The sequence below is a fragment of the Phasianus colchicus genome, chromosome Z (genome assembly GCF_987193195.1).
Source record: "Phasianus colchicus chromosome Z, bPhaCol1.hap1.1, whole genome shotgun sequence".
Taxonomy (NCBI): Eukaryota; Metazoa; Chordata; class Aves; order Galliformes; family Phasianidae; genus Phasianus; species Phasianus colchicus.
Genome location: NC_143476.1, coordinates 69,688,155 through 69,810,050, shown reverse-complemented (window position 1 = coordinate 69,810,050; position 121,896 = coordinate 69,688,155). Strand labels below are relative to the sequence as shown.

Genomic DNA, 121,896 nt, shown 5'->3' with positions numbered 1-121,896 from the left:
TGGGCATGGGCACCCTGCTCTGGGTATCCCTGCCTGAGCAGGAGTTGGACCGGATGGACTTAGATGTCCCTGCCAACCTCAAACATTCTGAGATTCAGTGACTCAGGTGAAGGACATTTAGACTTACAGACTTGGGACTGAAGAGGAAATGGCACTGCTTTCTGCTGCAGACATGTAGAATGAAAGACCCATCTCATTTCCCTTAAGTTATTGAGTTACACAGAATTGTGCAGCTCATAAAATTTACCCCGCCTTCTACTCTGTCCTGGGAAGCTCCACATAAACCAACTCTCTGAAAACGCTCTTCCTCTCCCCTTGGTATCAGTTATAAAAACTGTTATGTTGGCATAAAACTTCTGAAGCTCCTGTTGGGGGCAGCAGGGTCATTCCTGGAGTGAAATCAGAGAAAAGTGCTTTAAAAATTTGTCAGTCCTTCTTGCGGAGCAGTACTTGCATGATGTACTCCCACACATGCACACTTTGTAGACTGAAGTAGGAGAAAGTGAGAGAGCATTTCACACTGCTGCAATCATTGGATTAGACACTTGCAAAAGCAGAGAGCAGTGCTGTCACTACAGGCTGCAGGAGAAATGAGAGAAAATGTGCTACTTGCTGTAGCTGCTAGTTTTCTTACTCATAAATGCTGTTGTAGTTGCAGCAAGAACATTGCATGCAGGATATATGCAGTTTAAAAGTATAGAGCAATCTTGTTGGTTAACACACAAAAGGTATTTATCTAACAAGCTGTTAGATAAAAAGGTATTTATCTAACAAGCTGTTAGATAAATGATAGTGAGCTGATCACCCTAATGAGCCAACAAGATAGTCTTTGCCAGTGTGATGATGTGCTGCCCCCTCCCCTTCCTTTTACAGTCTCACCATTCCACTAACAGCCTCATTGTGATCACAATACTGGTTACTTTCTGGTCCTGGTTAGCTGGTAGAGAAGCTGGCACCTTGCTCTTCAGCTGAGGACTAGCCAACCAACCACCCAGAGTGCTGTATGCAGCCTGGTTTAAACTAGCCTTTCGGGGAAATAACATTTAGCTCAAAACCACAATCTATATCCAGTATGTCTACAGGTCAATCATTTTACCCTGAAAATAGTGAACAGCCCCAAATCCCTCTGAGCTCTCCTATATGACAGCAGAATCTCTGCTTGCGTAGGGACTCCTCATGAAGTTTTATGTCTGCTGCAGAGATTCCTAACTTCAAGAGACACCTTGCTATACAGCTCCTTGGTAAGTGACTGATAGCTTGTTAAACTCTGAGAGCTTCTCTAAGACTGTATCTTAGACTGACTGTGCACATACAACATAAACCATTAGACGTAAGCCATTGTCCATGTCTGCGCCTTGACTGGCTCTTTACCTCTGTGGTTCAAGGAGTTTAGAAAGCTAGGGGATTCATTCTGAGCCTTATGACTCAATGAGAGGATCCTTGGTTGTGTGCTTAATCCTATCCTCTGTGTGGTGAATCATCAAGGATACCTTGCCACCTCAAATCTTAAGTCATTTATTCATCGTTAAACTTTGTTAAATCACTAGTAGTACTAATAAATAAATTGCTGCTTCCCTCTTACAAGTGTATAGTTTCTATCTACAACATCTAGGCAAGCAGACATCAGCCAGGAGAGCTGATATCCCTTAGCAGAACTGGCTTGGGTTCCTAGTACAAGTGCCTTTCTTCCATCAGAGTGAATGAGAAAGGTCAGTCAGAAGGGACAAAAGAGTGCTAGTTACAAACAGCAAGTCAAGAACTTCTCTATGATACAGTTTTGCATTTAAAAAATGCCTAACTTGTCAGAAAAGAGCTGTGCAAATTTCTGAGACTTGCAGAATAATAATCCCACTCTTCCAGAATTATAGTGAGACACACAGCTGTGAATTTCTGCAAGGCAAGGGCACATCATACTTAACTCCAGTTGCTGATAACAATATTCAATATTTGCCATTTCATACCAGAGGTGAAGAGTTTCCCAGACATTAGCAATGGAGTGGCTTCTGGACACAGCTGGCTGGAGGAGCACAGGCTCAGGAAGCTGCTCACTGATGTTCTGCAACGCAGAGATCAGGCCTCCAGGAAACAGACACGTGTCCTTATTTCAGAGGCACTATCACGGAGTGGGTTTTAGATCATGGGGAATGCAAAGTAAGGAACTGAATGTATCTGCAGCCTAATGGGTGGGGACTGATAGAAAACAAGATTCTCTATTTTCTATGCAGAAAAAGAAGGGAAAAAAAGAGAAAAATTAAGCCTTACCTTTAGCAAAAGCACTTGTGGAGTGCTTCCGAGGCTCTTTGTTGGCTGGAAGATGCAGTTGCTGAAGGAAATAGAAGCAAAGCGATCAACTTGGGCAATGGCTGAGAGCAGCAGAAGGAATCCATGGCATGAAAACTGGTGCTAACAACATCTAGACAACACAAAATGGCATCAGCCACCCCATGCCATCCACCCTGGAGGATCAAGGGAGACCAGACCATAAGGGAAGGCGGCTGAGGAGGCTGTGGGTCCCCTCATGGCTCGTTGTCCCCAACCAAAAAGTTGTCTCCATTCTGGCGTGGATCACTCCTGACTGTAGTGGGCTTTCCAGGAATGATTTTTCACTTTACCTGGAGCATACCTGCACCACACTCTGGTTCATGTCTTTCTCGGACACTGCTCAAAAAAAATCCCAGCCCAGGCCTTACAGGGGTCTGTGCTCAGCAGAGATGGGTCAGTGAGGTCTACTACCAGCTCTACATGTGGCCACCTGACTCTTCTCTGTATCTGGTGAGCTGATAGTAACTTGGAGCAGCGTGCTAGTCATTTTGCAAACCTCTTAGCCCATCCTCTCCACAGCTGCCAAGGTTGGTGCCAGAAAGATGGTCCAGAGCAGACCCCTGAAGTAGGGCTGTCTCTTCTGTGTGCCCAGGACTCCAAAACAGGAAGAGGAGGAGGAGGCCTGGGGAAGACAGCTGCTGCTTCCCCAATTTCTGGCCTCCCCAGGCCTGGAGGGGTGTGGATGCAGATGGGTTGGGAATGTGGAGGGCCACAGCCACAGTACCTTTTCCCTTATCCCATTACTTTGCTGCACAGCCACTCTAGTGCAGATTAGACAGTAGCCACGCAGTTTCAAGAGGGCATAGGAGTAAACCAACTGCACCAAGCCAAATACAGATACCCATCTGGAGAAGACAGATATTTTACCCTTGAGAAGTTAAAGCCAGTGTGTTTAACTCAATGCTATGTTAGCTAAAGGAAGAATTTCACTAATGTGAATGTCTTAAATTAATTCTACTCTTACTTGAAAAACAGCACTGTAAAAGTGATGGAAAAGCCTGAGGTTGGAAAATGCTTGGGCTTTCCACATAGCCCCACAGAATTCAGTGTGGTATCAGGAGATGGGAACTTTATCTGCCTCTGCTGAATTAACTGTGACCTTCAAGAAGCAAAATTCTCAGGCAGTAACTTAAAAACAAAAACAGTGACGTGCAACACTGCCTGCTTTTGTCCTGTTAGCTCAGGTAGAAGAGGTTCTTTGGGGTGATTGAATCCTGAAGCTTCTCTTCCCACATGAATATTTAATGCAGCAGAAGTATAGCTCAAATGGAATCTACCTGTTGTGCTTCTTCCACAAGGATGTCCAGGGTTCAGGAGCCTTGGAAGGGTGGATGGGAGAAAAGCTGATGCCATTTTCCCAGCAGATATGCAGATGTCCTGTGAATCCCACACTTGGAGGAAGTGCCTGTTGTATTGATCTTTAATTGCTCAGATAAGCCACATGTTAGCCAGCAAGCTCAAATTATTCCAGTTTCTCTGAACTGACTGAACTTGTGCAAATATAACTGCAGAGCCACACAGCAAAGCTGAGTCTTGCTGCATTGCCATCATAGAACAGAGTACCAATTTCTGCTGGAGAAGCATACAGTAGGAGTATATGGCCCTGTGTTAAAAAAGAAAGTCTAAAGTTGGGCTTAGTGACACAGGGGGCTTTTTCCCCTCCCAGCCTTCTGTTTGAACTCCCCAGAATGCCATAACTTGATTTCCAGTTTCTGCTTTTATACTTCAGAGAGTAATGCCTTTTAGCACCAAGATAGAATATTTATTGTTTTTCAGTAGTTTTCATATTTTGGAGAAGCTATCAGACATAGATATAGAATTCAATTGCAGAATTATGTAGAAAAATCTCTGTTAATTTTCCTTCAAAATGCTGTTCTATTCTTTGCGGTGAACATGAAAATGAGAGCTGTGGGGCTACATATATGCCATGCCGTCTCATGACATGGTGTAAGACAGATTTTATAGTCTCACAAGGCTGGTCTATACAGAATAATGCTCAGCTAAAGGTCTCCTTTTGGCAGCCTCAGCATTAAAGTCACACTGGTTTCTTGCTCTCTCAGCAGAAGCCAGTTCCCTCCTGTGCCTTCTGTAGCTGGGGTCGAGCTAGCTCTGCATCCCTCACTTCTTGGTGGCATGGTAACATTCTGGCAGGTTGAAATTCAGCTGGCCACTGCATTAATAAAGTATGATAAGCCATGGGCTACTTCCCTATCTGCTTGCAACAGTGCTGCAGGGTTGACAAAAGCATTAGAAATGCAGCGCCTCTCTGATACAGAGACAGACATTTTCCACGTAAACATTTTCCAGAGTGGAGCTGTACTCAAAATTGTACATATCTTAACTGCTGACAAAATCATGGCAGGGTCTGAGGAGCAGATCCACTCCACCTCCTTCCAGGTTGTGCTCATGTAGGAGCTGCCCTTCAGCATGGTCCCTGATCAGCAAGTGATGCTTTCTGGTATGACAGAAGATTGCCAAACTCTACATGAAAGATGAAGATACGCTTCAAGTCCAATCTCCCTTCCACAATATGTGGCCAGATGTGGCAGATACTCTCACTTCCTTGCTGGCTGTGCAATTATCTGTGCATATTATCTTCTTGAGAGCTGGCAAATCCTGCAGCAAAATGTCAGTAGTGTAATAGTGATTCCACCATGAAATGTAGTTTTTCCAAATCCTCCATACAGAAGAGGTCCTATTTATTATTCTGAAGTGAGAACAGCTCAAAAAGATCATAACGTTATACTTTTCTTAAACCTATTGCAATGCACCTATTCAAGCCAATGCTGACAGAAACTGTAACTTATGTGTATATCATAGACAATGTCACAGTACCGTGGATTTAGCAGCAATTTCTTGGTACTGAGCCTTGTGGGTATGTGTCTCACAACAGCCTTCATGATAAAACATAACCAATCTCCACAACAGTAGCATTGGGAATGGAGGGAATTTTTTAATGTCTGAAATAAGGCATCACTAGACCATTTTCAGCACAAACACATATAAATTTTAGTGATATACCCTGTTCTAAAAAGGCCTAGCATTAGAGGGAGCTGTCCCTGCATGCCCATGCACTGCATGCTTAGTGATTTACAGATATTGCTGAGCTTGTCTACGTGGTGTTGCGGGGAAGCATAAAAGTCTTTCTGGAGAGGAAGGACCTTAGCAAGATTTGTGGATCAATATTACTGATACTAGCAATATTCCAGTTCAGCACTGTTTTGACAGTAGAAACCAGTGTCTACAATCAATCTGTACTCTTGTTTCAATGCACAAAGTTTATGAGCCTAATCTAAACGCCACTGAAGTATCTCCTTTTTATGCATTGTGTTTCAGATCAATCCAAATATTTATTAATAGTACTTAGTGTTAGACATTTGCTTTTGTACTTTCAGAATGAAAATGACCTCTAAAAAACAGGAATTCTTCAGTGGTTTTTGTCTGACCCTTAGAATGTATTTCTTTGTAGCTCTAAGCATAGAATGATGATTAGTGTACACACACTACATAACCAGCAACTGCATGAAGTCTTACTACTAGCCCAACTAACATCCTTTGCTGAAACATATGTAACACTGTTTTCAATGTTCTTTTTAGCGTATTTCTAAATGCTAGATTCATTAAGCACTAGAAAAATGCTGTGACAAGGAGTTTTTGCCCTTTCTTTTCTACTATATGGTTTTGAAGTACAATGTGCAGGAAAAATGGATGCAACAAATCTCAGAATCTCAGCTATTCTGAACATAAAATCAGATGGACTGCACTGTTTATTCAAATGTTCGTGGATAGTTACCATCTGGAATGTGAATTCATGAACAAGTTCATGCCCATCAGTCAAATAAAGGATCACAGCCTATCTACATCCAGGTTTTCTAAGGGTAGGAGATTTTGCACCATAAAACCCAGCAACTTAATTTTGGCTTTCAGGATCTGCTTTCCCTTCTAGTGTGAATGTTTTGCCCACTTCAAATCTTAAGCCTCGTATATTGATTTTTGGTTTGGTTGTTTATTGTACACTTTGTTCAATCTCTCCAAACCAGGAATGTGTCTCTAGGCATTTCTTCTTCTGACACAGATTAATGTAGACCAGATTTAGAAAGTCAATCTGGCATTGTAAGGGTGCAAGGACTCAAGTTACATTTTTAACTCCAAATTGTTTATCCAGCTTCTGCAAAAAAAATTAACTACATTTTTTGATACTGCTTAATCCAAAGCTGAACCATAAACAAAATTATCAGAAAACAGTCAGATATTTTTCAGAATGAAATAAATAAATCTGAGAAAGAGGTACTTTTAAAGAAATATCTCCAAGCTGAAATGTTCGAGTAGTTCCTGAGTAATAAAGTATGGCAGCAGACCAGAACTTAGCTTTTCATATTAAAACCAATATTTACTAAAACGCAGTTGCCTTTGAGAAGACAATTTGTTCTTGCCTTATTTTAAAATTTACCCAAATAATTTGATGTCATTTTGTTCTCTGAAGCAGTTTCACAGGGGATAGCAGGCACAGGGGAACACAGGGGAACACAGGCAAAATCATCCCAATGCCAAGATTTTTCAGGTTTAATTCAAAGCTCCACATTAATCTCTTGAGATGGCCAAACCTCTGTTGAGCTCAGTTGCTGTGGGAGCCCAAGGAATACACACTACTCACACTGCTGACCTGCCTTTTAGGTTGTCACCATCTGCTCTGTGTGAATTTCCAGCCTGCCTTCTGCATCCTCCTCCTCCTCCTCAGCCTGCACAATAAAATTACCTCCAACACCTTGCTGTCTTTCCTTTCCAATTAATCCTGGACCTTTTTCTCACCATCCTCCACACCACTGCAAAACACCCTTTTTAACCAATACGGCACTACCCTGCTTTTTCATTCTCTTGTCTCCCCAGCAGGGACTCAAAAATGGCACTCTTTAATTGAAATGCCAAAAAGAGCTCCAGCTTAAGATGAATGGTCACAGGACCCTGTTTATCTTGCCTCAAACACCCTGCCCTAGCCTGCTGTGACAGCTAAAGAGTCTGGCTCCTCTGGAACATCAAGCATGCCTTATTAAGTGGGTTAAAACACATGTCTAGGTGGTGTTAAATCATAAATGAAACAGCAGCAGCGGGAACCTTCTGTGAGCATAAAATGCAGAAGCCTCACTGTTACCCACTGAAGTTCTCTCTTCAGAAGAAAACTCTATTAGACTTCTGAAATCTGCCTTACTACAGGGAGCACAGCTCTTCAGCTGAGCACAGAAGTGAGTATGGCAAAGTAGTCCCCAATGGCAGAAACTGCCAGAGCACATATAGCATGAAAAACATCTCCTGCTTTCCTTAGAATTAATTTCTGCCCACCATTCACTGGAGTTTAGCACCACTGGCAGTTGTCTGTTCCACCCTTGGGACAGGCAGCAAGGAAGCAGTGACACTGACTTGTGCAGTTCTTTGAAAAATGATGTCAGCAAACCAGGGGGTGAAATCAGCATTCTGTCCTTTGTTGGCATCAACCAGGCTTAACCTGCTTAGTTCATCAGCCCTGAAACATTGCATCATCCTGATGTGGTTCTGGTGCTAGCCTAGATAACTTGGCAGAGCAAAGAGACTCATAAAAATATCTACAAACCTGAAATTCGGATCATCAAATCTGTGAGTGCAAGGGTAAAAAGAAAAGAGGTGGTCCACAAGAAGGTCACTTTCATTTTGACTTTTCTCTAAGGTGAAGGATGAAAACCGCAAGAAAAGGATTTGGGCACTGCTATCAAGTTTCCTCATACACTTGATGAACAAATATGTTTCTCATGAGTACATATTTACAGGTTCAGACACTTGCTGATGCACAGTCAGGCAATTGTGTCTGTTAGACTGGTATCAGCAAGGTGGGAAGGTGTTACATACTCAAACTTCACATGGCTGATATGAAGTCTAATCTGCGACTCACTCATTTTGCGCAGACAGATTTCTTAGTTTCCAAGTTTTCTTGCATATTTAAAGAAAGGATATAGCAAACAATAGCTTGATATATTAACTTGCAAAATATTGCACTAGTTGAAATTTTTGCATATAACTACATCTTGGATTTGGGCTTTGACTGTCCTGTCAAATGATGAAATGACATATTTTTCTGACAAAAGAAGTCATGCATTGCAGTGAGAGATGCATTTATTTCATACACAGGCTCATCATCAAATTTAAAAAGACAGAAAACACTGTCATTGTTTTCAAAGGGAAAGTACATTTCCTCCCCTCCCCTTAATGTTCATGTCTAACAAACCTTTTTATTTCCCTCAAAAATCCTGCTGTGTATATCACTAGGTGCACATTCCAGCTGAAGGTGCTGTTTTCTATGCAGGCTCAGGGTGATTATTTGGCTGAGCACTACCTGCAATTATGGAAGATGTGGGGGACAGCTGTGTGCATAATATTCATCAGTGAAAATTGACATCTCTCTCTGACATCCCTCTCTGCCCCTAACACTGGAACTGTTAGTTTTTCTAAGAGTGCGAAGCAGGGGATTAACTGTGCTTCACAAACTCTGGCAGATCCATTCCTGTGTGCAGGGTAAGCATTCCAGCCTTCTCCAGGGCAAAGGCTGGATAAACAATATCAGTAAATTTGTGCCTCATGGTGAACAACACCAATCCTCTCTCTGCATTGAAGAACAGCAGTCTGCCATTGCTGTAATCCAACAAGATGCCGATCCTGGCCAGTTGTTCTGTCACATGTACATCGCTCATCACATCCATGTGAAAAAATCTGTAAAGAAAGCTGCAGGAAAATGAAAATCAGAATACAATGAGCCTCCTCATTGTGATTTACCAGAAATAACTTACTGCTTAATTCCCACCTATTAACAATTTGCCATATACAGCAGTACATCATCTGGCAGCAGAATTTTGCTTAGTACATAGGCCACCTACCTAAGTAAAAGTGGCATTTCTTCAAAGCCCTGCTCAGCACACCAAGGAGTCCTTTTGTTCAGCATCTTTGAATTCTCATGATAAAAGCAGACTTTGCCAAAATTGTAATCATCTATATTTTTCATATTACACATCTTTGTGAGGATTTAAGCATGAGCAGCCCTTTAGCAAAACCCTTTTCTTCTCAGATGTTTTGTTTAGCTGGTCATGTTCATGTATCTGCATAATTTTACTAAAAAAAAAACACCCACATTTGTTTACATCAAGAACACCTTTACATCATGAGGAAGGTTATGATTTACAGAATTCCAAGTAACCTGATGCAGGCCCAGTGAAGACTAGCTGGCAATCCTGCTACAGTAGCATGTGTAAAGGGCAAGGCAGGTAAAGGCATTCTCTATTGACACTTAAATTCTCTGGTGGCAGAAACTTACTTATTCAATAAAGATTACATTTGTGAACACTGGTGGGATTTTGTGAAAGAGTTCAGGATATGAACTGTCTGTGCCTGGGAAGATCATGGAACAGATCCTCCTGGAAGCTACGATAAGGCACATGCAAGACAAGGAGGTGATTCAAGACAGCCTGCATTGCTTTACCAAGGGCAGACCATGCCCAACCAGTCTGATGGCCTTCTGTGATGAAGTACTGGTGGTCAAAGAAAGGGCAATTGATGTGATCTACATGGACTTGTACAAGACCTTTGACATAGTCTCACACCACATCCTTATCTCTAAATTGAAGAGATATGGGTCTGAAGGGTAGACTATTGGGTGGATAGAAATTGGTTGGATGGTTGAAGCCAGACGGTTGTGGTCAACAGCTTGATGTCCAAATGGAGACCGGTCACATGTGGTGTTTTCCAGGGCTCTATCTGGGGACTATGGCTCTTCAACATCTTTATCAATAACATAGACAGCAAGATTGAATACACCCTCAGCAAATTTGCTGCTGACACCAAGCTGCATGGTTGAGTTGACACAACAGAAAGGATGCCATCCAGAGGGATCTCAACAGGTTTGAAAAATAGGCCTTTGTGAACCGAATGAGGGAAGTAGGTTGGTGGGAGATTTTTTTTAATTAAGATGAGGAAGCTTAAAGCTCTTTTTCAGTTTTCCTTTGCTTGCAGAAAGGAAACAGAGAGGTCCTTTCTGCTCTTGAGAGTCTTAAAGCTGTCCAGCTTTACTTATATGACACACAAGTAACTTCTCAATTAGCTAGACTCAGCTTTACCTGGTTTGTGTAGGACAGCAGTGCATGCACCAGGAAGTGTCACTCAGTCCCACAGCACTGCTCTGTGGTATTGTTTCATAGCAAATCCCAATCCTGTAACTTCTGCAGGCAGTGACAACAGTTTCCCAGTAATGACATCCTCGAGCAGGCAATGGTTCACCCAAGACTGATGGAAACCTATTTGTGGAAGAGGTGAAGAATAAAGTGATTGTGATTTGTTGTAGTTACATCATGCAACATCATCAAAAATTACTAATGGATGATACTCTTTTCTTCTGTTTGTGGTGTTCTGTCAAAGATTTGAATGTTGTCACTGTGAGTCACTCTATTTTTGCACTAAGATGGACCCATCTTGAGTACAGAAAACTCATAAGCTAGCAAAAGGTGGAAAAGGTGACTTTGGAGGCAGAAAAAAAGATCTCAAATTTAGTAGGCTTGCTCATGCCAGAAAGCATGGCTATTTTAAGTAGACACAGTGACAAACACCATGTGTGCAAGTTGTAACAGTTTAAAAAAAGTGCTTAAATTTGTAATGCTCCATTACCTTATAGGAAGCCATATGAGTATGGCACAACATACAAGTGGCTCTGTGCTTGTGGTGAAACTAATATCAGAAAGTAAAAAAAAAAAACATCAACAAAACAATAAAAAAAGAAGTCATGTTTGCAATAGATGGAACAAGCCTGGAAGCCTGAGTACAATCATTTTAATATATGCCAGGGGAACTTCCTAATTATCCAAAGCCAAGGATGCTTTGACAAACATTACTAGTAATGCCCTCAGCAGAAGAACAAAGTGAAAGGACAGATTACTTCTAGCCACAGTATATTTAAAGACAAACTCACACATTTGGTCTTCTCAGTGCAGCAACAAATTTAGACTACAGAGCTCTGAAACATTAAGCAGTAACCATAGACTGAGGTGAATTCGACTGTCCTAGCAAGCAATTCCTCTGCCTTTGACTTTCTATGGAAATTCCTCAACATCAAACACTGCCTGGCACCTACATCAGTGCTGCAATCATTGCAGTGTTGCAAGTCTGTCACACAATGTCCAGGGCTGTCTGACTGAAACAATTCAATTCTACAAAATTAGTTAGTGGTGTGAAAGCTGCCTACAGAGGAAAGCAAGAGTGAGGCCCACCCTGAATGCCCCAGCATGTGCTCACATGCTGCTACTCACCCAGTGAATGTAGCTTTCTCTGGAAGGCAGATCACGGTTTCATCAGGGGAGATTTGCAAAGCGGGATGAGCTGTGTCACTCAGTATGTGAAATCGAGTTCCTGATACAATTCAAAACAAAGAAACACCAGTTCAGGGAGGCTATCTACACTAACACAAGATGAATCATAATATATTAAATTACTGTTATCTTAGCTGGACAGAATTGTGTCTGCTGGAAGGAAGGGGTAGCAGAAAACTGGACAACAATGCAAAAACTCTTCTGACCTGTTCTGTTCTGAGTCTTTTCACTACAGCAGTCTTCTGGAAACCAGGCCCAGGGATCAGGCTATGCTATTCTAAATTAGCTAGGTATAAAATAGTCTTATATTGACAGTTGAATCATTTTCAATTATTTGCTTTTTCAAAATAGCAAATTTGAATTCTGAAGCTGGTTTGAAAGAATCACATGTGATTTAATTATGTCATATCTCTGACAGAATTTAACAGTTTTGCTTTTGATGTCACACCAGTTTTACGCTGACATAAATCTAACAACTTCAAAAAAATTTGTCTCAGATTATTTTAGTTTTAAGCAGATAAAATATGGTCCCTTTTATCTCAATAGCTTTTTTTTTTTTCCTATTAGTGGAAGTTCAGCTACAACTTCTGGAGAAAGATGATAAGGATATTACTGCTTTGCATACCTATCCCTTTTTTTTCCCCTGACATCAGAAAATGGTGATCTACCTTTTGTTGAGATGAGAGCAGCTTCACTCTGTTCACTTGTCCCAAATGTATTGACAGCCCTCAGGTAGAAGAAGTAGTTCACATTGGGCTCCAGGAATACCTTCAGTTCATGTCTCTTTATACCAGCAAAAGATCTGCAAATTTTGAAGATTTACATAAATGAAAATATACGCAGATATGCAAACCAGGAAAGACTAATTTATGCAAACAGCTAACCCACCAAATCATACTGCTGACTACTGCAACAACAGGCACCGCAGAGAAACTGCAAAACAAAGAGGTGATCACTATTTTCACAAACAGCCAGGTTTTGTAGGAGCGTTACTGTTTCACTCAGTATGTCCTCTCTGAGCTGTCTGACAAATTTTCAGGCCTTTGTTCCTTACACCTTCTCAGTCAGTACAGTCATTCGGTGTAACACACCTATGGTTCATTTTGCACCATAATTAATCACATAAAATGCAAGCAGAAGAGCATAAAATTCTCATCTGCCTCCTGTAAAAAGTCTGCATTACAAAATGAACAAGCTAATGAAGAAGAATGTTTGTGATTAATTCATCTGCTTGATAGTGAATGTGCTTGTTGTGTTTGTACTGTTTGGATACAGGCTCCAGATACAAAAGAATGGATACCCTTTCCTAAGAACACGCATAAACCAGGAATTTCTTATTATTAACTCCTCACTCACAAATTGTTCATCAATAAAGTCTTGGCTCTGTCTCCTTCACTGTGCCATGTGCTCTAACAGGCTGGTTTTGCAAGAGGCAGCAGCAGGAGAACTGTCTTTGCACAGTGCCCTGATTTGACTTAGTCTCCTGTTTGACTTGTCCAGAAAAACTCAAGCACTAACATTCTCAGTCACTGATGTATTGCTACACTGCAGGCAAGAGAGAGTCAGCATCCAGTCAATCTGCTTCACAGGCACTTTGAAACACCTGTGAAAGCACCTGGGATAGCTAGAAAGACATCAATTTTATTTTATATATAGTTGGGAATTTGAAGGATCAACTCAACAAATTCTTACACAGTGGTTCCTGTGGATTTTTGGCTCATACAATAATGACAAAGAAACATGGTGTATACCCACTGCACTTTATGTCTGTTGGTGAAGATGGGTTTTTTTATAGAATAGGCTATTCCCTTCAACTAATTTAAGTCCAAGAATCTTCAAGACAAGTATTCAGTTTTCAAGTGTAATGAAGGTCTCCCTGACCTCTAGGCTGAAAGATGGTAACTTCAGTGGTAAGAAGATGAGATGAATGCAAAAGACTCAATCTGCCCTTCAGTAAATTCACAAACAGCAGATTTGTTTCTAGTGAGCATGCAAGACATCTTCCTTTCCAAGCAGGGATAGAGATGGAGCTCAGGATGGTAGGTACCCTCCTGCAAGTAATGTCACTGTGGGGAGCTAGATTCAACAAATCTCCTTTTCCATCACTAATTACTGTGAATCCAGAGGCATGCAAACCAGCTGTCACGTAACATCTTTGCTATTCACTTGTAGTGAATGTTTTTCCCCAGATGTCCCAGCAGAGAGCAGTACAATCTGTAGAATAATCAGTGCTCATGCTCATCCATTAGGATTTTCCACATGCCTCTGCTGCATTTATCAGAGTAAGGTAAAATCCCACAGCTCTACCTATAGCATATTTTTGTTAAAACCACACAGAGCTCTATGTCCAGGAGGATAATGCCTTGGGAAAGGCTGGTACATCATATTCATTATTCTGTAACAGTATTTTGTACTGGTGACATTAGAAATGATTAAAAACACAGAAAAAGCACTGGGTGTTCCTTTTCAGTTTTTTAAGCCATAATTGTATAATTGGGTGATCTTTTCAGTTTGAAAGCATTTCAAACTGTTCAAAGCTCTTGCATGGTCAGCACTGGGTCTTGCTGTCTTTGCAGAATGTACTACATTAATGCTAGAACTAACGCAATGTAAACAGAAGTAGGTTGCCCAAAGCAATTGCACTTTTGCATCAGTAACCAAAGCCCTGACCATAAGAGCACTTCATCAAAGTGTTGGGAGATAGGCAGGCTGAAGTTCTTGGAAACTTCTTTGGAAATTTCAGGGAAGAGATGCAAGATGATGAGTGACCTATAGACATCAAGCAAGAAAAAAGCTTTGTCTGAGGGCAAGAGAAAAAGATGAGTTGAACAAAAGTGCAAGATGGGAACTGAGTAAGAAGGCAAATAGAAAAGAAGCAATAGAAATTAAAATGGGGCTGGAAGCAGAGGAATGAGAAAATCAGTGGGAAAGCAAGCTTTGCAAATAAATGTTCATACTTCCTCTACAAGTCTAGACCAATCCACCCTTTAAGATTACCATCCTGACATCATGGCTGTGAGTCTGAAGCACAAGCCACCAAGAAACTTAAGGAGAAGCTACCAGGTGAGATGAAATAAGGATACACTAAGCTATTCCTCAAAAGCTTTTTGTGGCAACATGTTGATCAATTAGTCTGAATTGTAGCCATATTCTTAGCCTAGTGCCTTCTTCTGTCTTTTGGAAATTAGAAGATATTTTCTTTCTATACTATTAAGTTCTTTTTAACTTACAACTAGTTAATAAAACACAAAAATTCTTCTACTTCTAAGTGGGCAAGTAAATTTTAATGCAACAAGTAAACTTGGGTTATTCACACTCTTAAGTCTAGATCCCAGAGCCTGGGTACTCAGAGAAGCTTTTGGATCCAGTTGATTGCAGAATAGAGTCAACTATCAAATTTTAGTCTACCGTCCCTTTCAAACTTGATATTCTTCAAAGAAGAATTTGCTTGCATTTTTAAATCTGAGAGCAATAGCATATTTCTTCAAGCTGTAAGAGTAGTGAGAAAGAAGTACCTTGTTCTTATCTTTATGACCACATCTTTATGTATATCTGGTTAGTAAAACCACGATCAGATTTTTGAATAACATTCTCTACTTAATAATCTTTTTTAGCCAGCCTTAATCTGCGTAGGAATAAGAACCCATTGATGTTAGCTACAATTATGGCTTAAGAAACAGTCCTGCTGCTGCCAGCTATGAAATAAAATGTGCAAGAAAGAAAGATTTTCATCTTCAACACTTAGCCAGCTCCAAGATCATGAGAGACTGAGGGCAAAGAAGAAATAAGTGTTGCTCTACTCTCTCTGACTAGAGGGTAGGGTGAGGGGGGAGAAGAGTGAATACTGAGGTCTTCCCAGGTTCTGAGCAATCGTTGTTTGTCATGTTTCAGAACCACGCAATCAGTTATAAAAAAAAGATGAAGAGAAAGTATGATTGCTGTCCAGCTTATAGCAATAGAAAACAGACGTGGGAAAAGGGAAGGGAAGATGCATTTCTAATATCCTGACTATACTGGGGAAAAGCCTGTTTCATTTCAGAGCTCTTGTAAGAAGCAACACAGCTAGATCTTCCTTGAGACTGCCAACAATATTGAAGCATGTAGTTTTGATCGTGAAAGAGAAATGTAAAGGCAACTTTTTCTTTTGTCCTATGTATTTCCCACATATGTACAACTGCCTACTTTAAGGGTGATTGGATATGTAACAGAAATGTTTTAACATTTCTTACTGTCCTCACAATCTCCTGGCATCGTGATACAAACTTAAAAATTTAGAAATTCAATAAATATTTTAGGTTAAAAATTTTATGTATCTCTTCTTAATCTCTCTCTTTATAAGAATTTATAAGTCTCAAAATCCAGGCTCCACATTTTTGGTATGTGCTATTCAACACAGTGCAGAAAGAACTTACATGTCTCTTTACCTTTAAATTGCCAAGCAATATTATAGCAGCAACTGTCTGCTAAATTTGTGATTTCCCTGTTTTTAGTGAAATCTGATGCTGTGTTTTGATGCATGTTTCTCTGATCAACATCCTCATTTATTTCAAGAACACAGTGTCTAGAGAATATTTTTTAATATTGCATGAACCCAGCAAATGATACGCCTGGTAGTGATTCAGAACGCCCTCTGTTGCAATTGTCATTCCCACCCCCAACATCCCACGGAAACAGCACCTCCAGACCTGTGCTGGTACCTCTGATGGCAAGCTAGAGCTGAAAGCACGTAGGCTTCTGACAAAAAGTGCAGAAGCACACAGAAGGGGCACACCAGGAATGGGAAAAAAAAAAAAAAAGAAGCCCTTGAGGCTAAATATAAAGAGTAAATTGGTCTGAATTCCATCCAGCTGTGCTGCATTCTTCATTTCCTCTCCTCCATTCCTGCTCTAGCTATCACAGGGTTAGATCATCCAAGCACCACCTGCAATGGTCTTCATTGCTACCTTAGATGGCAAAGTCAGTATAGGCACAGAGGAGGAAGATTCCCTATTCTCTACACAAATTTCTTCCCTAGCTGGCTGGACAACTATTAGCAAAGCTATCAGAGGGAGATATGCTATCCTGTTTCCAGTGTTAGACCTGTTCTTTCAGCAGGCAGAAAATTTCAGTCGCTAGTGGTATCAGTATCACATTAATGGAGAGGATGACACTTATTCACTTCCACTTTTATGAACTCACTGCATGCCATAACAATTTCTTCCTCCCCAAGTCTTGCAGATTTCTCCTAATATGATACATGGCTTCCCTTTGAACAACCCACACTAATCCTTGGACTACACACTTCACAGTTTTCCATCTTCCACCCACAGCTCCATTGACTTCTCAACACAAAGAATCTGAATGGCAAGAAAAAAGCAGAACTATGGAAACTGAAAGAAACATTTCAAAGCCAGACAAGAATTCTGGAAAAAAGAATCAAATAGCTGAGGAGCTATAGAACCCCAGAAGTAGGCCAGAGATTCATGGTTATAGAAGATTTAAAAGCATTGTATATAACATCATATTCCTCACATGGCAAGTTGGAAAAGAAAGCACCCAGAGGGGAAAATCTAGATTTTCTGATGTTATTTAGAAGAAAATATTTTATGAGGATTTCTAGAGGTTCCTGAAGTTCTCTCTCTGAGGGACTGGAACTGCTCAAGAACATGCTGAATGCCACAGAGGACTTGCTCAGTCCAGGCTCATGTTGCACTAAGAGTATACTTTTGACTTGCCAGAGCCCTCCTCCATGGGTTTTCATTAAACAGGTCCATGAATGCCTGTCTGCTAGGACTTTCAGTGAACAGTTTCACAAATGTTAGAAAATAGATGACTTATTGAAATGACAGATACAAAAGATTCAAGATTGATCCTAATAAATGCACTAACCACAATAGTGTTAATATATGTAACTTGCTCCAAAAGTAATGCCTCCTATTTATTTCTGTAGAAATTCCAACAAAAAGCACAATAACACTATTCGATAGAGCAAACTCTCAGCTTCAAAACACTGTGTTCTCGTATAGTCACAACAATTAACTATGCATTTTTGACAGTGATGAACAAGAGCCTGCAAGCCATGCTCATAAAAATCTGCACCAGCAGAAGTGACCTACTGCTTCACAGCTGCTATGACAGTGTTGTTGCTAAAAGAGTGCTGCCTACGGAGTCCATCTTTCATTGAACACATAGAAGTCAGAAGGTTCCAAATCCAGACTATATGGTAGGTGTTGCAGGAGAATCCGGACAAGACTGGCAATGTCTTCCATCATCTTCAATCTGGTATGGAGCCTGGTGTTATAGTGCTGGAAGAGAAAGACTGTCTTCTTCTCTGGCCTGACTCTGGAAGTTTCAGCCTTCAACCTTCAGGTCAGTCATCATCATGAGGTAGAGGTCAGCGCTAATGCTTTGTCCATGTTTCACAAAATCCAAATGGATCACCCTTTCCTATCCCAGAAGACACTGCACATCACTTCATCCCAAAGACACTTATCACTTTCAGGGCTTCATCTTCAGCTTTCTCTTCAATGAGGAATTCACATATTGCCACATGGACTGCCACTTTGACTTTGGCTTGTAGTGTTGATATCACATATCATCAGTGATAATAATGCAATGCAGTAAATTGTCACCTTTGTACTGATTCAACAGGTCCTGAAAAACTTGCATATGGTGTTTTCTCTATTTCTGTGTGATCATTTGTGAGAACCACTCGGCATAAACAAATTCCAGAGTTGCTACCATCATTCCAATGCGTTTAAGCCAATATTCAGCTGTCAACTGTATGTCAGTTCCCTGGTCATAATTTATTGATTTGTGCAGATGAGCTGATTGAGATACTCTTCATTTTGTAATATGACAGCTGTGCGTAGCCATCTGAAATGTGGTTTGTCTTTCACGTCACTGCCACCACTGCTGAAATGCACCACTCACTGACTCACTGTTCTCACATCCACTGTTTGGTCTCCATAAACATTCAGCAAACATCAGTGGAAAAAAGGAAAGCAGGCAAGAATGCCATCCTATCTATCATATTTGAAAGGTCATGGCTGTCTGGTGAAGATCTCACTGATTGGAAAGGGGGAAACATAACCCCCATTTTCAAGAAGGGAAAAAAAGAAGATCGAAGGAACTACTGCCCAGTCAGTATCACCTCTGTGCCTGGCAAGATCAGATCCTCCTGAAGGCTCTGCTAAGGTGCATGGAAAATAACAGTGAGGTGACTGGTGGTAATCAACATGACTTGACCATGGGAAAATCATGCCTGACAGAATTGGTGGCCTTTTATGATAGAGTTACAGCATTAGAGAGTAAAGGAAGAGCAACTGATGTCATCTACCTGGACGTGTGCAAAGTGTTTGACACTGTCCCCCATGACATCCTGCTTGGCAAATTGGAGAAAAATGGATGGACCACTTGCTGGGTAAGGAATTGGCTGGATGGTCACACTCAGAGAGTTGCAGTGAATAGCTCAATGTCCAACTGGTGATAAGTGGTATTTCTCAGGGATTGGTACTGGGATCAGTGTTATTTAACATTTCTGTAGTTAAGATGGACAGTGGGATCAAGAGCATCCTCAGCAAATTTGCAGACAACACCAAGCTGACTGGTGCACTTGACATGCTAGATGGAATGGGTGCTACCCAGAGGGACCTGGACAGGCTTAAGAGATGGACCCATGCCAACATCAGGAAGTTCAACAAGGCCAAGTGCAAGGTCCTGCACCCGGGTCAGGGCAATCCCAAGCACAGACACAGGTTGGGTGGAGAATGGCTTGACAGCAACCCTGAGGAGAAGGATTTGGGAGTGTCGGTTGATAAAGGACTCATCATGATCTGGCAATGTGTGCTTATAGCCCAAAAGGTCAACCCTATCCTGTGCATCAAGAGACGTGTGACTAGCAGGTCAAGGGAGGTGATTCTGCCCCTCTGCTAAGCTCTCATGAGACCCCACCTGGAGTACTGCATCCAGTTCTGGGGACCCCCACATAAGAAGGACGTGGATTTGTTGGAGCGGGTCAAGAGGAAAGCCATGAAGATGATCAGAGGGCTGGAGCACTCCCCTGTGTGAGCAGGCTGAGAGAATTGGGGCTCTTCAGCCTGGAGAAGAGAAGGCTTCGAGGAGACCTTATAGCAGCCTTCCAGTACTTGAAGGGGACCTACAGGAAAGCTGGGGAGGGAATTTTATAACGGCAAGTAGTGACAGGAAAAGGGAGGTGGCTTTAAAATGGAAGAGGGTATATTTAGACTAGATATTACAAAGAAATTATTTATTGTGAAAGTCGTGAAACACTGGAACAGGTTGCCCAGTGAAGTTGTGGATGCCCTCTCCCTGGAATCATTCAAGGCCAGGCTGGATGAGCAACCTGGTCTAGAGGGAGATGTCCCTGCCTATAGTCCCTGCCTATAGCAGGGGGTTTGAACAAGGTGATCTTAAAGGTCTCTTCCAACCCAAACCATTCTATGATTCTATGATCCGCGAATACCAATGGGTGCCATTTTTTCAGTGTGGAGGAATTCAATGACACACTTTTGCTTCATACACATTTCTATGCACGTCAGATGCCATCGTGTCAGACTGCCCCTCTGCTGCCATCTGGAACACGGCAACAAAATGTAATGAAATACTGGAGGGAAAGTTTCACCTCTACTGCTATACCACGAATACACACCTCTGATATTGTAGGCCAACATAATAAAATAGGAGGCAGTACTTTCAGAGCAGTCCTCATACGATGATAGTGCCAGCAAGATGATGCCAGCCTGGCTATTTTCTTCACTCAAAGATGAGGCACACTGTTCACCAAAGTTCTCTCCTGGTGAAAGAAGAGTAAGGCAGATTCCCATCCCTTTCCCATACTCATCTCTATTCCCATCCCATCTCTCTTCATCAGTCTCTCTTCCTTTCTCTTCCTCCCTATCCTCCCTCACATTCTAAACACTATTTCTGTTTCCCTCCCTAGGGTGATGTTTTAACATGCTTTGGGTGGAGAGTCAAATGCTACATATATGTTTAACAAGTTCTTCTTAGAGATCATTATCATACCGATAGATATGAACTTTAATATTAATTTCAAGGTTAGTGAATTAAAAGGTCTCACTCTGAGCACTGAGGCCTTTGAGATTCAGTGCTGAATTGTTGTCTACTTATTCCTACAAACTTTAGCCCAAATAGGACTCTACTGCAGCAAAACACTCACTCCTTTGGCTGCTTTCTGGGCCTACCTTGCAGATCTTCATCCCCCAGGTTTACACCGGAGATAAGCAGCCACCAGCACTTTTAATACCTTATATGCAAATTTCACAGGGACTCACACACAGCTCCAGCTTTTTGTGGGGGCATTTCACCCTACCTGCTCCTCTCTTGGTAGTGTCCCTTGCTTTGCATAAGTTTCCAGAATGACATGAAAGCAGCCACTCAAGCTGGGACTGCAGACAGTGAATTTTGTGAGATGGCTGATTATTACAGCCCACACCTTCCCTAGGTGCCCTTCTCTGACCTCTGCTTTCCTACTGTGCCATTGAGAGGAGCTGTATGAATTTGCAAGGGCTGCTGGGAAGTCTGTTTGAACTCCCACATGGGCACTAGGGAATTGCACAGCTAAGGGACTGATAAGAGGCACAGGTCTGTCAAAGGCTTTGTGTTCGGCTGGTCCACAAGATGATTGCTGCTCAGGAAACCTGTGAGCTTTCAAGGAAGATAGTAAAAAGAAACTACAGTGTTTTCAGGGCCACATGCTTCTATGTGGGCATTAAAGACACAATTTTGTTCCACCTAATACAGGTACGTGGCAAAATAACACAATACCCTTACATGTACTTCCAGAAGGCAACTTAGTCAATTTAAGATCTGACTCACCACCTGGAGCTATTTTTCCCATCAGATACATAAGGAATTAATTTCTAGTCCTATCTTGCACCTCCGGGACATTAAATTGGGAGCAGTACAGACAATATGCTCCATCTATCAGTTGGCTCCTTTCCCTCTGGCTTGACCCCCACACACAAAAAGTAGGAATTTTTAAAAAGAAAGGAATTCTCCATCCTTGAAACATCCTGAGCTATTATAGAAGTTTCCTAGGTTAATCTCGGAGGAGTTGTTTTTGGAAAAATAAAGAGAGGTACTGCTTTGAGGGAAAATAAGTGGTTAAAAGGTGGTCTTTGGCACTGTAAAAAGAAGGTCAAAGCCCTTCTACAAATACAGATATCTCAACTGCAGCAATTCAGAGAAAAGTCTTGATTTTATCTTCTGTGAATTTTTCATGTGTCACAGTAAAAGGACAGCTTCTGCCCACATAAAGGCCAAAAAGTAAAATGTGACTCAGTATAGTTATAAACATCTTTGATTTTGCATAGTTTATTTGAAAAAGGGAATGGGTCAGTTCTGGCAGCTTGTTGCCAAATTAACTCCACACTAACAAAATGCTTGGTGCTAACAACACCTCACTCACATATTGCAAAAATGAGCACACATGGTAGTTCTTTTTTGAAGAAAAGAAGCAATTCCAGTTAACAACAATGAAACATAAGGGCAAACATATCTCTCAGATTTTGGGAGCAACTACATTATTCCTGACCAACGGAGACTTTGTCAGTTTAACAGTGTCCTGATGGCCTCGTGAAATATGTATAAACCAGAACAGGTCGTGGCTGGTCTCCTGAAGAGGAGGAAAGCTGGGTGAGTTGCTCCTCCTCTTATTTGCATTAACAGCATGCTGATGCTGGGTAAAACAGGGTCTCTCAACCTTGCAGAAGTTTTTAGCCTACTTTTGTAAGCAACAAAGCACACACAATTCCTCTGTCTTACCTGTCTACTAGAAACCTGTGAACTCTTTAGTCCACTTGACTAATACTGACTGCAAGGAGCAGATTTCTTCCCTACCTGTCACACATCCATGTAAGCTAGCCCAAATGTAAAAATTCCAATCAGGTCTTGAGAGCTTGAAGTTCTTTCACAGAGTCCCACTCTCTACCTCAGCAACTGTAGTTTGTTGGAATGTTGTTGCCATTTTTTTTTAAATAAAAATCCAAAGACATACAGACTACCACATGATTTTCTGTGCATTTCAACAACTCCATGGTTTCACTTTTTCATATTGTCTTTGTCTCTTCTCACCCTTTACATAGCTCAGATGTAGTATAAGAGAAAACAGAGAAGGTCTGAAATAAGCACATACCACCCCCAACTTCCAAGCTGTTCTTTGGGTTGCTGCAGATTCCTTTGGCATTCTTGCACAGTGGATTGCAGGCACACACATGTAAGTCAGGACAGTATTGGGTTCAGCCGTACTTTAAGAGATATCTGCATGTGCGCAGATGGGTCATCAACTTTACTGGGGCACCACTACTACCCTTTCTGTGTCCCCAGCTGGCTCCCATTTTGTTCCACGCACAGCACAGAGCAAACTGAGCTGAACCCCTTCATCCCACTCTCTCCTGCAGGGCTCAGCTGCTCTCTCCTGCCCTGCCTGGGGCCATCACAGCTGAGTGGGAGTGATTGTTTCCCCAGCCAGCACAGTCCTGCAACTTCTGGTTGATTGCAGGCAGTACAATGTCTCCAGGGTTTTGGCCCCAAATGAGAGGGAGTGCTCGGTTAAGCAGAATGAGAAGGAAGTATTTTTATATCTTTCAGCCTAATCTCACAGATTTGTATCCAGCCTCTAAGATCCTCAGCATGCAAAAGCTTATTTTTTTCTTGCACAGCTGAAGAGAGAATAATCTCTTGTGTAAAACCTGTAGTCTGGGGAGTGTTCATTAATGTCTGCCTACTCCGATCGATCAACATTTTGCAACTGTGGCACTGACCTGAGACCCTCTCCTTCTGGTGAGTGCTGTCTGCAGTATTCCAGGGTGAAGGACTCTGCTGCTGGTGAGGCAACCTGCCAGCGGATGGTGGCTGTGTCCCAACACACTGTGCAGTCTTCAGCCTTGATGGTGGGGGTGGCAGGTGCTGGGGACACAGGAACACATTAGCTGTACTAAGAGGGCACCAGCAGCTGGTAGGGGATACTTGCAAAGGAAGGGAAGAATCATCTCCCCTCAAAAAACACAGAATAGATGGCTTAATCTGTCCAGCAATGAAATGCAGTTTATTCGAGTTTAAACAGCAAAGTTACCTTGTAACAGGATGGGAACATGCTGGCAAAGTCACTGTGAATATTAGTGCATTTCTGCACATCCTTAAAATGTCCAAGTAGATTTCTATGCCTTTTCTCCAACACACATTCCTCATTTCCACCCTTCTTTATAGAACAGAGCACCAAGAGAGTACTGTGTATAGCTCTGCTCAGGCTATCTCAGTCCTGTTCTCAGCAGTTCCTGCATGAGCTGCATCAGTAAAAAATACGCTGCTGTAGAACCGAGGGGGAAATTATGAGTTTCTGCTTAATTATGTAGTATTATTTTTGCAATATGGATACTAAAATTTGGTCCTGTCATTTCTCTTTTTTAGAGCCTCAGTTTAAGATCTGCAGGCCCAATTGCAAAATAGAAAACTGAATGTAAAGCAGTGCACTGAATGCAAGTAATCAAAAGCTATTCTGTGAAATAGCACATCCAACATCACAGGCTTAAAATGGTTTCGCTGCATTCATCTACTCTTTCTCTTTCCAGGGAAGAGCAACATAAATGAACATTGTGATCTGGTGTTCACTCTCATAAACAGCCTTAACACCAATCATTAAAATAAAATTTATTTTTAAACATGTCATAGAAAGTTGTTATGCTTTTAAAGAAATCAAGCCTCAAATAGAATATTTAGGTAAAGAATAGGAAAAGGACAAGATAATCTTATAGATCTTCAACCAAGATGCAAGATGCATTCTGTTTTGTAACAAAAATAATTTGCTATTATTAAAAAAGGAAAGAAGAAAAAAAGGAAAGAAGAAAGCACATACTGATTTCTTTGTTTAGTGAAAATCAGGTTTCAGGTTAAGATGTACTTGATGTTTTATTACAGGAACAGCTAATCTAGGTATTCACCATAGCAAAGAATATGTGGAATAGATTTTTATCTGGTAATACATCTGTGCAGTTCCCTTGGCAATAGTCCTTTAAATTCTCTTCTAATATACTTGATTATTAAAGGTATCTGTCGCTAGAGAATGATAATAGCTGAATCCACAAATGTATGCATTAAGAAATGGAAACACGTATCCACATTAATGGATGTGCAAACAATACATAACAAGACTTAACTGTTTTTTTGTTGTTGTTGTTTTGTTTTGTTTGTTTGAAATTATCTATCTAAAGAGCAGTTGTAGTCAGAAGGACAGAAAGAGCTGTTACTGTGCTTCTAAAGATTTTTTCACAAATTACCTGTAGTTACTGTACTAATTAGAACATATAGCTGACTTCCTGGTAATATTCTCATACTTTCTTGAGAAATCTTCAAGAGACAAAGAGAAATGGTAAATGCTTATTCTGCCTCTCAGATACAGGATAAATAGTGGATAGGTTTGGAATGACAAAAGTGTATTTACTCTTTTTTCTACAGGATTGCAGAAGATTCATCTGGATGTCTCTTGGGGATAGACAGGTAGAAGGCAGATATTTACTGCCCTCTACATCATTCTGTCAAAGGAAATTTGGCTATGAAACTGTGTGTTCCTCAGGAGACAGGAATTTAGTTTGGGAGGTAGAGAAGCAGGAGTCTGGAGGTGCTGAGGGGATGATGCAGCAGCACCCACAGGCCTTCCCCACAGCTCCACAAGGGCAATCCTGATAGGAAAGCCCTGGAGAGGCATAGCTTTGATCCACCATTAATGTGTATGTTCCTGTAACTGTATATACCAGCACACATCTTTCTTTCTGTGCCAACATTTAAACTGAATTCCTGAAAATAAACTTTCTAAATTCTTGTTTCAGTTCATGTTGATGTTAATGGAACCTAGCATCAGTTAGTGCTCAGTGGTATCTCCATAAGCCTTGTTGAGGCTCGTTGCACACTGGAGGGTTATCACCTCAGCTTGGGGGAAGGTGTTTAATGAGCCCTTATTTGACCTAGTTTATTTGTTTCCCTAGAAAAACAGGACAAAGTAAATCATCAATGACTTGAAGATATGAAGTTGTTCAGAAGGTTTGAATTTGGGAGAAAAGTAGGAGGAGCTTGATGCCTAAAGGGAAATACAGTTCTTAATAAAAATTGACTTATTAGCTAGCAATCATTCATTATTATTTGATCATTTCGTAGGAATTTTGCACAATGATCACAGTTACAGTGTTGATGCCATTTGATTTGATTTTCTACTTTAATTCTTTGGAAAATCTAAAGCTAAAAATATGAAAGGCAAATTGAGTATCAAGGAGAACTGTCAACAAATTTGATGTCTAATGGATTAAGCAGAAGGCTTGAAGTTATGCTTGCTGTCAAGTGAAGTCAACAGTACACTCAGTGTTGTACAGCTGCATTATTAAATTGTTAAGTACCCTCATCTATATTTTTACCCAGTAACACAAGAAAAATCATCTGGCATGAGCTTCTCAGATAAGGTCTAGAACACAAGATGCTATGTTTTATTTGTAATTCAAGAAGCAATTGTTTTGTCAATACAAAATTATTTTGGAAATTAAAACTCAGGAAATTTAATCAGTCAAATGAAGCTCACAAACAATACTCATCTAATTACTAATCCTAATTTATACCACTCAAACCACAGCCACACCTGAGATTTGTGTTCCACTGAGCTAGATGTGGGATATAAGATCTGTAAAGCATGCCTCCCTCTGAAAAGTTAATCATTTAATCAATGCAACATAGATCTATTTGGGAGGATGGTGGAGAGGTAAAAAAAACCTCAGCTATTACCTCAATTTTCCACAGGAGAAGCAGTGGCAGAGCAGCAGGGTGGCTTCCCTAGAGCTGCCCTGGAGCACTGCAGTGCACTCAGAAGAGAAATTTATAATGTATTGCTCCAATGCCCCAGTCACAGGGCCTGCGATTAGAAACACTTTCAGATCTCAATACTTTCAAATTTCTTCTGAGGAGCAATTGCTGTCATCTTTTAGCAAAAAGGGAAATGCTTGCGAGTTGCCTGCTATCTGACAGATGGACTGAATGTAACAGCTTTCTCTGCTTTGGTAACAATATGGACTAAAATTTCTTTAAGAACCTGAAGCTTACAGTAACCAGATACAAAACTATGTACATACCTGTTTTAAAAATGGCTTTTTCACTAGGTAAGCTACACCCTGTACAGTTCACAGCCATGACCCATACACTATAACAGCGATCTGGCTCCAGGTCTTCCAAAATGCAGTGGCTCTCCTTCACTGTCACTCTGTATTCTTCCACCAAAGCTAGGAGAAACATACACAGGCTGTTACACCTACATACATCTCTTGTAGGGCCTGTAATAGTTCTTCTTATCTAACATGTAAGAAACAGTATGTTAAAATGTTGCTACTAGCCAAAAAGTCAGTATTTTACTCTGACTCAGTTCTGACAGAAAGTTTTTTACATGCTCTTGGGTGCACTTTAAAATCACCAGTAGTAAGGGGAGCTTACCACTCCTTCAGTCTTACTGTGGAGTAAGCTGCAGTTTGGGACACACATTTAATAGTTATCAACTCTGGTTTAATTTCTCTAGAGGATAGCTATTTCTCATAATGAATTTATATCCCATGCATCCATTTGTGTGCACAAATGCACAAACACATGCATGTTCTGAGCTTTTTGACAAATGAGCATTTGTATCCTTTTTTCTCAGTTTTCCATACTTAACATATAAAATTGTTAATGTCATTTTGAAAAAAAACCCTGGAATATATGGAAAAACTGTGGAAATTCTAATGAACTTTTCATGCTGTTTTTTAAATTAGGATACATTTTGAGGCTCTACAAACCTAACTGGGCATATCCTTTTGCAAGCTCTATCTGTTCTCTCTGTTTGTATCAAAGGAATAGCAGGGACACATCCTCTCTGAAAGTTGGGCTGCTTTATAAAAGCATCTAAATAAGGATGTTGCTGCTTCTCTACAAGCAACTATCCTGCATTTTGCAGACCATGGTATTTATACTGTATTTTGAAGTGTGAATGAGAAGATAAGGAATGTCATCTACTTCCTGCCCCCCTCTACTGTTACCTGTCCAATGGAGGATTTCACCACTGTGTCCTGCACCCTCCCTGTAGCTCAGCCTCCCCTGTGCTGACTGGAAAAAGGGCTGCTGTTGTCATGAAGGCAAGACCTTACGCACCTCCCTCATCTTTGCTGGCTTGAAGCTCCTCCATACAATACACCTGGAAGCAGTCAATAGTGTCCCCTTCATTCACAGTCCAGTAGACAGCAATGGAAGTGCTGGTAGCTGAATTTGGCTCCTGAGGTATTAAGGTTGGTGTCTGTGGGACTGAATGGAGAATCCTCAGTTATTATTCACAGTCCTGTATTTTCAGGTCAATTAATTACAGGTTCATGAGCAATCACGTTTCTTATTTTCAATCAGGTGCTTATTTCCACAGAAAAATGCAGCAAGTGTTGGAAAAAGGGTGCAGTTTTAGAGCAGTAGGTTCATCTGAACTAGAGACAGTAAAAATTAATTGCTCAGAATAAGAATCTGGTTGCGCATTTCTTTCACAGACCCAAAAATTAAGATTCAGTACTGGGACCAGCTAAACCCAGCCCAAAGCATGTGCCAATGTCCTGCACAGCTCTCAGAGTTCCTGCCTACAGGGCCATTGTACAGATGGACAACTGTGTGGCTGCTCAATTCTAGTTTCCACAGGCTGAGAGGAGCAGCATGCTCCTTCCCAGGCCTGGACAAGTAGAACTGTCACAAAACCCCAGTGATAGCAAGAATGCCTCTTCCTTTTCCAGGAGACCTGCTCCCTCCAGTCACAGTCCCTCCAGCTGCAGTCCAGCTCTGCACTCCTCTTCAAGGCACAGAAATCCAAGGGACACCCAATAATTTGAGGTCATCTCCTCAGATGGGGCAGAATGGGCCTGGAATTCAGTGCAGGCTCCTTTGGCAAATGCCTTTTCCACTACATTTTATCATCTGAGGAACAAAAACCTTACAGAAAGAATGCCTGTGAAATTGGAGACTGAAAGCACTTTGAAGCAAACAGTGCAGGATAGCTTGTTGATGGGGAGAGGGAGCTTGCAGAAGAAAGCCTCCAGAGAGTAATGTAACTGATCCCAGAAAAGTGTGCAGGTGAAAGGAGCTTGTACTTCATGGAGGGATGCACACAGAGTCTAAATACATTGTCAGACTGGCAACAATGGGTATGTGCTTTTAGGAAAAAGAAGATTCAGACATCGTGCACTTAAAGCCTGAGAAACAGGAAGCTCCCTGAAACTAATCTGCCCAGAGGTGGACTCAGACTGCAGGTAGACAGTTGGGTGATCCTGCCTGGTATGGTCATTTCCCCTTAGTCCCAGATCCTTGGTGAGCCCGTGAGCCTGAGTTCTGCCTTAGCCAAGTTTTCCAAACCTCATAAGACAGACTGGATTGCTGAGAGGATCTTGACAGCCCTTGTAAATATCTAAAGGATGAATGTCAAGTGGATGAGGCTGGGCTTGTTTTGGTGGTACCCAGCAAAAGAACAAGGAGCACTGGCAAGAACCATGGCATGTTCCATATGAGCATGAGGAAAAACTTGTTTACTTCAAGGGAGACAGAACACTGGAACAAGTCACCCAGAGTGATTGTGGAATTTAAGTCTCTGGAGCTATTCAGAACCCACCGGGACATGTCCCTGTGTGATCTACCAACTAGATGATTTCCAGAGGTCCTTTCCAAGTGTTACAATTCCACGATTCTACGGTCTATCACAGGCGGTGCCTCAAAAACTTCCAAAGTTCTCCAAATTTCATACAAACTCTGCTGCTGATCTGCACAGATCCATCTCTGTTGAGATATTATTACTCTCTAAGATTGTGGTTTAACAGGGAGGGAGGGGAAAGAAAGAAACAAAATCCCTCCAAAGATGTTCATTGTTAAAGTAATTGCAGGGAATAAAAATACATTGGTCTCTTTCTTCACCCAGTAAATTTCCATATTGCATGAATTCTGTTAGAATCTCAGCAAAAAAGCTTTTGCTTTTCCTCAGTCATCTTCACAGTAATGATGATGATCCCCTGTGGCATGAACAAGGCAAATGCAGATGCTGTTTGTTTCCTTATGATTTATGCAGAGAGCTAACAGTACAGTAGGATTACATCTGCTTCTCACTGAAAAAAATAACCTTTTCATTGCTAAAACCATCTCCATTTTGTCTTTTGACTGCATCTGGTTGGTCAGTTTAAAAATTGATCACCTTTAGGAAAGGACTACCTTTCAGGTGACGCAGTGGGAAAACCAGCTTCTTTATCTGTGAAGTTGCCTAGAAACTATTATGATCACAGAAATCCCACAACGGCAAAATTTGTTATTATGCCAAATCCAAAGCGAAGCTAGTATAGTGAATGAAGCTGCTGGGAAAAAAAAAAAAAAAAAAAAAGTTATATATCAAAATTCAGTTCATTCAGTTGCATTGAAAAACATTTGATTTCTAATTTACTTCTGCATAATAAGAGATAAACTTTTGAAAGGAAGTAATTTCAAAGCAAAAAGTTGAACTATTTTCTGTGGAAATAGAATATTTATGCATTATCAAAATGCTGGTTCTTTTTAAAATGAATTTTGATCAAACAAAAGAGTTACATGCACCACAAGTTATACTAAGTTATATTTTTCAAAAGAAAAGTAGGACATTTCCTGATCTTTTTAATTTCTGCTTAAGTACTATACTGTAAGGAAGCTTCTTTATGCCACTTGGTCTCCATGGATCACAACACAGAAAATAATAATCCAAAATGCTTAATAGATATTTACACATTTCCCGTGCAATGAGAAATAATTTTTCCTTTGCTTTGTGATCTTGAAGATGGAGAGCAATTACATTACTATGTGATTTTAACAGATGATTGTTACCATCATCAAAGGTCCTCATCTTTTGGTATAAACGGGCAGGACCTAGGCTTTTGAACGAATATTTTTTTTATTTTGAAATTATTTCAGCTCCTCTTATGACTGAACTTGTGCTTTAGTGTGCACAAGGGCATGCTGTTAGGTCTTTATGATTACACGTTTGTTAATGGGTGACTTCCATGAAAGGAGGAATAATCTGAGGGAAAAGGACTTTTCATTAGTGAATGTAGAATATTTGAAAATGGATGGTATTTTGCAGGAAAGATTTTTCTATAGTTATGAAAATAAATTTCTATGTATTTGCTCAGTAAAAGACTATTATTTCTGTAGGAAAAAAATATGTGGATTGAAGAAACATGACAAATTCACATCAAAACAAATTCGGAATGTCTGACATTTGCCTCTGCTATTTGATAAATGATGTACTCAGAGTTTTCAATTCAAAATTTAGTTTCACGCAGGCACTTACTTCCATTTTCCTTCAGGAAGGGCATAATTGTGAAAAAAATATGTATTTACTCTGCTGCTCACCAAAGTAAAAATCACAGTAGGAACAGAGATATTTGGTAGTTGAAGTGAAGGATGAAAAACAGAAATTTTAGGAAAAAGAAAAGAGTATGAAGCATGTAAGATGGAGAGCTTTTAAAGTCATTTGCTGGTTGACAGTCATTCATTTCCAGTCTGTAAAAGCGGACGAGGTCTGGAGCCATTTGGTGTTCAGTAAGCACAGTAGTAAATGAAGATAAAACTACACAGCAGATCTCAGCAATCTGGGAAAAACACATTGGGGGTGACTTGTGGGAAAAGGAAGTACAGCATGAAAAAATGAGTCAGTTCTTCCATATGACCTTGACAGTAGGTAACAACCGAGGAGGAAAGTATGGTTGTATGTAGGGAATTGTGAGAGGGAGTTTAGGAACTAAATGGTGGTATATTGCACATTTACACTACTAAGTCAACACTGGCTAAGAGTAGATTAAAAAAACATGTATTTTAATCTGATTTTTAAGTAAATGAGGCTGAGATAATAATGCATGAAGAAATGCCAGCCTAATCTCACCTGAGAAGTTTTGAATCCCTTAGACAAATTCATAAGTGTGACAAGGAAGTTAAGGTCTGAGAGATATTCAGTTTCTCTACTAAATAAAAATAAGTGACTATGTGCAGAAGAAGACAATCTAGCCACAGTGGCATTGCTGAGTGCAATCAATCAGCTCCTACTAGATACAGGAGAATCTGAACAAGAGCACACTTCTGCAACATCCCACCTGATAATCCATCAAGGAAACAAAGCACCAAATGGACACTGATGGTTGCACTATTCAGAGACCAAACATGAGAAAAAGTCATCATCTATGCCATAGAGTGACTGTGAAAGCGGTGGTGTATGTGACAGTGAGAAGGATTTTATAAAGCAGAACAGTCAGATGTGATCTCTCAGAAGAACCCTTTTCTTTAGAAATTCACTATGGACTCAGACTTCATTAAGAGAGAAACGGATTGTCATTAGTAGCTCCCTAGATCTGGATAATGTCTATAAATGTATGTACAGGCAAAGCAGCAAGCCCACTTGGGCAGGCTTTTTACAAAATATGAAATAGAGATAAATAAATTTATTTATCATGTGCAATTTTAACCACTGTCCTCAGAAGTAGAGGCTTATTCCAGCTAAGCTTATAACTCCCCTTTCATATCCCCATAGGGAGGAGTTCCATGGAATCAAAGAATCATAGAATGGCCTGGGTTGAAAAGGACCACAATGATCATCTGGTTTCAACCCCCCTGCTATGTGCAGGGTCGCCAACCACCAGACCAGGCTGCCCAGAGCCACATCCAGCCTGGCCTTGAATGCCTCCAGGGATGGAGCATCCACAACCTCCTTGGGCAACCTGTTCCAGTGTGTCACCACCCTCTGAGTGAAAATCTTCCTCCTAATATCTAACCTAAATCTCCTCTATCTTAGTTTAAAACCATTCCTCCTTGTCCTATCACTATCAACCCATGTAAACAGTCATCTCCCCTCCTGTTTATATGTTCCCTTGAAGTACTGGAAGGCCACAATGAGGTCTCCCCACAGCTTTCTCTTCTCCAAGTTAAACAAGCCCAGTTACCTCAACCTTTCTTCATAGGAGAGGTGCTCCAGTGTGCTTTTAATGTGTCTTCATTCACATGGCATAAACTCAGGGATCTTGGCCATCAGTTGTCCCCTGGCTTTCCTCCCCACTGGGAGCTGCATCATTTTTGGGGATGCATGCTCAGGAGATCATTTGATTGTCTTCCATCTCTACCCACAAGGGAACAGCAACTTCTTTAGCCTCATGAGATTTACAGAGATATGCTGATAGTCTGAGGTACTGATCTTTTAAAAAGGACAAGAATCCTCCATGATAGCTCTCCTCCCTCAGCTCATCTTAATGTCCTAATATAAGCCAAACACTTGTGCACAATTAGACTTCATTTTACATTCAACTCTGATTGCTAATAACATGGTTTGCAAATTTATACTTCTAAAATTGATCCTGTTTTTAGATTCCTAAAATTTCCAAAGTATTGCCAAAACATTAACTTTTGTAAAGATGATATTCAGAGATTCTTACCAGCCACATGTTTTAAAGAGTTCTGGTTGCTCTTTCCAGGACTGTCCTCATAGTGCTCAAACAGTGAAAATGTACTGGGCACCTTTTCTAAAGAACGAGTAGCATCCATTGCAGAACATAACCTATTCAGAATAAAACATAGCTATGTAAATCTCTTGTGGTATCATGTAGCTTCCAAGGGCCAGAAGCAACTTCCATGCAACATACCTTTTTCTAAGTTTCCCATTAAGCTGAGGACTGCATGCAAGGAGGAGCTGTTCTGAATTTGAACATTTTGAGCATACTGATGATTCACATGAGAAACACCCTGACAACAAACACTATCTGTATATATTGTATACCTGTATATAATCTCTGAGAATGAGAGGATTTGAATTTCACAGTAAGACTTCCAAGAACATCAGATTTTGGGCACAGCAGCACAAGGTTACAGTCAGCACCGAACTACAGCAGCTGATCAGTAGATGTAAGGTAAAACAGTTGCTTGTGGAAAACAAACAAACAAACAAAACAAAAACAAACTAGAAGGAAGGTGGATTTCACCTGATTAGCCTACATTTGCTGAGTTCATTAGAAGAAAAAAAAAATCAAACATATTTTTAACTTTGAGACACAACTGAAGGAGATGAAAGATTATTTTTTCAAAGCAATTGAAATTTACCTTTTTCCTCTTTGTTTTTCACTGAAGAAGTGAAAAATCATTGTAGCACTTAATTATGTATAATTTTCACAGAGCAAAACAAGTATTAAATATATTTTCTTTAGAAAAGCATGCATTGTTATATAGGTTTTCCAGAATATTTTATTAAATAAAATAATAACCAAATTCAAGCACAAAACAGAATTAATATTAAGGTTAGTGTGTAAGTTAACAAATAAACTCGAAACATGCAGCAAGTCTATGAAAAAAGCTAAATGCAGATATGAAACCAAAATAACATGTTTTGTCATAAAACAGAAGAGTCCAAATTTATAGTCCTAATCCTGCAAATATATGGGAACTATGAAGGGATGTTTGGCACGTTCTCATCACTCAATTTTCCTGGGTTAGTAATTTGACAATAACCTGGAACCCTTGTGTCATTTTTACATCCTAGTCCATCAACCCAGATCAGCATTTGCATCACTGTGACAACTGAGGCAGCACTGACAAATGTATGTTTGCACCATGCAAAGTCACAGCCTCATGGCAAAATCAGTGTTTGTTGTCTCTGTAAATGAAGCAGGCAAAGTGAAATTTCCTTTAGTTTGGAGGCTTGTATGGGAGAATCCTGGAGACTGTCTAAATAGTTATAGTTCATTTTGGAAAATGTATTGGGGGAATATGAACTAAATTGAACGTTTATCTGATGAAGGATGGAGGTCACCAAAATGAGTCCCCCAAGGAATATGTCATATTACACAAATCTGCTGAAGCACAGTAGTAAAATATCACATACTAGTGATATTAATAAATATAAACATGTTCAAAATGGTTTCTAGTATATGTATATATAGCAGTAACCACAAGGAACATGTGCTTAATGCCTGAGATTTAAAATTGAGTCAAGAATTTTAAATGGCACTTATTTAATTGATGTGTTATAGAACACATACAAAACACGTCAGAACTAGTTAGTTATAGCAACAAGTATAAAGCACCTTCTCTTAATTTCATTATTTACAAAGTTCATAAAAGTAACTACCAACATTAGCAATACAGTTAGTAAATTAAGCATCCAGCAGGCTAAGCCTAGTATTCACTACCGCACACTTAACCCATACTTCAGATACCTTTTGTTCAATTCTTTAGATGACTAAGGAAAAAAAAAAAAGAAATGTATTAACAGTTTCAAAACCCTGAAAATATTGAAGAGTTCCCCATCCACCCCACAGTTCTGCTACTCTCCACAGAGATAAAAACACAGGATTTTATTGACTTGATGTTGGTTGGGATTCTGCTCATTCACATCCACTGAGAATTTGGTTCCTCAAGAATGTTTCTCCTTCAAAGCTCTCACTCAGCAGGCCATTCGAGTCTATATCTGGTTTAAAACTCCCAAGGAGCTAGTATTCAATATCTGGGTATAAAGACCAGGACACGATCAAATACTTTTCTAAATCAAAGATTTTACAGAAGATAATCACTTTTGTATTAATAACACATAAATACCAATTCTGTCTGGAATCTCCTTCATAACTGCTGTTCACCAGAAGTAGGGTGAGATTTGCACCTGTGGAGTAGGAGTTTTTCCCATGCTCCATGAATCATCACCTGTCTCAGAAAGAAAAGTTCCTGTCCTATGTCAGTAAAAGAAAGGGATAGGGAATATTTATGATCTGGTTAAAACCCTGAGTATCTTGGGAAAGAGTTATCCTAATATCCAGTACTTCACAAATTTTATCAACAAGATAAAAAACATTTCTCATCCATCCCAAGGTAGCCCATCTCTCAAAGGACTCACTAGGTTCCTAAGCCATTGAGCAGATCAACAAGAGGAAAGACAAATATTGCTCCACCACTTCTATAACTGTTGGTATTTGGTCTAGGAGCTTCTATTCCAAAAGCTGTTTTATTTTGTATGAATGATTAATCTTCAAAAAGTAATTTTATTTTTTCATTTTCTTGCATCCTATGATAGCTTCTGCAACTTCCAAACTATGGGCTATTTCTACAATGGGAGAAGATTCTCGTCACAGACATCCTATCACCTTCTGATACAGTTCTAAAGAGGCTTAAGTACCATAGCTGACCTGTGAACAATTCTTGCAACACAAGAACAATCTTGGAGGACATAGGTCTTTAATGATTAACTTGCAAGAGTCTCTGAAACCAAATGGTGACTGACTGACCATATCATCAGGTAATTCAAGTCACACAAATTCACACAGAATGTTTTTCAAATCTTGAAAGGACCACTACAGACATGAATGTCACATGCACATTTCTAAACCTCATCTGATTAGAAATCTTTCAATAGAAAACATTTATCTCAGTGTCTATAAATTGAATGCATACCTACTCTCTGTGTCTCCCCATATAAATAAACAAACAAAAACCACCAAAAGAGCCATTTTACTTTCACTTTGGTTAATTTTCAGTTATGCTTTCTTTTTCCATCTTTCTTTCCAACAGTAAAGTAACTCTTACTATGACATTTATTGTTCCTCAGTGGTAAACTCCAGATAAATTACTGAGACGTCTCTCAGTTTTCTCTTCACAAAAGAAAATAGAACTATTTTAATGTTGTAAGGCATGTTTACCTCCTATGCATCATCTTTGCAATTCTCTATTAACATGACAAAAGCAGCTGATCTGGCATTTCAAGGATGGAATAACTGAGCTTGCAGGATTTAGAGATCTTTAAAAAATGAAACATAAATACCTCTTTCTCAGCTCAGGCACTGTGTAAATTATAAGTTCTTTCCTAACTAGTATAATAAAAAATACATGAATGCCATTTATACTTACATTTAGGAAAACAAATCCATTGAGTTCTTCCATTTCTTTTACTGTAGTCTCCAAAGTTTCCTTTGCTGAATCAACAGTTTGCTGGAAGTTAACCATCTGTTCATAAAGGTATTCCATTTTCACCTTCTTCACTTCTTCAAAGTTTTCTGATTTTTCATCATATTGTGCTACCATTTTCTTAAGCATCTCTTCATTCTGCTTTTCCAATAACTCTGCATTTTTCTTACAGTTTTCCTAGAAAATAAAAACAGATATAAATTGATCTGAAGACAGAAATTGCAGTAGTTAATGAATACACAGAATTTCTCAATGCCCGTACATGATTCATCCACCAGACTCCTAGCATCCTGACAGGAAAAGAACTTTATTATATGCTTTTATAAGCAAGCTCATCTGGGAGATAATTCAGGAGAAATACATTTAAAATAATAGCAGATATATATTTTTTAATGTGAATGCTTAAAATTAAACTTCTATATTCAAGCACAGAGAGGAAGTCTGATTACAAAATAGCTAAAAATTCATGCTTTCAACTGAAGTTAATGCAGTCCTCAAGGCTTAAGAATGTATAGCCATTGGGCAATTTATTTAGATGTTTAACGCAGGTTTCTAAATATAGACAGAGAGTGATTTTTTTTTATAAGCATAATCAAAATCAAGGGACCTTTTTCGTCCTGTGCTTGCTAGTCACATATTACTTTGCAATGATGTGCAAAAAAGCAATCTTTTTTTCCCCTTAACGCAACTCCTTCCAGCAAAAATCATTTTGAGGACTAGAGAAATAGCCTATTGTAGAATAAAAAATGACACTATGAAAAAGTCAAATGTAATTTAGAAACAATACTGTAGAGGGAAAGAAAATCAATGTGAAAAAACACTGGACTTACCTCCACAGAGTTAAATAGGGATTCGATGTCACTCACAAACTCTTCAATCTTCATTGACTTTTTTTCCAGTGCAATTAGTAATTCACCTAATTGATCCTGAAATTTAAAAAGTATTGTTAACTGTGTTGTTTTATGAAGTTTTCACACACAACATATGTTGAAATGAATATTTTTCTTTGCCATAAGCTGCAATTGGAACAATCGCTAAATTAAGTTCAGGCATCTCTCTGGATGCAAAGGCAAGCACAGAAATAGCAACTGGAACATCTACAAAACTGTTTCCAATCCAAAAAAAGTTATCTCAGTTCAACAAGGTGCTGATTGTCTCTACAAGTTGTCAAACACTATAAATTCTATTGTAGCTTTGTTAGAAACGGAGGATACTTAGAGCCTCATGAGTATCCTCAAGAGGAAAAAAGCCCAGAAGAAAGAGATTATGACAGGATATTATGAGGCTGACAGATTATGAAACACTATGATTTTGTTTTCTAATTAGAATTTTAAAGATATTTCTTTGTAAACCAGAATCCATCAAAATCACTGTTTGAATTAGATGTGCAAACAAAAGCAGTCCAAGGGACAACAGGCACCAGAAACAACTCAGAACTTTTTCTTAATGTTTCCTGACCATTCCTGAAAGAAACTAGCTTTCTGCTCAAGTAAAATTTATAATTTATAAGAATATTTAGTTGTAGGTAACTGGCATAAATCTAAAAGGAAGGTCAACAGGTCAACTCCTTTGGTAACAGCTTCCTATTATGGCAAACTTCTACAGTCAAATCTGTTCAAAAACTAGCATATGACTTTCCATTAATTATATGTGTCACATTGGACTGTACAGCTGAAAGCTGTCTTTATAAATATTAAAAGCCAATCACCAGTATTCAGAGGCAAAGTTCTGTTTGTCAAGATAACCAATAAAACCTAACAGGTGCCATCCACAGCTCATTTTTTAAATTCATAATGCTATATCCCCAATAAAGTTCAGGCAACAAGCATTTTGCTGTCTTAATATTTTCTCAGTGGTTATACAGAGGTAACAAGAAACATACAAATATCATCTCAAAGTAACTTGAGCCCTGAGTGCTAGAATCATGTGAAGCCAAGTCTGTGCTGTGGCCAGAATTAATACTGCCTTCATGTCTGTGTTCCACAGCCAGGGAATGATATCATGGGACATTTATTTGTGGCTTAATTTGACTTGCTGTAATGCAAGTCCATATGAGAATGGCTGAGGTCTGTGACTTTGTTAGTGACTTACTGGTAACTAATTATCACTTCTATGTCAAGCATGGATGGCCATATATAAATACAACTCTGCTGCCATACAACTGCACACCACGGAGATAGTTTGCAAATACTGATATTTGAACTGGCACATTCCTCCTCTACTTTAAATTTTACTTTCTTATATATGATCCATCATAAAAATAATATAATAACAGAAATGTGAACACTTTTGGAATGTTAATGAAATTGTACTAAATCTGTATTATGGACAACTGATCATAAGCCAGAAAAGAGACTTCACCTTGCAGAAGTGAGATTAAACAGCTGGTAAACAAGAGCAGAATATCTTTATAATTGTAAGTAAAAAATCTGATATGGGAAAAGTGAAACATCACATGCTTGTGGTTTTCACAAATAGAACAGTAATTAAGTGAAGAATGAGCTTCCGCAGAAATGAAAGCATTTTCACCATTATTAAGATCAAAGGTGTACCCTACTGAAATGGGATACATTTCTATCTCTTTTTTTAGAGTAATACAGCTTGAGACTAATAGAAAGAAAGACTTATAAAACTCTTACCTGCAGCACAGCTAAGATACTGTTAGTGTAGGCAAACAAGAACAGAAAGAACAGAAAATGTGGACAAGATTTCAAAAAAATATGCATTGTAAACTCTGTAATTCGTCTAATATCTCCAAGCAACTAACACACATAACTGGACTGGGGAACATTTTGTGATGATAATGGCCCCTGCATATTGAGGTTTTTGTACCTCGTCAAATGAAATGAGCTGCTCTTACTAAAATTCTCTTCATTGAAACATCTTCCCAATTCTTACTCTACACATACAGAACAGACAAACTTACACAGATAAGAAGACTAGAAGATGGAATGTCCGGTAACAGTTACATATAAGCATGGCCATTCAAACTTCTGAATAAAAAAGAATATCAGCTTAGCAAGCTTAGGACTCTACAGGACACCTTAATGATATTTTCCCTTCAAGATTTCTCTCGTGTTTAGGAATACCTTTTATTTTATAGATATTATGATAGCCTTTCAACTGCTTTCTGAAGACTTTCCACTGACTACATGGGAAGCATAGAGAAATTAGGCTAAGTATTTCTTTCCCCATCCAAATTAATTCTTACCTTCATCTTGGTTGCAGCATCATCTAGGGTTGTGACTTCATGGTCTTTGTGTTCCCCAAAAAGCTTGTCAATAGCAGATATTGGACATTTGCAGTGATAACAGTATGTATCTGTCTGTGCTTTCTTCAGTTCTCTTTGTGGACTCTCAATTTCAGGAATGTTTGCTGCTGATTTTTCAGGATACATCACCACAAATCCTGAATCTTCAAGTTCAACAGGTGTTCTTTGCTCTGGCTCATTAAAAAATTCATAACTATCCCCAATATGCTCAAAAGAGTCCCTGTCTTCAAATAATAGCTCCTCATGTGTGAGTTCGGATGATATTTCATCTTGCAAAAGTTCTTCTTGTGTAATCACATCATAGTCCATTGACTCAGCGAAATCTTCATAAACACGAGGGTGCTGTTCTCTTTGAAAGTCTGGCTTCTCCCTTTGCTGAATTGTAGGAACATGAGAAAGAATTTCCTGGGTATACTGATCATCTTCACTGTCTTCAACAGGAGTTCTAGTATATGGAACATATCTTTCCACTTGAGGAACTGCTGTTATTTCATGGTGTTCTTCCTGCTTATTGATAGATTCTTGATGTGCAGCTCCTGGAGAATCGACTATTTGACTGTACTCTTCTTGACTTGTTTGTTCTGGTAACTCCTCAGTTGTTTCCACAGGAACATTTTCTTCTCTTTGTTCAGTGACATCACTTCTTGCATCTGAAACAATTATTCTTCCTCCAAAAGGAATGGCATGCGTTGGTTTGCAAATTGTTGCTTTAATGTCACTGTGGACTTTCTCCACAATATCTCTCTCTGGCAGAATCTCAGTTCTAACACTTAAAACATCAGCAGACCTCTGCTTGTATTTCTCCTCTGAACTCGGAACTGAAATTCCTCCACTAAAAGATTCATCTTCTTGTATCTGATCTTTCTGAGGCTCTAAGACTTTACCTGGAATTTCATCTTTAAGAATGTATTTTTCAAAATAAATTCCTGTACCATCATCTGTGTCTGAATTTCTGCTTGGAAAAGATGCATTAGAGTTACCACTTTCTTCATCAGAAGGAGTCTCATCCTTTGTCTTTTCTCCTACTGCTTCTGCATAAAGATCCTTGTATAAAAATGATAGAGCAGGTGGCTCCTCTAGCAGCTCTGGATTAACAGCAGCAACAGTGGTAGGAAACAACAGAGATCGTTCTAGCACTCCTTCTTCTGAATCAAACAGTGGGGTCCCCGGTGATTTCTGTTCATCTTCTGCAGTTGTAGCTTTTTTACTGCTAATATCAATTGATCTCTGCAGAGGAAAAGGTTCTGGAGTACCCACATAAGACTGCATTTTGCTTTCTCCTTTCACAGTTCCATAAAATACTTCATCCAAATCCTCAAGTAAGGCAAATTCTTCTTCCAAAGTATCTTCCTCAGCAGTTTCTTTGGAAGATGTGGCTTGTTCCACAGGTTCGTTAAGATCTTCTTTCCCAGGGCATGACGGACTTGGTCTTTCAAAATGTGGCTTAACTGGGGATTTGTCATCAATCAAGGTATATTTTTCAAAATAATCAATTTCAGATATACCATTGTCAGGATCCAAGACTGCATGATTTCTGTTTTCTGACAACACTGGATTTTCTTCTTGTATTTCTTCAGTTTCCCCAACATCATCAGTTTTGACCAGTTCTTTTACTTTGTGGCTTTCAGACATTCCCAACACTGAGATACCAGAAATTTCTGTTCCAGAAACTGAAGCTTCATGTCTCTCATGAGTTATTTTTTTCTTAAACGAAGGATTTGTTTCCAAGTATTCTAGTTTATCTGGCATGTGTTTACTTTCTTCTTGATCAATGGAAGAAATATGTGTAGGAGCATGAATATTGAGTATTTCATAACCTTCTGAAATTATATTAAATAGATCTTTTTGTTCAATAGGTTCTGGAGCATGCTGACCTTCTTCTGCAGTGCTCATGTGTTTCATTTCTTCTTCTTCTCTTCTCAGGTAATGCTCAGGCACTTTAGACATTTTGTCTGCCTCCAGATGTTGTGTTGCTTTCCTTTTTGTAGGGTTTCCAAATCTAGTTTCACTTTCTGGACCTTTGTCTGGACCTGGATTATCTGCTCCTGGAGATGGTAAATCATGTCTTCCTGTTCTGTGACCAGTTTCTGAGGACAGTCCATAAGAAATTTCAGTTTCAGAATCAGAAACTCTAAATGCATTGCCTTTATTATCTGTAGTGCCACTAACTGTAACTTCTGTGAAATTTCCAGCTGGGAATTGCTTTGATCCAAAATCTGAAGCTCCATTTGGAGAAAGCTTGTCTTCTGCTTTAGCTTTTATAGGATTAATTGAATGAGCTTTCACTTCTTCTGCCAGCCAGCTGACTAGCCCAGGAGATGGAATATCTGGATTCTGCTTTTCATTAGAACTGGGGAAAATGGACTTCGACTCCATTGAATAAAGTGTACCCTGTTCACAAGAATAATGCTGAGTTTTGTGTGCCACAGTGTCATAAACAAGATCTGAGGAGACAGATCTCGGTTGCTCTAAGGATGTATGCTTCTGCCCTGTGAAATACGGCTGCATTTCATGTCTATCTTCTTCTTTAGTGAAAGAAAGTGAAACTATATTTGTTTGGTTTTCAGATATGCCTACTACATTAGGTAGAGATGATGGAATATTTTGTTTTTCTTCATCATCAGTGAAGGCCACAGATACTGTTTTTTCTGACAGAGCACGAAAAGGTACAAATGTATCTGATGACACTGATTGCTGGTCTGCTACAGCAGTCGCCTTTGACTCTGTGCTCACCAGCTGTGGCACCTTCTGTACATCTGGCTGTACTTCTTGTTTTCCCCACTTGGCAGATAACTTGGGGGAACTTAGCTGCTCTAATGACAAACATTTTGTCAGATCTTGTTCATCTCGTTCTTTTGTGTGCAATACAGTCTTATTCTCAAACTGTTCTGTCTTCAGGCTTGCTGGTTTAGGTGAATATAACTGATTTTTTTGCAATTCTGCTTCATCATGTGGTGGAATTACATCTTTACACTCTGATTGTGCAGACTGGGGAATAACTAGCAGCAGGCTTTGCTTTTCTTGTTCAGCAAGAGAGTTCTTGGCAACTAAATTCTCAGAGGCAGGTTTTGAATAAGGTGGAATTTCTTGCTGATGTGTTTCATCAACTGAATAAAGTGGAGCTGAAGATTCAGTCCCTAGTGCACTTAAATACTCCTGACTTTCTAGAGTTTCTGTTTTATCTATACAACGTGATGTATTTAATTGTTCAGATTCTAATTGTGGAGTTGTGTGGAAGTATTGTGGAGTCTGTTCTCTCTCTGTTTCAGGTAAAATTACATGTTCAGCCTCCGACTGTGCAGCCATAGGCAAATGTAGATGAATTCTTGTATTCTCTGCTTCTTTTCCCATAAAGAAGCCTGACACAGGCTGTGCTATTTCTGATGGCTCTGTTTTACACTGGCTGTAAGACAAATCTAAATGCTCAGAGGACAGACCTCCAGGTACAGTTGAAGACTTTGGATTTCTTTCCATTTTTTTTTCAGAATCTGAGACATCCAATTGTACAGACACTGATTTTTCAGGAAGAGATGAACAGGGCTGAGTTTTCTGGCTTGTTGCTTCCTTAGTGGAAAAAGATAAATCTTGTTCAGTTTCCAATGGAGTAGTTTGAGATGAAATAATCCCAGTGTTCCTCTTCTCTGAATGTCCTGCTCTCAATACAGCTATTTTGTGCTTTTCTACTTTTTCAGTAGAATTTAGTAAATCTGATTGTTCAAACTTCAGTTCTGCAGTTTGCTGTTCCTCAGTTCTGGCAGATACAGAGAGTGTTTCTTGTTGCTCTGCTTCAACAGCAGAGGGTGGTAAATTAAAACACTGCAGTTCAGGATGGGTCCCACTCCTCTGCTCTGTTTCACCTGCAAAGTATGATGTCTCTGGATGTTCCAGATGGGCAGTCTGTATCTGCTCTGCTTTGCTATAAGAGGACAATAAACCCAGTGGTTTCTCTCCATGAGTTTCTGCTTTGTCAAGAGAATATGAAAAATATGGATATTTTAATTTTACTTGTTCTGTTTGGAGTTGGTCTGCTTTTCCCATTGAATATGAGAAATCAGAAGACATAAACATTTCTTGTGCAGTTTCCTGTTTTTCTGTTTTATCAAGTAAATGTGATAAATATGGTTGCATTAAGTCTAACTGTGAAGATGGTTTCTGCTTTTCTTCACCAAGTGAGTGCAAAAAGGAAAGCTGAGCCAATCCCTTTTCCTCCGGTTTTCCAAAAGACTTCAAAAACCCTGGCTTTTGCAGTACTATTTGGGCAGATTGTGAGTGCTCTGATTTGTCAGTTGGATAGGATAAATCCATTTCTTCCATCTCTGGTTGTATAATTTTGTGGTGCTCCTGATGGCAAGTAGAATATGACAAATCTTTATTATCTGATTTCTGATGTGAAGTTTTCTCTTCCATTGCTCTTACAGAATATGACAGCTGTGGATGTTGCAACTCTGACATCACCATTTCTTGTTCTGTTTGGTCAGAAGAATACAATGAAACTGTATGTTCCAGTTCACCTTGCACAGTTTGTATTTCATCTGTTTTACCAGAGTCATATATAAAATCTTGTTTTCCTAAGTCTTGCACTGAATGTGCCATTTTTTGTTGGTCTGTTGTTCCAGTGTGAGGAGGTGTTACAGGCTGCTCTGATTTCCACTGTGTAGCCTGTGGCTGCTCTACTTTGCCAATGGCATATGACAAATCCGGGTGTTCAACCTCTCGTTGTGCTGTTCCTTGCCATTGTGTTTCTCCCGGGAAACATAGCAGCTCCTGATGCACTCCTTCCACTTGAGCACTTTGTGGTTGCTCTTTCTTTCCTGAGTAAGACGATAAATCTAGTTGTCCTGGCTCAGGTTGTGTGGTTTCTTGCTGCTGTGTTTTGTCAGTGGAATCTAATAAACCTGAATGTTCTAACTCTTGACTTGACATGTCTTGTTTCTTTTTCTCGTTTTCTCTTTTTTCACCAGAGAAATACAAGGTTTCCAGGAACTCCCCTTCCACTGAAGTCCTTCTTGGTTGCTCCACTGTGTCATGAGCACTTGACAGTGTTTGCTGTTGCAATTTCAATTTTGTCATTTCCTCTGTGTGCAATGCATAGCTTTCTCTCTCCTGTTTAAAATCCACTTGTGCACTCTGTTTTTCTTCACTGGTGGAAGAGAACAAGTCAGGGTGTGGTACCTTGGCCATGGCATTTGAGACGTTTAGATGATCAGGCTCTGGTGAATCCCATGATTGCTTTGTTTTGATGAAAGCATGCAACAAATCAAGTTCTTTCAACTCTGATTTTGTTGTTTCATGAGGTTCTGCTGTGCTAATAGAGAACGACAAATCCCTGCATTCTGATTCCACCTGCGAATCTTGCAGTCTTTCTGCTTTCCAAACTGAGCACTGAAACTCAGAGGGTTCTGCCTGCATTCTTGCATTTTCCCTTTGCTCTTTTCTGAGAGATGATGAAAAATCACTTGGCTCTTCCAGCTTTGGTTGGACCTCTTCTTGTTTCTGTAGTGCACCAGTGGAATGTGATAAATCCGGATATTCCAAATCCAGTTCATCTATTTCAGACTGCTGTGTTTCACCAACTGAGCATGATAAATCCATTATTTCTGCCTCTGGTTGTATGAATTCATGCTGTTCTAATCTGCCAGCAGATAAAGCGGAATGGATTGATTCCTCATGTGCAATTTCTTGTTCTATTTCACTAACAGAATAAGATAACTGTGAACGTCCCATTTCTTGTTGTGCTTCTTCTTTATTGAAAGAATGCAAAAAGCCTGACTGCTCCTTTTGAGCATGTTGTGCTTGTTCTGTTTCGCCAGGCCAAGTTGCTAGGTCTGGTTTTCCTAACTCCAGCTGTGTATTTTTTTGTGGCTGTGTTCCATGAATGGAATATGATAAATCTGGATGCTTCAGTGCTGGTTTTGCCATTCCTCTTTGCTCTTTTCCACTGTGAGACAATATATCTGGAACTCCTAGTTTCTCTTTTGTTGGTTGTGGATGCTCTGCTCTGCTGGCAGACTGGTTCCCATCAGGGCATTCTAAAGTATGCATCATCCCTTGCTGTCCCACTTTGTCAGCAGGAGATGCCAAATATTCATTGCCCAGCTCCAGCCTAGCAAGTGGGCATATCTCTGTTTTGCCATGGGCATCCAACACATTTGGTTGTGTTGTTTCCTGTAGTTTGTTGAAGGAGCAGGCTAGACCGGGATGTTTAGGCTTCAGCTCTTCACTTTGCAGTTTTCCTACTTGAAAAACAGAATAAGGCAGGTCAGGATATCTCTGCTCTAGTTCTGCTATTTCTTCTAGTTCTGCTGTACCCACAGAATGGGCCAAATTAGAGCTTTCCACTTCTGGCTGAGTGATTTTCTGTTCTGCTCTTTCAAAGGGGTAAGTTAAATCCATTTGCTCTGATTCTAGTTGTACTCTTTGTTGCACTTTTGCTTCTTCCAGAGGATTTATCACATCAGCATGTTCTGTCTCTGTCAAAGCCATTTTCTCGTCTGGCCTAACAGTGGAAAATGATAAAGCTTGTTTCTCAAAGCAGTCTTCAGCATATTTTAACTGCTCTGTTTTGCTAGAAGAATATGAAAACTTTTCTTGCTCTACCTGCTCTTCTGGTGTTTGCTGCTGCTTTTCTCTGTCAATAGAAATTTTTCTGTGTTTCTGATCCAACAGTGCTGCTTCTTGTTTGTTTGTTTCACTGGTGGAATGTGACAAGTCAGAGTGCCTTGCTTCTGACTGTGCAATTTTTGGCTCCTCTGCTTTTCCGGAGGAATATGTCAAATCTGGATATTTTGAGTCTATTTGTGCAGTTCCTGGTAAATCTCCTTTCCTGGTCACCCTAGGAAAATCTTTATGTTTTGAGTCAAACTCTTCTGTTGCTTGTTCTTTAAAATTACTAAAGGAAAACAATGTATCTGGATATTTTGAAACCAGCTGTGAAGTTTCTTGCTGGCTTTTTTGGCCATCAGAACATGATACATTTGGGTATTCAGATTCCACCTCCACAGTATCATCGTGTGCTCTGCCCAAGGTTTCTGGTGAATCTAAATATTCTGATTCTTGTTGCATTTCTTCAATGGAGTAAGAATTCTCTGAAGATTCTGACTTCTGTATGGTATCACCTGGTTTCAGTTTACCAGCGTTGCATGAAAGATCTGGATGTTCTATCACTGGTGGTGTTTCTTGTTCCTTCGAACTGAATGGCAAGGTTGGATGTCTAAACATTTCTTGTTCAGTTCTGTGAGAGGAATATGACAAATCTGGATATTCTGAACCCACTTCCATTTCCAGTGGTGCTTCTTTGTCACTAGAAAAGGGCACAGATGTATGCTCCTGCTCTGGATGCATTGTTTCATCTTGTTCTGTTTTTCCAGTGAAACATGAAATAAATGGTTGCTTTGTTTTCTGTTGCGTCACTTCCTCCTGCATGTCTATATTTGCATAAAATGTCTGTTTTGGATATGCTGGTTCTATTTTCTTTTCTTCTTGCATTAGTTCACTTAAACAATATGGCACAGGTGGATGCTCTAACTCTGGCTCAGTTGTTTCTTGCTCTGCCAAATTCATTTGGTCAACGTCCTGTGTTTCTACTTTCCTCCAGTTTTCTGGCAAATCTGAATAATCTAGTTCCTCTTGTGTAGCTTTTGTTTGGATTTCTAACAGTTCTTCCATCCCTCTTTGTACTCTATTTTCTTGTTCTATTTTTCCAGTGGAATATGATATATCTGACTGAGGCAAATCCAGTGTTGTGGTTTCCTCTTGCTGACTAGCAGGAGTGGAATAAGTAGGAAGTAAATGTTCCTGCTCCAGCTGAACGGTTTCCCTGTGTGTTGGTCTGTCAATTGAATGTGAGAAGTTCAAAGATCCTATGTTCATCTCTTCTTGCACTATTTCTCCAGTGGTAAATGAGAGATCCCTATTTTCTGAAGCTAGTTGAATGATTTCACTTTGTTGAGCTTCACTAAGGGAACATGACCACTCTGGACTTCCTATGTCTTTTTGTACAGCTTCTTGTGCTGCTTCTCCACAGAAATATGGAAAATCTGCATGTTCCACCTTTGGTTGAAATATTTCCTGATCTGTTTTTCCAGTGAAATATGATTTATCTGACTCTTCTTTATATTGCTGCTCTTTTGCAGCAGAATATGGCAAAACTGGACACTCTGAATGCAGTTGATCAGTTTCTCCTTGCACTGACTTGCCAAGGGAGTAAAGCTTACCTTCAGGTTGTAAATCCTTCTGTACAGGTTGTGGCTGCTCTCCTCTGTCACCAAAATATGACAAAAGAGATTTGTCAATATCTACTTGTGCCAAATCTTGATGCTTTGTTTCATCCCGTGGATATGGTAAATCTGAATGTCTTGTTTCCTTATGCCCCATTTGCTGCATCCTATCTCTTCTACTTAAATCATATATATCTGGATATACTAATTCTAGTTTTGTAGTGTTTTCTTTCTCTGCTTCTTCCATCAAACAGGATATGTCTGAAGGTTCCAACTCAAGCTGTGCTGTTCTTTCTTGCTCTGCTTCTTCAGGGGAGTAAGACTTTGGCTGTTTCAGTTCAAAGGGAATAGATTTTTGCCCTTCTGTTTCTTCCCTGGAAAATGAAAAGTCCTGATGTTCTGTCTCCAGCTGTGCACTCTCTGATTCCTCTGTTTCTTCCCTGGAAAAAGAAAAGTCTGTCTGTTCCAGCTGTGCACTCTCTGTTTCCACCATTTCTTCTCTGGAATAAGAGAAATCTGGATGCTCTGTCTCCATCTGTGTACTCTCTGATTCCTGCATATCTTCCTTGGAAAAATCAAATTCTGGATGCTTGGTCTCCAATGGCGTACTCTCCAATTCCTTTGTTTCTTCCCTGGGAAGTGAAAAGTCTGGCTGCTCCATCTTCATGTGTGCATCCTCTGATTCCACCATTTCTTCCCTGGAACATGAGAAATCTGGATGCTCTATCTTAGGTTGTGCACTCTCTGAATCCTCTATTTCTTCCCTAGAAAAAGAAAAGTCTGGCTGCTCCATCTCTGACTGTGTACTCTTTGATTCAATCATTTCTTCCCTGGAATATGAGAAATCTGGATACTCTGTCTCCTGGTGTGGACTCTCTGATTTTTCTATGTCTTTCTTGGAAAAAAGGAATTCTGGATGTTTTGTCTCCAGCTGTGTACTCTCTGATCCCTCCACATTTGCCCTGGAAAATGAAAAATCTGGCTGCTCTGTCTCCCCTTGTGAACTCTTTGATTTATCTGTTTCTTCTCCGGAATATGAGGAATATGGATCATCTGTCTTTAGCTGTGCACTCTTCAATTCCTCTGTTACTTCCTTGGAAAAAGACAAATCCGGATGCTCTGTCTCTGTCTGTGGTCTCTCTGATTCCCGACTTTCTTCACTGGAGTAGGAAAAGTCTGGATATTCCATCTCCATTTGTGTGCTCTCTGCTTGATTGTTTTTATCAACAGAAAAAACAGGGTGATCTAAATCTACTGCTTTATTTACAGCAGGTCTTTTTTGAGTTTCTTGTGTTTCTGTGCAAACAGGATATGAAATGCCAAAATACTTAGAATCCATCTTTTCAGGAGTATGTGATTTTAGTTTGATTACTTGCTGCTTTGCTTCTTGAGCAAAGAATAAATCTTGTTCTGACTCTGTTTGCTTCTCTAAGTAAATATTTTGCACTTCTGGTAGTGGGGTCCTTTGACTCTCTTTTTTTTTAACAGAATACAATAGACCAGAATGCTCAGTTTCTGACTGTGCAGTTGCTGATGAGTGATATTCAGTTTCTTGCTTCTCTATTACATCTAGAGAATGTGGTAAAAGCACATGTTCAGACTCTGATTGTGCAGTTTCTGATGAATGAGGAATAATATCCTCCTGTCTTGTTTCAGATGGAGTGGCACAACTGGATTTAGCTGACAGAGCATTAGGTAAGTAAGATTGAACTGCTGACTTCTGTACTTCCTTCTCAAGGTGTTCCAATATGGATACTGCAGGTTGGGTACTCTGGCTATCTAATTTGTTAACAGAATCTGCTGATGGTAGTGTTGAACTGGGCTGAATCTCTCGCTCCTTTGGTTCATCTAGAATATCTGATGCTGTCAGCAGTGATTGATCTGATTTCTTATTTGCAGTTTCATTTGAAGGAAGTGTCACCTGTTCCTCTGATTTATCATCAGACTCTAGTGCAGTAGTTGTTAACTGTTCTGTTATTGCCCTGTTAGCTGCAGGTGAATATGAGTAACTTTGCTGCTTCCTTGCTTCTTTGGGAGGGCTGAACTTTTGTGACTGCCCTGATTCCTGATTCAGATTCTCCAGTCGAGATCGCCTGTCTTTTCTTTCTTTGTGTTGAAAAGTTGTTTCTTCACCAGACTTTGAATACTTGCTTGGTTTATCTTTTGTTTTTACAGGTTTAATATTTTGAAATGAAACATCTTTACTAGTAAACTGTTTTTCAAGAGGTGTTACTGAAGAATAGCTTTGATTTGAATGTGCTGTGGATTGCTGCCTTTGATTCCTTCTTCTTTCTGATGGTGTTTCAAGACTTCTACTTGTTCTGTGGAAAGATTGTTTATGTGTTGTTTCTGAAATAAACTTATGCGATCTTTCTTTTACTGATGCTTCAAGGAAGCATTCAGGTTCTCCTGAAAGAGAGCTCTTTCTTTGTATTCTACTTTTTTCTGGTGTTTCAGGGAGTGGCCCAGTCCCTCCAAAAATTGAATTGAACAGCTGGATTCTAGATTTTACTGGTCCACCAAGGATCGGCCCTACCTTCCTCAGTCTGCTTTCTCTAAATATTGATCTTATTGGAGCACGTTTTACTGGTTGTTCTGCAATATTCTCCAAATCTTCTTTGTCCTCCAACATTTCTTCATCTGTGTCGTGTGCTTCCATCTGTTCAACATTTAACACTGAGTCCTGCACATCTCCTAGAACAGTTCTTGGTTCTTGTCTCTGCATTCCAGAAGAATCACGTTTCTTATTGCTCTGACCTCCTATCACATGTGTGGGCAATGGCATTCTATTTGAAGGTTTACGCTTTCTTTTCCGAACAATTTTACCTTCATCCATAATAAAGATAACTTTTCCTGGAGGAGAACCTACTGGTGAACTTTCCATACTGTAAAGATCAGAAGTTGTACTGGTTTCTGAAGTCCAGGGAGTAGAACATCTGCTTGAGCTGGTTTCCCATGTTATCCCACTATCTTCACTTTGAACTGTTACCATAGAAAAGGAGGGATTAGACATGATGTACTGCAGCTTGGGTTTCACATCTTCACTTTGGATAAGATCTTTCAAGCTGAAAAAAAAAAAAAAAAAAAAAGTGTCATAAAATTATATAGCATCAAATTATTGCAGTGAAGTCCAATGCACTAAAGCAATGTTTTTCAAACTTATAAAAATACTTCACTTGCATAGACTTTGGAACACAAACAGAAGAAAAGTCATGAAGTCATATTTCATATGAGAAATGTATTTTATATAAATTTGTGTAAGGCTTTGTGTTGCAAGGTTAGTTCAATGAAGAAGTGTTGGAATGTTTATGACAATTCAGGAAAAACTGCATTTCATCTGACCTTTTTTGTGAGTGTGAGATCAAATGGATTTTGAACCAGTACCTGATTAACTCATATAATATGAGTTAATATAATATATGAGTATAATATAAACATTGCACTAAACATGCATAAAATACTGTCAGTGTTTTAATAGCACCTACACTTGCTTTCCCTAATTGTAAAATGATTATACAGTCTGCGTGGTAGTAGAGAATAGTTTGTTGCTGTCTTCTTCTCTTTCATTGTCTAGGCAGTATAGATATTTAATAATGTAATTTAGAATACATTCAACAATCTAAACCTCCACGCTAGCTCTGAATGAACTAACAGTGTTTTATAATAATAATTTGAAACCTTATGATATGCAATCGATACACTGTCACATGTTGCAATTAAATCTAGTCTCGTTAAAAAAAAAATAAAATTTTAAAAAAATGTAGAAATGTGTTCTTGGAAGCTTTGAAAAAAAAACAAACTTAGAAATAAGAATGTAAAGAATAGTGAAAGAAATAAAAATACACTAAAACACAGTGCTATTAAGAAAAAATCTAAATAAAGTTGCAATAGTTACTTCAAGGAAGTACATGAATGAGGATTGTTGCATTCAACCCCAGTATTCCTTGTGTAGATATTAGTTAATTAAAGAGAACTCTGTTAGTAGCTGATGGAAAGAAATGTAAAGTTCTTAGCTGGCAGAGGCTTCAGCAGAGCTGATGAAGAAGTGGAGAAGGGTGCAAACCTATGGCTAGGTTTTGATAAATAGAGGACAAGGCCACTTTCTACGTGATCTGGATAAAACACTTAAACAAAGGTGAAAAAGGCAGAACCCAAGTGACACCAGAAGCTGTGATCCAGCATTACAAGTGTGCCAGAGGCCAAGGGAACACTGGTGAGGAGCACTCAGTATTAGTCATATTCTCTCCATCAGCAAACTATCAAGAATTTGGAAAGGTCTCTCAGCAAAACTGCTCAGTACCTCAGTAAGGGGAAAAAAAAAAAAAAAAAGATTCTAGTCTGCTAATGCTTTTAGCACTGCTGGCATTACCTTTACCTAGCTGAGGGAATATGCTTGCAGATCTTCTGACAGTATAACAAATAATCATTGCTTAGCCAAAAAAAAAACCCCAAATCCAACACCTCGCTCCCAAACAAAACCAAAGAAAAACACATCAAAACTCAAATATAAATGCAGCATGTACAGCTGTTTACATGCCTAGGTATGGTATTCCCAAGTAAGGTTGGTTTCATAAGGTAAGGTCTATAGTTCAGAGGAAAAAATGAAGCAAAAAAAATCTGTATCAATTTTGCTGCTAGCTTTTCCTTTGTCATTTTCATGGCTTAGCATTAGTTGACTTGGGCTTAGCAAAGATGACAACAACAACAGCAAATCAATATCATTAATACTAAGGAAGAATTAATGTCTTATCTGAGTTCACAATAACAGAAGTCATTGTCATCCAGTAACAAATTCTCCTCTAGTTTTATGTACACCTTGTATGCTGCACAGTAGAAGTTTTCTAGTTGGAGGAATTGGCTGCCATTGCAAAAAATATGCTCCAAATATTTCAGGTGCATAAATAGATATGAATGTGCCGGCATCTAAGGACAAAAGCCATTGCTGCTTTGTTTCAGGTGGACATTTCACACCACTTCCCGTTGTCATGTTCATCTGTTATTGGACATTGGCTCAAATCCTTACAGTTTTCAAAGACACTGATAATCTGTTTTGTTCTTCCTGTCATACAAGCCCAAACCCCAGATTTTTCTTCCCAATTCTTCCTTCTCATAGTCTTTTGCCTCTTAAAAGGCTGCGCCTCGTGAGATTTCAGATTTCAAGTCCAGCACAGAAGGCTGGGCACATGTTCCCTTGTGTATTACTCTGGGAAGAGTTTTCACCTCCCATCTGCCATAGCAGGAGGGTTCAGACACTGAAGTCTGCCCATCTGTGCTAACACCACTGCCATTACAGAGGAACATTTAGAAGCACCTGCTCTCTAAAATCATCCAGAGCCTCTCTTCATCGTCTTCACATCAGACCTTGTCAATTCTGGTATGATTCAAATTTGTTGTTGTGCTGCATGACATCTCGCAAGCTGGAAACAACCTCAGTGAAACTGAGACATAAGATATGGCAATGACCTGCACAGATAAGACATCTCATTTCCTGAAGACCGCTACCGGAATCAGACATAGTGCATTGACCAAATTGCCATCCCAGATGAAAGAAGTACGTCATTTTTCCGTGATTTTGTTCCATTTATTTGCGCAATTTCTGCCCGTACCTTGCTGCCCCTTTTTTCCTTCATCAGTTCAGCATCATCTCTTTCAACTACTGTGCATTTTTTAGGGCTAGAACTCATGCATTTCCTTCTTCAGAGTAAGAGAGTTAGGCTTAGAGAAATGCAGTATTTTAAATCCAGCCTTTCACTTGTTAATGTCCTGCTAACCTCAGATCTTTCTGTGGAATGACTATCTTATTAAAAATAAACAAATAAATAAATTCAAGAATTCTATGACTTTCTCCTCATTTACTGTCCTGCTTACGTCACCACTAATGAAGTTACCTGGAAGTGCTTATAAATTGGCTGCAGAGACCTGTTTGTGTAAATCCTGGATTTAGACACACACTGAGACTTTCCCACTGCAAAAGTAAATTGGCTGGAGAAGTTATGAGAGGCAGAACTGTTCTGGAGCCACACGCACATCAGGGAATTGTTAGAGACTCAGGTATTCTAGAGCGTATATAAACCACTTCAGTACTACCTTTCCATAGCTGTAACCTCATTGTTATCAACACAAAAATTAAACTTAAAAGTAAAATTAAAACTGAATAACATTGTACTCATGTTTGCTTTAAGATATACAACACATGCTTTCAAAATAATTCTGCTGTTTAAATGATTAATTCTACGCAGAACTAGAAACAAAAGATATCTGTCAAGAGTTATCAATCTCAGAGAGCAAAATGCCCAAAGGCAAGAAGATATTGCATGAACCCTCCGAAGATCAATGGGTTATTTATTCTAACAAGGACATGATGCCTTAGACCAGCTTTGTAATAGGTTCTGATGCCATGTTTTGGTTTCATTACTTGCAAAAAAACAAAAACAAAAACGTGTGAGGAAACAAAATTATTTAAACATTACATTGAAGTCTTAAGAAGGGCATCATAATTCTTAGGAAAGTCATAAGCTCTTCTGCAGCTTTATGCATTTTTTTGAGCACACTAAAAATTAAGTGATGCATTTCCCAAAGCAAAGCATTTTCCATCAGAGAAATACTATTTTCTTTTGTCCTCAGCAGTGCTGTCAGTAATCCATTGGGGTCTGCTAGCTGACTGGCATTTTATCTGTGCTACAGAAGGAAAACAACACCAACCTTTACCCTAGTGTACCACCAGAGCCCCATCACACAGGCATCTGCTTGTTTTCCAGCAGCTGGTGGGGAATAGAAAGATACAAAGGCCAGGCATCTTTGCTGGAAGGGGCATACATGAAGAAAGCTGCAGCAATAAATGTTCCAGACTCATAGCTGCTGCAAAAGGGTAAGTGTGGAAGTGGTGCAGATCATCTGGAACTTGTGAAGGGAGCAGGGGAACACCAGGACTCTGATGCTTTGCTTACAGAAGCACTTCCTGACCTTGGGCCATCATTGGGTTGCATAACTCTTTTATAAAATAGGAATGAGAACATGCATGCTTGAAAGATGGAAATAGAAGGAGCCCATGGGAAACTTCCCGCTGACTGCAGTGTTGCACAATCAGGTGCTATTCAACTGCATGTAGAGCAGGAACACGAAAATGGCAGAGAGGGGCTGTTAAAAATAAATCCATGACGGCAGGACAGGACAGACTGTTTTCAGCCAGCTTTGCATATTGGTTACATATCCTCTCAGCTACGTTTTCAAAACACACAAAAAAATCTGTTCTGCAACTGGGGCTTTACAACATGTTTGTTAACCAATAATTATTGCACACACTAAATATATCTTAGGGGCTTGACTCTGTTGGTCTTGCCTAGCCACTGCTTCCGAGGAGTTCTGCCCCAGCAGCAAGAGTATTAGAAGGCTTTAGCATCTACACGCTGATATTTTCAACAACAAAACTTAAACAGTTAAAGAATCAGCTTTATTTAACTTTTATCATGCTGTTTCTGAGTGCCCAGTGCAGATACTGTATCTCCATGTCTGTGCCAAAACCAAAATTTTTCATCTCCATTAGCCTAATTAATCAAATGGAGTTAAATTATAATTGGTTAGCATTAAGTGCAGCTGTTAAAAAACCCGTCTGGTTGATTCTGATCTCTCTTCCTAGGAAGACAGTTAAGGATAGGTATGAACTCTGCAATTTGTAATATAACTGACATCTAAAGGGGACGATTTCTGTGATTTAATTTAACATTGTGATGCAGTGCCTGAGTTTCTGTTGCAGAGGCTGTGAGCCAGAAGCAAGACGCAGCTGTGGTGAGCTATGAACAGGCACTTCTGGAGAGGCCGACCTTCCAGCATGAGCATAGTAACTACGTTACTACATACATACATACGTACATGACCCTTCCTTTAATGGAAAAGTTTGCCATTCCTAGTTCTGTTTTACAATTTGACTTTTGTTACTAGCTACCTAGCTGTAGGTTGCTTTAAATCCAGCTCATGGTGGTTTTGTTATCTGTAGCAAGTAGCTCCAGCTTCGGCTGTTTTTATGTTGGATTGCAGCTATACACATGTTTATAGTCAAGTAACCCTGCTCCCTTCCAGTGTGGACTTTAGTCAACAACTCCATTGGGATAAAAGCAGCATTACACGCAGGCAGTACTTTTCACTTTGGAAAACCAGCTCTTCATTCTAACAGCACAGATGCTTGTTTTCGTGCTCTCCAGGGCTGTTTCCCTGTTTGAATTTAATTCCTCACAGAGTATTCGGGATGGTTCAGGCTGCACAGAGGCTGTCCCACCCCACTCTGTGGCCATCTCGCTCTCTCCTGTGAAGACCAGTGAAACAAGAAGGTGTCACACACAGAGCAGTTTGTAAATGCAGGATGGCTCCACAGCACTTAGGTTTGAAGAACTGTATGACCTAAATTTCTTACAGAATTACTTTCTGAAAATATCTTAAACTGCCAACATTGATGCTTTTGGTTCTCCCTACGGCGTCCACCCCAAACTGATAGGCTTTGCTAAAAAAAATCTTGCAACCTGATACAGAGGTTTACCCCCAGGCCTCTCTGTCTCTTTGTGGCCAGTGGTGCCCGCTGGGCTGGATTGAGTTGCAGACACCTGCCTCAGCGGGGGACCAGCCCCACACACTGGGACAAGTTCTCTCTCCTCATTCTCCTCACAGTAAAAGCACAGCATTAGGACAACAAACAGCTTCTGTGCAACAGTTACTAACAAAGAAAAAAAAAAAAAAAAGAAATCGGAGTGGCGCAGTATTCCTCATTTCACACCTGAAAATCAGCCCCACAAGTCCTGATTGTCATAGAACAAGCTTTTCCTTTTTTGGGAAACACAGACTGGTGAGGGAGGGATGAGTAAGAAGGGAACAAGGATAGAAAAAAGGAAAAAAGTCCAAAGCACTGTTATAATATTTGATCATTTTCTCTTCAGCAGGCAAACCTCCAGTGTTTCTCAGACTGATATGTAACAGTCAGCCAGAAGGGGAGGAGCAGAGGGAGATGCCACTTGAGCTGGCAGGCCAGCAGCTCTTTAAATAGAAAAGCTTTCAGGGAACTCGGGGCTGGCGCTTGCTGCACAAATCTCATTACAGCCATTTCCACCCAGAACAGCCTCCATCTCATAGCTGCGGTAATCAAAAAGCCCCTGAAGGAATGGGAGGGGAACAAGGGGGAAAAGTGGGACTCAGCAGGCCTAGGCCCAAACGCTCGCCTCCCCAGGCAGCGCTGCAAGGCGAGGCCCCGGGGGAGGCAGTACCTGTGAGTCAGCTCCTCTGCTTCCTCTGGGTCCACGGCTTCTTCCTCCTCCTCTTCTTCCTCCTCTTCTTCTTCCTCCTCTTCTTCATCCTCTATTAAGGAGGAGGTCTCAGATGCCCGATCACACTCTGCACCACAGTATCCCTCCATGTTCTTTCTCGCTCAGGCTCTCGTCGTTGATTTTTACCCCCAACCCTGTCCTCCCCAGGGTTGCCTGAAGCAACTGTCATCCCCAGCAGCTCTCACTTCTCCTGACTCAGGGCAGTCTTTAAATAGACAGCAGCAAAGTTGCAGCACTGTCGCTGCTGGTCCCACCCCAGGTCTTAGCACCAACCGGGTGCCAGGGCACATGGCACAGCCCCATATAGCCTATTCGAGTTCTGTTAGGATTATTGAATTGGAAGCTCTTGATAACATGTGGTTCTCCAATATAAATCTGAGCCTATTAATTAGAAGTCCCGCTAGAAGACTAGAGAGTTCTTCAAATCCTAGTTAAGGCATAACAGGTTCTGACATCATGTAAGATGGAAAGTGACGAGCGAACTCAGTGCCACAAACTAGTACCCAAAACCACCCCTATAATACAAGAGCTGAACTAAAGCATCTTTTAGTTCAAGGAGATGTTAGCATCTTGCATACATTATGAAACCTTGGTCAGCATTGGAAAACAGACCTCCTACTAAAAGCCTCCCAGCAGAAGCATTCCTGACAGGGGGCGTAATGAAGGGTTTTGTTATGAAATTGTGGCAAAACAATTCCAAAACTATTTATATTGTGGAACTTTATTTGAAATTTTCTATCAAAAGTTACAGTTCAACACACACCAAATATCACATTTACTTGATATTGTTCCAGTTGTCTGGCACTTCCACAAAAAGTAGTGCTGCTCTTGTTTGCCTTGACAAAGAATATGACAGCATGACATATGATGAAATTTGTTCCCTGAACATCTCAGAAATCATCTTTTTAATATATGAAAGTAGTGCCACTTTCTGTGCACTATGCCAGATATCCACTTACCCAATTAGCTTCTTTCATTATAAGGTAAACTAAGTCATATGGCATTAATGGTGCTGCTACTACCACTGTAATTTAAGTTCCAGGGGAGTTTTGTGACATGCTTGTCCTGGTATTTGGCAAAACTACCATCTAGTTTTTATAATTTTGGTTATGAATATAGTTTATTAGAAGTAAATGAACTGAAGAAAAACACACTGGATTACTTGTAAAAACATAGGTAATCTCAAGCTTTTGTAAAAACGATTAATAAGATGGGTCAATTTTTATAAAGTTGCATGGCGGTTTCAGGAAAAAACTTGTTTCAACCATAAAGCAGTAATTTAAGGCTTTTTTTTTTTTCCTATAAATGTTTTGAATGTAAAACCTTAAGAGATGGTCATTTATAGTTCGATGCCTCACATCCAGCTTACTTAAAATCCATTTTTGCTGAATTTGAACATACTGTCCCTTCTTAATTATACTATTTTGAGAGTTTACATTTTGTAGAAAAAAGAGATGCGCAGAGCTTTTTTAAAAAAATGAGCAGCATCCCCCTTACTCCAATCTACAGACCATCTTTGAATCTAGTGATCACCCTTTTCTAAAAAAATTTAGTAGTTTTACATAAAACATGGCAAAATGAAATACTTCACCCATTACACCACTTGATAAAAATGAGGGATGATGCAGGGAACATCCACATAGAGGGAGAACATTTTAGATGACTGACAAAGTCAGATTAAAACTGAAAGCCTGTTAAAAGGAAACTGTCTCAAGAAGCAAGACAAAATATCAGATAGATCAGATCATGATTAAATATGAGCAGAAAGTAAACTTCCAGCAGGCAAACAGTTTACTGTTTCTAGAACTTCTAAATTGTAAGACTTCAAATAAACTAGAACCTAAGCTTTGTGCAAGAAAAAATAATGCATGCTATTTTGAATTGTAAGGGCGTTCACAGTCTTGTTAGAAGTGGCAACAGATGAAAATTGTACCCATACATAGACACAGAACAAAATACCCGTAGAAAATTTTTATTTGTAACAGGTGCTTTGACCTTTACATTCATTTCCTTTTCTACTTAATTATAGGAACTATATCAAATGTCCAATACAAAAGAACATAAAACATCAGAGAAAGCTGTATTCTCTAGAAACTTTATTCCACAGGACACTATACAAAATATTAAAAAAAAAAAAGGAAAATATACATTTGACATCAATTAGAAGTACAGCTTTGACAATGAATTGGTCTTCAATAACAAACACATGACAGGCACAAACTGTGCTACAGCAGGTCTAAAAAGTTTCATTACTTTATTGTTTGGAAAAGCTTCAATTTTTAAGATTACTTATTTGAAATCAATTTACAGCAGCCTACAAGTTAACAAACATTTACACAAAATCGAAACAAAATCCCAGCTTAGTGTAGCTATTGTAGGGCAGGGGGTATTTTATGCAGGTTTCGCTACTACTTTGAATTTGTAAACGAAACACTAAAAATCATCTTGCCTGCTATGTGAACATGAATCAATTACATAAACTGAATTATCCTTCTTCAGTTCAACTTTCTTTTAGAACTGTTGATTGAAAATTCCATTTTAGATTACAGTTCTTAATATCCAGAACATTACCAACTGTAATCTAGCTTAATTTTCATAAAGTGTTGCCTTTGTTCTATATAAAAGAAAAATAGAACTGGGAAGTGCCAAACTGAGCAAAAGTGCATACTGCATTAAACAGACAGAAAGCACAAGCTGTCTGCTCATCAAGGTGAGTTTGGGTAGAATGCCTTAAGGATACAGACTCATACATTGTTCAGCTCTGATTTCAGTTATTTCATTGTTAAATTGATGATAACACAGATTATGGAAACAAGTCAGTACATTCCCATACTTTGTTTACAACAGATTTATTCCTGTGGTCTGCTGCTTTAGTCACAACATTCTCTTCCAGAAATCAACAATACAAGTGTTCTCAGAAAACACATCTCTGAGTGAACAACTGCATTAATAAACATCAATAATAAAATATGAAGTCTTTCTTACAAATATATCCTTAACAAAAATATAACAAGAAGAACACATCATAAAATAACAAGGGTGTAACCTGGGTTTTGATACTGTTCTTTATTTCAGCAGGATCCAATATGGAGAAAATGAAAGAAGTTTGTTATCTTCTCTGTATGGTGGCTCTCAAAGGTAATACAAAGCTCAAGTCTTTCTTGTCTCGCAATATCTGCCAAGACTGAGGAAAAAAGTAGAAGGGTTAGAAGGACAAATCATATTTTTCATCAATATTTAAATACCCTTTTAAGCAGTAAGCTTCACATACCCACAAAAATAAATTTGATGTTTTTCTCCTCTAAAGGAGACATTTTTATTTATTTATTTACTTAGGGAAAAATAATCAAAAAGTACACAAAATGCAGAGGACTATTGAGAAAGATACATCCTTTCAAGAAGAGAGCAGATTTGTGTTTCTGGAGACTGCGACAGATGTTCACATTATTTAAGTATTACATTGATTCTCTAACTGCAAAATAATTGTCTTTAAAGCACACATACCAAAACTACTGATAAAGGAAGTTATACTCTGTCATTTGCAGAATCTGTGCCTTTAATGTTATTATTAACATTTTCTTCTGTATTCTTGTGGATTCCAAGACACATCTGTCACATCTTTTAGATCATGAACTTGGGAATAATTGCACTGACCCTGCTATCTTAATGCACAGTTCATTTTACCCACAATGTGCAATGAAAGACACAGGAAAAGATATCACTCAATAGCAGTGAGTCATTATTTACATTACTTTATTTTCCTAAAGAAGATTAAGAATATTTTTTTTATTTTGCATATTTATATGTATATTCTATTTTGTAGGTTTACAAACATGAAGTAGACATGTGTGTAATATATGCATCTATACTAAATGTACTTATAAAGTACACTTTATACACACTACATGATATAAGGACAATCATAAACATCAGAATCAGGCAGGTACAATAACTATCATTTGTTTAGCTATCTTGAAAACCAAAGTGACCAGAAAAATAAAATGGATGCTATTTTTACCTTTAAAAATTCCTCTTTGATGGTATCAAACTTCTGTTTTTCATGTACAGCTCTAGCGGTGTTTGTCCTATCAAAGGGCTCTGCAAGATCAAAGGCAAACATTAAAAGTGTTAAAAAAAAAACAAAAACCTACAGCTATTCTATCTCACAGAGCTAGCAATGAGGAGGAAAAAGAAAAAGTCAACATAACATTTCTTCCCAAGAGGTTTTTAAGCAGCTGATTGCAGCTTCTTTCTCAAATTTATGTTTCTGTGTAATATTAATCCAAAATAGTTTCAAACCCTAAGTACTCTAACATGTAAACCACAAACACTATAAAATCATTATTTCTTGCAAAGCACAATATGTTGATTGTGCTGAACTCATGCATCAGTAATTATCTGTGACTGCTTATTAGTCTGTGATATCAGAATAAGATTTTGTACATGGAAATGTTTTGAGACATGTTAGATTCATCTCATGCAATAGTTTCAGTGAAATGCAGAAAGATATTTAAATCGGTTTTTATGATATGTGATTTTTATGAATGGCTGTAAAAATCTATTCTATAATATCTACTCAGAAGCTAACAACAGATTTTAAAGTTTGCAGCTATCAGACTACAAGTTTATCCTATGTCAGATCAGAGCCAGCCTCAGCTGCTCCAACAGGGACTTGCTGCTGCTAGAGCTGAGCTGTGAATCATGCTGCATGAGCTCTGGAAGATCACAGTTAAGAAAGAAAACCCTGAACAACAGCAGCTGGAAGAGAGGAGTGAGGAAATGGGAGAGAAGCAGCCCTGCAGCCACCACCATCAGCAAAGGAGGAGGGCAGGAGGTGCTCCAGGTGTGGACCAGCAGCTCCCTGCAGCCCAGAGAGGCCCATGGAGGAGCAGGCCATCTACCTGCAGCCCACAGGCACCACATGGAGCAGATCTCCAGTGCAGCCACAGAGGAGCCCACAGTGTAACAGTGTAGCTGAGGCCCAGAGGAGGCACAGCCCACAGATACCCATGCAGGCCGCAGCCCGTGGCGAGCAGCCTGCGGTGGGGCAGGAGGGCTGGGGGCTGCCCGTTGGGGACAGTGCCACAGCAGCTCCTGAGGGTGGGCCCCGTGGGATGGAGCTGTGCCTGGAGAGCTGCTGCCAGTGGGGAACCCACAAAGGATTGGATAGGCATCCCGTGCGAGGGTCCCACATGGAGGAGGGGCAGAAGGTGGCTATGAAGAAGTGCCAGAGATAAAGAGTTATGAACTGACCACAGCCCCTGATGCTGGGGGAGAAGGTAGGAGAAAGTGAATACAGGGAAGGTATCTGTAGTTTCCTTTAAGTTCTCACTGCTCTAGCCTATTATTAATTGGCAATAAATTACAATAATCTTCCCTACACTGCGTCTGTTTGGACCATCATGGTAATTCATGAGTGACTGACTGGTATCCTTATCTCAACTCAAGAATTTTTTTTTCATTGTATTTTCCTCCCTTGCTGCATTGAGAAGGGGGAATGAGAAAGCAGCTGTCTGCTGTCTGGCTACTTAACTTGTATTAAACCACAACAATTGGTTGTGAATTGCTTTTATTCAAATAGGGACATAAGGTAAAATAAAGCACTAAATAGACATCAGAAAGGATTACAATATTGCGTGGACTGGGACTTGAAATTTGGAATATATTCTGGGGCACTGGAGTTTTATTACTGAAACCTATTTAAATCAAATAAATAATTTTAAGCAGTAAATGTTGCATTTGGGAAGTTTCTGTAGGAAGTTTCTTTTCTTCAGACTAGCTATATGAAGTTTTTAATGTATGTTTACAGGGCAGATTTATTTTTCTTTAGAATGCATCAAACAATTCTGATTGAAACAGAAAGCTGTCAATTAAATTAGTGAATTACCTAGTCCTCTAGTACCAAAAGATGTCATTGGTTAGACTGATCTACTGCTACAAAAAATTCCACATCCCTTAGCATATGAAACAGTACAGTACTACTTGTTTGTCTTACATATGATGATAGCTGTTCCTTTAATGCTAGGATCTTTTATGTATTTATTTTGAGCCGAGTCAGATTTTTGTGAATTAACAAGACCACAGCTGTACAATATTCCTTAAGTCACAGGGGGAAAAGGCACTCTTCCTAGACACAGAAAACTGACTCACATCTTCCCTTTATTCTTGCATATTTACTAGATGTCACAGACAAATTCACTCCCTGAAGCACAATACAAATACTTCTGCAATCAGCAACTATTTACACCACTTTGCATTTTCTAACCATCTGTACAGTAAGACTCCATCATAAGTTTACTTTGTTCACACACTGACAATATTAAAAGAAAAAAAATGTAATACAACTTGAACCAATTTTGAGGGAAAGGCTAAAAAAGCATCGTTCTTTCAAATGAAAATATAAATAATCATAAAATTCCAAAACTGCTATAGAACAAGCCTGGAAGAATTATTTCTATTATTATTTTTAATGCGTGTTACGAGAACAAAAGATACAGCGTAGAAAGCTTTCGATCCTTTTTCCCTAAGTGACTGCTAATTGAGTGTCTCATAAAATTACCAGGCTTTGAGCATTTCCAATCTTTTTTTTTTTTTTTTTTTTAAAAAAAAGAGAACATATTATATTGTTTGATATAGACAGGATTTAATCTCAAAACAGAATAATCACCATCAATTTACAGATTCTGATAAGCAATATGCACCAGTAACAGCAGTGTTCTCTCTATCCCTATAGTGGTAATTGCCTGCCAAATTTTAAACTGTCTGAAAAGAGCACCTCAGCTATTTTGTTTCTCAAAAAGCAGATACAAAGTGAGAATCAGTCTCAAGACAGATAAAAATTAAAGCACAATTTTTATCTTTGAGCAAGCCTAAATATATTGCTACACGGAGATTTATAGCAACTTGTATACATAGAGTTCTGTGATCTATCAATAAATACATTTGAAATATTAAAAAAATACACAATGCCAATCAATAAAATGTTAGTCCTGACAAACTTGGAAACCATAATATTTTGACACATTATCTAGCTTTCAAAAGTTTCTCCTCAAATTATAAAGAAGTTTATCCAAATAGTGTCCGTTAAACTAGTTCAGCTCAACAGCTGCTGAAAGTGTGAGGCCTACTTTGAGTAAAAATAAGAAATGCATTTTTTTTCCTTCCAATTTATAAATAAAAACTCAGAATACAATGATTAATCACACTTCTAATGGAAGCACGCCATAACGGGAAGGAATAGGAAATACCAACGACAGATCATTTTGCTGTTTTAGTAGTTCAAATGCAAAATGTAGTCTTTAAAAAGTTATATGCAATCAAGAATGTTTAATACATGTTCTAAAATGGCTGTTTTGTATGCTAATATTCAATTTTCCAACTTTGCAGAAAATGAATGTTATTATTCCACCACACTGAAATGCCATGAAAAAGTTGAAAGCCTGAAACATACAGGCAGCTGCCTTGTAACACTGAGCATCAGCATCATGTGACAGCAGAAGGCACAGCTGCTGAGCATTTCCACCTCCCACATTCAGAACACAGCCTCGGCAATTTCTGCACAACACTATTCCAGATCACTTCAGCTGCACAGATACTCTTGAATTCTCACATTTCTTAACTCTGAGATAGCGAAGTCAAATGTTAAGCCTTCTTCATCGGTTTCAGTGTATTTTACTCTATGACTGTTGGTTTTGTTTTTTTGTTTTCCTTTCATGACTTCTTTTTTCTTTCTTTTTTTTCTTTTTCATTTTTTTCCCAAATATCCACATAAGGGACAGGAATTTCATCACGTGGCTTGACACAGCAATTCATATGATTTACAGCCAAGTTAGTGAGCTCCAACTGCATAACTGACTTCACCTGTAAGTAATCTCTGCACAGAGTACCACAATCACATAAAATTACGCGCACGATGTACGTCCACCCTGCCACAAATCTTGAGGAATGTCTGCATCTAAATCACAGGCCTTCTGCCTTACTGTGCCTATCCCCTTCACTGCAGTCTCTCAACATCTCTGGCCATACTGTTTGGCTCCTATCCAAGCTCCAGTTGTCTTTTTTCCAAAAACTTCAATCTTTGAAGTCCTAATCCCAATAGTCTCCCATTTATTTAAAGCTAGGACCCAAGCCACCTTTCACATTTCAAACCTTTGCTTCTTACCTCTATGTCCTAAACCAGATACTTCTAATTCTACTTCTTCTGCACCCTCATTGCTTTTCAGTCTCCTCTTCAGCAAATTTGCCTTCACCTGCTGCACTCTGACTCTCACTTTTCTTTTTTCATTCATATTCACTGTACTAACGCTTTCCAGTCTGCATGATAGCTCCCAGTCCCCTCCCTACTTTTATTTTCATACTCTGCTCTAACATCACAATCCTGCTCTATTATTTTCACTTTTCCTGGTCTGGGCTTCACCTTCTCCATATAGACTACTGATGACAGTTGAAAGGCAACAAAAGAACAAGAAATAGGTTCTTGCATTGTGCAAATTCCCAGCTTGAACTACAGGTGCTAAGACCAGTGACTCCAAAACATAGCCTGGGTTTCACCTCTAGTTCTGGAGGGTATCATACATTCTCTGTGGAAACTGCACATGCAAAAGTCCATCAAAAATAGTAGCTGCAAGTGGACCATAGTATGCATAATTTACTTACTGCTAAGACATGAAATGCCGAAGTGTTACTAGAACAAATAATTACAGAATCACAGAATGGCCAGGGTTGCAAGGGACCCCAAGGATCATGAATCTCCAACCCCCCTGACACAGGCAGGGCCACCAACTTCCTCATTTAATGCTAGACCAGGTTGTCCAAGGCCCCATCCAATCTGGCCTTGAACTCTTCCAGGGACGGGGCATCCACAACCTCTCTGGGCAGCCTGTTCCAGTACCTCACCACTCTCTCCGTAAAGAATTTCCCCCTGACGTCCAACCTAAATCTCCCTTCCCTCAACTTAAAACCATTTTCCCTCGTCCAGCAGTTATCTACCCTTTCAAAGAGTTGACTTCCCTCCCCTCTGTAGGCTCCCTTTAGGTACTGAAAGGCTGCAATGAGGTCACCCCGCAGCCTTCTTTTCTCTGGGCTGAACAAGCCCAGCTCCCTCAGCCTCTTCTCATAGGGGAGGTGCTCCAGTCCCCTGATCATCTTTGTGGCCCTCCTCTGGACCCTCTTCAACAGCTCCCTGTCTTTTTTGTACTGGGGGCTCCACACTTGGATGCAGTATTCCAGATGGGGCCTCACAAGAGCAGAGTAGAGGGGAACAATCACCTCCCTGTCCCTGCTGGCCACCCCTCTTTTGATGGAGCCCAGGATACCATTTGCCTTCCGAGCTGCAAGGGAACACTGCTGGCTCATATTAAGCTTTTCATCTATCAAGACCCCCAGGTCCTTCTTACAGAGGAATCTGAATATGGTCCACACTGTTTTTTCAGAAGATCAGTCTTGGCAAAACTAAAGACTATTTTTACAGAGCAGCCAAGCATACTACTGTCCATAAAGGCCATTCCTTGTCAAAGCCTTAATCACTGTGCCAAAAGTAACAGAGCAATGAGTCTTCTTGAAGAAAAGGTCAGGGGAACTATTTTTAAACACTACAGAACTTAAAGCTTCCTTCTCAAATGTTTTCAGTGAGACTGTTTCCAAAACTATTTACACTGATTAAACTTCATTTACTGCATACGTATATTTTACATGCACATTATTAAATTTTATGGTGCTAATATTTAAATGATTGATTTAGTGTCTTAGTAGTTAAAAATGATAATGTAGCTTTAAATTTTACCTTCTACACATATATATTTGTTTCTCCATTCAACATCATCAGGTCTTGGAATAGCTTTGGCCTCACGAACTGAAATCATTTGATGGCTCCAACTAAGGAAAAGGAAAAAAAATTGTAGACCTTTAAACTTTTAATTCTGAATGAATAATGTCTGTTTACATTAATAAACTGTCATACTGCTCTGTCACAAGCCTGTATATTATAGTACTTTATAGTAATGAGAAAGTTAGTGTGAAGTACTATATAAAAGTAAGGAATGCTTTGTAGGAAACAAGAAAACTCCACAAGCACTTTAGTATATTTATGAAAACATATGCAAAACAGAACATCATAGATTTCCATGTCATCTTGAATATGGAGTCCTACATTTATTTCTAAATTCAAAATAAATTACAGACTCATAAATTTTTCAGATATTCCTTTGGGAAAAAGAGTTTAAGAGCAGAGGAAGACAAAGCATTTCATTAATGTGCATTCAGTGATCAAGAGAGAAAAAGAAAGCATGCTTACAATAAGCTTTCCCAGTACAAGAAGCTTATACAAAATATTAGTGCTTTCTAACATGTGGTAATTTAGATATTCTTTAACTGTACAAAATCTAGAACAACTCAAAGCAGCCTTTGAATGTAAGCTACTGCATGCTGCAGTTTTACAACAATGGGACCATAAGAAATGATCACTGAAACAGGAACAGGAGTGCAGTTTAGAGGGCAATCTTTTTGAGGCTTGGCATATGCCAAACCTAACGGCAGCCAGAGCAACGTTAACAGTTTTATGTTCTCAACTAGTTCTACCCAGCCATTTTTCAGTTGTTTTTAACTAGACCAGACAACTGGTGTATCACAGCAAAAAGCCTGAAATTCCAACAACAGATCATGATACACCCTAACTATTGGGTAAGAAATAACTGGGTAGCATGCTGCTAGCTGAACTGGTGTTATGTACACCTGACTGGATCTCCTGCTTGTATGGATTTTTTGACATAATGCAAAGATACAGGCAGTGCAAATCATCAGATAAGTCTGGAAGAACTCTGTGCACCATAGGTCATAGAACAGCTGTCATAAGGGCATTAACTCAGCATTGATAAGATAGTTTACATTAGCTAAAAGACTGTGCCTACAGATTCTACAAATTAGCTCAAGTATAGCTCATGATTAAAATCACTTTTAAAAGTCAGCCTGTAATTCCATGCAGCACGTGTATTGCTCTTCAACAATAAACAAAGGGAACCCACACAAAGGGAAAAAACAAGAAACTGGATTATCACAGAAAAACTACAGCTCCAGAACATTGGTTGTGACTGGAAGAAGCAGCAGCTCAACTATCTGGCTGAAGTATTGTTTCACCTCAAAAAACATTTTTGCTTTGATCTCCTTTTTCTTTAGGTTAAACTTGGCTTTCTCCTTCATCAAGAAATAAGAACATTTATAATATACTGGTTTAATAAGAAGCAACAATAAAATCCGTTTCTATCTGTTTAAAAGGCTTTGTATATGAACATGAAAACAACTAGTTTACCTCATTAAATCTTCATTAACCCTGCCTTGGTACCAAAATCAGCATGAGTTAGAAGTGAATTACCAACAGCAAATGATTTGTTTATTGATTTTAACCACTTTGACTTGCACACAACTCCACAACTGCCAATACAAAATGAGTATTCTACACCTTATATTTTAATCCACAGATTAACAACAACCATTTGAACAACTATCTCAGTCATCAGCTATTTCTGGCGTGACTGCCCACATCATGTACATGTACCACATGTAGAATGCAAGAATTTGATAGAAAACCAGGTGTAAGCCTGCGTATGAGTTAAAAGCTTGTATTTTCCAAAGCATTACTATCATGTATTTCTGTATGTAGCTTTGGCTTATGAAATGTGTACAAACTGCAAACATATTGAAGAATATGATCCCTTGTTACCTAATTGTGCCCTGAAAGGACCTGTCAGGAACTGTGCTTTATATTTCATCAAGACAATGTAGCTCATTTTTTTAATCATGTCCATCAAATGTAACTTAACCAACGAATAATGTTAACTTGAAACAAGAAGCGTAAAAGCAGCACAGTCCCCTAAAGATGACAATCTTTATATTCCCTAACAGTATTTTCATTGCAGCAAGGCCTTACTTCAAGGTCTTACTATGTAAAACGACAGCCAAGAGGAAACCTGCTGCCTTCACTCACTGAGGTAGAAATGAAATCAGATACTCTTTAAGGAGGGCCTGGTAAACAGGGACCAGTTTGCAAATACTTTCTTTCAATACATTTCTTTCCATACATTTTTATACTTTGCCACATTCCCTCCATGATCTACAGAGCTTTTACAGTGAAAGTTAAAATGGAGTTTTAAGCATACATATAGCCAGCTGCATCATGTGAAATATCATGCAGACTTGAACTCCACAAGCTCCATGTCAAGCCACTCTATCAAGCAAGATAATTTCCAAATGTGCTGATAAAATGTATAAGCTTCACCCTTATAGTCTTATCTATGCAGGAACTTCCAAGTCACAATTTTAGTAGTAAGGGGAAGAAAATTTACTTCCTATATACACAACAAAAAGCTCAGAAAAACAGTGGAATGAGCAACGTACAAATACAAGGTAACCTGCAGTATATTTGAACAACACAAGGTGATAAAATGACTTCTGGCCATATTCCTTAAATCCATCCTGCTATCAAGAATTATTCACTGCATCAAGTAAAATAAAATATACATTTTAACTGAAACATCTAGCCTTTGCTAGATAGAGGGGGAAATTTAAAATAATGCATCTCAACCCTGCTTTTATCTTCCTGACCAATACATGCAAGAATTGATAAGCTAAGCAATCCAGGCAAGTAATTTCAATTGCTTATTCGGTTCAAAATGATGATCTTCATATATGATTACTGCTGACCATTATACACTGCTCCTTCAGCGAAATGGATCCTGTGTATTAAACTTTGTAGTATTGTGTCCTATGCCACGGAAGGAAATCTATAAGAATCACTTTTATGAAAATTGAAGTAGTGTTTTCTTTAGTAATCTTTTTAACCAAACACACTGCAATTCAATAACTGGCACAGTTAGATGTGACCTGACTTCAGAGCTGTATCATCTGAAATAAAATTGTAAAAAAAATCTGTGCATAAAAAGACTAGTAAATGTTTTACAGGAAAAGAGTGAAAAATACATTGATTGTAGCAATAAAAACCAACAGCACAATGAAAGATACGACTAACAGCCTTCTGTTGTGTCTATTGAACTCACCCATATTCCCACCTATCACACTGTTTCTATCAGTGAATTCAAAGCAAAGTTATCATATACTGTGTGGCACTATGTTTATTCTTAGTGTCTCGCTATCAAACACACAAAAAATGTTGAAACATTTTTTGTCTGCTTTTTCATCAACAATGGCAATAATTTGGGTATTTCTTCTTCATCCAGTTCACAGTTTTACAAAACTACATGGAATTTTGAAAACTTCAAGCCGAACACTCTCCTCATATTGAAACAGGATTTAAAGTTAACAGGGATATAGAGACAATCAAGTCAACAGTAAAACTAAGTTTTATTTCCATAGTAGGAAGAGTTGAAAGTATCATAAGTTACTGCATTAGATGTGACATTTCCCAACCTGATTTCTCAGCTCTCCACAATTTTCAAACAGGATTTGTTAAGGATAATTGTTACATTTTTAGGCTAAATATCATCATTCCATTATTTAAATATTTTACACTGAATGCTGGGAAACCTAGCCAGATATTCATCTGGGTTTTCTTCTTGTTTTGTTTTGCTTTTAAATTCTTATCTAACAGAATAAAATGTCTAGGTTAGAAAAAGACATCAAATACTCTATTAGCATTCCTATTTTCCTTCTGTTTTTTTTTTTTTTTTTCCCATTTGTTTCTTCTGTCAGTTATTACTCCTGCATTACTGTTCTTCTTTACTATTTAAGTATCATAAAATGATTATATACTGAAGAAATGAAAAATTTTAAGAATTCTAGAACACTAAGATGACCTTATTACTTACTCAAATTCTGTAGCATAATATTTGAAGAAGCCTATTAGCAGTTCACCAAGACTTGACTCATTTTTTGAGAGGTAAGGAGGAATGGTACATGGTGCCTGATGAACAAGATGCAGCTGCATAGTAGGATCAAAAGATTCCTGTCAAAATAAAATCAGAGTATGTACATACAAACACACATACAACCTTAATCTAGGTGCACTTTTTTTTATTTTTTTATTTTTACGAAACAAAAGCTGGCCTTTATTTGTTTATTAGAAGTTCAAGAAAAACTTATAAGAAAAAGTTTCTATTATTCTTGTGCTCTTCTGTTAGATATTAATCACTGCAATGAGCTCAAGCAGAATCATCTCATACAGGACTCTCTGACACCAATCCTTGCCTTCAGTTCATTGAAGAATTTTTACATGGAACAATCTCTCAACTAGACTTGCATTTACAAGCTATTAAAACAACATGAGCAGAGGCTGAGGAAGATAGCCTACACCAAGCTGGGTGCAGCTGAACTAACATAGTGTAGGTGAAGATAATTCAGTTATAATCAAGTTACCATAACTGCAATATAGAAACACTCAATCTAAAAAGACGACTTGATTTCTTTTTCTCACAGCATAAGCTTGCATCTCAAACTTACTAGCTCTAATATGAGTCCACACTCTGCCATAAAATTATTTCAAAGACTGCAGTAGCATCTTCTCTACTCAAACTATCTGAAAGAATAAAAAGACTTACACACAAAAAACTTGAATACAGAATGTGGCATTTAAGTGAAGTACATTTTTCTTTCAGAAGCAGTAATGACCTAAGCTATTACAGGATCTCCAGAGATCATCTGTGAAAATCTAACACAGAAGCAAGTTCTGTATAAACTTCAGAATAGACTGAGGCATTTTGTGGGCTACTCTTATTTGTCTCATCTGGCTGGACAGTCAGGAATCCCCAGAATCTAACTCTGTGTATGATATGCTTCAGCACTTCTGCAAAAAGTCAGCTTGGTGCCAGCTGGACTAGATGCCACATGGCAACAGAATGCACAGGTGGGCAGATCTGGCGGCACTCCAGGACTTCACACCGTTCACATCTGTGATAGTGATATATTGAGTCACAGAATTTGCCTTTTATTTCTTGTTCAAGATAAGCACGTGACTTTTACGAGGCATCTATGTTCTAAAGCAAGTAATTTCCTTCAAAGCACAAAAGTATTTTCAGGTTTCAGAAAGAGCTGCAATTATGATTTCTGAAGAAAAACAGACTAAGTAGGGTGGCTTGTTTCAGAAGCAGCTAAGCAGTATTTATGTAACAGAGACACAGTTTTGATTACCTGCAATCACAAGAAAGAAAACTTTTTTTTTTTTTTTTTTAGGAAATTGGTATTTGCTTATACTCTGTAATTACTACTACAGCATACAAGACCAAAATAATTTTGGTATATTTCTCATTTTCATTTTCTTTTTGATATCAGTTTTCAGAGGTTGTAACTTTGCAGCACATTTTGAATACTTAGCTATATTCCTAATGGGGAGAGTAAATGGAAAATGTATTTGCAAATTTCCAGAATGCTTTTTTTCTTTTAATATCTTAATCCACAGTTTTGGTTCAGTTCTGTGGCAATCATATATAGAGTACTCTTTTAATATTATCACTAATCCTATAATATTTTCTTGATTCTCCAGAGGCAAGATAAACAAAAATTTATGCTGAGACAGGATAAAAATGCAGTGTTCTAGAAATTCAGGAACCTGCAAATGGTTTAACTCTTTTGCAGGTGAAAACTTGTATTCGTATATGCTCATCAGCATTTTCAGAGTTATGGCATTGTATATATTTTTGCTCTACTTGTTTTAATCATTAATATTTGTAATGTACTCTGAAGACATTTATACAGTTCATACACTAGAATTTGAATTATTATTACAAACAAGTATATGTTACTGATTCTTACAGCTGTTTACTTTACACTCTACAAAGACCCAAAATACTACAGTATATAAAATTTAGGCAAACATAATTAGAAAATTTAGTAATTAAAAAGAATTCAGGAGATAAAGCTAAACTTGCAAGAACTAGAAAACTAGCTTCACTCATTTTTTCCCCCTCAATTTAAAATGATTCTGCCAAAACACTGTTTGCAGCAACGAAGAGATTAGAAGATACATGATACTGCAAAAATCAGAAAAAATAAACATCATCAACATTTATCAGAGGTATACCTAAGAAAGGTTACAAAACAGGAATAAACAAAACTTTAATTTAATATTAGCTAAAAGGCTTCTTCTGCATCTCGATTATCCTAATTATCCAAGATGGCTGACACCACAGCATTTTCTCACCGATAACATCATGAAATATTCCCTTTACAGCATTACAGGGAGTGTATGCAAAACGAAGTGTAGCTTTCTGACACTATCTCCACATAATTATGAGCAACAGTAAAAAAAAAAAAAAAAGCATACCTCTACAGGGACATCAAGACATAGCAACAATGAATAAAGAAAAATTTTAAAAAGAGCAACTGAAATGAAAATTAGGAGGAAGGCATGAGGAATTTTTCTAGATAAATGACGACGCTGAACTACTCAGGAATAGTTCTTCTGTCCTCAAACAAGCATTTAAGAGATCAGCTATTATTTTTAGGTAAGGAATTAGATAAATGCTCACTAATTACAGTAATAATTCTGCAGAGGATTAAAAGCATACAGATTCACAGAGCTCTCTGGAAATCAACAAAGTATGATATAGATACGACTGCAAAGGCTATGCCAAAAGGGCATTTTCTTGTTACAATTTTGAGGTTACACATGTCTCAAACATACCTTACTCAGTCTCTGAAATAAAAAATATCAGGCAACTCAACAGTTGTTGGAAGGTACAGAAAACTGAAATACTAAATTGGACAGAAACAACACTGCTAAACTTACTAAGAAATAGCAGTCAAAGTTACAGAGGATACAGGGATATTTTCAGTTCACCATAGAGAGAATTAGGTCAGCAGCTGTCATTAGCACACATTTCTGAGTGAAATCTTCTCTTATAAAGTAAGTTGTTTTCACTAAAGAAATGATCAAAAGAAGCAAATTACCCTTCTTATGCTCAAGTTTATTCTATCAATTACCAGGCTTATAAACTGTTTAATTTTACCCATTACATACACTTAAGAATTCATGTATTTTAGATAAGTAGTTTCATATACGTACATGATGTAGTAAATACATAAGAAACACTTACAGGGTAATTTTTTTGGAGGGATGGAAGGATGGGTTCAGGTAGGGCTATAAAAAAAAAGTTCAAAGTTGCTGTGATTCACATATTTCATAGGAAACAGTATTACCTCAAAGGACTGGACTGAAATTCTATCTTAGAAATATCTACTATGAACTTCACTTGCATACATAAAGTAAAAATTACTCCATAAATATTTATATTACTTTATTTTGTATATAATAGTACAAGGAGTTAATTCAGCTAAGAGAAGACACTGTTACTAAGACAATGCTATTTGCAGAAGACATGAAAAGTCTACAGCAGCTGGATACTACTTGACTTTGAAAATTTATGTTAATTCATTGTTATAAGAAATTCACCTAGATTTCCAAAAGGCAAATTATAGCTTCACTCATTTTTTCCCCTTAATTTAAAATGATTCTGCCAAAGCATTGGAAATCTCTATATACTGCATAAATATACACTTTTCAGCTGCTAAGTATTATATACTGAGTCTTGAATATCAAACTTTAAGATAAAACACCCAATAGTTAATAGCTGTTCCTATCCATATAAAATAAATAAATAAAGTCTAATGCTCTTAGCTGGTCTACTGAATGGCAAACGGGATATTAAGATCATACAGACAATAACGATACTAACACAACATAAACTAAACAATTATAACTTTTATAAGGCATAAATGGGAAAACAAACTGCACAATAAAATTAAAAGAGAAAAAACTATCTCCCAAATCTGATAGTGCTAAAGGTGGACAGAAGAAAATCCTAAAGTATCAACATCCTTCTAAAGAATCAGAGCATTGACAGCATGGTTAGCATAGTTCTTGTTCTGAACTTCCAATACTACCATGTCTTTTTACACAGTTACCTGCATCATTCACTAGCAAAAATGATCATTAAGTTCAGCATACAGGACCTTGACTTGGGTCCTGATTCAACCTTCAAACAAGGTCTCACAGAGGAAGCGATGTTAAAGAATCCCTCTTCCGCAGGGACCAAAAATGAGAACAGCAGAATTCTTACAGTATGCTTGGGATACCTTCAGAAATTATAATATGCGAACTAGCAGTTGCTTGAATAATCTTTTTTTTTTAATGGGTGTCCACAAGTATCAAAGTGTATTTTATTTCTATAAGGTTTGGAATATTTTTCTATCCCCTGCCATAATGAAAGAAATGGCAACAAGATCTAGGCAATAAGAGTAATTAAGATACTTCACCTGGGTCTGTAGAATACACTGAGAGGATGGAGTCATGTGGAAAAATTACTTACCACTAGCATTTGCCACAAGTTTCTGTTTTCCTAGTTTATAATGACAGTTGGACCTGCTACCTGGAGGAAGGCTCATTCATAAGACACTGATGTACCTAAGAAATAAACTCAAGCCAAGGTTCTAAGTTTTCTGCACAAGTATGAGAACATTGAAATGCATTAAGAAGGAAAACAGCTTGCCTGGTGAAGATATAGACACTGTTTCCTGCTCAAGAAAACTTTTAAATTACATTTTTTTCTTCCCTTGTACCATCAACAAAAGCCCCATTAGAAAATTGTGTGACTGGGACATAAGCTGTTTTCAATATTATCATATGCATGTAGCAGAAGTAAAAAAAATAATGTGGAATTTGCAGGAACAAAAGATTAGATGCTAGATGCACAACCAGATGACTGCCTTTTTTAGGCAGTAAAGATGACAAAGCACAGTTAAAAGGCCCCTTTGATCTGCAGACTTCTGTTAAGCCTTAGGAAGCTGATTGATCAGACAGATTTCCATGAAAAGAATTATTCAAGTTGTGGCAGCTGCCACAAATGACTACAGCAAGTGCTCTCATGCTTGCAAAGTTGTTAACATTACTTCTACACAGATGTGCTCCGTTGCCTACAGAATGGGTTCAGTGCTGTGACAACAGACTTAATGTTTTTTTTCCACGGAAACAAATCTATGGAATTCCACCACAGCAGATGTACAGAAAACACCACACAGGACAGACATGCTTACATTCTATTGTCCTTGAGATTTGTATGTTAATAATATGCACATGGTGTAGGCATCAAATTTAACACAACCAACAGGATCCTAAACATACAAACATCTTCCTAGGTCCTCTACTACAGATATTGTTGAGCTGAAAGAAAACTGCCAGCTTGAATCAACTATCACAAAAAAGCCCACCCTAGAACAGAGTAATATGATCTTGAAACTAATAAATAGTTGGCTACTCACTCTATAGCAAGTATTCTTCATTCCAGGCCAAATAAGCTGTCAGATGAACTAAACACTGCATTTTTCTAATGGATTAACAGAACAAAACAAAAGTTTAACAAAGCAAAGTGCATGATTTTGCACTGAGTTGAAGTAAACTCAGACATATATATATAGGCTGGGAGAAGAACTCCTTGACGACAGACCTGCTGAGAAGGACTTAGGCGTCCTGGCTGACGAAAAACTTAGTATGAGCCAGCAGTGTGCGCTTGCAGCCCAGAAGGCCAATGGTATCCTACATTCCATCAGAAGAGGGGTGGCCAGCAAGGACAGGGCCCCTCTACTCTGCTGTCGTGAGGACCCCACTGGAGTACTATATCTAAGGCTGAGGCCCCCAACAAAGGAAGGATGTGGAGCTGCTGGAGAGGGTACAGAGGAGGGTCATGAAGACGATCCACGGACTAGAGCACCTCTCCTGTGAGGACAGGCTGAAGGAATTGGGCTTGTTTAGCCCAGATAAAAGAAGACTGTGGGGAGAACCTATTGTGGCCTTCCAATATTTAAAGGGACTTTGTAAAGGTGAGGGAAATAATTTTTTACAAGGATAGATAGTGATAGAACAAGGGGGAATGATTTTAAATGAAAGGGGATTTACATTAGATGTTGGGAAAGTCTTTTTTTTTTTTTTTTTTTTTAAACTGAGAGAGGGGTAATGGAACAGGTTGCCCAAAGAAGATGTAGATGCCCCATCCCTGAAGGTATTTAAGGTCAGGTTGGATGGGGCCCTGGGCACTCTGATCTAGTACTTGATTAAGTGCTTTACAATCCTGCCTTTGGCAGGGGGGGTTGGAATTTGATCATCCTTGAGGTCCTTTCCAGCCCAAGCCATTCTATGATTCATATGATTCAGAAATGGGGAAAAAAAAAATCAAAATAACAAAAAACCTACACAAACTGACAGAAAAAAAGTGTTGAAATGAGTGGAAAGAACTACTAGTTTATACTTTAAAAAATTGAAACAGAAAGAATTAAGCAGCAAAACATGAAATGTGTGTGTGAACTGATAGGAATTTAGAAAATAGTTCTGTAGATTTGTTACTCCATATGATGTGCTCTTCAGTGGTTTCTTGCCTTCCTTTGTGAAATTACTTATCTCACAATAAGCAATGAAAAAACTCATATCGAGTTAAATGACTTCTTACGAGACTCCTTATGTCTTAAGCAGGAATTGTAAACTGCAGAATTACAAATGTGGTCTTCTAGTGACAGAAAGGGATGGGGGAAAGCTTTTTTCAAACTATTCTTCAGGAATCTTTTTAGACTGTATGGGTTTCTTGAATTCTCAGCAGGGGTCTTCAATCTTCTGGTAAAGCTCTCCTGCTCCAAATAGATGTTGAATATTTCAACATACTGTAGACACAAGAAAAACATTCTGCCCCTTGAAGTTAAATATCTCAAGTTCTAATGGTTTTCAACATCAGTCACTTTAGGAAAGTCCACATCAGAGCAAAGTCTAACCACATGGTACACATCCCCTCCCCATTCAGTCTTTTGCACGTGAGAACAAGAACAAACATTCCCTCAGTGTTTGTCTCAAATTCACTTGAAAGTTCCCAAAATTTAAAAAGAAGTTGTTGTTTTCAAGCTTAGATCTTTTCAACACATGCACATTTTTCAAGAACTAGAGCTTGAGTTTATTTTAAACAGTGTCCTGCAAACTTTTTTTTCTTTTTTTCTTCCTTCTTTTTTTCTTTTTAAAGCTGATAACCACCTCCAGAGAGTAGGTCCACTTTTTATACCAAATCACACCACTTGGGAAATGAAGTAAAATCACCTCCTTTTCTATGTGGAAGATGATTTCTGCCAATGTTTAACTGTTTTAAAGAGCAAAGCTACACAAATATAAACTTCAAAAATGACAGTTTTAACATGCAAAAACATACTTACTCTGTAAATAGTGCAAAACCATCAATACAAGACTATAGCTGCTTAAAGTACCACGGCTGGCATCATTTATGTCATGAAAACTCGCCCACTTCTTAACAACCAGTACTAATGGACGAACACGTTTCTCAACTGTAAATAAAACAAATACTTCTCAAAAAAAGCACATTTAGCTAGGCAACAGTTAGTCAATTTTTGCTCCTTCTTGGTCAACGTGATACCATTCTTGCATTCTATGGTTACCTTCTGCAAACTTTTAATAGAACGTACTTAATTGTTATACAGCTTCTACCAATCTTACAAAAGTCACAAAAAATATCTGCATTTGAAAAGTAGTCATTTGAGGAGTAAAATCTAGAGATACCTAGCCAGCATAACTCTCGCAATGTAGTTTGCAGCTAAGACAAAACTGGATGCACCGCACCAGTCAGCAAGGCAGCATTGCATTCTCAGTTCTCTCCAGTATATTATATAAATTTCCTGAATTAACTTGCTATCAGGACAGACCAAATGTAGATGTTTTAAATTTATATGATGTAAACTTTGAGGGTAGGGAAAATAATTCTTATGATTGGTAGAGAATAAGATTATGTTTAAGCATTCTTTGGAGTCTATGAAAAGAGTAATCATGTGCTCAAATCTCAGTTTTGTAATTTGCCTTGGTTTAAGTAGGTTTCTTTTCTACACAAATGCATACAGCATGAGGAACAAGAGAGAGGATTCATAAGCCTTGGTTCAGTTCCAGAGCTATGACAAAACTGGCAAGACTTGGTGGAAAGAGTCCTGGGATGTCTGTCAGAGCAGACAGTCCTGGGCTTTTTAGGAGGGAGAGACAGGAAGGGTGAGGTGGGGTTGTGCTGTGTGTAACAGAGAGGCTAAGCTGTACGGTGCATGCTATTGACAATGACACAGCTGAGAGTCTCTGTTGCTGTGAGAGCCTACTACATAGGTCATCCAGACAGAAGGACAACACTGGTGTATTAGTCTCTAAGAAATAAAGGGGTATCTCTAGATCAGTTGCCCTCACCCTTACAGGTGACTTCAACTTCCTAGACATTAATTAGAAATACCACGCACTTGCTACAAACAGGATCAAGAAATTCTGAAAGCACACTGATGATAACTTCTTGGTAGAGGTACTATAGGGAGCCTACTAGGAAAGATGCCCTGCTAGATTCGATTCTTGTAAAGAGAAGGCAAAGCATTAATTGTTAGTCACTGTGGTGACAGTGAACATGAAATAGCCAAGTTCAAAATTGTTGGCAGAAGTAGGAAAAGGGACAGTAAAAGTTCAAGGCCGCAAACTGGAGCACATGAAATTCAACACCAACATGTGAAGGAACTTCTTCACAATGAAGATGATGGAGCACTGGAACACGCTGCCGAGGGGGTGCTGTGGATTCTCCTTCTCTGGAGGTATTCAAGAACTGCCTGGATGCCTACCTGTGCAGCCTGCTGTGGGGGGCCTGCTTTGAAGTGGGTTGGACTCAATGATCTCTCGAGATCCCTTCCAACCCTTACAATTCTGTGATTCATTCATAGATATGGGGAGAGTAGACTAAATTAGTTTTGCTGGCCTTCCAGAAGAGGCCACCTAGGAAGAATGAAAGAAGTTTTGAAACTAGGATCCCTTCCACCGCTTTTTAACATCTAGATTCTTATCTGCCACATAACAATTTGTGGGAAATTTGCAGCAGAAGCTAGAAACAACTGTATCAACATTTGATACAAGCCCTCACCCACAGCCATGAATTGAAAATGGTATCCTATTCTTTTAAAACTCAGAATTAAATTTCTTTCTGGCCAAAGATGTATAAAGAAATTATACTTAGTGTCTTATCCTGAGCAAGAGTTAGACCCTCATAATAAAATGAATATGTAACACTGAAATGGCTCTCTTTGAAATCTTAATCAAAATTAACCATTAAAGGTAACCTCTACTGATAGCTTCCTACATCTGCAACTCCCTTGCAATGAACATCTTGAGTACTGTGTTCAGTACAGGGCTCTGCAGTTCAAGAAAGACAGGGAGCTACTGGAGAGACTCCAGTGAAAGGCCATAAAGATGATCAGGTCTGGGAGAGACCTGAGACTGATCACCCTGGAGAAGAAAGTCTGAGAAAGGATCTTATCAATGCTTATAAATTTATAAAGGGCAGGAGGCAAGTGGATTGGGCCAGGTTCTTCAGCGGTGCCAGTGGCAAAAAAAGGGGCAATGGGCACAGACTGGAGCACACAAAGTTCTATATGAACATGAGAGAAAAACTTATTTACTGTGAGGGTGACAGAGCACGGAAACCAGCTGCCCAGCCTCCTTCTCTGGAGATATTCAAAACCCACATGGACACTTTCCCTACTCTAGGGAACCTACTTTAGCAGTAGGTTGAAGTAGATGATCTCCAGAGAGCCATTCCACCCCCTATGATTCTGTGATTCAATAATTAGCCTGAAGTCTGCTTCTTAAGTATGGATCTACTAAAAAAATACTGTGGTACTAAGTTTGAAAAGCTTAGTTTACTAGATTTGCAAAGCAGACTTCTCATTAAGAAGAAGTCTGCTTCACAATCCTCTGGAACACAAAACCCATATTATTTTGGGGTGAGTATAAGAACTGAAGCAGTATTTTATATTTTTCCAAGAAAAGATTCTATAAGAACATAGATCTACAGCTAGCTATTAGCTACACACACTGATTAGTAACTGTCAGGAAACAAAATAAAGGTAACAGTATAACGATGTGTTTGACATTGTTCCCCTTCCTCTCCCTCCTTATCTTCAGAAAACTTTACATCTTCTAACAGATATGTGGGCCTTAGTATGAAGAATCTTTGTTACCTTCTGAGTACTACAGTATTCATTAGAAACTAGCTGATACATTGGTTTAATCCAGGCATGTCCAACCCAGGCATGGCCCACAGATGGCCCAATATGGCTGGCAATGTGGCACTCCCAATGCCCCTCACCATAGAAGTGACAGCTCTTCAGCACAGAGCAGCCCTAGGTATGCACCTATCGCTCAGCAACAACCAAACCAACAGTACACTGTTAACACTGTCATCTGAAACCAGAGCACGGAGATGGCAGTGCTGACTCAAGTGATGGCAAATAATTGCATGCATTTTGATTCACTGGCTAAATACGGTGCTGTGAACAGTGAACAATATGCAGCCATGCTTTCCATTTCAATAAAGGAGTTTGAAAATAGGTTTTGAGATTGCAAAGGAAACTGATTGATGTTTGTGACACCATTTTCAGTTGATATAAATAGATTACCTACAGATTTTCAAATAGAATGTATATAATTGCAATCAGATATGCAACTTAAAAATCTGATCGCATCTCTTCACCTTTTGTAAGACCTCTCTTACCAGAGGGAAAGATACTTTGCTTCACAATCACACCTTATCCATGTCATTGCTTTTCAGCAGTACACACATTTGTGAACAATTGTCAAGGATCCTTCATCAAGGATAAAGCACAGGAAGAGTAAAATTTCAGCAAAGATCTCTGATGAACACTTTGAGGGTTCACTAGCCACTTCCACTAAACCACGTATTAGTTTTAGAAAAACAAGTTCAAATATCCCACTAGTTTTCTGTTTTTGTTCTCTTTTCATTACTTTTAAGAAAAATATTAAAAAATAAAATGCTTTGTTACTTATAAATGAACAATATTGTACATTTTACAAGGGCTGTTCTGAAAGTAATGCCTCCTGTATTATGTTGGTCCATAATGTCAGAGGCAGACGGTGGTGGTATGGCAGCAGAGGCTGAACTCTCTCAACAATATTCCATTATTTTGTGACTATTTTGGGAGCAGAAGAGCAGTCTGACAAAGTGGCACCTGAATGGAAGTGTATATGGACCAAAGGTGTGGAATTGAGTTCCTCCACATAGAACAAAATGCACCCATTGAAACTGATGCTTGCTGAACATTTATGGAGATCAAACAGCAGATGTGAGCACACTGAGGCAGTGGTTGGCATGTTTCAGCAGTGGCAACAATGGATCACCTCTGCTGGTGCACATTTTTTTTTAAGAGCGCAGCACATAGGCTCATTCATCATTGGTGAAAATGCATGGCTAATGTGGCAACTATGTTAAAAAATAGTGTTTTGTAGCTGAGAATTTGCCCTTCATAAGTGTTATAGTTCCCATGGAAATAAACAGGAGGCATTACTTTTAGAGCAACATATTTGTTGCCAAGACAACATCTATTCACTCAATGCAGCCATGCAAGTCAGAAGGTTGGACACTCAGGGTTTAATCCATGCATTTAAAGTGAGAAAGAAATTTAGCTTATATCTAACTAATGTAGCTAATTGGTAATTTTATATAGTTCCTTACTGAACTGAATTTTCACAGTCTATCAATACCAAAATAAAACTAAGCACGTTAAGTTTATAGAAACAAGGAAATAAATTAAAAACTTACCGTATGCATAGGTTCTCAGAAGGAATGTATTTCTTATTCCTACAATATTATTTACATTCAAGTCAAACTCCACACAGCTGTTAGGAAAAATAAAAAAATCAATAATCATAGTACTAATTTCAAAATATTTATTACCAACCAAGTGGCAGAGGTGGAGAAATGCATCCTTAAGATAACTATACTTTAGAAGCCTCCCAAACAGTACAAGTAAAACAGTTTGATTCTTGTTCCAGTTTTGTCTACAGTAGTTGAATCATTTATAGACTACAACTGCATGATCAAATATGGCTGTATTTATGGAGAACATACATAGATACAAACACAGAACACAGAACAGTTTATCATAAAATTGTTGGAATTCTAATAAATCTTTCTCCCAAACAAAATTCCAGCACATGATCTACCATGGATACATTTGATGCCTCCAATATATTCATTCATGCCAGTGAACTGAAAAGGATATGCAACTGGAAGAAGTCAAAATGTAAGAATCTATTTGTTGCAATGATGACTAGGAATAATTAGCAAGCATTTTGAAATGAATATTATTCACTAGTAAATAGTGCATGTTATTTGAAAAAATAGTGGAAAAAAATAAATATGGATCATAACTATTCCGGAGCACACAATTTTTAATAATTGTTTCATTTTTTGTTTTTAATGATATAATGACGCAAACAAGCATTACGTGCTTTATTTTTATCTGCTCAACAAGGAAATTCAAACTGCATACTGTCTACACACGTTCACTGCCCATACTAAAAAACCTATGAGGGTTGCTCCTAAGGTAATGCCTCTCGTTTTATTTTGCTGGCCTGCAACATAAAAGGTAGTCAGTTGTACGGCAGTAGAGATTGAACCTTTCCACCAACATTCCACTATATGTTGTTGCCACACGACAGATGGCAGCAGAGTAGCAGTCCAACAAAATGGTATCTGACATGAAAACTCATAAAGCAAAGGTGTGTCACTCAATTTCTTAATGTAAAAACGGCACACACTGACAGACATTGACACTTGCTGAACTTCTACAGTGATCAAACAGTGGATAAGAGCACAGTGAGGTGGTGAGTGGTTTCAGCAGCAATGACAGGAGGTCACCTCCAGTGGTGCAGATTTTTTTTTTCGAGAGGAGCATGCAGACTCTTGTCCATTGCTGGCAAAAATGCATAACTAATGGTGGTGATTATGCTGAAAAATAATGTTTGTCAGGCATAACTTCCTCTTTGTGAATGCACGCTCATTATTCCTCATAATTTTCTTTCATTTCATATGCCTGGGAATGGTTTCAAGGAAGGTTTCATCACCTTCCAGGGACTGGGTCCTTCTTCTTGCCCTTCCTGAACATAAGCGGCATTTGCTTTCCTCTGTTTTTCAGGTACTTATGCCAGTTGCTATAATCATGCAAAAATTATAGGGTGGCCTCACAATCACATCTGCCAGCACTATCAGCACTCGTGAGTGCATGCCATCAGAGCCTGTGGATAGCACAAGGGGAATGGTTTTAAAGAGGAGAGATTTAGGCTAGACATTAGGGGTAAATTATTTATTCAGAATGTGGTGAGGCACTGAAACAGGCTGCCCAAAGAAGCTGTGGATGCCCTATCCCTGGAGGCATTCAAAGTCGTGGTGGATGTGACCCTGGGCAACCTGCCCAAGCAAGAGGAGACTAGAACTTTTTGATCTTTATAGTCCTTTCAAATCCAAGCTCTTCTATCATTTTATAACTTGCAAATGACCAGTTCACTAAAGTATTTTCTAACCTGCTCCTCCTCCACTAAGTACACCCTATCTGTTCCAGTCTTTGTCCTTAGCGTTTGGGACCTGGGATTATTCTAAGTCAGTCCTGCAAGTAAGGAAGGCATTCAGTACATCAACCTTTTCACTGTTCTGTGAAACCACACCCCCAGCCCCATTCAGCACTTTATCCACATCTTCCCTACTTTTTCCTTTGATAATGATGTATTTGTAAAAGTCCTCCACATTGCCTTTGATGTATCTTGACTGACTCAATTCCATTTGGGCTTTTAAATTTACTAACTTCATCACTGGATGCCTAGACAGTGTCTCTGTTTTCCTTCCAGGTTACCAATCCTTGCCTCCATGCTCTGTAAGCTTTCTTTCTCAGTGTTAGATACTTACTATATCTGATAAGAAGTACATTGCTCCCTATTATAGCATATTCCTCTTGGTTACTTATTTTCATTGTGTTCACAACAAATACAAAACCAATAAAAGAATATATAACACATATACTTCAGTCCAATTACTTCCCCTTCGTAAAAAAAAGGCCATGAAACTAGTACATAACATCATGAATCACACATGTAACACTACATTTTGTTTAAACACAGAATACCTCTCTAGAAGAGGGAAGATTGTTTTCATGATTTAAAATATTTTCTCCCTTTTAGAAGACTATGCCATTGCAAAAAACTAAAGATTGTTTTAGTATTGTTTGCATACTCTAAAAAGCTGTGAACTGGTCCTTAAGTAGCTCAATAGTTTAGCTGTTTACACAGAAAGAAAAATTATTTTTCACAACAGTTTACTTCCTATCTTTTTTTCCCCCTGTTACAACGCATCTGTCAACTGGAATCTCCTAAAATTGCCTGTAGAAATACACAATGTCCTGCTATTAGTTCACATTGCAGAAATGAAACAGCAGTCCCATCAGAAGAAGAGTTTTGGATCATCAAGGAATTGCTCTGCCACTGCATGCTAGCTGTACAAATCTGCAATACAACTATAGCACAACAAAAACAACAACAAAAGACTGCAATGGGCTAGCTTATATAGAGAGCACAGACTATTTTCCCTTGTCAAAGTCCAGGAAATGAAGCTGAACAAAGTACTTGCCTGACTTTATCCCTGAATTTCACTATTGGCACTTTTGCTCGAATCAGCTGAGGTCGCTCAATGTACCTTGCTGAAAGAGAGAAATATTTAGTTAAGTTTCATGAAAGATGCCTGAAAAAAAAGCTCCTGGAGTCAAACTGAGTGATCTAGAGCAAACAGAAGCTTACTACATTTAACAAAAATATTCTCAGAAGGATGGTGCTAAATTAGGTAACATTTAGCAACTGCTGTGAAAGTGCAATCTAGGAAAGAGTATAAAAATGCAGTAAACATTAGAAGAAAACAATAGCTCAAAAATTTTCGGCAGGAAATACTTTCAAGAAATTTGAACATAAGGAATGCCAGTCTAAAGTGCCTTCAACAAGAAGTACTTACATTATTCAGGCTTTCTATCACCATTACAGATCAAAAATAAGGGGGTGAGAACACACCTATATACCACACACCCAGATAGCTAAGCCCAGCACAATGTTACAGCAAGTGGGACATGATCAGCTGCATAGTTTTTAACTGAGTCTAATTTTCTTATGGTAGAAACTATTCATTTTACTGATAAAAAATACTGGTGTAACTGCACCTTCACTGTGCATAGATAATGCTTAAATTTTCACTTAAAATCTGCTTCTTTGATCAACAGAGTAAGTACCAAGAAAGAGTTTTCCCAATGAATTAACCCTGGAAACAGGGAATATGATTTGCAGATAATATCTCACTTTCAAACAAAGATGGAATAAGTTCAATTTACACTTTGCTTTAAAGGAGATAGGATATACATTAAGTACATATCACAGGATTGCACCTCAGATGATTATCCTCAAAGTATCAATACCCAAAATCAAACGCACGAACCCCTGCCAGATGCATCCAGTGCCACCAAGTGCATCTTTGCACTTCACTACCCAAACTGCTGTATGAGTCCATGTTACCTGCCACTTACCAGTTCTCAGTATCTCAGACTACTGAAATGTGTGCCATAATCCTAAATACAAAGTGTCCACAAGACAATAATGGAAAATAAAGAAAAAATGAGTCTGTAGTTTAAATGGCACGTGCTTGGGCAAGAATCACAGTTTGACTAATTTCTTATGTTGCAAAATATAGGTCATTTGAATTTGACTATAGTTAGCTTCAGACATTTTCTACTTGTTTCTGTAAGTTAACCTCAAATTAGCACTCACAAATGTGAAAAAGATAGTAGTGCAAATTAAAGATAACCTTAAATGAAAGCTGATGTTCACTTTTTGGGAAACAAATTTCTATCAGTTTGGATAGTTACTTTGATTGAATACTGCCAACTCTATTGTGCTTGGGTGGCATCTTCAAGTGAAACTCTTCAGGACTTTCTAAAATTGTTTTATGGATATGTTGTTTGGACAAATATGACGAAGTAATCCTTTACTTATATTTGAATGCATATATGATCCCAAGCAACAAATAGATAGATGCTCACACAACCTCTACCTTCAATACATACCCAGAGAGAGAAAAGAAAAGTCAATCTTACCACCTTACTATAAAGAAAGAACCTTACAGCTGGTTCTGTGGTCTATCTTCACTAGCCATACAATGCATTACAACTTACACTAATGTGTCTATTTCTACCTGTACCTGTTGACATCCAAATCCCTCTCCACAACTCACCAGAACATTCTGAACTTAAAGCTATGGAATCCTGCCTTCTTTCTTTGCCAAATTTATGATAAAGACACCTGACATATAGTGTGCAGGAGACAACTGTTAGTATCTAGCACAATCTCTGTTGTACATAAATAATAGACTGTAGTAGATGAAATATATACAGATTGAATAAGCATCTTAGTATGCTATCTTGATGCTATGACCAGAAGGTGTACACAAAAATCTTGTAAAGAATTTCACACAGCAACTTCAGTTTTGGGCATGTAAATGAAAACAAGTCACAGATGCTACTTCAGCTGTAGTGAAAAAAACATAATTGATCCAATGAAGACTAAGTACTGTCATCATAAATAAAATAAACTATTCATGCAGAATTTCAGATTAAGCAATGTAATTCTATCTTTTCTTTTGCAGAATAAATGATTAAGTGACTGTACAAAACACTAATCCCAAGCATGGTACAAGCCAAAAGGATCTTTGGCATCCTACACATACAGGCTGGTCTTGTTAGTAGCTTTATACTAACGAAAGATAAACTAGATATTCTGGCATAGAAATCTGAATGCAGAGTAATGAAGTACCAAGGACAGTACCATCTAGCACAGGATGAATTAATCATTCATGTCCAGAATTCACTTTTCTTGTACAGTGACATCTTTTTGCAAAACCATATTTAAACTGAACAAATGTTTTCTTCCTCTTACATTAAATAGTATTTTACAAACTGACAGAAAACTAGATACAAGCCCTAGAGAATGACAAACCATTAACAGAACAAAACATTATAAAGATACTCTCTACTGTCAATTTATTGTAACTGGCATATACTGATAACATCATACAATAAACATAATGTGTTGTATCTACTCTAAACTAAGTAAAAGAGTCATGCTATTCTAAACTCATTAAATTTCATCATCTCTGTGATGGACTAAAACAGCAGTGTAATTAATAACATTTGGTTTTATGGCAGAAAGTTTAGAGATGCTAAACAGTTGTGAAGAATTCACCAGGGAGATGTGGCAACGTTTCTAGGTTACAGCCCTTTGTTTTATCTCATATATATAACCTATTTATGAGCGAACAAGGAGGTAAGAGGAAAAGCTTGAAGATCTTAATGCTAATCAGGTAGAAGCAGACAGAGAATGAAGAGTGCTCTTCTTAAGACATAATGTTATTCTTTCTGCGTTGTGTTTGGAAAAATTAGAAAGATTTATGTTCACACCATCATTAAGTACATTATATTCTTACCTACTTGCAAAATCCTTCAAGGTCATTGATTTGAGCTCAAGTTCCCTACTAGACAACTCCTATGAGGATTACGTTCTGAAATCCTGTTCTGACCACTATTGCATTCCTTTGTAGAACTAAGAGAAAAAGTCCTTCTAATTAATTCAGACAGTAAGCATCAATGAACATAGTACAGCTGAACTGCCATTAAAATAAATCCTTCCTAGACTGGATTAATCTAAAGAGTAATAAAACTGAGGTTTAATTCTTGTTCTTCTTGTATTATATTCTTCAATACATTGTAACAGCTATCAGCCCAAATTCACTTTTCGTATTTGTAAAAGACATCAGTTTGATCACAGAGTTCCGCACGTGAGCCAGTATTGTAGAAATATACACATGCAGGTATCTGAACAAATACATCTATAATAAATCTATATAGATCTTTGAAAGAGGATGTAAGGATTGCAGTAATATCTCTCTCTACTCTAGCAGAAATACAATACCTACCTTTGAGACCAACATGTCACATAAAATACTGAATAAATATCAGAAGCCTCCTCCTGCTTGATTATGCAACTTGACAATTCAGAAAAGAACATATCTTTACTTCAGTCAGTATTCTAAGTGGAGTGACAACACAGCCCTTAAATCTGATGGCCTCGAGTTTCTTGCTCACATTTGTTAACTTTCGCAAGCCTAAAATGAAATAAGCTGGAGTTGTCATGAATGCTGAATCTAACTAGAGAAGTCCTTGAGTGAAACACTCATCTAAAAATTAGAGTTAATAACATAAAGAGTAAAAGAGTTGGCCCAAAGTTCTGAAGATGGTTTACATAAAAGAGGTGAGAAGCTGAGAAAAGAATGCATATAAGCTGTATAGTGAAGAACAGTATCACATACTTATCTTAGCTTTCATTTTTAAGTGTACAAGAACATCACAGTCCAGGAAAAAAAGAGGATGATGAGAGGTACAGTTAGAAAAAACACCCAAGTTTCTATTCTGTGGTAATGTAGTAAAAGACTAAAAAAGCTTAGAATACTACCCATTTAACAAATGCTTACAAAACACTCACAGAAAAAAAAAACACACCAAAACCCTTCTTTTTTCGCCCTTTAACTCTTTCATAATGCCAGACTAAGAACTTAGTTTTAAGAAGCACATTTCCTCCATTTCTGTGCAAATTAAGCCCGAATCCACAAATCCATAGAAGTGCTCACAAGATACACCATAGAAACTAATATGCTTTCCTAAAGGTGAAGAGAATGCATATGAATCAACTAGGTTCTGAGGGCTAGCTTTGGGAAAGCAAACAAAATAACTATTCCTTTCTAAATCACACAAGCTATTCTTAAATTGTGGATAAGGATTATATTTGTTTAAATAAGCTTTCATCAGAGTAACTGGAAAACCTCCTTGTACTGAACTTCAGTGCAATGGAAAAGAAGTTTGTAAATGATTTAAATACAAATGAAAACACATTATACAGAAAAGCATTTTCACTTTAAATCATGTGAACACTTCTGAACCTTATCTTATCAGCTCCATCTACATGATGCAAGATAGATGGCTAGATACATGAATTTATGTCCACAGCGGTGTTAAAATTACGAGATGATCTAAGAGGTCTACATACCACAGCTTACAGAATTAGACAGGAGCAGTAGTATCAGAGGCATTTTTTCTAGCCTCCTCTTCCAAAGAGCAATTAGATTAAATAAAGTTTACCAAAAGCACATGCAATGTAATAGAGAATTAGGAAACAATTCAAAGAGTGTAATAGCAGAAGAAAAACTTCCAGGGACTGTTGTCCCTGAGAGACAGGAATGTCTTTCTGTTAGCAGTACACCCTGGAAAACAAACTTGTTTTTGTCTAAAACTCTCTCAAACATCTCATGAAGGGAAAAAAAAAAAAAAAAAAAAAAAAAAAAAAAAAAAGAGACAATGAGACAGTAATTATTTAAATGCTCCTTTTCTGGTCTCTGAAAACGAACTAATTTATCACTGTATTTCTCAGCAATGGAAATTACTTGTATTACTTGCAAGTGTAACAGACTAAGCTCTGGACTACTTAAACAACCATCATACAAAATAGCAATAATAAGTTGTTAAATATCAGATGCCTGTGCTAAGACAAACACACCTGCTCTTCAAGTAAGCTTCTGAAGGACAGGTTGAAAGATCATAGAATTGTGGAATGTCAGGGATTGGAATGGACCTTGAAAGATCACCTAGTTCAATCTCCCTGCTGGAGCAGGAACACCTAGATCAGGTCACACAGGAACTTGTTCAGGAGGATTCTGAATGCCTCCAGAGAAGAGAACCCCACAACCTCTCTGGACAGCCTATTGCTGTGTTCTGTTACCCTCACAGTAAAGAAGTTTTTTTCATATTTATGTGGAACCCCTACATTCCAGCTTACATCCACTCCCCTTTGTCTTTTCCTTAGATGTCGCTGAGAAGATCCTCGCTCCATCCTCCTGACACTCACTCCTTACATATTTAAAAACATTACTGAGGTCATCTCTGCCTCCTCTTCCCCCAGCTAAAGAGACCCAGCTCCCTCAGCCTTTCCTTGTAAGGGAAATGCTCCACTCCCTTAATAATCTCTGTGGTTCTGCACTGGACTCTCTCAAGCAGTTCCCTGTCCTTCTTGAACTGAGGGGTCCAGAACTGGACACAACACTCCAGATGCAATCTCACCAGGGCAGAATGGAGGGGAAGGAGAACCCTTCTCAACCTACTAACCACACCATTTCAATACACCCCAGGATGCCACTGGCCTTCTAGCCACATATGCACACCTCCCTATTAAGAAATTCTGAAGTCTGCACAGAAATTTATAGTTCCTGTTGCCATTGCAGAAGTAAGGAGTGTCATCAAAGACTGTATCACAAGACTGAGAACTAGAGGGACAGTCTGATAATAGTAAATGACTGATAGTAGTAAATGACATGATTTTTAATAATTCAAGTAGTGGTATAAAACTCTAGAATAATAGAATCATTAACTTTGGAAAAGACCTCTAAGATCATCTAATCCAACCGTCCACCTACCACCAATACTGCCCACTAAACCATGTTCTTAATAAAACATCTGCATGTTTCTTGAACACCTCCACAGACGATGACTCAAGGACCTCCCTGGGCAGCCTGTTCCAGCACCTGATCACTTTTTCAAGAAGTTTTTCCTAATACCCAACCTGCACCTCTTCTGGCTCAACCCAAGGCCATCCCCTCTCCTCTCACCAGTTATATGGGAGAAGAGGCTAACCCCCACCTCACCACAACTTCCCTTCAGAGGAGAGGTCTCCCCCAAGACTAAACAATTCCAGCTCCCTCAGCTATTCCCCATAAGGCTTATGCTCCAGACCCCCCACAGCTCTGTTGCTCTTCTCTGAACATGCTCCAGGGCCTCCATGTCTTTCTTGTAATGAAGGATCCCAAACTGAACACAGCACTCGAGCTGTGGCCTCACTGCAGCTGAATGAATTTAGGGGGAGGATCACCTCCCGTGCCTGCTGGGTGTATTATTTCTGAAACAAGACAAGATACCACTGGCTTTCTTGGCCACCTGGGCACACCGCTAGCTCACATTGAGTCAAGTACTGACTAACACCCCTCGGTCCTTTTCCTCTGCACAGTCTTCTAGTCACTTTGCTCCAAGCCTGTAGTGTTGCAAAACCTCTTTGATGCAGGAGGCATTTACTTTTAGGTCAAGAACTACCCCATCTTCATCTGAAAGGAGCCTGAACAACTCATAAGAACCGCAAATCGACTATATGTCTTGGTACTGTAAAAACTTAAATTTTCCTCTCTGGGTACCCTAGTTAACTATCTCACAAGTATCAAGACTGAAAAGAAAAAACAAACAAAGAAACTTCTATACAGTCTTCTGTGAGTGACAGCTTACTTTACAAAAATTCTTAAAGTACCGTCCACAGAAATGCAATGCATTCTAAAAAAGCATTAGTCCACTAACAGAGGTTTCTGAAAAGGAAACCCACTTCCGTCACATCTCCCTTTCCACTCCTAGTTATGCTTCATGATTCAAAAGTCATTGAGTTCCTGCCCATACTTGAAGCCTACTAATTTGGGGAGCAACATTTAGGCTTTTCTATTTACTATCTATCAGTGCCATCTCACACTATAAGTAACATTATTATTTTTAACTTCAAATAATACTGATGATAAATAAATACTAATAATAAAGCTTGACAACCGAAAAGCAATTGAAATAGTTATAACCATGCATCAAAACTTCCAAAAATGCCAATAGTCTTACCACCTCACTGTAGTCTGGAACTTACAAAGTTTAGTACTGAAGAGTTTTTGGACTAAGCTGAGTATGTGCCTTGCTTCAGTCTTCTGATTCACCTGAAATATAATACTGAAGTTAAAGAAAAACATTGTCTCTAATTTAAATTCCTTATCCTTATGCAATAAGCATGTTTTACTTTTCAAATTAAGAAAAAATGAACAGCACAGAAAACATCCATCAATTCACACAGTAAGACACAAACACATATACCAACACATTCATCATCACTTTTAGTGCAGTAAAATTCAAATAAAACATACCCAATTCATACCCAATATGCCAAGTAGCTATTACCAGATTACACCCAGATAAAGAACATGAAGGGGAACCAACTCTACCCATATAAAAATGTAATTTGTTTCCTTCCTTTTCATTTATGCTCTAGTTCCTTCAACACAATACTCTATTTAGGTGGTTTTTTTGTTGTTGTTCAATCAATTCTCTCAATTAAAATTTTACTTTTACAAAACTTCTTGATTTTTTGCATATCAAGATCCTTCTTTCGCCTGTTCACTGAAATATGTGACTAAGAATCTAAATAATAAATGACAAAGTTGCACTTCTTAAAAGTAGTTCCTGCATCCAAAATGAATTAAGTGTTCTTTAGACAACCTTCTAAATAATCTTAGGCAACCTACTTCTGTTTTGCTCTCTCCATTTGTGAAATGAAGACAAAGCTCATTTTTAGAACACTCTGCTGGGTTAAAGAGTTTAGAAGGTTAACTTAGTATGTGCAATGTTACGAGACCCATGAATCATAGCTATAATCAGTGTAAAAAGATGTTATCAAATCAAAAGAGTATTGTACTTTTCTTTCATTTTAGAAGCCAGCCTTATAAAAGCACATACATTTTTAAATGTTATTGAATAAAAAGTGTTTAAGTTATTAGAGAGTACACCTGAACAGACTTTAAAACTATACATGTAAAAATACATATTTAATTACTTACTGGTTCTTCTTTAACCACCAAACATAAATCCCCATCACTTGTACGAGTGCCAAATCCATTCAGAGAGGACCCAACCAAAAAGAGCCTGCTACCTATACAAAAAGAACCACAGAATAAAACTTGATGTGACAGCCATAGCTGAGAGTAAGGAAGAATTGTGAACCTCAAAACATTCAAACAAATATTAAGTAATCAAATTCAAAACATACATGGAAAAATTCGCTGAATTTCCCTCTGGAGTTCTGATCTGCAGAGCTCTTTTCTATTCAAATCACACGTCTGTTGTTGGCATGCTTGAAACAACTCCAAAACCTGCTGACTTAACTTGACACACATTCAAAAAGTAAAAGATAAATGAAGTGAACATTCTTTCTTCTTGCAATTATAAGAAAAACAGAAAACTGCATTTAAAAAAAAATACAAATCCATATTATTTCACATGATCTGTTCCATCACTTTAGTTTACTTAAATTCATCTTGAACACCTGCCCTGAAGAAATCACTGTTATTTTTATTTATGTATCTTAATTGTTCAACCATTATCTTCAGCCTGCCAGGGAAAAGCAGTAAAAGACCAAGAATATCTTCTGCTGACTTAAATATCAACTGTTTGCCTACAAGTAACTAGGACAAAATGAAGTATTAAAACTGACTTATGTTGGCATCATTATTTTGTGCAATGCGAATGATTAAAGAAGTAATCAGATCTCCAGTGAAAACAGATACTAACTGATATTCTTCATCCATCACCATTACATGCTATAATAAGACGACATAAATATTAAAATAAATTTTTTGTCATGTTGGTGCAGACAAAATATTAACACTGACAAAACACAAGCTTTTTTTTTTTTTTTAATTAAAAAAAGAAGAAATGAGCTTCTCTGATGTCACTAAATGATTTCATCAGAATTCTCCCCAGTCCCATATCCTGTGACTAATGGACTCTTCTTCCTTCTTTCTTTCTCTTCCTTCATTCCAACTTCTGCTGTTTCTAAAACTGACATGCAGGTTTCCTCAATCAATGTTAAAAGCAAACAGCTTAAGCAAACAACATGTGGATTATTGAAAAATGTTTCAAATGCCTAGGATCTCAGTGGCAGCTACAGTCTTTGATACTCCTTCCAAGGACAGCTCAGCATTTGAGACACTGTGACAATGTTAAAGAGTCCTGAAGTTTTTTTGGCCTACCTCAGCAACCCTGTATCCTGCATACATAGAAGGTAAAGGTCAAACATGGTCACAGAAAGACAATACCTTATCTTTGGCCACAGGAAGTGTTCCCTCTTTAACATCCAGAAATGAAATATCTTGCAATCGAGGAACACGTATACTTAAATCTGGTACATAACACACATTGAACAGTGGAGATGATCCTGAAAACAAACATGCACTTTCTTCTGGTGAAGGCACGGCTTGGTTAACTACAGGTGTTTCACGGCGAGGTGAACGATATCGCTGCCGTTTGACATCATATGGAACACTTTGTTCACTTAGTCTTCTAAAGATAAAAAAGGAAAAGAAAAAACGTATTTTGCAAGCTTTTTTGCAAGCTTCAACCTATGACTAAAGAGTAGTAGTTACTGCAAAGAACAAACACTAATGATTAACTACGTGACTCTTTCACTACAGTGAAGTCTTTTACAGAACAGACAGTATGTCCATCTTAAATATCAGGGGAAATTAACCTGAAATGAGAAGACAGAACACAAAACTGCAGAAGTGCAGCTTCCATTTAGGTGAATTCACATTACCGCTTACCAAAACTACTTATACTAACCAGTTGAAACGAAATGTCAAGCTTAGTTAGGCAGGACAGCTAGGAAAGATGAATGTTGGTCATGCTATTTTTGTGATCATCTACTTTTTATTTTTTGTAAAATACATTTAAAAGAAATTTGCACTCAATCTGTTTAAAAGAAGTGCAATGAGGAAATTTTGTGTATCCTGAATACTCAGAGATTAATAAAATCAGTACTGGGAAGGGGAGAAAAAAAAACTCAACCAAACAACCAACTCAAATGTAGCATTTGTCATTGCAGGCTTAGATTATAGACAGTAAAATGTCATCCAGGCAAAAAAAAAAAAAAAGAGCCACTTTTTTTCTTGACACATCAAACTAATGATACTGGTTAGCCATACAGATCATAAACCTAACGTTTCATTTTCACACACAAACTCATAAATTTCTCCCGTAATTCACTTGTCACAGGAATTTGTCTATCTTTAAGAGACACAGTGATCTTAACAGAAAGTCCCTTTTCATCTGAATTTTTAAATAGAAATAAACTGTACTGAAAGTTGATCGAGATTTGAATATTGTGATCTACCCACAGAAAAGTAAATACAAGGACATTCAACTTTTATGCACCTAGTATTGCATATAAGCTAACTAGCACAACAGTGTTCACATAGTAAGTAAAAAGCCAACATGAAATCAAGCATGCTTGTATGTGTCAATGAATTAAGAATTAATGAAACTCGAATTATTTCTTGCTGTCAGAAAAGCTGGCAGCAATGCAGTCTAGGGACCAGGATAGGTAGTATTATCAATGAAATACAAAATTCTATTGAAGGGACGTCAAATTATCATTTCAGTTTTCAAGTGTGAGAGAAGTTCTGGTAATATTCCCTACCCTCAGTTTTAAAGAAAATCACAGTGTAATGTTAAATCCAAACATGAGACTGTTTCAACAGAAATAGCTTAAGAAGAGTCAAGTCAAGATCTAAGGATTAACTACTTGACTGCAAATCTTTTAATGCAGCAGAGCTTTTCAAGAGGAAAAAAGCATGCATGCAGCATCATGAAACCAGGAGCATCTCTAGTTCACGCAATGCCTATATGCACAATTATAGTTAAACACCATGTTTTCATTTGTAATTCCTTTCTGTTAACCTGGTTGAGAAACTGCACATAAGAAATAAATATGAAGAAAGATTACAAAATTTTCTCTGTATCAGATGATTCACAGAATTGTTAAAAAGCGTGCTAATATGTATCGACTACTATTTCAGAACTCCTAAGGAAGATAAGTAATCTTTTTCTAAAATGCCAAGAGAAAACCATGCTCACATCTGAAATTCCTTTTCCTTTTGCAGCTGAAGAAACAAAATTACCTATGTTTGTTTTTTGAGAAATAGGCAAATTGTTTCCATACAAATTGTTTTCTCCTAAAAAACCCACAAAACTTAAATAAGAAGTGCTAAATTCAGGCACCAAAAACCTAAACACTGTATAATTAAGAAAAGCAGAATAAACATTTACTTTTCCCACGAACACAGCACAGTTTTAACTTGCAAATATACGGAAGAGAACACTTATTGATACAAATCCTCCCATAGTCAAGCATACAAAGAATATGAGCTATCAAGGTATAAAAAGAAAATGCACAAGTCACAGTTCCATAAGGCCACAACTGCTGGAAAGAAAACTACATGTACCAGGCCACTTATGAGGACTAAAATACTAAACAGCATATAGAAGAATGTTTTGAAATTCCATGACATGGAGGAGAGGGGAAGGGAGGGGAGAAAATCATTGGTTTTGTTCAATATTCGCGAATTTTCTAACTAAATTCAACCTGCACAAAAAAATTAATATTGAACACATTTTGTCACATGCTCAGTACAAACAGAATTAAGTGGACACCCACCCACTTCCCCACCCATCTTACTTTTTTCCTCGGAAGGTTGGGGAAGGAGCAGAGGTATTCATCGGACTGCCATTTCCATAAGTCAATGGTTGCGGTGTACGAACCAGTGTAGTCGCAAGGTTCCCACCCAACGAAGCCCTGGAAAGACTACAGTCTATAACTGTTATTCACATAATGACTAAAATGCCTTTTTTTGAATTGCTTATTTTGCTCTGTATTATCAACTGATGCAATGGCATCTTGCACAGTACGCACAACACGGCAGAGAACTAAAACTTGTAAATCACTGCAAGAAATTATACAGCTCTGTTTTACGTAAGACACAGTCCGATTTTAAGTCTAATGAAGTTTAATGTTAAAAACACTAAAAAATATCCCCCCCACACAGAAATACTTCTTTCAAAAGACAGTTAACCATACTCATCAATTCAATCTCCAGTAGCTAATTTTACCATACTTACATTGCATTCTGAAAGTTAACATGAGCATTAATAATCTGCTGGTGAGAGAGAACAGGTCGTATACTTAAAGGAACCTTATTGAGGAAATTATTCTGTTGTAGATGTTTAGGAGGAAAGGGTGGACGACCCAAGTTGGAGGAGTTTGGGAACATGCTCCTGTGCTCGAGGTGAACATGTATCCTTTTACCTTCAATAAAAGCAAATAAACAAATGAAAATAGGCAACAAGTAAATAACAGTTACTTCCTAAACTTCTGGGTTCAAAAATTTGCATTATTTAGAATATTTTTCTATGTATTGCTTAAGAAAATTGTGATTGCAGGCTAGCTACATCTCCTTTCAGGACAAGATGGAAAATAAAAATATTGTACTTTCCAAGTTTCACAATTACCATTTATTTATTTTTAAATTTGCATTTTTATTTGCTCCCCTCCACTTTACATTTAATTTTAGAAAAAAAATCCATGAAACAAAATTTAAGATTTATCATCTCAAGGAAAAATAATGTGTTTGAATGGAAAGTTCCATTGAATAATCCAATTATTCAAAAACTATGTTTATAATATACTCCATCATAAGACCATGAAGATGCAGCTGGTCACCAAACATAAGCAAAATTAGTTTTTTTGCGTGATATTCAAAGAAGCTGCAGAAAAATAACAGCAATTGGAAAGTAAACTACTAATACTTAAAAAATAAATACATAGCATTGCTTTATACATATGTTTATACAATGGATTCCGTAACAGTAAAGTTATTTTTTTCTTTTGAATTTAAAATTTATTCTGGCACAACTGACTGCGATTTGATCTTCTACAACTGCACGGACTACGCATTAACAGAACTACTGAAGGAAAATCTTTGTCTGTACAACATGTTCAACTGCTACTGAATTGCAAATCCTCATACTGCACTGTAGGTTCAATTTATATGATGGAAACAACAAAAACTCAGAATTTACAGGTCAAGACCAGATTATAAGATTTTAAAATACCAATTATCAATATTCTATACCTCTCTCAGCTACAGTGAAAACTTGGTATAATTTTGAGGTTTCTTCAATTATGTTTTTTTGTCTTTTTTGTCCTCTCAGAGCTCTTATAAGAACCCTGCAAACAATCAGAGTCTCTCACTAATCATGAGCAACTGTGTTGGTTAATCTTAACACTCTGCATGAAAATATCGACCTAGTTATTACAACACAGTGATTCAAAATAAGAGGGAGAAATGTGTTAAACATTTAAACATTCAAAAATCAGAAGAGTAATGGCTGTGTTTCCCTAATTACTGTATCAAAACCTTTTGTCAAACCGATGCCATAGTAATGCAATTGCAAGAAGTGTTATACAGTAGTCTAAGTTCCGAATAAAATACCACTTCTAGGTTCTCTTAATTATCAAACTAATCACATACATATGACTGTGCTAACAGTTACATTAGTAGCTATTCTGTCACACTATGAAACAAAATCAGTTATTTCTAGCTTCACTGTAGTAAGATATCACATTTGCCACAGTCTTGACCTCATCTTTCACCTACCACTGCAAAATGTCTTCGTGCTCCAGCCTCCTCAGACAGCTCTGGCAGATGGTGCAAGCAGTATTAGCACAGAACCTATGCAAAAGAATTGCAAGGAGTTTATTTGTGCACAGTTCCTGCGACAAAAGGCCACTTGTCCTTCTCTCCCTCTCCCACTGCTCCCTGTTACCTGACATTTGTATGTAGTCTTGATGACACTTAAGCACAGCCTCAAACCCATGGCAAAGTACAAACAAAACACGTATCAAACTTGCATTAAGAGTGGAAACAGACTCAGTAAGGATTACAGTGAGAAATGTGTAATTTGTTAATGAAGGGACTTAATCTTCACAGATGCAAGTCCCTTAAACGCTCCCATTTCCACAGACAGCAGCTTAACAACAGGTAGCACCCCACACCTCTCTATGATCACCTCAGGTGCTCCTAGGGCATTAAACATGCTGCACAGAAGGTGATGGGTATATCTCATCAGCAACCTAGCAAAACCTCGCGTCACAACTGAGGGTACAGCTGTTACAGCAACAAGTTTTCAATCTTTAAGACTGCAAATAGCAGAGAGGGAAACGAGAGGGTGGGGGAGGGGGAAGCGACAGAGAGAGAGGGGGGAAACCAAAAGCAGCGAAGCAGTTTCCCTCAGTCGAAGCCGGCACAACGCAGCACCTCCGCTGCCCCACAGGAGCTGCGGCTGCGCCAAGGCAGCTCTCCGGCCAGTACCTTGAGCGAGACGGCGGGGTGCTCCCGGAGCACTGCAGCTCAGGCTCAGCCCCTCAGAGGGGCACTTCCTTCAGACAAGCGCGTGCTTCTACGGGAGGTAAACAAGGGACTGCTAGCACTCCTCCCAGCGAGCGAGCCCGAAGGCCCGGCCGCGAGGCCTTTCCACCGCCCGGCCCCGGTCCGGCTCCGCCACGACACGACACGGCACGACACGCCGCTGCACGCTCCCGTCGGCCTTGGGCAGGGACCTCCGTACCGTCGCACCCACCTCGACCGCGTTTCGCAGACGGCCGAGCGCGGCACAACCGGAAACAGGCGGCCAGCCCCGCTCGCCGGGCGCGAGCCCTCACCCGGATCCACACCAGGCGGCCGGAAGAGCCAGCGCCGCCGGCCCTCCCCGCCCGGCGCATGCGCCGCCGCCAGGGACGGGCAGCCGGCAGCGGAGGGGGCGGCGGGGCGTCGCCGTCGGGCTGCGGCTGGGCCCGCGGCCGGGAGTGGCGGCGGCGGCTTCTTCGCCCGCCTGTAAAGAAGCGGAGCGAACGCCTTCGTCAGGCTGCGCGTTCTGCGTCCGCGGCTGTCACTGTAGGCCGGGCACGTCCTCCCCGTGGCCCAGAACGGCTCGCGCTGCCGCCCGCGCCCCGTGCTGCCTTGTCATCATGGCGGCCGCTGTGCCCCGGGCCGGCTGCTGACACGGCATGGCGCCCTGCTAACTTGCGGGGAAATCCGCCCGTCACCCGAGATTACGGCTTGAAAAGGCTGACGTGGTGGTGAATTCCGTGTGTTTCAAGGAATGCTTCGTGTAGTCAAAATAGCCGAACTGAGAAGTGTCGGCTCAGCAATTGAGTTGAATTTCAAGTGGATTCTGTTATAAAAGCTAGTTAGGTGATAGCAAATGCGATTACAGAAAAATCAAAACCATTTCCTGCTGAGTTTGTTAAGCAATGTATGGAAAGCGCAGACAGAAGTGTCCTGATTTAAGAAAAGATTTTTTTGAAATCAGTTCATCTCACCAGTCTACAGCCAGGTGAACTGAAGGAGCATCCTTCAGTTAGGGAAGGAACATTAAAAAAAAGATTTGGAGAGCAAAGCTGCTAATTTAAAGTTTCATGCTTTGGTGATAAATTACTGCTCCTCCAGATGCAGCTCAACTTGCATTTTTCATTCAAAGTATTGAATATAATGTCACCGAAAAAATGGCTTCTTGGGTGACATTGAATGACACAGTTAAATATCTTGATTTGTGGGAAGCAGTAAAAAAAAAGAAAAAACGTTAAAGCAATTTTCTTTAAGCTTTGTCAACATATCTGGTGTAGCTACTGGGTAGTGCCCCAGTGATGATTGGTAAAAAAGAATGAACTTAATAAAAGATGCTGCAGTTACCAGTAATAACTTAGGTTTGATGAAATACTACCGTGTCAGACATCAAGAAAATTCATGTGCAAAAGCTTTAAGAATGCATAATGTCATGCAAGTAGTCATCAGACTCTGAATGTCATAGAGTCCAAGGGACTGAATCATCACCAATTCCAGGAGATCCTTAAAAGTGTGGCTGTTGATTATGGGGTCATCATTTGCTTTTCTGAAGGAAGGTGGTTAAGTCAGTGTAAAAAGCTAAAAATTTAGACTTTATGGTTTTTAAAGTGAAAACAAGCCTTTTTACGGAATCAAAAGGAAAATTTCTGCCAGAATCTGAAGATTAAAAGAAGTTCACTTACTTAGCATTTTTTGTGCTTGGGACTGCTCATTTAGATGAGTTAAGCATGTGTCTTCAAGGTGAAAATCACTTTGACTGTGTTAAGTTTCAGACAATAGCAGCATTTGAAACAAAACTTAAATTATGGCAAGCTTAATTTATAGCAAAGAATTTCATGCATTTCGATGCATTGGCTGAACACACTTCTGTGAACAGTGAAAAATATGCAGTTGTGCATTACATTTTGATAAATTTGAGAGCAGGTTTCAAGATTTCAAAAAAAGTCATTTTTATTTTTTTAATATATTTGCAACTCCGTTTTCAGTTGACGTAAATACATTACTTGCAAATTTTCTTATGGTATGTATAGAGTTGCAATCAGACATTCAACTCCAAGAAAAATCTGGTCATGTCTCCTTACAAGACTTTCATAAGCTCTTTCTTACTAGAGAAAAATCTCTCTCTCTTCACAGTCACACCTTATTCATGTCATCGCTTTTTGGCAGTATGCACATTTGAAAAAAATTATTGTCAAGGATGATGCACAGGAAGAGTAATACTTCATCAAAAATCTCTGACAAACGCCTTTAGAACTTAACTAAAAATCTCATCCACTGCCATTGAACCAGCTTGGTGCATTCACACAGAAACAAGACCAAACATCGCACTAGTTTTATTATTTTGTTGCTTTTTAAAAATATTTTAATAAAAAACAAAGTAAAAATAAGTTTTGTTATATATATATATATTTATTATATATTTTATATGTAGCCCAAGGCAATTCCTGTTTGTTTAGTGTGGCCCAAGTAAACCAAAAGGTTGGACAGCCATGCCGTAAGCTGTGCCCTGTGCAGCATGTGGCTGTGACATTTCCGTGGCAGGATGGGGAGGAGTAGGTAGCAGCTCTGTCCCACAGATGAGCAGTGCCAAGTGAGACCTAGAGAGCAGGCAGTCAGTGCAGGTATTTTTAATTAATAGCTTAATTGCTATCAAAGTCAGAATTAAGTTCCAAAGTTAGTCAATAATATAATATTTGGGTAAAGAAATCAGGATTTGGCTCCCAGTGATGGTAGATGTTCTAAGACAACTATGAATGTAAAAGCAAGAATGAGCTGAAATACTTGCACCCTGAGGGGAGACAGAACTGAAGATAAATAACAGATACTTTTTTTTTTTTTTTTTCAGACTGTTCACTCTTTAGGATCTTTCCCCTTGTCATACCTACATCTGTTTTTCAAAATAGCTGCACTTTTCTATGAAAGACTTGAAATAGCCTAATGTTTTACAAATCAGCAACAGTCCTATGAGACAAATCTCTGTGCTTTCACATGCTGAGAGTTATTCTGCTTTTTTTTTCATTGTGTGCATTCTTCCATCCTGCCCCTGATTGTGATCTCAGAGAGTTAACAGATAGCATAGATCCCCTTGTATAAGAAAAGAGCTTCAAAGCCTTATTTTTCATTTTAGTCATTCTTGTGAAGAATCAGGTTGCTTGTCAAGAGATAATCAGAGCTGTGCAACAGGGAGTTTGAAAACTAGCACTAGAGATTTCACCTGAACTCCAGAATAGGATTAGGATTCATCATATACTTCTTGCCTCCAAAGATAATATTGTTTTAGAATAAGTATGGTACAATTATTAGAACAGTTTGTTAAGCAAATTTATTGGAACAGCAGCAAAGAAACTGAACAATTAAATGAGTTTATGATTCTTAATAGAAGCAGATGGCTGAATTTTGCATCTAAAAACTGTAAATAGCATTTATTTATGTTGGGTACGGAAGAAAATTACTTTCAGAAGCTAATTCTGGATACAGCAGTTCTTGTTACTGCTCCAATACAGCAGTTAAAATCTCTGTTATGGAAAGGAAACAATTAAGCAACATTAAAGTTCCTGTTTGTTTTTGTTTGCAGTTTTCTGAAACTTCTTTAGAGCTGAAATATTCCAAATTTAGGTACTATTTGAAGGTAAGTAGTTCTGAAAAGTTTGATCAAAGCAGTTCAAAATTCAGTAGCTCGAGTAGGAAAAAAAAGCAAAAAATAAACAAAACCAAACAGAGGAAAAAGTTATTCTTCTATGGAAACCTTAAAATTCCTAAAAAGTCTATGGCCTCTTTTCTCACTCTGTTTACACTGGGCAAGATGTATGGGAACTCAGCCAGCTGTATGTTTAGAATATGCTCTACAACAGTAAGCAGCCATATGCTCTCTTTACTGGGAAACAAGTCAACTTTCTTGAAGCATTTGTCAGTATAAAAACCAGCCGTAATGTGTCACTTTTTATGTTGCTAATGTTAGGACCAGGTCTAAAATAATGGAACTTGCATTTCATTATAAATATGCCATTTTCATATTTTGTACTGAGACCTAACATGGTAAGTAAATCAAAATAAGAAATGTAATTACAATGAAATAAACAGAGCTACAAAGAGATTAATATGATGCAGAATCCACAGTGAAGACTGCAGTTTTTTCATCATGATATCCATATGATATACTTTGCAGTTTGTTTAGCAACCAGGATATTCTGGGACTGATGCCAAACCAGAGACTTAGGTCTAAAATAAATTTTATGTATGAGGCAAAAAGCAGCTTTTCTCAGGAAAACAATACAAGATATTAATAATACTGCAAAGAACTTTTAAGTCAGGTGTACACAAATCTATTGCTATAGGTTGGCAGGTGTCCATGTAAATATCTATTGCATTAAAAACATGATCCAGAAGTTTTGCAGATAAATACTGAAGGTGAAATGAATGTGTTTCTTTTTTATTGTTCTTTGTTTGTTTTTAATTAGATAGATGCATTATATCTTTCTCATTGTGTGACAGCCAGTTCCTAGTTCTGATGTTCAATGTTGTACCAGATTTAATAATTTTTGTGTTATGCCTGTATGTACTTTCTCTTTATTTGAGAAATAAGGTGATGTATTTCTTTATTACAGTAAGATTTTATATACTTGTATACATATCACACAGTCTGCAGTGAGCTATATATTTGATAAGCAGTGAGTATACCATAGACATTGATATTGAAATATATAGTAACTATGCAAGCAAACACACACACGTTGCTCCAAAAGTAATGCTTCCTATTTGTTTCCATGGAAACTCCAACAGATACAAAGAGCACAATAATGCTATTTAATGGAGGAAAATCTCAGCTGCAAAACACTGCTTTTCAGCAGAGTCACCACCATGAGGAATGCAATTTTGCCAGCAATGAACAAGAGCCATCACGCTGCGCTTGTAACAATCTGTGCCTGTGGAGGTGTCACACTGTCAGCACTGCTGAAACACACCATCCACTGCCTCACTGTGCTTACATCCACTGTTTGGTTTCCATAAATGCTCAGCAAGTGTCAGTGAATATCAATGGGTGTCATTTTTCAGATGGAGGAATTCAGTGACACACCTTTGCTCCACATGCCCTTCCATGTCAGACGCCAATTTGTCGGAATGCCCCTCTGCAGCCATCTGCCACACAACTAGAAAATATAATAGGATATTGGTAAGAAGGTTCAACTTCTACTGCCATACCATCACTGTCTGCCTCTGATGTTGTGGCCCAGAATAATAAAATCAAGGCTGTTGTGCTAAGTTGTTAATGCTGTGCACAAGTTAGTTTAATATCCATATTTGCTAACAATTGCATGACTTCAGTGATTTGGTATTGTAAATTTTGTAATTGGATTCCTTTAAATACAACTTCTTTTAAATGGGAGGTTTAAGTTTTGTATTTTCCTTAACGTTGCTGCTTTCTCTGCTGTGCAAATAAAGACAAAATAAGTCCTGAATTTTGATTGAAAACAGTGGATGATATTATTTGATGCTTAGCTCTGCAAAGCTATGCTTTCACATTATTTGCTTTTTTTTCAATCTGTTGTAGTCCTGGGGAGTCCAAGTCCTAAACTAATCAGTAAAGCTTCGGAGGGCTTTGCTTAATAAGCCAGTTCTTCAGGATCAGATTTTTACTAAGGACACCGAATATTATGAAGGTCTGGTAGACATTTCTCTGTGGCCTAGTTGGTCTTTTTATCAGTGGGTGAGAAATGACCATTTCAAGTTAATGGGTCTGGAAACAGTGCTTAACCATTAGATTAACTTCATTGCAGATATCAGCATAGCCAAATGGAGGGACAGATAGATACCATTTTTTTTTTCTTAATGAACTAAGCTTTTTGCAGAGACATAAAGTATGACGTCTGTGTTAGACCTGACTGTACTGCATGCCTCAGCTAGGACACTGAGGTTTGAACAAGTTGGGAGTGGCCTACTGTGGGCTAGCAAAGAAAATATTACTTGCTACCTGCTGTCTTCAGTTCCTAGCACTGCAGGGTATTGAGTAGGTTGTGAAAGCTGTTCTTTTTTTTTACAGGATCATAGAATCATTAAGATTGGAAAAGACCGTTGTGGTCACCTTGCACTCTGTTGCGTTTCATTTTTTTTACTGTCTCCATTTTTATGTCTGGTTTTGATAGCTTACTTCTTAGTGGACAATGCAGCTGAACACATTTTGTTTGGTTCAATTTTTTCCATGTTTAAAAACTAATTTTGGTCACTCAGATATATGTGATAATGGTATTTTATGGAAAAACACTCTCTAGTGCCTTTAGTGATAAAAATGTGTGCTGCTGTGTCTGTAGCTGACATGGTGTTTTGGATTTAGCCTGAGAACAATGTTGATAACACACCGATGTTTCAGTTGTTGCAGAGCAGGGCTGCGCAGAGCCAAGGACATTTCAGCTTCTGGTGCAGTCCTGCCAGTGAGAGGCTGGGGGGCCACAAGGAGCTGGGAGGGAACAGAACCAGGACAGCTGACCTAAACTGATGTTCTGTACCATCTGGCACCTTTTGGAACTATAAAACCAGAGAGAATAGGTCTGGAGGAGATCACAGAATCACAGAATCACAGAATCACAGAATCACTAAGGTTGGAAAAGACCTATAAGATCATCCAGTCCAACCATCCACCTATCACATCCAGATCTGCAGTGTTGGGACTTTCTGGGCATCAGTCGTCTGGTGGTAAGCAATCATATAGCACATTACTTGCTTTGTGTTTTAATTTTTTTCTCTCTTTTTTTTTCTCTCTTTTTAAACTATTCTTATCATAACCTACAAGTTCTTGTACTTTCATCTTCTTCGATTCTCTCCTCAATTCCACTGTGAAGGGAGGGAGTGAACAGCTGTGTGTTGCTCAGTTGCATGCCAGGTTAAACCACTAAACACTACTATTTTGGTTATTATAGGCCTTTGTACACAAAAGCTGTTGTGAAGTTTGCCAAATTTTAAGCACACTTGGCAGAATACACTGCATTTTTATGCACTGTAAAAACTTTGAAATAAAATGTTCTATAGTTTCAGATTTTTTACTCAAGAAATCTGAATATTCCTGTTGTTCAGTATAAAAAGTATCATAAACTTTATAGTACGTATGTATGTGTTTTCTTCGAGGCTTTCCTCTGAAGCCTTAACATAGAAGTAACTGAGAATGTGTTTTTTACTTAGCGTTTAAGTAGAGCAGCATCTGAAGAGTTGGACCTTTGACTTTGCAAACCCAAGCCTCTCTTTCAGATTACTAACATTTATATTACTGTTAAGCTATAGAAGTGTAAGCAGTGAGAAATAGGCAGATATCTGTGTGTATGGAATGCCCATGCATGCTCTTGCCAGAATCAGTTAACAAAAGACCAATCAAAAGTTAGAGGTTCAAAACAAGCAATTCTGTGTACTGCAACAGTAGTCTGAAGTGTTTCTTTTACTCAAAACTATCATGGTATAAGTTCTTTAATGAGCTATAATTCAAATAATCAAATGTTTCTCATTTTACGTTTGCAGACATTCCTTCCCATCATCAGTTTTAATCAGTTTTAATCTAATTATTTAGGACAGATAGTTTTTCAGCCAGGGTTGAGGAGGAAACAAAGTAGGGCTCCAAAGAGAAGTTGCTAGCTTACCTGTAGAGAGGCTACCACATACTCATTACACCAGCCTGAAGCTTAGTCATTGTTGTGAGATATGTATTAGTAGTTTCTTCTGAATAATTTATGTTTCTGTGCAAACTGGGTTAGTATTAGGAGTCCTAGAAATGTCAGGTTTCAAAATAATCCTTCTTGGTAAAAATATTCAGTGCAAAATACTATATTAAAGCAACATTGAAGCTGAGTTTTTAAAATACAAAAGACAGGAAATGCAAAGTAAAGGTTGCCATAGAAACCCTAACTGTACACCTTTAAGTAGGTAGTATGCTATTGGTTTTAATAACTTTCTCTTTGTACAACTCTATTATATGTGCCCTTTTTTATTATATGAATTCTAATGATATCAAATGCTATTTATAATATGTATTAATTGCATTGACTACTCAGCAGACATTAGAAATCAGGTGTGACCTGTGCTGACTCCATGGAAATAAATTGCATGTTGATATTAAGGTGACTGTATGATGTGTATCCAGAAAACATTACTATGGCTATTTTACCAGCTGAGGAATTGAGTGGTTTTTTTTTTTCTTTTTTTTTTTTTTTTCTGAGAATAGTACAGTATGGCTATCAACTTATGGAGCATCATTAGAAGATCAAAATCGTAGAAAACACAGGCAGTTTACAGGAGGTAGAATGTAAGTGGTACTTTAACTATGACCATGGTATGCTTCTTCAGCAAAGCATAAAAGTACAGCATTCATTCTTTACAAATGTGCATTATTTCCTCCAGTACTCCATCTTGTACTTCACAAAAACATAGGTATTGCTCTTTCTACTCTGTTTTCTTTCTGACAGGTCAGTTTTATACAAAACTGTATAAATCCTCTACAATTTTTTGGTTAGGCTGTAGAACTGAGATTTCCCCTCCCAATTCCAAATTCCATTATCTGCCTGCCAAAGGGGCAATTTTTTGTGAAGTTTTGTCTTCTTTTAGTTAGTCATTTCCTCAGTTAATATGCAAGAAATGCAAAGGTGTTGAACATGAGGAACCTCAAGTCAGGAGACCTGGCAGCAAGTAGTTTAACTTCTTTAGTATGTTATCTTGAAAAGTGTACATTACTCAGATGACGTCCTCAGATGATTCCAATTCATGTGGTATCTTGAACAATCTATTTCAGGAGGGGGACACTTTTGCAATTGAAATTTCCAGTGCATTTATTAAAGTTGGAAGATTGTCATCAAAATAGTATTTAAAAAAAAAAAAAAAAAGATAAAATGCAGTTCATTAATTTTTATTTCTTAGCCTGCTGGTAGCACTTTTGGCAGCACTGTTTGGTTAATAGTAAATACATTTCTAGGATGTATGAATACTGCAAGTGGCCATGATGTCCAGCTAAAGTAAAATCCTTGTACCTACAACTGCCATTGAGGACTGTCCCCTAAAAAGTCATAAATCGGGTTTTACATGTATTAATAAACTAATACAATTTTGGGGAGTGAAATATTAGTTGTTATTGAACATTTAAAGAACAATTACAGCCATTGCTAAAACCTGTTATAAGGAAAAAAGTATTCAAAATTAGATCTTAGTAAGGCAGACAAGAACTTCAAATGAAAACTCTGAGATCTTAAAACTCACACACATTAAGTGACTCCAGGACTCCATTAAGTACCGCTGCTGTATGTCAGTACAAACTTCCTGCAAAATCATAGCCTGCAAATAATCACTAATATGTTAGTCATTGATTTTATGAAATATTAGAATGTACTACTGGAAATTAAAAGGAAAATTTAAAATATTTTATTTGTTTCAGCTTCTCTATCCTCCAGGAAAATTTGATACTCCCTTAACAAAAATAATGCAAATGATAGGGAACTGCAGGGTGAAAGGACCACTGTAGGTTGGCAAGCTTCCTTTGTAGCTTCTCCTTTTGCCATTTTGGAGACTGAATTGGGAGTAGATTGACTGCTAATTGGTCTAAGTAGTATCTTTTCTTCTATTAATCTGAACTAGCTAGTGGCTCTTTTAACAAAGATGATTATGCTAGGACTTCTACTGGTACAATCTGATGATTTCATTCATTTCAATTTTATTGATTTCTTTTTCAGTGCAAGCTTTGTGTCTACAGCCTAGATAAGCTGGATGGCTCACAGGGATACAGCTGCAAGGACACCTGCTGGGGTGCCCATCCCTCCTCTCTCCCGCTGCTTTATGAGCTTTCCTTTGCTTTTCTCTTCTCAACGCAAGAAAAGTTACTTAGAATGTTTCTCTTGGCAGGGCATGGCGTCAAACGCTCAGGAGGATCTGAAGCAGAGTGGCTCTGAGGAAATGGGCAATGCAAGCCAACTACAGCAGGCAGAGGCATGTCAGGCATCACACAGCCGATGTCCCATCTGCCTGGATGCCATCTGCGATGCTGCCCACGTGCCCACCTGCTTTCACTGCTTCTGTTTTAGCTGTATCTGGCAGTGGGCTGCCATCAATGCTGTGTGCCCAATTTGTAGGCAACCTTTTGACCGCATCTTGTGTGCGATGCAAGCAGACGGTGACTATCAGAGGCATGCAGCCAGGGAGAGGATGTGGAACAGATCCCCGCAGCAGCACTCCAACCTGCGCCTGCATCACAGCAATGATCAGTCCATAGCAGAGAGAACAGAGCCTGCAGGGCACGCTGGCATCTCTGCACCCAGCACCTTCAGAGAGCAAGCCCTGCCGAATGCAGTGGAGCGCCCAGCAAGCCCCGTGGATGAGCATCCCAGAAACTTCAGCATGCTGCTGCTGCGTGCTCGGCTCCTGCATTTCCTTGAGTTGGAATAAACAGCCGTAAGCACTTCAAAGAACAACCGTCTGCAGGAAATGTTTTCTAGTTCTATCTCAGCAATGTGCTTCTTGGAGTGTGTTATGATTTTGTTTCCCAGAATTGCTGCAGCAGAGCATGTTTTGTTCTTCAGCTCCTGCCTCCCTCGCTCTTCTAAGTGCTGGGAGAGGGCAGTCTGAGCCTTGTGATTATCAGCCAGGAAACGTGTCCTGAAGACCTGCTAATGCAGATGCTGTAAAGAGTAGCCATGCTAGCAGCCCTGTCCCTGGATCCCTAGAGCTTTCTCAGAGCAGGCTGGAGGAAGCCCAAAGCTTCCTAGCATACAGCTAAACAAATGCATAATGCAACGGGTGAACAACTGGCTGGTGGATCAAGCTCAAAGGATGTTAATCAGGCTGGCAACTGGTCACTAGAGGGGTTCCCCACTGCTTCATTTTAGGGGCAGTTCTCTGATGTTTTCACAAATGACCTCCATACATGAATTGAAAATATACTGGATAACTTTGCAGGTGGCACTGAACTGGAAGGAGCTGTTGACTCTTCATGGGTAGAGAAGTCTTGCAGAATTCTTGACAGATTGAAGGGCTAGGAAATCACCAGCCTAATTAATTTCAACTGGAGCAAGTGCTGGATTCTGCAGCTGGGCAGCCCTGGTTGTACATACAGACTGGGAAACAAGAGACTGCAGAGCAGCCTTGCAGAGAATAATCTGGGGGTTCTGGCTGTCCACAATAGAACATGAGCCAGCAGTGTGCCCAGCAGCCAAAAGGGTCAGCCATACCCTGGAGTGCACCAGGACCAGCACTGCCAGTGGGTGAGGGAAGGGATTATCATGATCTGCTGTGTGCTATGCGGCCTCACCTTGAGGACTGTGCAATTTTGGGTGCACATTGTGATTTAACATTGGCAGGTGGACGCTGATCATTCACTCTACTCAGGTAGGATGGGGGCAGAAGAGAAAAAGTGGGGAACCCCTCTAGTGACCAGTTGCCAGCCTGATTAACATCCTTTGAGCTTGATCCACCAGCCAGTTGTTCACCCGTTGCATTATGCATTTGTTTAGCTGTATGCTAGGAAGCTTTGGGCTTCCTCCAGCCTGCTCTGAGAAAGCTCTAGGGATCCAGGGACAGGGCTGCTAGCATGGCTACTCTTTACAGCATCTGCAAGAAATCATGAGTTGAGATAAAAGCAGATTATTAGGTAAAGCAAAAACTGTGCATGAAAGCACAAGTAAACAAGGAATTAATTTGCTACTTCCTATCAGGCTGATGTTCAGGCAGTTCCAGGAAAGCATGGCTCATTATGTGTAACAATTTCTTGGGAAGAAAAATGCCATCATTCGAAATGTTCCCCTTTCTCTTTTTGTCCAGCTCTTAATGGTGAGCAGGATGCTATGCGGCATAGAATATACCTTTGGCCAGTTTAGGTCAGATGTCCTGGCTGTGTGCTCTCCCAATTCTTTGTGTACATCCAGCTTTTTGCTGATAGGGTGGCACAAGAAACTGAATAGTCCTTGACTAAGTGTAAGCACTGTTCTGCAACAGCTGAAAACACTGGTCTGTTATCAGCACTATTTTCATAAAAAAAATAGAAGAAATCACAGCAACGTATCAGCTACTGTGAAGAAAATTAACTTTATCCCAGCCAAAACCATGACAGTGCTGCAATATAAGAAGGAAATAAAATATTAGAGAGCCTCCAAAAGAGAGCTATGAAGATAGTTAAAGGTCTCAAGGGCAAGATGTATGAGGAGAGGCTGAGGCTCCTGGGTGTGCTGAGCACAGAGCAGAGGAGCTGAGGGGAGGCCTGATGGCGGCTGCAGCTCCTGACAGGGAGCGGAGGGCAGCGCTGAGCTCTGCTCTGTGTGACAGCGACAGGGCCCGAGGGAACGGCATGGAGCTGTGCCAGGGGAGGGCAGCTGGGGGCTGGGGACAGGGGCTGCACCTGAGAGGGAGAGTAGTCAGGCACTGGAACAGGCTGCCCAGTGCCTGCCATGACCTCAAACTGATGGAGTTCAAGAAACATTTGGACAGTGATCTCAGACATGGAGCTTGAATTTTGGGTGGTCCTGTCTGGAGTCAGAAATTGAATTCAGAGATGCCTGTGGGTCCTTGGTCTGTGATCCCTGGTCTGACCTCCTTGTTGGTGATTCTTGGAACAGAAGACTGTCCTGGATATCTCTCAGTGCCCTTTCCAAGCCAGAATTTCCTGGAATTGTCAGTCTTGCCCACACTGCTTCCTCGATCATGCAGCTTGACTCATCCTGTTCTCTCACCTTTGGATCTTCATTAAGACATCCCAGCACGACTATCTGAACAACATTCCCTCATAATATTTGTAGATCCCCAAATGCTTTTGCCATGTATCTCACAAGGACTACTGCAGTCCTTCTGGCAGTGCTCTCTGACTGAGCACTGCCAGAGGTTGCCCTGAGGTGTTGGAGTCTCCATCATCATCTCCAGCTGTCTGTATATGGACCTGGACAACCTGCTGTAAATGGTCCTGCTTGAGCAGGATGGTAGGACTGGATCATGTCCAGGGGACCCCAGTCATTCAGTGATTTTCTTAAATGGTTGGTGAGATTCAACTTTTCTACAGTAACAAAGTCCCCCATTCTGAAACCATCTATTTATGCCAGAGAAGAGAAGGCTAAGGGGTGAATCTCATTATTGAATATAAATAGCTTATGGGAGGGAATAAAAAAGCCAAAGACAGACTCTTCTCAGTGATAATCAGTGGACAGAGAAGAGGCAATGAACAGAAATATCAGAAATTTGATAAACCATTCCTTCCTATGGCATAAAGTCCTATCTGTTATTGACAGGGAAAACCTGTCATTTCTATATATTTGCAGTAACAACTGAGGCAGTAACATATTGATTGCTTACCCTAAAAAATAACACAAAGTGCAATGCAGTACACAGGTAAACACATAGTTTGTTATCATATATACTGAAAAGTCCATGCATCTAACTATTTGCAGTCTGAGGGCATTAAATGTCCAAAAGCTTAAATAAGTGTGTTGAATTCTGTAATTTTCATCACTTGATTTTTTTTTTTTTTTTAAGATCCACAGTACTAAAAACAGTATTATACCAGTTCCTCTTGGAAGAGGAACTTGGATTGTTTTATACTCATAAATAATTTCATACTCCTAAAAATCTAGTGTAACTACTGAAGCTAGTAACTGCTGTAGCTGGAATGCTTTATTTTCCCTATTATATAGATGTAAATACTTCAAGATTTTGATTTCAAGACACCATTCTTGTACAGAAGACAAATAAATAAAGGTGTCATGGCTTTATGATTTTTGTTATCAGTATTCCACACCATAAGATCATGTAGTGCACTGGGAGTTAAAGAGTTAATGCTCCAGTTCTGTGGATTGTCAGTAGTTTTGGGTATGCCTGTTTCAGAAAAAAAGAACTACATATCCCAGAGAAATTTTCATTTCTGTTTTCCGTTCAGAGGGGAAGATAAAACTGCTTGCAGATCACAAGATGTCCCCTCTGCTCATCTCTGCAGCATGTGCTCCCTAGCTGTCTCACCTTCAGCATTAGAATAAGGCCTTCAGTTTTCTCTCATGTTATTTGATTTATTGTCTTCAATTCCAATTATATTGTATTGTATTGTGTTATCTTGCATTCCAATATCATATATAGTAAACTAATTTTCCTCCTCAGATCATTGCTGCTGTTCTGTTTTTAGACCCATCTCCCTACACTTTTCCCTTTTCCCTCTTCTCCCTTTCCTGGGACATGGGTCCATGGGTCCCTCTGCCCCATTACTCATGGAACTGGGCCAAACTGGGCTGTAAACCATTGACAAAAGGATAAATTAAAAAATTAGGATTAGCCTACTAGGTATTGAGGTGCAAGCAAGTTATGAGGACACATCTAAGAAACATCTCAAATGCCAAAAGTGATAACAGAATATGATTAACTTTATTTTTAAACAATTAAGGAGGCACGCATCAAGACTCTGAGTGTTATAGTTTGTGGATGATTCACTTCTTTTGAATATAGAAAAAACATGTAACATATTTCCTCCTCATACCATGGAGTTTTTTGATTATGGAAGAAATCTTCTGAATGTGTCCGGATAAAACCATTAAAATGTAAGAGAGAAAAACAGTTTTTTAGGATGCCCATTAGAAAATGCATGGTTCATTAGAAAAAAAGTGCAATAGAATTCACACATCTTTGACACCAAGTTCATCAACATGATCACAAAATCGTAGAATCACCAAGGTTGGAAAAGATCTCTAAGATCCACCTATCAGCAATAGTCCCCACTAAACCAGGTCCCTCAGTATAACACTGAGTATAACCACAGTATAACCACTTCTGGAAAACCATCAGGTTGATGACCCCACCACCTCCCTGGGCAGCTCGTTCCAGCATCTAACCATTCTTCTGGAGAAGTATTTCCTAACGTCCAAACTGAATCTCCCTGGTGCAATTTGAGGCCATTCCCTCTAGTCCTATCACTAGTTAAACAGGAGAAGAGGCTGACTTCTGCCTCATCACAACCTCCCTTCAGGCAGTTGCAGAGAGCAAACAACTGAGATGCAGCAGCTTGCTGGAGGAGGCTATGAGTTTGTCCATGTATTGTCACACTGATCATCTGCTGACTGCAGCAACTTAGCTTTCTGCCCACTTGTCTTCCAAAACACTAAATTTTCTAGCCATCATGATCATTTTTCATGTAGACAGTGAGAGTGCTGCTGGAACAGCCTCTGTGAGAAGAGGCTGGGCTGCCCCAGGCTGAGCCCAGATGGCTCCAGTATCTCCACTGCAGGGCACAGTGCAGCTGAGCCAGCCAGGGTAGCCAGCAGTGCTGCTGTCAAAGCAAGCTGAAGAATGAGTGAAGAACCACAGTGTGAGGAAAACATGACAGAAGCAGTCCTGCAGACCTCAGTGTCAGTGCAGGAGGTGCTCTAGGAGTGAAGCAGGAGTTCCCTGCAGCCCAGGAGAGGCTCATGGAGAAACAGTCTGTTCCCCTGCAGCCCATGGGCATCATGAGGAGCAGATCTCCACTTGCAGCTGTGGAGGAGCCCATGGTGCAGAAATGGATGAGGCCTGAAGGAGGCTGCAGCCATGGAGAGCCCCCGCAGGAGCAACCCAACAGGAGTTGATGCCCATGGGAGGGCAACATCACAATCAAAGGGTTTACCCCACCCTGCAAGTATATGCATAAAACTATTCCAGAAGTGGAGCCATCTGATGGTGAACAAAGTCAAAAACGATCTTCCTTGCAGAGTTTAAAATCAGCCAGTAAATGTAGTGAAGGTTCAGTCTGTAGAGAGGTCTGATAGAAAAAGTTCATGTGATGAGAGGTCTCTGAGTAAGGCTCAATTCTGGGTAGAAAGGAAGTAATTTTTGTGTCACAGAGGCATTAGAGGTCACCTGACATCACCACTTAGAACAGCCAGTAGCTGTTGCTAACTTCTGTTTTTCACCTAGGACAGCCAACAGATGATATTTTCTATTCTCTCAGACCAATTTTCACTTTCCCCAGACAGTTTTTCTGTTCTTCTACTGAAAGAGTCAATAGCTCTTGCTATTTCCTTCTTTCCCAGGCTGCTCCACCTTTTGACTGTGTTTTACTTCTCTAGACAATAAATAGCTTCTTGGGTTAGTGCTTACTGAGAGCATCTCATGTCTCAGGTTCCCAAGTGCCCAGCTGCACTTCAGAGATGCCAGCTGCACCTTCCAAGGATGCTTCAGGTTCACAGGGCTGGTTTTCAGGGCAGGTTCCCAGGCTAGCAGTTCCTGGGCTGGCAGACATCTTCTGTCAGTGTCTCAGCAGACATTTTCTGTCAGTATTTTTCCTGTTACCAATAGCTTATAGCTACTCCCATCAGACAGGGGAGAAGTCTGAGGAATAACAAATAGCAGGGACAGACTGTTAGGAACTGACCACAGCCCCTCATTTCCCATCTGCTTGTGCTCCTCTGGGTAATACCTGGGAGTGAAGCTGATCCTGAGAAAAAGGAGGGGAGGGATGTGTTTTAGTTTTTTGTCTTTGTTGCTCTAGTCTATTTTTATTTGGCAGAAAACTAAATTAATGTACCCCAAGTCAAGTCTCTTTTAGCCATGGTGGTAAATGATCCCTCTGCCTATTTTAATGCAAGAACTTTTTAAACTTAATTTCTCCACTGGGTGAGTGTGGATCTGTGAGATAAGGTCAGCCCACAACATATATCTACAGAGACTAATTTTTAAAAAAGCTCACATCTGTTTTCAATTGAAAAAATGAACTTTTTTTTTTTAATCAATCACAAGTTATTGTAGACTCATAACTACCATAAAGCATATTTAACCTCAAGAAATTCAAGGAGATGGTGAAAAATCAACCATGTTACTGTATGGAAAGTAAAGAATAAAAATAAATTAAAAAAAAAAAAAATGAACAACCCTTTCACCTGTTTCATTAGAACTCTCTCAGAGAGGTGGGCTGGATAGGTGAGAGGAAAATCTGGTTTTTAGAGAAGCAGTTTACTCAGCTTCAGAATCTCATGGTCTGAAATGGTTTAACAGCTGAGGTCACAGCCTTTTCAGATATGCATTGCAAGTTTTAAGATGCTATGCAGAGTCTCAGCAGCAATGCTTTGTCCCTTGCTAACCTGCCACAAAGCTATACCACAGGACTGGGAACCGGGGTGGGGATGTGCAGACTGCTGCACTGCTGCACTGACTGCCCTATCCAGCTCATGAGCTGTTAGTGTGATCAACAGAAGGCAAAGCAGAGTAGTGAAAGGACAGGATGAGGTGCTTGCCATCAGCAGAAGAGAGGAAGTTATTTTTTTTCTTGGACTTTTCAAAATGTGAGCAGTGACTGGTTGGTGTTGAAACAAGACAGCAGGTACTGACATTACAGAACTTGTTCAGATCATTAGAAGGGCAGAATCGTGAGCGTACACTGACAAGGCACAGACTATGAATGAAACATGGAAAAAAATGGGAACAGACATATAGGAGAGCAGTAACATCGCCCAATCTAAATTCTATATTTCACAGATTTGTTGAAAGGAAAATCCCAACACCTTCACATAAATCATAAACATAGAAAGAACTATGCGAAACAATGCCAACAGAGTTTAAATGTAAAGCCAATTATTTGTGGGTTAAGAAATTGCAAAAATGAGGTTACATTTGTAACTTTAATTCACAGTGGGAGCATGCGTTATGTTGAAACAATACATCCTTTTGTCTGTTCAAACAGAAATACTGTAACACCAATCCTAATTGTTAGTATTCCCAGAATCTTAAGTTTCCCAGGAGGTGGATAGCAGTCATACCAACTTTAAAAAAGCCCCTCAACTAGAATTACAAATGGAGAACAACAGGGAGGAGTGAGGTTCCCCTAAACAGCATTCAGCTACTACATCTATAAAATCATTCTCTCTCACCCTTTATTTCTCTTTCTCTTTTTCCACTTAAGACCTGCTTCTATGAATTGTCTATAGCTCTGTAGCTTTGCAGCATAAGCCTTTTTTTTTTTTTTTTTTTTTTCCCCAGGAAGGTAAAGGCTGTTTCCTCCATGAAATGCATATTTTCCAAGTAAAGGAATAGACCATGCTTCTTAGACAGAAGTTTTCCTTCATTGCAGATCTCTCTTTACAGCACAGCTACCCCATCCATTGAATGAGGTGGGAATTCTGTGCAAGAAAGTATACAGCAAGGTGGGAGTCGTATCAGTCTCTTCTCCCATATGATTAGTAATACAAGAAGGAATGGCCTCAAGATGATTCAGGTTGTTCAGGTTGGACATTTGGAAGAATTTCTTCTCAGAAAGAGTAGTCAGGCATTGGAACAAGCTGCTCAGGGAAGTGGTGGAGTCACCATACCTGGAAGTGTTTAGGAAGATGATTTAGTGGGCAATGCTGGTGGTAGATGGACAGTTAGACTAGATGATCTTAGAGGTCTTTTCCAACGTTAATGATTCTATGATTCTGTGATTCAGTACTCATAGTCATGTGATAACTTAATCATAACATATATGCACAAGATGAGGCATTTCTGTGCATCCTCAGTTCTGGAATTTCTGACCCTTAAGAGCCTTCCAGCACAATCTCTAAATGTTCTTACAAAATTTGAACTGTAAAAGACAAATCCCATCCTCTGGCATCATACACACCCACATGAGTCACCAGCAGAATCAAGTTACTTTATTATTTGACTGTTCAGAACAACTGGTAGAGTTTACAGCTGTCAGTTGTTATACAGTCAGCACTGGGCAGGGGTGAAGATACAGACTGAACCCATGGGTTTTGCTGCTGTGTTCTGACAATAGAGAGATGGCATGCTTGGTTCTTAATGTACTGTACCCGGAGGAAACACCTGCCCTGCTAAGCTTGCTCTTTCAGTAATCAGATCTGAGCTGTTCTGCCTGCTCCATAACACCCCATTTCACCCTCTCTTCACTCATCTGTATTTTTGACTGGAACTTTCCAATTTCTTCTTCATTCAGTACCTTTCCAGTCTGAAGCCCTTCCTCCCTCCACCATAGATTCTCCCCAAATTTGTTTTTCATTCAGTTTATCTACTTGATACTTTTCCAAGCCTATATCATCAGATTCTAGCCTAGGGTCTTCATCTGACTGTGATGTGATCCTTGATTCACTGGATCCCACTCAGTCACTTGCCATTTCACTCTCTGGTCATTAGCCATGGTCTCCATTTGGACTTCTGTTTTCCTTTAATGTCAAGTGCTGTTGTGCCTTTTTGTAAAACTGGTCCCAATCTCAAAGTCATCTTCTCTTTCAAGTGTGAGCTACAGAATCAGCAATCTCTAGAGATTTGTAGATAAATTTCCCAAGTGTGTGTGAAGAGCCATACTACTCAAGTTCAGTATGGTGGAAATTGGAAACAACTGGCAGAGGAATGGAAAAAGACTAAAATTTGGGGGAAAAAACACCCATCTCAGAACATTCCTGGACAATTTTCCATTTCCTGAATCACTGCTTGAAGATGTTAGTGCTTCTCAAAGGAAGCCTGGGCAAAACTTTCTCACATGGACAAGATAATGGATGTGCAGACTTTCATTCTCAGCAGCTGTCCAAGTCTGAGTGCATGGAAATAGCTGAAAGTATCCAGTGTCTTTATGGAAAGATTCCTTATGGCAATATAATTTTATCCAAATATGATTCTCAAAGTCTCAGAAAAACTCATCTCTAAGAAGAAATACTCAGGCAGAGAAATTAAGCTTTTTTTTTTTTTTTTTTTTTTTCCCTCTCCCCCCCAAATATTCACAGAGACATTCTATTGTTAGAACTTCTAGAAGAACTTTCTTAAAAAAAAGTGGAAAAAGAGAACTGCAGAAATCAGAAGCTAATTACTCTAATACAATCTCATAGTAAATTAGTATTTATATACTACAAGCTTTCAAGCTGTGAAATCATCTTAAAAATATCAAGCTATTATTGCAAAGAGAGGAGTAATAGGAAGAACAGATACAGAGATCATGGATGAAATTTGGAATTTGTTAGGAACTCAACTAGAAATGAAGTCAGTCTGGTTTGGCAGGACTTTGATATTTTTCTCTAATAAGAGGAAAAGAGCCACATGATTGCTATGACTTCATGAAAACAGAGATCATATTGTTGTTAATGTAAATATGACTGAGAAACCTTTTTATATGTATGTAGTTTCTCAGATGTGACCCATAGAGCAGTAGAAAAGAAGATTCTGTGTGTGCAAGTACAGTTTGTCAGGAAAGGGATGTTGTTTGGGAGGTCTGAGATCCACAGTGCCATTATTGCAGCACTTCAAAACTCATAAGTAAAAAATGTTTGTTTGTTTTATAGTATTTTCAATTTCTTCAGCTGAAAATGAAACAAACAAACAAAAAACAAACAACCGTCCCCTCCCCCCCCCCCTTCCCCCAAAACCTTAAAGTTTTGGGAAGCAAGTTCAGTAATGTATCTAGGTAAATGTGGAATAAATAGAAATGACATGCTGAAAGAATCAGTCTGCTAACATAAGTTGTGCTTTCTCCGTGGTCAGAAAAATATGGTAAGGAACTGCAGCCACTGATAACCCTGACTAAGAAATGAAAGCATTACTCAGAGCTCAATATCTTAAAAAAATTTCTGTAGGGGTGTAGAGCCACGGAGCTGTGTAGGAGATGTGTGATCTATTTCTGGTGATAAGACAATTAGATGTTGGAAGTGGGTGCCGGAAAACCAGCATTCACTGGCAGCAGGACTGAGAAATATTGGACCATAAGGCATCTCAGGGAATTATGTCATACAGTTGCTTTCAAAAACAAATCTAGTCCTAGTTTCAGTGTACTGCATTTCCTTGAATACAAGGGAGCACTTAGGTTTTTTCTAAGTGGATTCTAAGAGGAAAAATGGTGAATATAATTTTTTCCAGAATCCCTCCAGGCCCACCTGATATGGCAGTGAAGATTTTTCTGGGCTGATGGAAATACAGACATAAAGCTTGAGCTCAGGGAAGAAGATACCATCTACAGCATTCCTATCTTTTTTCTAATTCATTTATAAATTAAAGACAGATTCTGTAAGGGAATATGATGGAGAAGTGATCCCACACACAGAAAGAAGCATGTGTGTGGGGAAAGAGATTTGTGATTAGACCAGAGAAAGCAGGGCAAGGACAAGGCATGAAAGTGTAGGAGAAGGAAGAGATACAGCACCCACAGCAATTCTTCAGAAGGTGAGGACAGTGTGAGGTGCTTGCTCCCTCTTTCTCAAAGGGAATGAACACCCTGATTTCCTTTGGAATTTTGGAATGCACAAACTCTGGGTATTAAACCAAACAGCAGCTGATGTAAGTGAGCAGCAGTGGTGCCCAAGCCCAGATGCTTGGACATGGTGGGGACTGCAGGCTGCAAACCAATGGAGGATGTCTCTGTCCCTGCAGCCACCATCACCTCTCCCACCTGGAGTCAGGGAAGGCTTGCTCCTGTGGTTTTCTCTCCACTCTCCAGTCATTGCTTCTTTTGTTTTTGCACTTTGGATGGCTACTCTT

At 38.9% G+C, this 121,896-nt stretch overlaps 3 protein-coding genes across 7 annotated transcripts; 1 reads left to right on the top strand and 2 right to left on the bottom strand.

Annotated features, from left to right (window-relative positions):
* Nucleotides 1–8,441: 8,441 nt before the first annotated feature.
* CMYA5 (cardiomyopathy associated 5) lies at nucleotides 8,442–58,033 on the bottom strand. The gene is made up of 13 exons (XM_031610185.2): nucleotides 57,422–58,033; nucleotides 39,898–51,238; nucleotides 37,517–37,612; nucleotides 36,630–36,863; nucleotides 34,952–34,974; nucleotides 33,179–33,300; nucleotides 27,870–28,019; nucleotides 26,825–26,971; nucleotides 23,480–23,624; nucleotides 12,365–12,498; nucleotides 11,637–11,736; nucleotides 10,455–10,631; nucleotides 8,442–9,069 (listed from the first exon to the last, which is right to left on the bottom strand). The coding sequence occupies exons 1-13, from the start codon at nucleotides 57,568–57,570 to the stop codon at nucleotides 8,817–8,819; spliced, it is 13,071 nt and encodes a 4,356-aa protein (XP_031466045.2). The 5' UTR covers nucleotides 57,571–58,033; the 3' UTR covers nucleotides 8,442–8,816.
* A 1,385-nt stretch (nucleotides 58,034–59,418) lies between these two features.
* TENT2 (terminal nucleotidyltransferase 2) lies at nucleotides 59,419–100,842 on the bottom strand. 3 transcript variants are annotated; one of them, XM_031610183.2, is made up of 16 exons: nucleotides 100,727–100,842; nucleotides 99,745–99,819; nucleotides 98,207–98,393; nucleotides 97,767–97,892; nucleotides 95,350–95,593; nucleotides 94,302–94,416; nucleotides 94,093–94,184; nucleotides 93,132–93,198; nucleotides 85,954–86,023; nucleotides 83,095–83,171; nucleotides 78,665–78,793; nucleotides 74,518–74,561; nucleotides 71,296–71,432; nucleotides 67,263–67,354; nucleotides 61,500–61,579; nucleotides 59,419–60,665 (listed from the first exon to the last, which is right to left on the bottom strand). In XM_031610183.2, exons 3-16 carry the CDS (start codon nucleotides 98,356–98,358, stop codon nucleotides 60,591–60,593), a joined length of 1,500 nt encoding a protein of 499 aa, XP_031466043.2. In that variant the 5' UTR covers nucleotides 98,359–98,393; nucleotides 99,745–99,819; nucleotides 100,727–100,842; the 3' UTR covers nucleotides 59,419–60,590. The 3 variants fall into 3 exon arrangements, with proteins under 3 accessions (XP_031466043.2, XP_089988802.1, XP_031466044.2); XM_090132676.1 differs by lacking the exon at nucleotides 100,727–100,842 and adding an exon at nucleotides 100,459–100,546; XM_031610184.2 differs by lacking the exon at nucleotides 100,727–100,842 and adding an exon at nucleotides 100,459–100,546 and having other exon boundaries at nucleotides 97,767–97,883.
* A 4,678-nt stretch (nucleotides 100,843–105,520) lies between these two features.
* LOC116239917 (E3 ubiquitin-protein ligase Topors-like) lies at nucleotides 105,521–111,188 on the top strand. Of its 3 annotated transcripts, none has more exons than XM_090132005.1 (3): nucleotides 105,521–105,661; nucleotides 106,856–107,178; nucleotides 110,356–111,188. In XM_090132005.1, the coding sequence occupies exon 3, from the start codon at nucleotides 110,359–110,361 to the stop codon at nucleotides 110,893–110,895; it is 537 nt and encodes a 178-aa protein (XP_089988131.1). In that variant the 5' UTR covers nucleotides 105,521–105,661; nucleotides 106,856–107,178; nucleotides 110,356–110,358; the 3' UTR covers nucleotides 110,896–111,188. The 3 variants fall into 3 exon arrangements, with proteins under 3 accessions (XP_089988131.1, XP_089988132.1, XP_031466026.1); XM_090132006.1 differs by adding an exon at nucleotides 108,692–108,772 and having other exon boundaries at nucleotides 105,521–107,178; XM_031610166.2 differs by having other exon boundaries at nucleotides 105,521–107,178.
* The last annotated feature ends 10,708 nt before the right edge of the window (nucleotides 111,189–121,896 follow it).

Coding starts and splice junctions, on each gene's coding strand:
- TENT2 (XM_031610183.2), bottom strand. CDS start 98,358: ATGTTCCCAAACTCCTCCAACTTGGGTCGTCCACCCTTTCCTCCTAAA. Junction 78,794..83,094: donor TCTGAGAACCTATGCATACG/GTAAGTTTTTAA, acceptor TTTTATTTACAG/TTGAGAAACGTGTTCGTCCA. Junction 74,562..78,664: donor GGTTTTGCACTATTTACAGA/GTAAGTATGTTT, acceptor TTTTTTTTATAG/CCCTACCTGAACCCATCCTT.
- CMYA5 (XM_031610185.2), bottom strand. CDS start 57,570: ATGGAGGGATACTGTGGTGCAGAGTGTGATCGGGCATCTGAGACCTCC. Junction 23,625..26,824: donor AAAAGCCATTTTTAAAACAG/GTATGTACATAG, acceptor CTGTGTCCCCAG/CACCTGCCACCCCCACCATC. Junction 12,499..23,479: donor CCAGAAGGAGAGGGTCTCAG/GTCAGTGCCACA, acceptor CAAAATTTGCAG/ATCTTTTGCTGGTATAAAGA.
- LOC116239917 (XM_090132005.1), top strand. CDS start 110,359: ATGGCGTCAAACGCTCAGGAGGATCTGAAGCAGAGTGGCTCTGAGGAA.